A 144,179-nucleotide genomic window follows, 5' to 3' on the forward strand; every position below is an offset into this window, starting at 1 on the left:
TGTGTCTTGGGATTCTGCTAGTGAAACATGTCTTGGATTGTCAATCTCAGCAGGGAGTGATTTTTAATAACAAGGATGGAAAGAGCATCTGCTCTTGAAGATGCTTCCCTAGAGGAGAAAGAAACCCTGTGGAGCAGGAGGAGAGCCACAACCTGCCCCCCAGGAGGTGCCTCTGCCCTCTGCACCCCAAGGGTGTCTGGGAGGCCTCCAGGGATGCTCCTGCCTGAGGGGAGCTGCCAGCACTGGCACGAAGGCCTGATGAGCTGACCTGGCCTCACCAGGTGGGGCAAAGTGGGAGGGAGGCCCCGAGCCTGGAGAGAACTGTGATGACCTTTCAGGCACCCAGCAAGCAGCAGGAGCAGCAGAGGGAGCTGCCAACCCCACCCAGGACAGGAAGCTCGTCCACTCTCCTCTCTCTGAATTAACACCCAAAAGCTACTGCTGCCAGCTCAGGAAAGTTAAAAGACTCCCTTCCTCTGTCCTCCCCAGGGCACACAGGCAGGAGAAGGGACACAAATGGAGCCCTGTAGAAAGGCCTCCCTGACCAGAGGCAGGTGCTGCCTCCACCCACAGCAGACAGGGGGCTGGGAAGGAGGCAGAGGCATGTACCAGGTCTGGAGAGCTGCAAAGGGAGCCCTAGAAATCAACAGCCCCAGGGAGTGCTTCCTACCATCAGTGAGCCTCAGGATGGCTAGTGTGGATCAGGAGCAGAGCTCTGTACCCTGAGAGGTGCTGGAGGGAGAGTGATGATGACAACCAGGATGTCAGACCTGCTGAGTGTCACACCACAGAGTGGGGGGATCTCACACATTGGGGTGCACAGAGCAGTTTTAAATAGGATGTCAGATAGGCCTAATGGGTGTGAGTGGGCTATCTTTTGGAAGTTGAAAGGCAGCATTAGTATTTGCCTGTGCTACTGAGGAAGACACTTAGGGCTTCTCAGAAACATAGGGAGAAACTTAGTTTGCACAAATCTAGGGCCTTGTGCACAGTGGCACTTTGCATACATGCACATGCAGGCAAATGCATGCACAGTGGCAGTCAACAGGGGAAGGAGCCCACATTTTCTCCTTGATAAAACCTGGTTGAAAACCCATAATGGACTCAAAGTCACAAAGACTCCCTCTGTCCTCCCCCCAGGGCACACAGGCAGAAGGGACACAAATGGATGTCAGACCTGCTGAGTGTCACACCACAGAGTGGGGGATCTGACACATTGGGGTGCACAGAGCAGTTTTAAATAGGATGTCAAGGCTAATGGGGAAGGGGTCCTGTATACACAAGTGGGAAGGAGGTGGGGGTTGTGGGTAGCAGCCTGTTTGGGGTGCAACAGGAGAGAAGAGGCCTGAGGACCAACTCAGGGGGCTTGTTGGGAGGAAAGGGAGGAACCAGGTGCAGCCACGTGTCCAGGCCCAACAGCTGCCACATAACCCCTGCATTCCACCCCAAGGTCTTTACCTGAGAGAAATGAGATCAAATGTGCTGCCACCACTGTGTGTCCCTGGGTCACAGCAGCTTTATCTGCAAAGGCCCAAAGTTGGAGTCAACCCAGAGGCCTGACAGGGTATAGCATGAGCCACATGTGGCCTACCCACACTGTGAAATCCTACTTAGCAATAAGGATACACACCCCATGACAGATCTCCAAATAATTATGCTGGGTTAATGAAGGCAGACCAAGGGGGCAGGGAGAGAAGAGAGAGAGCAGTGCTGTGGAAATCCCTCCCATGCGATTCTAGAAGGTGCAGGGACTCCATTGTGAAAGGAAGCACAGCAGTGATCCCTGGATATGGGGCAGGGAAGGAGGGTGGAGAATAGGCAGGTGGGGACTCCAGGGATGGACATGTTCATTATGTTAGTCTTGGCTTCATAGGTGGACACGTGTCAACACAAACCATAACAGCTGTAGCCTCTACACTTGAAGTTTACGGAGGTCAATATGCCCCCAAAGGAGGAGGGTTTTTTTGTCTTTATTTTTTAAATGTTACATTAAAAAATATGAGGTCCCCATATACCCCCAACCCCCTCACCATATTCCTCCCCCCATAACAACAGCCTCCTCCATCATCATGAGACATTCGTTGCATTTGGTGAATACATCTTTGAGCACCACTGCATCTCATGGTCAAATGGTCCACATCATAGCCCACACTCTCCCACAGTCCACCCAGTGGGCCATGGGAGAACATACAATGTCTGGTAGCTGTCCCTGCAGCACCACCCAGGACAACTCCAACCCCTGAAAATGCCCCCAATCACATCTCTTCCTCCCACTCCCTGCCCCCAGCAACCACCATGGCCACTTTCTCCACACCAATGCCACATTTTCTGCAATTACTAATCACAACAGTTTGTGAATAGAATATCAGTAAGTCCACTCTAATCCATACTCTATTCCTCCATCCTGTGGACCTTAGAATGGTTGTGTCCACTCCACATCTATATCAAGAGGGGGCTTAGATTCCACATAGATGCTGGGTGCAATTCTGCTTTCAGTTGTGGGCACTTTTGGCTCCCTGATGTGGTGGTTGACCTTCTTCACTTCCATATTAGCTGAGTGGGGTAAGTCCAATAAACCAGAGTGTAGGAGTTGCAAGTCTGTTGAGGCTCAGGGCCTGGCTATCACATGGTCAGTCCAGAGATTTAGGTCCCCTGGGTATACATTAAACCCCAGCACTAGAGATTCCCAGAGACATACTTACCAAATGCAATGAATGTGTCATGATGATGGGAGTGAATGTTGCTGGGGGGGGGGGGGGAGTGGTGGGGTGGGGGTGTTGGGGTTGAATGGGACCTCATATTTTTTTTTAATGTAATATTTTTACAAAATCAATTAAAAAAATAGAGAAAAAAAAAATAAACCCCAGCACCAACTACAGTTCTGGTAAAAGTAACAGGGGAGGCTTGTGGACAAAGATCACATCTGAGTCCAGCTCCATCACAAAGAAACACAAACTCCAAAGTAGGGCCAACTGACAAGGCACTGAACTCCCTCTGCCGTGACCATAGAAACTGTGGGTCCCTGTAGCCCTCAGATGAACCAATACCTGGAGTTGTATCTACTTTATCTGTCTCTGGGACTCTGCTCAGGTGTGCATAAGGACAGCTCCTCTGATAACTTTCTGTCTCTTTTTGGAGATTCATAGCCATATAAACTCATTTGTCCTTTCCATTTCCCCCTTTTATTCAGGTCAAAAAACATTTTTAACTCCTGGTATTATATGTAGACTGAGATATTCTGCTGGTCTGAGTTGACCCTTTTATTCAAGGTCATTTTCTAGTTACATCATCAGCTTGTACTTGGTAGTAATCCCTCCGCCCCAGGAATGCTTATCTCCAGGAGTCATGTCCCACACTGGGGGGAAGGCAACACATTTACATGCTGAGTTTGACTTCGATACTGGCCACATTTGAGCAACACAGAGGCTCTCAGGAGGTAACTCTTAGGCACCCCGCAGCTCTAGGCCTTGTTCTTATTTCAGGTGCACAGGCTCACAAGCACGGTCATTAGTATCAAGAGCTCATTGTTGGACCTTCGTTCTTTTTTGGTCTTTGCCGTTGCACTTGGGAGATTGTTGCTGTTCCTTTAGGGACTGTGATAGAGCTCCCCTGGCTTGGAACTCAGCACTCCCTCAGTTGTTGTTTTTAATTGTAACCACTATGAAAATATCCAAACGTTTTTATGTACCCTGGATATATGCCCTGTAGAATCCCCTGCCAACCATGTGTCCCCTGTCAGTAACATACCACACCAGTATTCAAAGGAGGAGTTTTTAACAGAAAGAAACAAGGTCATCAGGTCAGAGTGGGGGGAGGAAGCTAGGGGCTCTGAGGAGCAAGAGGAGGTAAGGGTGGGTGCAGAGCACATGCAGGAATTATCCACAGGAATATGGGACCCAGAGAGGCTGATGGGGACAGGTGAGGGGAGTGCAGGCCACAGGGTCCTGCTGGTCCCACAAATGGTTGCTCTTATCAAGAGCTTGTGATTCAGGGCCCACCCTCTCCCTCTCATGTCCCATCATCCTGCCCTCCAAGGGCAGTGCCCAGCAGTGGGGTCTTTGGCTCCACATTAGGAAGACCCTGCTCCTGGGGGACCTGGTCCTGCTGGAACCTGATGTGACCACAGGATGTGGTGTCCACTGTGGTTTGGGAGATGGGACAAGGTCCCCAGCAGAGCCCCTTGGCACTCTCAGCCCTTGGTGCCCTCTCCTCTGTCTCTCCTGCCATGACCCCGAGCCCTGGGATCTTTCGTTATCTCCTCTCCACTTCCTACACCATCAACAACAAACTATCACCTGGAATGTGCAAGACCCTCCAGAGCCTTTCAAACTACAAATGGGAATGTAAAATAAGGAGGTCATGCTGCTTAGGAACCCTGGGAGCAATTTATCTGGTGTAAAGAAAATGCCAGATAGAGGCTTCGGGGGTTCAAGGTGATCACAGGGAAGAGAAGAGCCTTGAGCTTAGTTGCCAGTTCTGGTTCAAACATAGGAGAATGTATTGTATCTATTCCTTCCAAGAAAAAGGCAAGCACACAGCCATGAACCCACAACTGAGAGGTGAGGTGTGAGGTGAGCAGCAGGTGGGAGATGTCCACAGTTCTGCAGACTCAGGAAGAAAGTGGAAGGGCCATGGCCAATGGGCATCTGAGATAGAGCTTCAGGACAGGGCAGGGGACAGGGTGGGGCAAGAGCAGGGTAACTGGCTTTTGTGGTTTGGAGATACATTCACCAGAAAAGCAAGTTCTTAAACCTAATCCATCATGTGGGTCTACTGACAGGTTACACCAGCTGAGGCCTGGCCCAGCTAAAGCACGATGGGTCTCAATCCTGGTACTGAAGGTCTTACAGGGCAGATCATGTGGAAAGAGAAAGCCAGAAGGAGCAGCCAAAGGTCAAAGTCAACAGAACCTGGAATAATAGAAAGAAGCCAGCAGAGGCCGCCATGTGCACTGGGATATGACAGAAGAGCTAGGACCATGGGTCCCTGACTGCCAGCTCTAGGATGCTTCAGTTTCTGGGAGAAAGCATCACTCTCATGACTCTCTTGATTTTGGTATTCTCCTTGAAAAAACTATGAGTAAATTCCCACTGTTCAAGCCAATCCACTGTTTGGCAGCCAGGAAACAGCCATTGTCCAAGGGTCCTTATTTATCGCAGCGCTTGGGCAGTCAGCAGGAACCCCCAGGCAGGAAATTCTACAAAACTGGCAAAATAATATTGGAAGAACAAGAAAGCTACTGGTTTACCAGTGAAATCCCTCCTCACATTTGCTGGTCCCTGGCAGGTGGTAACAGGTGAGGCCAGATGGCCCTGGAGGGGGAAGGAGAGAGGCAGCAGCTCTTTCCTTTCATTTTAGTTCTTTCTACACTGCCTTACTCTTTAGCAATATGCATATTTTCTGTCCAAAATAAACTAAAATTTATTGGTAATAACTGTGGAAAGAGTGTCTGTTTCAGTGGCACAGGTTCTGGGTCTAATCAGATGACAATGGGGGAAAGTAAACATCCTGGTCCTTCCATCCTTCTGCCCCCTCAACAAAGAGCTGAGGGGGAATTTCCTGGAGATGAGAACCTTTCAAAGACACTGGAGCCCAGGCCCTCTCATCGCCATGGCTAATGTGACCAATCAGCAATTTAGCCTCGGCTCTGCTCTCAGGGCAAAAGAGTGGGGCTTGGAGAGAGTGATCCTTGGAGGCTGAGAGCAGAGACAGCTGTCCCGGGGTGGAAGGAGCCCCCGTGGCCACAGGTGGGGGCAGCTTCCTTCTGGCAGCAGGAGAGGCAGACTTAGAAGTATAATGTGCTGCTGTCACATTCATCTCTTTGTAGTATTTTGAGTTTTCAAATGTCATTGCATTGCTTAAACCAACCCCTTCTGAGTCCCTCCTCTGCCCCAGGTGCTGTTCTAAGCACTGCCCCTACCCCTCTGCTCCTCCTCTCAAGACTTCACAGCCCCTGGAGCTGTAAGGACGCTACTGGTGCCCATGTGGCTGGCTGGGGCAGGACTGGGGCCCAAGCCAGGGCCATGGCTCATCCTGGCCTGCCCTTGAACCTGGGTGCATCTGTCCCTCCTTGTCCTTTAAATGATCTGACATAGAATCTCTCATGGCTTCCAGCTGGTTCACTTCCAAGCCTGGCCCCACCTTGCTGTGTGATCCTGGGCAGGTTCTCCTGACCTCTCTGTGCCTCAGTTTTCCCATCTGTGAAGTGGGGCTAGTGATAGGACTTTCATGTTGAGAGCAGAGCCGAGGCTAAACTGCTGATTGGTCACATTAGCCATGGCGATGACAGGCTCCAGTGCCTTTGAAAGGTTCTCATCTCCAGGAAATTCCTGGACCAGGGCCAGTGGTTCCCACAGTCCTTGAGTGGCCTCTGGGGATGACAGAGGGTCAGTTCCTTGACTTCCTGCTGAAAGCAGGGCAGAGTCAGAAGGAGAGGAGACTAGAAGCTCCATGGCCCTGCCTCTTTTCCCTGGCAGGGTTAGGTCATCTGAGCAGGGAAGAGCATCCACTGGTTGGAAGAGGGCATTGCCACTGCTTCAATCCACCACTGTCCTTTACTGCTTGGTCTCTCTTCAGTCTTAACCAACAGCCAGAATTATGAATCCTGGACACCCTGAAACTAGGACACATGGTTCACCAGCTCCCTACCTCTGGCCACATGATGGCCCTTTCTCCACCTGACTCCCGGCCCTGGCTGCACATTAACCTCTAACCACAGAGTGACTGCCACAGCCCCACCTGGCCAATACTTGGCCACATAGGAGCCTCAAAGTCCAATCTCTTGCCAGCCTCAGCTGCATCATTCTCATTCCCTGGTAACAAACTGACCCCACAACACCTGAGGGTGAGCTCTAGCCACCAGGAGAAGCTCTGAACCTGCAAATGGCACACTGCCCCTGTCTAACCAGAAGGGCACAGGTGAATGTGAAGCTTGCTGGAGGCCAGCAGCCACCCCAAACCATGAGGAGTCTGGGCCCTCACATCACTCACCTGACAGCACAGGCCTGTCCCCAAACTGGACATGAGCTTGGGTGCTGCCTGATGGCCCTGGCAGGCCTTGCATGGAACTCAGGAGGAGAGACCTTCAGCACCCCTGGAAGCTCGCACAACAGTTGTAGACGTTTGACTGCCCAGCTCATCTCCAATGCCACATGCTCCTGCCCAGGACAACAAGTCTCCCAGTCAGTCCAAGTCCACCCTCATCTCTCCAAGGACAGTCATGGATTATGCTGTGGTTAAGGTTTCAAATTTTACTGATGACAGAGGCAGAATAGTGCCAAGTTGCCCAAGCAAGTACATCAAACACTCAGTTAAGAACAAAAAAAGTGCTTCAGAGTAAGAACTGGATCATACAAAGCTCAGGATGTACTGAAAATTGCCATAGAAAAGGCACAAAAGAAACAAACTGAGACCTGACTCTTCCAGTGCATCAGTTGTAGCATTGATTTGAAATTAACCCATGCAGACTCTAGTTCTTCTGAAAGCTTTGATTTTCCTCCAGGAAGCATGCATGCATCTTCTGCCTCCACTACTTCCTCCTCTTCAAAGGGAGAGAAAAAGCTCAGGAATTCCTTGATAATGAAAGCTTGTTCCAAAAACATCTCTGAATCCTTCACACCAGATGGCAGCATCATATGTGTAGGGAACATTCTTTGCATCAAGATTTACAGCTTCCATTGGCCATTGTTCATATCATAATTGTGGGACAGAAAGATAATGACCTTTTAATCCAACAGGAGACCCGTATTTCATGGTTTGAGTCTCCAACATCTTTCCTTGCTCTCTTGCAACCCTCCTCCTTTTTAGAAAACTTCCAGTAACACTTTAGTAAGAGAAAGGGACTGTGTTACAAGCCTGTCACAAAGGCAGCTAAGACTGCCAAGAGGCCAACCCCTGAAATGTGGGCTCTGTTGGTGCAGTTTGAAATATGAACATGGACAGTAAGGTAGGTGAGAAAAATTGGAAAGCACCACAGATTTTCTAATCTAGTTAGCAATGACTTCTACAAATTGCCTGTTCAAATTGTAGAGAGAAATTGTACTGAATTGGCTGGTTTGTTTGTTTGTATGTTTTGGTTGGGCTTGGTTTTTTACTTCCATATAGTCATTTTTTGACTGGGCAACTTATTGAACAAGCAATGAAATTTTCTTTTAAGGAAGTGATATGTTAGTAGTATTTTTCAGTGTGAAGTCAAAAAACCCCAAGGCATAGGAACCATAGCCTCAATTGAAAGTGAATTTTTGCAGACTTTTAAAAAATTTTTTTCTTCTTTATTTGCTTTTAAATGTTACATTAAAAAAATATGAGGTCCCCATATACCCCCCATCCCACCCATCCCACCCCTCCCATATCAACAAACTCATTGTCGCACATCCACTGCACTCGGTGAATACATTCTGGAGAACTGCTGCAGCACATGGACAGTGGTCCACATTGTAGTCTACACTCTTCCCCAGTCCACCCATTGGGCCATGACAGGACACACAACGTCCAGCATCCATCCCTGCAGCACTACCTAGGACAACTCCAAATCCTGAAAATACCCCAAACCATATCTCTTCTTCCCTCTCCTGATGATCAGCAGCCACTGTAGACACCCTCTCCACATCACTACTACAATTTCTTCCCTTACTAATCACAATAGTTCCCCAGCAGAACACCAGTAAGTCCACTGTAACCCATACTCTGTTCCTCTGTCTTGTGGCCCTGGGATGGCTATGTCCAGTCCCCTCTACTTCAAGAGGGGTTTAGATTCCACATGGATGATGGATGCAATTCTCCTGCTTGCAGCTGTAGGCACTCTTGGCTCCCTGGTGTGGTAGTTGACCCTCTTCACCTCCCTTTCAGCTGGCCAGGGTAAGTCCAAGAAACCAGAGGGTAGGAGCTACAAGTCTGCTGAGGCCCAGGGCCTGGCCTACACATGGACAGTTCAGAGTTTCAGATCTCCTGAGTATACACCAACCCAAACACCAACCACAGGTCCAGTAAAGTAACAGAAGAGGCATTTGTAGAAAGGTTATATCTGAGTCCAACTCCATCACACCCAGGAACACAAACTCCAAAGTCAGGCCAACTGACATGACCCTGAACTCCAGAGCTGTCTGCCTTGACCATAGAACTGTGAGTTGCTGCAGCCCTCAGGAGAACCAGCACCTGGGTTTCCATCTACCGTGGCTGTCTCTGGTACCCTGCTGAGGCATGCATAAGCATCACCCCCTGATGACCTCCCAACTGTATTTTGGAGATTCTTAGCCATATAAACTCACTTGTCCTTTCCATTCCCCCTTTTTATCCAAAGTCAAAAAGTAGTTTTTTAACACCTGATATTACATGTAGGCTGGGACATTCTGCCAGTCTGAGTTGACTTCTTTGTTCAAGGTCTTTTGGTAGTTACATCATCAGCTGGTGCATGGTAGTAATCCCTTGGTGCCAGGGAGCCTCATTCCCAGGAGTCATGTCCCACACTGGGGGGAAGGCAATGCATCTACATGCTGAGTTTGCCTTAGAGAGTGGCCACATCTGAGCAACATGGAGGCTCTCAGGAGATAACTCTTAGGCACTGTACAGCTATAGTCCTACTTCATATTTCAGGCACACAGGCTTATAATCGGAGCCATCAGTATCAAGGGCTCATCGTTGGATCTTCTATCTTTATTGGTCTTTGCTATTGCACTTGGGGGATTGTTGTTGCTCCACTGAGGAGTGTGATAGAGCTCCCCTGGTCAGGAATTCAGCACTCTCTCATCTGTTGTTTCCAACTGAAACCACTATGAAAATATCCAAACCTTTCTATGTACCCTGCATACATGCCCTGGAGAACTCCCTCGCAACCATGTGCAGCCCACCAATGACACCCCACACGAGTGCTCCTCTCCCATCATAGTTGAACCTCTCTGTAGTCCAAAACTTCTTCAAAAAGGAAGCCCAATATATTGCCAGGCTCCATTAATAAGAAAATGGAATATAGTGATGGGTTTAAAGGTTAGATATAGAATATATATAAATTTAGAAAAATTTTAAAAAGGAAAAATAAATTGGGCCATCAAAGAAATGAAAAAGCTTTGTTTTTGACATTTTGCCTTTCATCACTGCTACAGGTGTTGTCTTGTATATACAGTGGCAAGGCAATTTCTTCCATTTCTTCCTCAGTATCTACCTCCTTTCTTTTTTTCCCCCCTGATTATTAAGTTTCTCTTGACATAAGTTTTAGGTCACAGTAATTTGTGGTCACCCCTCGGGCTGAAGTGTGGTTTGCTGGCCTGTCGGGGGAGCGGCTGCGGTAGGCCAAGCCGCTGCCCCCATAATAGGGTGGCTGGTCGGACTCACCGCCACCCCTGAAGGGAGCTTGGCATGGGCGCAGAGTGCCCTCGGGTCTCCCCTTCTCGGCAGCCATGCTTCCGTGGCCGCCCCTCCTCCTGGATGGCGCCACACGATGCCTGTGGGGCGGCACCCTTCTTCTTCTTTCTCCCTGCGCAGGCGCAGGGCAGAAAATTCCAGTCTGCCCTTTTCCCCTCCCCCGACAGCAGCAACAGCCAGGCGTGGGTGGAAAAATCCAGTCTGCCCTTTTCCCTCCCCCCCCCCACAGCAGCAACAGCCAGGCATGGGCGGGAAACTCAAGTCTGCCCTCCACCCCAGCAACAGCAGCCACCAATCGCTAAGCCCTGCCACTTCCCCCAGCAACAGCAACAGCCAATCCCTAATCACCACCCCTCCCCCATCCAGTACCTCCCACTGACTTTTCGCTGGCAACCAATCAGAACAGGGCGTGGCTTCAACCAATCAGCCTTCCCCAGCCCCTATAAAACTGTCGCCTCTCCCTCAATAAAGTGGACTTGCGTGTTTACCTTGTCTCCGCGGTAGTTCTTCTGCCGTGCGCCCTCCAGTCCTGAGAGCCCCCGACAAGGGCCTGGCCTCCCTTGTCCCCAGTTCATCGCCTGCTTCTCCGGGCGACCCCTTCATCACCGGCTTCGCCGGGCGACCCTGTCAGCCAAACCGCGCAACCCCTGTGAGACCGACCCCTCGTCTGCTGCCGGACCGACCCCTCGTCCCAAGTGGGACCGACCCCTCATCCTAAGCAGGACCAACCCCTCGTCCAAAGCTGGACCGACCCCTCGTCCGCAGCCAGACCCCACCTCTACCGACCGAGCAAGCTGCCGCAGTAATTCACATGTACAATATATGGTACTCCCACATATCCAACATCAAACCCTTTGTCCCTTCCTCAACAGTGATCTTTTTACATGTTCATATTATATTTGCTGCAGCTAATGTACAGATATTGAAAAGAGAACTTTCAAACATGGTTCCATTTGGGTTTACATCATGGTTTATATTTTAGACTGTAAAATTTTCTAAATTTTTAGTTACCTTGTGTTTTACATTATGGTTTACATTTTAGCCTATAGACTTTTATACATTTTTGGTGTAATTTAACATGTCCTGTATCCATCATTGCATGATCTTGTGGAACACTTCCATTGCCCCACAGTTACCCTGATTCCATAGATTCAACAACTCATTCCACCTCCCCTCAGGGCCCACCATGACAATCAATGTTTATTACTTGAGGGACCATATTCAGAGGCACTTGCAAAAATGTTGAGGGCTTGATCTACTTGACTGCCCTAACCTATTGAGAGCTTCCAATTCTCTCAAGAGATACAATTCCCTCTGTTTGAGAACATCAGTCCTCCCCAGGATGTGGGTATACCTTCACTCTCATTGTATGGGTCTCCACCCAATGATATAATCCACTATGACAAAATGAACACTCACACACTCCCCAGAAGCTTGCCCTGTGTCAGATGCCCCCTGCCCTTAAGCATCCAAAACAGGCAACCTTCCATATTACATTCTCTAAAGAGTTTTCTCTGCACCTCAATTTCAACCACATACCTGACAATCTCCCATGATCAAATGTTTCCCTCACCCTCTGCCCAATTTCTTGGACAATCTGACCCATCCTCCCATCCCTAGTGCCCCTAAAGTCCACACATCACCACCCTAAGTTATCCCTATGCCCCCATTTTATCCCTTCCCTGTACAAATACTTACTTCCAGCTTATCATAGATTTCACCCAAGTAGCTGTCAGCTCAAAACCTTCCTCTACCCTCCAACTACCTTAAAGTTTATCATCCAGTCTTTAGCTCTCTGAGACAGCTTGGTTTACTTATTTCATATCAGAGAGGTCATGTAGTATTTGTCCTTCAATACCTGGGTTGCTTCACTCAACATGAGGTTCTCAAGATTCATCCATGTTATCACGTGTACTCTATTTGTTCTTATAGCTGAGTAGTATTCCATTGTATGTATATACCACATTTTATTTATCCATTCATCTGTTGATGGGCATTTGGGTTGATTCCAACTTATGGCAGTAGTGAACAATGCTGCTATGAACATTGATGTGCATATATCGGTTTGTGTCCTTGTTTTCAGATCTTCTGGGTATATATCAGTAGTGGAATTTCTGGGTCATATGGCAAATCCATAGCTAGTTTTTTGAGAAACCACCAAACTGTCCTCCAGAATGGCTGGATCCTTCTGCATTACCACCAGCAGTGGATGGGTGTTCCCATTCCTCCACATCCTCTCCAACAATTGTAGTCTTCTGATTTTTTGATAGTTGCCAGTATTATGGGAGTAAGATGGTATCTCATTGTTGTTTTGATTTGCATTTCCCTAATAGCTAGGGATTTTGAGCATTTTTTCATGTGTTTTTTAGCCATTTGTATATCATCTTTGGAAAAGTGTCTGTTCAAATCCTTTTCCCATTTTTTATTTTTTTTTATTTTTTTTTAAAGATTTATTTATTTATTTATTTAATTCCCCTCCCCTCCCCCGGTTGTCTGTTTTCTGTGTCTTTTTGCTGCGTCTTGTTTCTTTGTCCGCTTCTGTTGTCGTCAGCGGCACGGGAAGTGTGGGCGGCGCCATTCCTTGGCAGGCTGCTCCCTCCTTCGCGCTGGGCGGCTCTCCTTATGGGTGCACTCCTTGTGCGTGGGGCTCCCCTACGCGGGGGACACCTCTGTGTAGCACGGCACTCCTTGCGCGTGTCAGCACTGCGCATGGGCCAGCTCCACACGGGTCAAGGAGGCCCGGGGCTTGAACCACGGACCTCCCATGTGGTAGACGGACGCCCTAACCACTGGGCCAAAGTCCGTTTCCCTCCCATTTTTTTAAATGGGCTGTTTGTCTTTTCACTTTCAAGATATAGGAGTTCTTTATATACACAAGATATAAGTCTCCTATCAGATATATGGTTACCAAATATTTTCTCCCATTGTGTAGGCTCTCTTTTCACTTTCCTGAAAAACTCCTTTGAAATGCAGAAGGCTTTAATTTTGAGGAAGTCCCATTTATCTATTTGTTCTTTTGCTGCTCGTGCTTTTGGTGTGAAGTTCATAAAGCCCTTTCCTATTACAAGGTCCTGTAGATGCTTTCCAATTGCAGAGTTTTTTTTTTAAAGATTTATTTATTTATTTAATTCCCCCCCTCCCCTGGTTGTCTCTTCTTGGTGTCCATTTGCTGCGTCTTGTTTCTTTGTCCGCTTCTGTTGTCGTCAGCGGCACCGGGAAGTGTGGGCGGCGCCATTCCTGGGCAGGCTGCACTTTCTTTTCACGCTGGGTGGCTTTCCTCACTGGGCCCACTCCTTGCGCGTGGGGCTCCCCCACGCAGGGGACACCCTTGCGTGGCACGGCACTCCTTGCGTGCATCAGCACTGCACATGGCCAGCTCCACACGGGTCAAGGAGGCCCGGGGTTTGAACCGCGGACCTCCCATGTGGTAGACGGACGCCCTAACCACTGGGCCAAAGTCCGTTTCCCTGCAGAGAGTTTTAATAGCCAGTTTGTACATAGTATTTTGTGTGTGTGTGTACACATACATACTCACAGGTAACATAAATATATGTAATAGAAAATGTAGCTTGTCACTAAGTGACACAAGTTGCAGGCTTGGAATTGCAGATGAGCTGGAAGAATAGTACAGACATTTAATGAGTTTTTGTTTTGCTTTTTAATTAATGATCACTTAACCTTTCTATGCACCCAATAGCATAAGTGTTTGATACATGGGGTCAGACAAACTAAGATGCCCATTATTCAGTGGCAGACTGGAAATAGCCTAGTATTTGGAATTAACACTGTTAAGCCTGGATATAGGTTTCAATTATCACTTCCTATCTTCCAATGTGGATTTAACAAAAAGTTTCAAGCTTCTTGTTTGGAAGATTAATTAGGTTTGTTTTTTGATATATAAATAGCTGATTGCTCAAATTGGTCAGATTTTTCCTGATTGCCAAATTTGGTCAGATATCTACTGATTGACTGCTCTAAATTATTAGTACATGTCCTAGTAAATTACACTTTGTGAACTGTCTTATGTGTAGTTGTTGCATTTTGCAAATACCTAATTTGTAATATTAAAAAAAATATTTCCACATAAGGTATCTGTTTGCAGGTCAGAAAATGAAAAAAATGTAATTGTGTAATGCCCTGAAAGGTATAAGAGCAAAAATGCTGAAATAAATTTGACTAAATCTAACCAAAAACTCTAAATGCTTACATTTAAAATTGGCATGAAACTGTAAATGCTTATATTAAAAATGAGGAAAGATTTTATATTAGAGACCTAACCTCAAACCTGGAAGAACTAGAGCAAAAGAAGATCAAGCTAAACCCAAAGCAAGTAGAAGGAAGTAAATAACAAGGTTTAGAGCAGAGATTAATGAAATAGAATAAATAAAACAATAGAATCGTGAAACTAAAACTTGGGTCTTTTAAAAGGACAATAAAACAGGCATACCTTTCTTTCAGCTTCTGACTACTCCATCTGTGGCTGTTCTCTCTGCTGGGCATTGTTTAGCTTCGGAGTCTTTTCTCTGTCTCTGCAATTTTTTCTCCATCAGTGACTTTTTATTCCTCCATATATAAAGGACTCCAGTAGGAGGATTAAGACACATCCTGGGTCATACAATCTAATCAAAGGCCCTTAATGGAGTAATTTAATCAAAAGATCCCACCAACAATTGGTTTCCACACAGGGAATTTATTGGCTCTAAGGACATAATTCTCTAGGGCCTAAAACATCTCAAACTACCATGCCCCATAGTCCAACTATTAGACATTAATCCAAAAGAATGGAATTGCACAATGATATTCATAGCAACATTATGCAAAATTGCAAAAAGTTGGAAGTAATCCAAGTGTCCATCAACTGGTGAATGGAAAAAACTGTGGTATATTCATACAATGGAATATTATTCAGTCATAAAAAGAAATGCAGGTTTGATACATGCATTGTGAAGAATTGAAGCTGTACATACCTCAGGAAAAAAAGCTCTTAAAAGCAATCCATTCCTATGGATGCAAACCCACAGTAAGTAGGGCCTTTTGATGAGGTTCATTCAGTTACGGTGTGACCCATCTCAATCAGGGTGGAACTTACTCCTATTTCTGCAGTCCTTTCTAAACAGAACACATTATGGAGAGAAAAAAGCCATGGTAGGAAGAAGCTGGAGTCACGAAACCTAGAAGAAAAAGAAGAGACCAGGAGAGGCCACCATATGCCTTTCCATGGGCAGAGGAGCCAAGAATCACTGTAGTAGTCTTAAAGGAGAAATCATAGCCTTGATGGATTACATGAGTTGAACATATTCCTGTACTATAACCATGAACAAATAAATTCCCATTGTTTTTTTTAAAGATTTATTGTTTTTGCCCTTTTACATTTTTTTATTTTTATTTTTATTTTTTTAAGATTTATTTATTTATTTAATTTCCCCCCCTCCCCTGGTTGTCTGTTCTTGGTGTCTATTTGCTGCGTCTTGTTTCTTTGTCCGCTTCTGTTGTCGTCAGCGGCACGGGAAGTGTGGGTGGCGCCATTCCTGGGCAGGCTGCACTTTCTTTTCACGCTGGGCGGCTTTCCTCATGGGCGCACTCCTTGCGCGTGGGGCTCCCCCACGCGGGGGACACCCTTGCATGGCACGGCACTCCTTGCGTGCATCAGCACTGCGCATGGCCAGCTCCACATGGGTCAAGGAGGCCCAGGGTTTGAACCGCGGACCTCCCATATGGTAGACGAACGCCCTAACCACTGGGCCAAAGTCCGTTTCCCAATTCCCATTGTTTAAGCCAAACCCATTTCATGATATTTGCTCTAAGCAGTCTAGGAAAATAAAACAGATTTTTATACCAGGATAGTGGAGTGCTGCTATTGGAAGCTCTAAAAATGTGGAAATGGAATTGGAATTGAGTAATGGTTAGAGGCTCATACAACTGTGCAGCACTTGCTAGAAAAAGTTTAAAGATTACTTTCTAGTGTCTGTTTCTAGAAATATGGACACTAAATATACTTCCATTGAGGACTTAGATAGAAATTTAAAAATGTTATTAGAAACTGGAGTTAAAGTGATCCTTGTTCAAAATGGCAAAGAACTTGGCAAAATTAAGTTCTGATGTTGGTGGAAGGCAGAAATTGAAAGTAATGAGCTGGGATATTTAGCTGAAGAGTTATCCAAGGTAACTATAGAAAGGGCAGTTGCCCTTCATTGCAGCTTATAGTAAAATATAAGAGGAAAGGGAAAAGCTGATAACTGAATTCCTGAGCATAAAGAAACCAGAAATTGATGGCTTGAAAAATTCTAGGCTTCCATAAAGCAAGTCCCTAGAGAACAGTGTCCATGTGAGGGTTTAACTGAACATGAATCCAATTAGACAGACATTCCAGGGCAAGTCAGGACTTGCAGTGTGGTTACTCGGGAAAAAACTGTGAAAATTCCTGTTTGATGGATTCAACCCTGTTTACTACATGCAGACCAACACGATTTTTTGCAAGATCTGTATAAGTGGAGCCTCTGCCAGCCTGGATTAAAAGGGAGACATTGAAGACTAAAATCACTTCAAGGTCAGAACCATGGATGCTGAGTTCTGGACCATACACAATTCAGGCCAAGAGTGTGGACACACCATGTGTGCAGAAAATGTGCATCTGCCATAGCATTGGAGAGGGCAGGCCTTCCAGCCCACTGTTCAGGAAAAGTGCTATCGCCCCAGTGTTCTAGGAAGTTGGAACCTATGTCCCAAGATTGCTGACAGCCTAGATGCCATCTCAGTGGTGGAGAGGGTGGTGCCTTCACCACCAGTATTTGGGGAGATCTTTTTCACTGCACCTGCACTTGGAAGGGTTGTCCTCCACTGCATCAGAACCATAGCACTGCGGCGGCTTGCTTGGTCGGTAGAGGTGGGGTCTGGCTGCAGACGAGGGGTCGGTCCAGCTCTGGATGAGGGGTCAGTCCCGCTTGGGACGAGGGGTCGGTCCCACTTGGGACGAGGGGTCGGTCCGGCAGCAGACGAGGGATCGGTCTCACAGGGGTTGTGCGGTTCGGCTGACGGGGTCGCCCGGAGAAGCCGGCGACGAAGGGGTCGCCCGGAGAAGCAGGCGACGAACTGGGGACAAGGGAGGCCAGGCCCTTGTCGGGGGCTCTCAGGACTGGAGGGCGCACGGCAGAAGAACTACTGCGGAGACAAGGTAAACACGCAAGTCCACTTTATTGAGGGAGAGGCAACAGTTTTATAGAGGCTGGGGAAGGCTGATTGGTTGAAGCCACGCCCTGTTCTGATTGGTTGCCGGCGAAAGGTCAGTGGGCGGTACTGGACGGGGGAGGGGTGGTGGTTAGGGATTGGCTGTCGCTGTTGCTGGGGGAAGGGGCAGGGTTTAGGGATTGGTGGCTGCTGTTGCTGGGGTGGAGGGCAGACTTGAGTTTCCCGCCCACGCCTGGCTGTTGCTGCTGTCGGGGGAGGGGAAAAGGGCGGGCTGGATTTTTCCGCCCACATCTGGCTATTGCTGCTGTCGGGGGAGGGGAAAAGGACAGACTGGAATTTTCTGCCCTGCGCCTGTGCAGGGAGAAGGAAGAAGAAGGGTGCCGCCCCACAGGCATCGTGTGGCGCCATCCGGGAGGAGGGGTGGCCGCGGAAGCATGGCCGCTGAGAAGGGGAGACCCGAGGGCACTCTGCGCCCATGCCGAGCTCCCCTCGGGGGTGGCGGTGAGTCCGACCAGCCACCCTATTATGGGGGCAGCGGCTTGGCCTGCCGCGGCTGCTCCCCTGCCAGGCCAGCAAACCACACTTCAGCCCGAGGGGTGACCGCATAGCACAAGACATCTTTCCATAGAGGACTCAGAGTATGCCCTTCGGGGTTTCATAGTTGCTTGGAAACTCTAATCATTATTTTCCTTCCAAGTTCTCCCTATGGGAATGGGAATGTTTAGCCTATGCCTGTCTCTTGATTGTACATTGGAAGCAGATACCTTTTAAATTAGGATTCCCAGGTCAACTGAAAGAGGGGAACTGTGCCACAGGACAGACCACACCCATAACCAATTTTGATGAGACTTTGTAATAAGCATTGTTTCTGAAATGATTTAAAGTCTTTGGGATATTGGGATGGAATAAACATATTGCATATGGGGAGAACATATCTTTAGCAGATCCAGAGGATGGACTGTGGTGGTGCAATGCTGTATGTGCCCCTGAAAAACAAACTCTTAAATCTAATTCACTCCTGTGGGTGTGAGCCCACTGTAAGTAGGGATTTTTGTTAAGTTTACTTCACTTAGGGTGTCACCAACATCAATCAGGATGGGTATTAATAAACAGAATGAATACAGAGAAAGAGAGAGCCATGGAAGCAAAAAGCTGAAATCAACAAAAACTGGAAGAGAAGGGAGAGACCAGCAGATGCCACCATGTGCCATGTGGTAGAGGAGTCAATGATTGCCAGAAGCTGCTCTTCAGAAAGAAAGCATCACCTTGATGATGCCTTGATTCAGACATTTTTCTGAACTCTAACCATGAGTGAATAAGTTCCCATTGTTAAAATGAACTCATTTCATGGTATTTGTTTTGAGCAGGCTAGGGAACTAAAACATGAGACAGTGTGGATAAAGCTTGAAGACATGTTAAATGAAATAAACCAGACAGAAAAGGACAAATGTATGATTTCATGGATATGAAATTAGAATAAGCAAACTTACAGAGTCAGAATCTAGAATATAGGATACCAGAGGATGAGGTGTGGAGAGGGAATGGGAAATTATGGCTTAAAATGTACATGGCTCTTATTTGGAAATGATATAACTGTTTTGGTGGTGGATGGTGGTGATGGTGGCACAACATTGTGAAGGTAATTAAGAACCCTGAAGGGGAAACGGACTTGGCCCAGTAGTTAGGGTGTCCATCTACCATATGGGAGGTCCGCGGTTCAAACCCCGGGCCTCCTTGCCCCATGTGGAGCTGGCTCATGCGCAGTGCTGATGTGCTCAAGGAGTGCCCTGCCACGCAGGGGTGTCCCCGGCATAGGGGAGCCCCACACGCAAGGAGTGCACCCTGTAAGGAGAGCTGCCCAGCGTGAAAGAAAGAGCAGCCTGCCCAGGAATGGCGCCGCCCATACTTGCCATGGTGCTGACGACAACAGAAGCGGACAAAGAAACAAGACGCAGCAAATAGACACAGAGAACAGACAACCGGGGGAGGGAAGGAAGGAAGGAAGGAAGGAAGGAGGGTGGGAGGGAGGGAGGGAGGAAAGGAAGGAAGGAAGGAACCCTGAAATAGCCATCTGAATGTAGTTAGAAGAAGAAATGTAAAAGTTCTGTATATGGTAAAAAAATAAAACTTTTACAAAACTCCAGGGAACTGCACTACTTAAACAACAAACCTGACCTTAAACCATAGACTATAGTTCATAGTACAATTATAAAAATATGCTTTCATCAATTGTAATATATTTTCCACACCAATGCTTGGTGTTATTATTTGTATGGTATATGGGAATCTTGTATATCATGTATGATTGCTCTGTAAATCCACAACTTCTCTCAGAAAGAAAAAAATGGTATTGACATCTGGTAAAAGAAAAATTTGTAATAAAAAATATTAATTAATTTTAAAAGTAGCCCCAATAGGATGATCATGTCTTTTTTAATATAATTTTTAAATTAAATTGTCTATTTTTTAAAAGATATATAGATCACAGAAAATGTTACATTAAAAAACGTAAGAGCTTCCCATAACCCCCCACACACACACTCCTCCCACACCAACAACCTCTTCCATCATCGTGGCACATTCATTGAATTTGGTGAATGCATTTTGGAGCACTGCTGCACCACATGAATAGTGGTTTACATTGTAGTTTATACTCTTCCCCCAGTACCTTCAGTGGGTTATGGCCCATGGGTTCCTGACTTCCTCCTTCAAGATAATCCCTCTCCCACTTCCTGCCTTGGCCCCTGTCTCCAAAATATTTGCAGACTCAAGCTGGAACCACCTTGCATGCTCTTCTCTGTCTTCCTCCCTTGATGATGTCATGGGGTCCAGAACAGGTCACTGCACCCAGTTGTAAATAAGCCAGCCAAAGGGACAATGGGGCAGGGGAGTGGAGGTAGGGGTGGTAAGGGTGTGGGGGGCATCTTTTTGCTGCATCCCATGACATGAGCAGCCCCATGAAGCTTTTATGTAGGTCTTTTATGTGGTACAGTAAACTCACTGGGGCCCAAACAGACTCCCAGGACTGATGGTTTCGGAAGTTCTGCAGATAAAAGGCAAAACACGATAGTGATTCTTTGTAGCATGATTTGGAGGCTTCAGAGACTATCTTTCAGCTTTCCCTAAAGCAAGAGTTCTTTACAGATATATGTGCACTCTCTCTCCTCCTACCAGGGAAAAGTCCAAGGAGTTTTCACCCTCTCTTTGGACCTCAATGTTGAGCTCCACCAACACTGTGCACCCCCAGAGCTACTCCTCACTGCAGGTGAGCAGAGGACTGCTACCACATAAATACAGGGGTGGGCAGATGCAGCCTCATGGCCTCAAGGACAAGCTTCAGGCAATGCTCTGAATTGCTGGACTACTGAGATTAAGCATGTTTAGGGGGCCCAAGGGTGATACTTAAACTCAAGCATGTGTTATAGAGAAGAGAGGAAAAATAAAGTGGGAGGCACATGATTTGTCACTGTGGCCATGTATGTGTATGAGAGAGAAACAGTGACAGAAGTGGGTGTAATGGAGTCACAGGTCACAGATTCCCTTCAGCACAGTGTGCTGGCCACTGCCCTGGCTTTGGAAGGCACCACACATCAAGGGGTAGATGGGTTACATGACAAGGACACAGGAGTCTAAGAGGTGGATCTAGGGCTGTTTTCTCCATGATCTTTTCAATTTTTCTGTGTTTGAAATTTTCTATAATGAAATGATGGGGGAATGCCTGTGTGTGGAAAACAGATGGGTAGTAAAGACAGTGTATGTGAATGTGAGCAGCTGAATTTTAAGGCATGGGGTGTGACCAGGTGCCCCACAGAGGGACAAATGAGAAGGGCCCCAGGTGGAACCCCAGGCAGGGTGATGTTTAGGGTAGGAGAAGCAGATGACAGTAGAGACCTGGGGAGAGGACAGTAGACAGTTACCTCAGGCCTAATGTCCCACAGGAGACTCAGGTCTAGGTGCTCCCTCTAAAGTGATCTCTTGGCCAGGCTGAAGCTGCAGATCTTGAGCAAGATTCCCTTCAGGCACTGGGGCCTGGGTGTAGCTTCTCCAGCAACAGATCTGAATTCTTCTGAATCATGAAATCATGTATCTCTTTATTGTGGACCTCTTTTAATTTCCCTTATTAAAGTATTACATTTTTTTACCTTCGATCTTGCACACCTGCGGTTAGATTGATCTGTTTGTGTCATTAGGATATAGAAAAACATAATTTTCTATATTATTCTTTCATTCAACTACCTTGTATCTCATACTTTTCCTGTAGATTTTTTTCATGGTTCTATGTAAATCAACAAATAATATACAAGCAATTTTATTTTTTCCTTTCTAAATCTTATGCCCTTAAATTCTTTTTCTCATATTTTTTGCAAGTATAATGTTGACTAGAAGCGTTAGTGAGTATTCTATTCTCATCCTTGTCCCCCATTTTAAGGAGAATATGTTCAATGTTTTAGGAAGATGTTTCCATAGGTATGGCTTTTGGGGAGAGCGTGACCATCAGCCAGTGTTCTGACAGCACTGATCCTGTGCTCTGGGATTGCAGTGTCTGGCCACAACCATGATGCTTCAAGTGTGTAGCCTCCTCCCCAGTGTTTGGGGAGAGCATGGGAAAGGGTGGGGCTGCTGCTCCATTAGGCCCAGAGGCCAAACATCATTCCATAGAAAACCCTCAGACCACAAAATCTGATGAAGGAGTCCCTGCTGTGTCTCAGAATTGTTTGGGACCCATGAACCCTGTGTTTTCCTTCCAGTTTCTCCCTGTGGGAATAGGAATGCATATCCTATGCCTGTCCTTCCATTGTGTGCTGGAAGCAGATACCTTGTTCTCAGATTCACAGGTCCACAGACAGAGAATTATGCCCCAGGACAGAACACACCTATAACTGATTTTTTTTAAACAAGGCAATTTTATGGATAAAGCAACAATTCATCCAGTGTACAAGCAATGGTATTTGATATAATAACAGGTGTGCATTCATCACCTCAATCATCACTAGAGCATTTTCATTCTTTCGATAATGATAATAAACAAAAGACAAACTAACAAATTCTTCACCCCTTTATCTCTCTATGCTTCCCCTGTTGTGTACATAGCTGCTATTTCTGGTTATTCTTGCACAATTATTTATTTATTAAGCAGCTATAACCAGTTTTGATGAGACTTTGTACTTAATGCTGACACTGAAATGACTAAAGGCCTTGGGGATATTTTGATGAAACGGATGTATTTTGCATATGGAAAATAACATCTTTGGGGGTCCTAAGGGTGGGGTGTGGTGTTTTGAAGCTGTATGTACCCCAGAAAAACATGTTCTTTAATCTGCATCATTGATATGGAGGTAAACCCATTGTAAGTAGGATCTTTTGAGGAGACTGCTTTAATTAAGACATTCATTCAGGATCAGGCTTAATCCTATTATTGGAGTCCTTTATAAGAGAATGAAATTCAGACAAAGAGAGAAAGCCATGGAAACAAGAAGCTGAAATCAATGAAACCTAGCAAAGAAGGGAGAGACTGGCAGATGCACCGTGGGCCTTGCCAAGTGGCAGAGGAGCCAAAGATTGCTGGCAGCAGGTCTTCAGAGGAAAGCATCACTTTGAGATACTTGGATTTGGATATTGTCTCAGGCTCAAAACTGTAATCTAATTCCCACTGATGAAGTCTAAACCATTTCATGGTATAAGCTTTAAGTAGCTTAGGAACCTAAAGCAATGTTCTTTTCTACTACAATCATATTGTTATGTTTAGGTTGCAAAGTATATTATGCTTGAAGGTTCATTTGTAAATGTTTTGGGGAAAGGAACTCCTTTTCATGGCAGATCATTTGCTTTTGGCAGTTTTTAATTCCAAAGATGGATTGCTTTTCTGGCAGGTCACTGTCCCTTTGTCTTTTTTACAAACATATTCCAAATCAATTATTTTTCACTGTTGACTATGAATTTAGAATTGCTTTGCTTTGATTCTATAGGATGTTGTATCTTGGAAATAATTCAATTCTGTAGGCTGAAGGGAATTCTTTCATGAGAAAGTCTCAAAGAGAACAATCTATAATGTCTTAAGACCAGTGGAAATGAATGGTTTAAAAAGCAGTAGCTTCCTCTTAAATTTGCATTTATTCCTTGAATCCAATTCTGTTAAGGTACAAATGTCTATTTATCCCTTCAAATCTGTCAGTATTTGCTTTATATATTATGGGGCTCTGCCATTAGATGCATATATATATGATTATGTCTCTTTGTTGATTATGCCTCCTTGTTAATTGCCCCCTTTATCAGTATATAATGGCTGTCTTTGTCCCTCTTAACAGTTGTTCACTTTAAGTCTATTTTACAGGCAATTAGTTTGACAACTCCCAGCTGTCTTTTGGTTACTATGCGATGTAGGAGAACTTCTAGGAAAGTAAATGTCCATGAAGCCATTTTAAGTTCATGTTCCAAACTTTAAGGTGATAATGTGATGTGAGGTGGTGATCTGTAGTAGGATGCATGAAATCGGTATTGGGGAGAGACTGCAGCTACCAATGAGAGGATTTGAGAGAGGATCATGCAATGCCTGGCTGCAGAGTGTGGAGACAAGATCACAGGAGGAGAAGAGTAAAGAATTGAGAGGACAGTGTATTGGCCAGTTGAGATGTGAGGGGTATTGGAGAGAGTAACAGAGTGTCAGTACTGGAAACTCAGAAATGAGGGGGAAGCAGATTTAGCTCAACTGATAGAGCATCTGCCTACCACTTGGGAGGTCCAGCATTCAAACCAGGGCCTCCTGGCCTGTGTGATGAGCTGGCCCATGTGCAGTGCTGATGCATGCAAAGAGTGCTGTACCAAGCACATAGGGGAGCTCCATGCACAAAGAGTGTACCCCTCAAGGAGAGCTGCCCCATGCAAAAAAGGCACAGCCTGCCCAGGAGTGGTGCCACACACACCAAGGGCTGATGCAGCAAGATGTTGCAATAAAAAATGACATAGATTCCCAGTGCCACTGACAAGAATGTAAGCAGACAAAGAAGAACACACAGCGAATGGACACAGAGTGCAGACAATGGGGGGGGGCAGGTGGAAAGGGGGAAAGAAATAAAAAATGAGGGGCCTACAGTCAACAGCAAGTGAGGGCAGTGTATGATATCATCGGTTACATGAGATTCAAACATTGGTCTGTGCCTCTGTTTAGGAAATAGGAAAGAATAATTATCTGAAAAGAACAAGGTGGATAACCCCCCCCTCTAGGCCAGAGGTAAGGGGTGTATGCAGAAACAGCAGCCATCCTTGTGGTGGATGCTTGGACCAGAGGGAGAGTTGGGTTTCCCATACAGCAGGCTTTTTCACTCTCAGCACTGTTGGCACCCTGAACCAGAAAATTTCTGGTTGTGGGGCATGTGCAGAGTGCTTTAGGGTGTTTCCTGGCATCCCTGACCTCTGACCACCCACTAGATGCCAGTAGTATCTCCTCCCACCAGCCCAGCATTATGTCAACTAAAAGTGCCTCCACAAATGGCTAAATGGCCCCTGGGGGGGACAAAAATTGTTGAGAATCACTACATTAGAACACTATGGTGATGGAACTTTCAAAGGAGCAGTTGAAGATAAAGCATATTTTGCTGTTGATGCACCACAAATCCAGGGGACTCCAATCTGTGCCATGATATGAACAGTGTTGGGAAACACTAGATTAAGACTGCAGCTACTGGGAGAATGAGAAAGACAGAGCAAAACCCAGGAAGTGAGGAACAAAGGAAATGAGAATAAAGGAATATCAGGATCCTAAGCTCATGTGGTTCTGACCTGCAGATTGCTGCCACTCCTTCATTATCAAAAAGTCTGGGCCAAGAGCCTGGCAGAGATCAGACTACAGTTACAGGCCAAGTACAGCAGGTTTCCAAATAAAGAAAAGAACTGGTCAGAACATTACATCAAGAAAAATATATGTCATTGCAAGCAGAATGAGTTAACTCTGACCTGAAAATGTCTGTTTTTATTTACAGCATTTGAAAGCAGACAATTCGGTCAATATTCTCTGATTTCAGAGAACTGCCTATACAATTCCTGTTAATGAGATATTGACTAAGGGAGACAAATTTAATGTAATCAGGGCAAGTACACTGAAAGGTCATTTGCACCAAACAGAGAAGTGAGAAAGAGCACAATGTGAAATAGAGGTAGATGAAAAATATAGCAGTTTTAGAGTGAAACTGATAGTAATAATAAAATGTGTATGTGTTATGAACTCTTGAGTGACCAAAATAATGGGGAAAGAACCACAGATTACCCAATTTAACCATAACAGATTAATGCAATATATACTTAAATTCTGCACAAAATTTAACTCAAAGGGTCATTGAGCTAAACATGAAACAAAAACATAAAATGCAAAAAAATATATGAAATAACTAGGTGAAACATGATTGGAAATATGCGTTTTTTGGCTTTTTGTTCATTTAAATTTTTATTTAGATAAGTAGGTTGTCAGAAAAATCATGTAACAAATACAGTCTTCCCTTATACCCCCTCTATTATTAGCACATTGCATTAGTGTGGTACTTTGTTACAATTGATAGAAGAGTATTATAACTGTAGTATTAACAATAGTCCATATTTTATATTAGAGGTTTTTTTTTTTCCAGTATATCACCCTCTTTTTAACACCTTGCATTTGGGTGTATATGTACATGCCACATTTTGTTTATCCATACATTGGTTGATGGACAGTTGGTTGATAGCATCATCTGGCAATTGTGAACACACTAGTGTGAAGATATCAGTTTGAGTCCCTGCTTTCAATACTGTTGCATATATGCCTATTGGAGGGATTGCTGGGTCATACTGTAATTCTATACTTAAAAACTGATAAGGACCAGACACTAAGAGATTCATGTGTTCCACCTCCCCTCCCGACACCCTCCACTGGACTCAGTGAAAATAGTTGCTTTTTGTGAGCAATCTCAGTAAGTATTCTATTGATTGGTGAACTCTGTTTTAAAGGATATAAATTGTAGGTCATTTGTAAATGGCATGTCTAGGTAACAATTACAGTGTCCATTTATCCACTATAATCTTAGGTAGTATAGCAGTTTTATATTGTTTATGAATTTAAAAAATAGATATTGGATTATGTTTGTGAACTGGTCTGTTTCTCTAGGCATATTAGATTGGATTGGATTCAGAGGTTTTGCTGTTACTTGATTAAGTAATAATTAAGGCTTTGATTGTCAGTACGACATTGAGTCCCACCCTCTTGGTGGGTAGGGACTCACAGAGAAAATGACATGGCAGAAGAGAAAGTTGGAGTTTTGAGCTGGAGCCTGGGAAGTAAGCACACAGAAGAGTAGAGCAGCTGAGCCCAGAGAGAAATGAGCCCAGGAAGAGAGGAACCCAGGAAGCCTGAACCCTGGCAGATGTCAGCAGCCTTCTTGCTCCAACATGTGGGAATAGACTTTGGTGAGGGAAGTAACTTATGCTGACAATTCCTAAAATGCTCAGTCAGTACCACCTATATTCTCCCATTGAGGAAGCTGACACAACAGGATGAAGAGGTTTCAAAATCAGTGGAACTAACATCTGAATCCTAAAATTATCTCCTATTACTTGGTTTAATGTTGTAGAAATTCCTGAACAAAGGCAATGTCAGAAGGTCCAGGAAGGCATGCAAGGACGGGATCTTAAGCACCAGGGCTCCCTGAATGGCCCTTTCCAATCTGAAATGCTGATTCTTCTCCCAGCATTTATTTTTAGGCCAGTAAAAAGAATTTATTGGGAGATTGGGGGAAAAAAGTGAACTTGCTGAGAAATGGGAGAGAAGGATGGAAATACATCAAGCTTTGGTGTGGGCTCCTCTTAGGAAGAGAGCCTCCTGGACTTTTGAGGAAGCCTGTCCTCTCCTTCTCCATGGGGCTGAGTAGCTGCACACTGAGGAGCACTACACACCCATGAAGAAATGTAAGCCCTTGTAATCCTGTCACTGCAGCATGTGAAAACTCACCCATATGTGCACCTGGCTGCCTGCCCAGAGAGCACAGAAACATCCTTGGGCTTAGGGTCTCCTGTACCACTATGAGGAGCAACTCAAAGTGATGCATTCAGGAGGCACTGAGGAGCAAGCTGAAACCTGACTGCCTGGATTCAAGTCCCAGCTCCTACACCCACTAGCCATGTGACCTTGAATGACTTACAACTCCTGTGCCTCAATTTCCTCAACCACAAAGTGACAGGAGTAGAGTAAGCACACACTAAATGATGGATAGCTACTATTGTTGTTGCTATTGTTCAGAAAGTTTTGTCCAATCCAGGGCACTTCTCCTTCTCACAATGTCCTTACATCACAGTGTATATGAAAGTATTCTCCTTCTTCATTCCAATTATAAAACTATGCTTTCCACCAAGCTCATAAAAATAAAAATAAGAAACTAGACTTCTCAAACCAAAGTACTTACATTAACTATTTCCTACCATGATGATGGGAGCAAAAAACCAATAAGCTCTCACAGAATTCATACTCATGAATAGGAGGAAGCTAATTTAAATAAGAAGTTTAAATGAACTCATTTCCACACACAAAATATGTATTCTTATTGTTTGACATAAGCATGGTAAACATTCTCCCAAATATGAGATAGGCATGGGTTTCACTTTTTAAAGATATAATTTATGCAATTCCACTGATTAGTTTCATAATATTTCAGATTAATTTTACTGTCAAAAAACATCCCATTTAAAATATCATTTCAACTTTTAAATCATTAGGGAGCAAATTATCATTGATTTAAATATACATTCATGATTGGGGATTTTCACCAAATTTCTTTAGAGACAGAGAATATTAATTAGCAATAGGGATAGCTAATGTTTATTACACACCAATTAAGTATTTAAGAAGCTAGATGCTATTTTTATATGCTAGCTCATCCTTTTCATCCTTTGATGGAGGTTGTTAGAGAAAAAATGGTGCTCAGTGAGACATGGAGACTGAAAGGATTGCAGGCAGGAAGTTGATTGGGAAGCTCTCCCAATGGAGGGGACTGGAGAGAGACTTCAGCCCGCATTTGGCAGAGGGTGTCATGAATCTATGCAGTACATCTATAGGCAGGAACATGCTTAGCCAATGGGAGGGGTGGGGCTTGGGTAAGACCGAGGGCCAATAGGGATGGCCAGGGGGGTGGTCTGCATGTGGTAGTGAATTCTAGGATTGTGGAGGGGTTGGTGGTGTCACGTGGCTCCTTTGTCTATTCTGGTGGGTAAATGAACTGTATCTGAACACGTAGGCTCTGGATGGGGGCTGTTCTAGGTCACAGGAATTCAAGTCACTGTTAGCCCTTGTAAACAGTGTGATCAGTTCATTATTAAACACCTTGTAAGGGAGAAATCTCTAACAGAGGTTCAGGCCCCTTTTATACAAAAATCTCAGCCTTGAGGTGGATTGTTAAATGCTTCTGGGGGCTGATGGATAGCACCCATGTGAGATTTTTAGCACAAAAACATAGAGGACTGTACTTCTCAAATTTTAATGTGCACGTGAATCATGTAGGGGTCCCTGAAGTAATGTGCGGGGCTCAAGCCATGTTGTGAGGGAGGATCAATGTGTGCAGAGAGGTGGGGGTATGATCAAACATGTCTGTACCTGCAAGGAAGCAGAAAGGAACTGATGTTCTGATAAGAAGGAACTCTAAGAATAATACCCTCCTCAAAGAACTTCGTGCCTGATAGCCCCTCCTCTGAGAACAATGGCCTAGTTAACTGCTTTATTATTTTTTTAAAGATTTATTTATTTTATTTTATTTCTCTCCCCTTCGTCCCCCACCCCAGTTGTCTGTTCTCTGTGTCTATTTGCTGCCTGTTCTCCTTTGTCCACTTCTGTTGTTGTCAGCAGCACAGGAATCTGTGTTTCTTTTTGTTGTGTCATCTTGTGTCAGCTCTCTGTGTGTGCAGTGCAGTTCCTGGGCAGGCTGAACTTTCTTTCGCACTGGGCAGCTCTCCTTACAGGGTGCACTCCTTGCATGTGGGGCTCCCCTATGCAGGGACATCCCTGCATGCCACGGCACTCCTTGCACGCATCACCACTACACATGGGCCAGCTCCATATGGGTCAAGGAGGGCCAGGGTTTGAACCGGGGACCTCCCATGTGGTAGATGCATTCCCTAACCACTGGGCCAAGTTTGCTTCCCTTAACTGCTTTAAATAAAGCTTGTGGTGCCAGCTCAGGTCCTTGGCTTTGCCATCAGCTAGCCCCGGCCCACCTGATCTCCTCTAATCTTGTCTTTGTCTCTATGTCTCTTTCTTCAGCTCCTGTCGCCTCCCCTCAGATTCTCAGTTCACCCACACAGGTTGCAGCAAATCACCTGGGGAAACTTCCTATTATGATTCAAAAGTCTGGGGTGAGGTGTTTCTACAATCTCTCAGAACTTGGTGAGGCTTCTGGTCTATGGAACACATTGTGAACAAGGATCAACTGGTTGTAATAGGCCACAAGTCATATGTGCAAAAAATCTTTTTAAAAATTCAAATTTTAAATATTAAGAGTTTTCAAAAAATCACAGGATTAGAATTAGAAATATTCATATTTCTTGTTGGGATTCTGAAATATATAACACCATAGAACAATTTTATAGCAACTTTTTGTTTTCTTTTCCAGTTTAAATTTAGAATCCAATTTCTTGCTGTTTTCCTGGGGGTGGGGGTGGGGGTGGGGTGTCCCCTAAAGCCCTGATTTTTATCAAGGCTGAAAGGCCAAGTACATGCTGCCATACCCTGATACAGGTCCCTTCTCTTCTCTCACCCATGCATAACAGCTCACTTTTAAAGTTCTAGAGATTAGACAACTGGCAGAGTCAGGCTGTATCTAAGGAGCTGGGCCTAGAAGTTCTCCCAGATGAAAGGGAAGCTCTACAACAAAACAGTACCTTACCAAAAGGCAAGAATAAAACCACTGGCTTCCATCCCTGACCTTAGGTGACACACTCCCAGCAATAAGATGATAACATTTGTTTGTACAATATTTTGCATGATAGTTTGGTTCAACTTTGCCAGTGCCAGGTTCAATTTACCTTTAAAAGGCCACTGGCTAAACAAAGCAAGTTTACTGAAGGATGTGTGGTCCACCTGGGCCCCTCATCCCCATTCTTTTTGCTAACAGCAACACCTAACTACCAAACCAATACACAGTTAAGAGCATTCCAACTTATTGTAAAGGGTCAGTTAAAAATTTACACCTGCCCTTTTGTCTTTCCTCAGAGTCCTTCAAAACTACTCTCCAGTCACTGGCAGAACAAGACTTTCACCCAGGAAAGAGATAAAACGTCTATGATTCTGCAAGCTACAAATCCTGAGATCTTTATTTAAAAGGTGTTGGTGCATCACATTATTCCCAAGGATTGTTCATTTGTGCACTCACATAAGCTGTTGATGGCCTACCTGTGAGTTGGAACATAAGGGCACTTTTTTTTTTAAGGTTAAGGTAGGTATTCATCACAATTCATTTGAAGATTCCTCTTTAGATGTGGCAAAATGGAGTCAGGCTGGCCCTTAAGCCACAAGACTGGAGTCCTTACAAGCAAAGGAAACTCAGACACAGAAGATCAGTAGAAGCCCCAAATCAGGGAAGCCAGAAGTCACAAAAGAGAAAAGGTGGAACCATGTGATAGAGGCAGAGATTCCAGATAAGGAACCCCACGTACTGCAGCAAGCAGCAGCAGAATATTGCAATGTCAGGGAGAAGGTGTGTTCTGTTGAGATCTTTATTTTGGAAATCTAGCTTCCAAACCTGAGGCAGTAAGTTTACAATCCTTAAAACAATCAGTTTTGAAGTATTTATAGTATCAGCCTTGGCATATTTGATACCAGAAAGTGCTGTGCCTTTGTTACAGATACCTAAAACTGTGGAAGTTATTTAGGAATTCAGTAATTGATAGATCCTGAATTTTTCACAAGTTGTGGGTTTATAGAACCATCATGAATAAAATAAAGGATTCCCCATTCTGTGTTCCCTTATTCTAATTATTTCATATTAGTAAGATCATATAAGATTTGTCCACCTGTTTCTGGCTTAATTCTCTCAACATGCTGTCTTCAAGGTCCTCTCTGCTGTCACATGCATCAGGACTTTTTTTTTTTAATGATGGAATAATAGTCCATTTGATGTTTTCTTTTTTTTTTTAATTTGTTTCTCTCTCCTTCCCCCCCCCCAGTTGTCTGTTCTCTGTGTCTGTTTGCTGCATATTCTTCGTCTGCTTCTGTTGTCAGTGGCACAGGAATCTGTGTCTCTTTTTGTTGTGTCATCTTGCTGCATCAGTTCTCCATGTGTGTGGTGCCATTTCTGAGCAGGCTGCACTTTTCTTTCACACTGGGTGACTCTCCTTACAGGGCACACTCCTTGCACATGGGGTGCTCTCCTTGGGGGGGCACCCCTGCATGGCAGGGCACTCCTTGCACACATCAGCACTGCATGTGGGCCAGCTCCACATGGGTCAAGGAGGCCCAGGGTTTGAACTGCCAACCTCCCATGTGGTAGATGGATGCCCTATCCATTGGGCCAAGTCTGCTTCCCTATATTCAACTTCTTTAGGAACTGCCAAGCAGTCCTCCACAGTGACTGTACCACTCTGTATTCCCACTGATGAATAAGTGTTCCTATCTTCACATCCTCTCCATGAATTTAGTTCTCTGTCTTTTTAATACTGGCCATTCTGATAGGTGTGAAATGATACCTTATTGTAGTTTTTAGTTGCATTTTCCTAATTATTAGTGACGTTGAGCATTTTTTCATGTGTGTGTGGTTTTTTTTTTTTGCCATTTGTATTTCTTTTTTGGACACATGTCAATTCAAATCTTTTGCCCATTTTTTAATTGGGTCATTTGTCTTTTAATTGTTGAGTTGTAACACCTCTTTATATATCCTGGAGACTAAATGCTTATCAGACATATGATTTCCAAATATTTTCTCCCATTAAGTCAGCTGCCTTTTCACCCTTTTGACAAAGTGCTTTGAGGTGCAAAAGTGTTTAATGTTGAGGAGGTCCTATTTATCTATGATTTCTTTTGTTTGTGTGCTTTGGATGTAAGGTCCAAGAAACTACCACTGATCACTAGGTCTTGAAGATGTTTCCTTACATTTTCTTCTAGTAGTTTTATGGTCCTATCTTTTATATTTAGGTCTTTAATCCATTTTGAGTTGATTCTTGTATAGGGAGTGAGATAGGTGTCCTCTTTCATTCTTTTCATTATAGATTTCCAGTTCTCCCAGCATCATTTGTTGCTGAGACTGTTTTGTTTCATTAACATGGATTTGGTAGGTTTGTCAAAAACCATTTGGCCATAGAGATGATGGTTTATTTCTGGACTTTCAATTCTAGTCCACTGATTGATGTGTCTACCTTTAAGCCAGTATCATGCTGTTTGACAACTGTAGCTCTGTAATGTTTCAAGGGCAAGCAGAGTAATTCCTCCCTGTCTCTCTTCTTTTTTAGAATGCTTTTGGTTTCTCACATATACTTTCCCTTCAAATTGAATTAGGTAATTGCCTTTTCTAGTTCTGTAAAGTAGGCTGTTGGAATTTTGATTGGTATTGAATGAACAATGGACTAAAATAGACTCATTATTATTCTAAGACTTATTATTCTAGCAATTGAAGAACTGTTTTCATTGATGTAAAGGCAATGGCCACCAAAGGTTCTGAAGAGGGGAGAGGGAAGAATAGGTGGAATTTGGGGGCATTTTTGGGACATTGGTATTATCCTACATGGCATTGCAGTGATGAATACAGGCCATTGTATATTTTGTCATAACCTACAAAATTATGCAGGACAAAGTGTAAACTATATTGTAAACTTCAGCGCATGGTTAGCAGCAATTCTTCAGTATGGGTTCATCAACTTTAACAAATGTACCACACTAGTGAAGGATGCTGTTAATGTGGGAAAATATGGGAGGTGAACAGAGTGGGGCATATTGGAATTCCTTACATTTTTATGTAACATTTATGTAATCTAAAGCTTCTTTAAAAACTAAAAAAAAATTATAAAGAAATAGTCCCTGTGCATAAAAAATGTTTCAGATTTCTGTGGAATTAGGGACATCTCACTAACATAGAATAATTGAATAATGTCGACGATGACCCAAACTGAATCTGAAAACACTGCTACGATATACTGAACACGGCTGTGTTTTGTCATGTGACAATGAATATGGGGAAGTAGGTCAAAACTTCTTCTCCTTTCTTCTCTGTTCACATAGTCATTTTACCATGTAACACTCTTTATCCAAAATCTATGCTAAGCAGCACTGCTTCTGAAACACAGTTGGTTCCCTCTGAGTCAGGGCTTCAGTATGGCTTATGGCTCCTTGGCTTTAAGGCTGCACACGTGACAATCTGAGGCAGTCTAGTAAACAGGGAATTGATAGCGGATCTGGAACCTGGCAGAAAGCTGCCACCATTAAACATGTGTCCTTCGGTGCCCCCAAAATGGCTGCTGGAAGACCCTGGCTAGAAACGCCCGTTCAGAACGAGATTTCCTCTGGAAGCCAGGAGAAGCCCCAGATATTCACCTCTTTGGCTGACTAATACAGTGGGTATGTGCATACTTAAAGAAAGTACCAAGAAGGACTGTGGGCAGTGGTGTGAACCACATCTGCACACCTATATTCATAGAGGCATTATCCAAACTTGCCAGAAGTTGGAAACAAACCCAATATCTATCTACCTATGAATGGCTAAAGAAACTGTGGTATATACACACGATGGAATATTATGCAGCTGCAAGGAGAAATGAAGTTATAAAATATTTGACAACATGGAGGAACCTGGAGGACATGTTGAGTGTAGCATGCCAGACACAAAAGGACAAATACTGTATGATTGCATTATTAAGAACTAAATACATCGTGTAACATATTATATGATTCAAAAAAAATTTATATGTATTCAGGACACTTGAGAAATGTATGCTTTTATTCAAATGTACTTTCTTTTAATTATTTATTGTTTATATTTTCAATTATTAAATGTACAAAATAAAGGTAAAAAGATATTTCATGATTCCATTGATATAAAATGTAAATATAAATCAAGTTATAAAGGTGACTTTTGATTAGTGGTTATGGATGGCTAGGGAAGGTATGCTAAGGGGTGTGGAGTAATGAAATAATTCTAAAAGTTTTTGTGATGATGAATGCACAACATTGGGATTATACTAAAAGCCACTTACTCTACACTTAAGATAGATGTTATGGTATGTGAGTATGTCTGAATAAAACGACTAAATAAATAAATAATTGTGCTAGAATGGCCAGAAATAGCAGCTCTGTAAGGCAGGGGAACAGAGAGAGTGAGGGGTGAAGAAGTCTGTTTCTTTTTAGCTTATTCTTATTATTGATATAATGATAATGCACTCCCAATGATGAAATGATGCCCGCACAACTCTGATATACCAAATACCGTTGCTTGTATTCTTTGGATGTATTGTATGATTTATTAACATGTACGAATAAAATAAACGTGGGAAATAAATTCTCCCCAGAACGCAGGCCAGGGGCCAGCACTCCTCAGGCTCCTCAGAGGAGCCAGCCCCCAGCTCCGGGAGAAAGGAGCAGGGACGACAGCCTCGCTCGGGGCCGGGCTCAGCTGTGCCGCGCCAGAGGCCCCTCACACCGCGCTTCCAGCAGCTCCAAGCAGCCGGCCTCGGTGACCCACGCCCGGGCCCAGGCCGCCTCTGGTGCACTGTGGGTGGGGACACCCCCACCGGCGGGGATCCCCTGCCCAGCAGTCAGGAGCCGCCCTCACGGCCGTAGGGGGAGCTCGCCCTACTTAGCGCCAGTCGGACCGCGCGTCCACTGGCTGCTGGGCGCTGTCCGTCAGGGAGATGGCCACGCCCCCTTGGGGGCGGAGTCGGGGAACCGGTCCAGACCTGATTGGCCCTCGGGCTCTCAGGCCCTCGAGTCCCGCCCGCCCCCGCGCGGCGGCCCCTTTAACAGCTGGCGGCGGTTGGGCGCGCGCCCCGCGGACCTGCTGCGCGCTCCCGCGGCACCCCTGCGACCTCGAGGGCAGGAGGGAGGCGTTGTCGGGGCGCACGGGGCGCTGCGGGGAGCGCTCGCCCGCCCTCGGGACCCCCGTGTCCCGCCCGCGCAGCGGTAAGTCTGGGCCCCACGTGGCGTCGGGCGGGCGCAGGCGGGGCCTGTAGGTGCAGACGAGGGCGAGCGAGCCCCCCTTGCCGCGTGAGGGGCGCCCGTCCCGCGCCCACGGAGGTCCTGCTGCCTCGCCTGCGGGGGGCGGGGTCCTTCGGGGCCGGCGGGGACCAGGCAGGGCGGGCCCTGTGGGGGCTGCTTCCGCGGGCGGCGCGGGGCGGCGCGGGGCGGGCGGGGGCCTTTCCGGGGTCCAGGCCCAGCGCGGTGGGGCTGGGGGGGCGCCTGAGTCAGAATAAGAGCCCCGCGGCCCAGGGGGTAGGCGGCCCATACTTCCCCCACGGGCCCTCCTCCCCCTCTTTCCCTACCTCCATGGTCCCTCCCCCCACACTATTCCTTCCCCCAGGGGCCCTCTGTCCCCATGGCCCCTCCCCCTCACTATTCCTCCCCCCAGGGGCCCTCTGCCCACGGTCCCTCCTCCCCCCAAACGGACCTGTCCCCAGTCTTGGTCCCTTCCCACCCCCCACTATCCCCCCAACACGTTTCCTCCTCCCCTTCACAATTTACCCCCCCACTGTCCCTCCTCCCCCATCCTTTGCCCCAGGGTCCCTCCCCCCGCAGTCCCTCCTTCCCACCATGGTCCCTCCCCCATGGCCCCTCCCCCTCAGTCCCTCCTCCTCCTGGTCCCTCCTTCCACACTATCCCTTTCCTCCCCATCCCTCTTCCCCCCATGGCCCCTCCTCTGCCCACAGCCCCCCTCCCTCCCCACAACCCCCCTCCCTCCCCACATGCCCCCTGTTTCCCCGTGGTCCAACCTGCAGCCCTGCCCCTGCCCTCCCTGCCTACCCTCCCAGGTTCCTGGGGGCCTCCCCTTTCAGCTCTCCCTTCCCAGGCCCTCCACTTCACATTTGCCTCCAGGCCCAGGCTGCTTCTCTTTCTTCTCCGCCCCCCCCCCCTTCCGGAATAGGGCCAGCTGGTGCCTGCCCACAGCGTGATATTTACAGGGGAACTGATCTGCCTCCCTGGGGAGGGGCCCTGGGAAGGCCCAGGGGGCGGGGAGCAGGGCTGACACCCGGTGTGTGCCCTCAGGGAGCACAAGGAATGGGGCCCTCTCCTGGGAGGGGTTTGGGGGCAGGTTTCTGCCCAGCCCGGGAGTTTTGCAGGGACCTCAACAGTTTACTACTAAAAGTGTGAATCCAACCCAGAGGTCTGCGGGTGGCGCCCTTCCTCATCATAGGCTTTTGCATTCTTTGGATCCAAGCCCTGGTGAGCCACTTGAGACTTTCATTTTCTCTCTTCCTCCCGTTTTACTCCTTTCTAATTTCCGGGAGTACACGCGGCAGGCGAGGTCTGTGGTCTAGGAGCCCACTTCCACCGCACCCCTCCTGGCTGTGCTGCCCTGGACGCCCTGGGACAGCCTGAGCCAGGGCCTTCCTCAGAGCTCCCTATGGCCCCAGGGAGGCTTTTCCTTTTGGTAGTGGTTAAAGCTTTTCTTAAAACTTTCATTTGTTGGAGTAATGCTGGGTAGAAATGGTTTGTGTGTCTTGCTAAGATGCTAGCTTGCGAGGGCCGGAGGAGGTTGGCTGGCCAACAGGGGCCACCGGATTTGGGTGCCTGCTAGGGTGCACTGCACAGAGTGGGAAAGGGCACCTACTAGGGGCTGCTGAGGGAGCCCAGGGCTGTGCTGAGCATTTCAGGAGCTCCAGGGCACCTCTGATTGGCAGAGGGGGTGACCCAGGTGCCTTGGGGACACCATTCTAGCCCTGCTGTGTCTGCCAAGAGCCGTCACCCAGCTGACCTTAAAGGAGCCGGCTGCAGAGGAAGCCTCTGCGCTTACTGTTCTCAGCGTCTTAGAAGAGTTGGTTCCATTCCAGGGAAGCAGTTCAGAGCTGGGGAGCAGCTGCTCTAGTTAAGACAGATGTGCTGGACCTCCTCACCCCCACCCCCTTCTTTTGACCCCTGCGCTTCCCCCTGAGCTTCTGAAGGTGGTTTTCACAGGATTGCCACCCTGGAAGGGGGAAAGCCAGGCAGAGCTGCTGGGCACAGATGACTGTGCCATTCTCCTAACGCACTGACACTCAGCATATCCTAAGTGTGACGAGGAGGAATACAATGTTGCTCAGTGGAAAAATCTGGGGAGGTTTTATATCAAAACCTTAACAATGAAATCTTTGGATGAGGATTAGAAGTGTTTTTCTTTTTTTAAAAAAAACAAATTAATTTTATTGATACATGCTTATATGTTTTTAACAAATCAACTTTATTGGTATACATTAATAAAACAACAATTCGTTTTAAAATGTACAACCAAAAAAAGTGCACAACCAGTGGTATTTGGTATAATCACATAGTTGTGTATTCATTACCTCAACCATCATTAGAATATTTTCATTATTTGAATAATAATAAATAAAAATTAATAAGGAAATTCCTCACCCCTTGATCTTTGTTTCCCCTGCTGAACCGCTGCTATTTTTTTTTTTGCTGTTCTTACACAATTATCTACTTAAGTTTTACTGAGATATATTCATATACCATACTATCTATCTGAAGTGTATAATCAGTGGCTTTTAGTATTATCACAATATTTTGCATTCCTCACCATCAAAAATTTTAGAACATTTTCAGTACTCTAGAAAAAATGCACACCCCTTAGCAGTCCTCCCCAGCCCTATATAACTACTAATTGAACTTCAACTTTATAAATTAATTTATATTCACCTTTTATATAAATGGGATCACAATATGTAGTACTTTGTGTCAGGCTTCTTCACTTAGCATAAGTGATATTATATTACCATCTTTTGTTAGCATACATTTGTTCAATTTCAAAGAAAATAGGCATATATGCAACTTTATCCATATTCATATATTTCACACACGGTTTTATTATGCTAAAAAAAGCTTGGTTTCTATGTCTCTTTTTTTTTTGGTATTTTTCTTGAGTAAAGGATCACATTTTAAAGTCTCTGATTTTCAACTCTTAGTGTAACCTCACTTTTTTAAAAACTTTATTTTGTACATTTAATAATTGAATATGTAAACAATAATTTAAAAAGAAAAAGAAAACACCGTTGGATAAAGATACCATTTCTCAAATAAATGTACTGGATACATATAAATTTTTTTGAATCAAACAATATGTTACACAATATAGTTGGTTCATAGTCACACAATCATACAGTATTTGTCCTTTTGTGTCTGGCTTGCTTCACTCAACATAATGTCCTCTAGATTCATGCTTGTCATATGCTTTACAACTTCACTTTTTACAGCTATGTAATATTCCATTATGTGAATACACCACAATTTATTTACCCATTCATCAGTTGATGGACGCTTGGGTTTTTCCCAACTTTTGGAATCGTGAATACTGCTGTAGTGAACTTTGGTGTGCAGAAGTCTGTTGGTGTTAGTGCTCTTAGTTTTTCTGGATATATACCTAGTAGTGATATTGCAGGGTCATGTAGCAAGTTTATATTCAACTTCTTTAGGAACTGCCAAGTGGTCCTCCACAGGGGCTGTACCATTCTGCATTCCCACCAACAGTGAATAACTAACTGTTCATTTCTCTCTACATCCTGTCCAGCAGTTGTGGTTTTCTATCTGTGGCAGGGGATGATCATTTGTATGGGGTGTCAGTGATGGGGAATAAATAGGAGGAGGCTCACCTGGGCATACATAAAAGGCATATAAATGTGTTCAGATGTTCATGGGGCATTGCCGTGGTGGGTGGAGACTCATATAATTGAAGGAATATCCAAGTCCCATCCTGGGGAGCTCTGCCACATTCTCTAATAGGAAAGCAAGAATCCTCCAAATACAGGGGCAATGACTAGTGAAGGAAGATGGTCTACTTATGGGTCTTTGATATTGATGACTGTAAGAACCTTTACTCTTTTTCTTTTTTTTTAAAGATTTATTTATTTATTTCTCTCCCCTCCCCCCCACCCCAATTGTCTCTTTTCTGTGTCTGTTTACTGCGTCTTGTTTCTTTGTCCACTTCTGTTGAGAGCGGTACTGGAATCTGTGTCTCTTTTTGTTGTGTCATCTTGTTGTGTCAGCTCTCTGTGTAGGTGGTGCCATTCTTAGACAGACTGCACTTTCTTTCATGCTGGGTGGCTCTCCTTACTATGCGGGGGGACACCCTTGCGTGGCACAGCACTCCTTGCTCGCATCAGCACTGCTCATGGGCCAGCTCCACATGGGTTAAGGAGGCCCAGGGTTTGAACCGTGGACCTCCCATGTGGTAGATGGATGCCCTAACCACTGGGCCAAGTCCAGAACCTTTACTCTTAAAATTGAAACCTAGCCTAGTATTATAGGGTACTAAGAGTTGCCTTCTGGGAGCCTCCTTTTTGCTCAAATGTGGCCTCTCTCTAAGCCAAATTCAGTGTATAAATACATTATTTTCCCCCAGTGTAGGACATGAATCCTGGGGATGAGCCTGTCTGGCACCAAGGGATTATTACCAAGCACCAACTAGCAATGCAACTGGAAAAAGCCCTTGACCAAAAGGGGGTAAAGGTCAAGACAAATGAGTTTATAAAGCTAAGAAACTTCAAAGTGAGTTTCTGCACATCTCAGCAGGATCTTACTGCCTGCCAAAGTAGGTACTATCCCAAATTTCAGGGCTCCTGAGGATTCTGGAGATATCCAGACACTATAGTCATCATTAGAGCATTTTCATTATCTCAGTGATAATAATAAAAAACAAACAAAAAAATCCACCACCCCTCAATCTTTCTGTGCTTTCTTTGTTGTCCACAGCTCCCCTTTCTGGCTTATTTTGCACAAATACTTTTTTTTTTCATCTATAAATTGATTTCTATTTACATTTTATATAAATGGAATCATACACTATATTACACAGTACTTTAGTTCATTGTAATGCAAGTTTCCTGTATTTGTCCTTTTCTGTCTGGCTTGCTTCACTCAACATACTGTCCTCCAGGTTCATCAATGTTGTCAATGTTATGACTTCATTTCTTCTTACAGATGCGTAATGTTCCATTTTGTGAATATACCACAGTTCGATTATCCATTTATCAGTTGATAAGTAAAGCTGGTTGTTTCCAGCTTCTGGCAATTGTGAATAATACCACTGTGAACATAGATGTGCAGATGTCTCTTCATGCCACTGCTCTCACAGCTCTCAGTTCCTCTGTGTATATACCCCATAGTGGTATTGCAAGGTCATGTGGGAAATCTATATTCAACTTCTTTAGGAACTGCTGAACTCCACAGTGGCTCTACATTCTGCATTGCCAACAACAGTGAATAAGTGTTTCTATCCACATTCTTTCCAACATTTAGTTCTCTGACATTGAATACTTTTTCATATGTTTTTTTGCCATTTGTATTTCTTCTTTGGGCAAGTGTCTATTCATGTCTTTGGCCCATTTTTAATTGGGTCATTTGTCTTTATATATATATATTTTATTCATTTTTAAAAAAATATTACATTCAAAAAATATGAGGTCCCCATTCACCCCTACCACCCCCACCCCACCACTCCCCCCACAGCAACACTCTCCCCCATCATCATGACACATCCATTGCATTTGGTGAGTACATCTCTGGGCATCGCTGCACCTCATGGTCAATGGTCCACATCATAGCCCACACTCTCCCACGTTTCATCCTGTGGGCCATGGGAGGACATACAATGTCCGGTAATTTTCCCTGCAGCACCACCCAGAACAACTTCAAGTCCCGAAATGCCTCCACGTCTCATCTCTTCCTCCATTCCCCCACACCCAGCAGCCACCATGGCCACTTTCTCCACACCAATGCCACATTTTCTTTGATTCCTTATCACAATAGTTCATGAATAGATTATCAGTAAGTCCACTTTAATCCATATTCTATTCCTCCATCCTGTGGACCTTGGATTGGTTGTGTCCATTCCACATCTATATCAAGAGGGGGCTTAGATTCCACATGGATGCTGGATGCAATCCTGCTTTCAGTTGCAGGCACTCTTGGCTCTATGGTGTGGTGGTCGACCTTCTTCAACTCCATTTTGGCTGAGTGGGGTAAGTCCAATAAACCAGAGTGTAGGAGCTAAAGTCTGTTGAGGCTCAGGGCCTGGCTATCATATGGTCAGTCCAGAGATTCAGATCCTCTGGGTATATATTAAACCCCAGCACCAACTACAGTTCTGGTAAACATAACAGGAAAGACTTGTGAAAAAAGGTCACACCTTAGTCTAGCTCCATCACATAGAAACACCAACTCCAAAGAAGGGCCAACTAACATGGCACTGAACTCCATCTGCCATGACCATAGAACCTGTGGGTCTCTGTCATCCTCAGAAAAACCAATACCTGGGGTTATATCTACTTTATCTGTCTCTGGGACTCTGCTCAGGTGTGCATAAGGGCAAACCCTCTGATAACCTCCCAGCTCTTTTTTGGAGACTCATAGCTATGTAAACTCATTTGTCCTTTCCATTTCCCCCTTGATTCAGGTCAAAAAGCATTTTTAACTCCTGGTATTATATGTAGGCTGAGATATTCTGCTGGACCAAGTTGACCCTTGTATTCAGGGTCATTTTCTAGTTAAATCATTAGCTGGTACTTGGTAGTAATCCCTCGGTGCCAGGGAGGCTCATCCCTGGGAGTCATGTCTCACGCTGAGGCAAAGGCAACATATTTATATGCTGAGTTTGGCTTTGAGACTGGCCACCTTTGAACAACATGGAGGCTCTCAGGAGGTAACCCTTAGGCACCCTGCAGCTCTAGGCCTTTTTCTTATTTCAGGTACACATACTCACAAGCATATTCATTAGTATCAAGGGCTAATTGTTGGACCTTCCTTCTTTTTTGGTTTTGCCGTTCACTTAAGGGATTGTTGCTGTCCCTTTAGGGACTGTGATAGAGCTCCCCTGGCTAGGAACTCAGCACTCCCTCAGTTGTTTTTAATTGTATCCACTATGAAAATATCCAGACATTTTTGTGTACCCTGGATATATGCCCTCTAGAACTCCCTGCCAACCGTGTGTCCCTTGTCAATAACATCCCACACCAGTATTCCTCTGCTGCCATTGTTGAACCTCTCTGTGATCCAAAACTTCCTGAAAAGTGAAGCCCAATATATTGCCAGGTTCGCTTATAAGTAAAATGGAATATAGTGATGAGTTTAAAGGTTAGATATAGGATACATATTAACTTGGAAAAATTAAGGTAAAAACAAATTGGGGTATCAAAAAATTTAAAAATGCAAAAGCTTTGTTTTTGATGTTTTGCCTTCCATCACTGCAATAAGTGTTGACCTGTATGCCGCTTGGCAAGGCAACTACTTGCATCTTTTCCTCAGTGTCTATGTCCTATCTTTTTCTTTTCTGTTTTCTAATTATTAAGCTTATATTCACAAGAGTTTTAGATCACAGTAATTCATATATACCATATACAGTACTCCCACATATCCAACATAAAACCTTTTGCCTTCCACAGCAATAATCTTTTTACATATTCATACTATATATTCTGAAACTGATGTACAGATATTGAGACAATAGCTTTCAAACAAGGTAACATTTGTGTTTACGTTGTGGTTTATATTTTATTCTACACCAATTCTCTAAATTTTTAGTTATCTTATGTTTTACATTATTATTTACATTTTAGCCTATCAGCCCCTATACATTTTTGGTGTAATTTTACATGTCTTATATCCATCCTTGCATACCCTTGTGAAACACTTCTATTGCCCACACAGTTACATTAGCTCCATCTATTCAATACCCCTTTCCCCCTCCCCTTAAGGCCCACAGTGACAGACAATCTTCATTGCTTGAAGGGCCATGTTTAGAGATACTTGCAACACTGTTGAGGGCTTGACATGCTCAACTGCCCTAAGCCCAGGGAGCCACCATTTCTCTTGAGAGATACAGTTCCCTCTATTTGATGGCATCAGTCCTCCCCAGGATGTAGGTATACCTTCACTCTCATTATTTGGGTCTCTTTCCAATGATGTAACCCACTATAGCAAAATGAGCATTCACATATTCCCTAGGAGTCTGTCCTGCATCAGATTATCCCCTTGAAGCAACTTAAACAGGTAACGTTCCTTATTACATTTTTGAAAAGGTTTTCTCAGCATTATACTCTCAACCAAATACCTGACAATCTTCTATGTTCATATGTTGCCCCACCCTCCCCCCAATTTCTTGGACAATATTACCCATCTGCCCATCCCTAGCCCCCCTTAAGCCTGCAAAGCCCCACCCAAAGGTAATCCTATGCCCCCATTTTATCCCTTACTTGTATAAATACTTACCTCCAGTTTATCATAGAGTTCACCCATGTAGGTGTCAGCTTACATCCTTCCTCTACCCCCCGATTTCCTGTAAGCCTATCATCCAGTCTCAAGCTCTCTGAGGCAGCTTTGTTTACTTATTTCGTATCATTGAGGTCATGTAGTATTTGTCCTTCAATACCTGTGTTGCTTCACTCAACATAAGTTTCTCAAGATTCATACATGTTAACACGTGTGTTTGTACTGTATTCTTAAAGCTGAGTAGTATTCCATTGTATGCATGTACTGCATTTTATTTATCCATTCATCTGTTGATGTGCATTAGGGCTGACTCCAACTGTGGCGATAGTGAACATTGGTGTGCATGAATCGGTTTGTGTCCTTGTTTTCAGTTCTTCTGGATATATACCCAGCAGTGGAATTGCTGGGTCATATGGCAAATCTATGGTTAGTTTTTTGAGAAACCACCAAACTGTCCTCCAGAATGGTTGGATCCTTCTGCATTCCCACCAGCAGGGGATGAGTGTTTCCATTCCTCTGCATCCTCTCCAGCATTTGTAGTCTTCTGTTTTTTTCATAGCTGCCAATCCTATGGGAGTAAGATGGTATATCATTGTAGTTTTGATTTGCATTTTGCTGATAGCTAGACATTTGGAGCATTTTTTCATGTGCTTTTTAGCCATTTCTATTTCTTCTTTGGAAAAGTGTCTCTTTAAATCTTTTTCACATTTTTTTAAATGTGTTGTTTATCTTTTTATTTTCAAGATATAGGAGTTCTTTATATATGCAAGTTAGGAAGGTATTAATTGAGATAAGACACCTGAAAATCACTCAAAACCAGAAATATATCATCTCTCCTCATGACCGACTGTCAAGAAATTCTGGAGACATTAGCCTGGGGTATCCATCCCTAGTCCTCTGTATCTGAATGGTGCAAAACAGATGTGTCTCCAAGAGGAAGCCACTCACATGAGAAAGCAGGAAAGAGCTTCAGCATCAGAACTTAGGTGAATGTGCCTCTGGGCCAGGGATTTGAAGCACTTCCAACATCAGAAGTTCTGGTAAACACTCTTGGGCTTACAGGAGTCATCCTTGGATTGGGTGGAAGGAGGACCTCTCTCCATGGAGGCCACCTCTGGCCTGAAGAAAGCATTCCCTGGAGGAATACTGGGGGCCAACTGGGCAGCTGGTGGTGGAGCCTGAAGAGGAAGGCCTGGGGCCCAGCCTCCCTCAGCAGACTGGGTGCACCCCACAGCTGAGGCTGGGATCAAGGGCTCCAGAGCAGAGACCCTCAAGATCCCAGGAGGGGCATGCTGAGCACCCCCACAGAGGATCCTTGGGTCACTTGAAATGTGGGGCATCTGAGGAAGGACACAGGGCTGAGTAGGAGGGGGCTCTGCTGGTCCCTGTAGTTTTGTGATTTGAAGAATGATCTTCTCACCTCCAGTCCCACTGGGGACAAGGCCCCCACTTCCTGTCACCAACTGTGGCCTGGGGAATGCAGGCAGCAGCAGAGAGCTGCCAGGAAGGAAAGATGGGGGTAGGTGCTGCCCCCAGGGAGGTGGGGGTGGTGGGCCAGGAATGGGTGAAGGGATTGGCAGGACAGTGCCAGGATACAGGGAAACTCCAGAGTTCATGGTCTTGTCTGGTCCCAGCACTGGAGATGCTGTAGAGACAAGGAAATGGGTGGATTTAGAGGCCACAAAGGCAACGCTCTTGAGGCTATCAGGAGCTGTCCTTTACTCATTAGGAAATTGAAAGGTGAAAAAAGTGCTTATTAAAAATTTCTTCACCTACGCACCTCTAAATCTACCCAGGCATAACTAAGATAGTTTTCTCTTAATCCAATCTAACTAGTTACTCTGTGTTCTTAGCTCCCAAAAGGACATCAACCAGACCTTCTCATTTCTGCTTACAGGAATAAGAATAAAATATCAACTGAAGGCAAAACCAGAGAATAGCATCAGAAGCACCAGTATCTGAATCTAAACTGTCACTGATAAATCATGGAAACTGGAACAACAGTTATGAGTTTAACGTGCTTGAGATGACACAGGACTGGAAAAATGCAGGTACCCTCCTCACAAGACCCCTGGAAGGTCTAAAGTCATCACTCGTTTCTTATTTTGGACTTGCTTTTCTTTTCATCTCTCCCCTGGGTGTTTCCCTATACAAATTCAAGTTCCCATTCTCACTTTGAACTGGTTTTGGGAAGATTATCCCAGTTCCTTGCTTGTGTATTTGCAATAAATCACCTTCTCACTGAGAGACGTGTTTCTTCTTTGTGGTGCTGGAACAGGCATGCCGTTCTGTTGAAATGGCCATGCATATGTCAAGAGAACAGAGCTTTGAATTTCAAAAAGTGAGCAGGCACCTAGGTGGAGGAAATTCAGAATAGCACCTGTCCCTCTAGTGATTTTAGGTTCTAGAACTCCAGATCAGGGTTTTCCCATAAGAGAACTTGCTCCCATTCAGTGAGGCTCCCAGACCTCTGAGTGTGAAGGAGAAAGAAGCACGTGCTATCAGGACAGCCCCTCTCTGAGGAAATCACTACCAGAAATTCAGCCAGACTCAATATTTGGTGGAGGCATTCAGTCAGCCTCTTGACCAAAGAGCTGTTGTCAAGGAATTCTTTGGAAAAAATACCCCTCAGCATGCTCACGAGCAGATAAGGGATGTTCTTTTGGGTAAGTTCTAGGAAGCACAAGGGCATCATGAAGGTGGTAAATTCTTAAGATTATGTTCTGCATCATCTCTTCAGACTGTTACCGATACTACTATTACTTCTAGCACTATTAGTGATAGAGTAACATATACCTAATTGTATCTCTTCTCCTTCCCCTCTTCAGAAAGAAACCACCCTTCATTGAGTGTTTTACTGAAAACAAATAGCAGCCACTATTCCATGACCATGAAGTATTCATGGACTATGAGCAACATCTTCACCTCAACTTTAAAATGAAGAGCTGAGGGTTCACCGTGAGGAATTAGAGAAGATGAATTGGTTGAGCATCTGAGTTTACACCGTTTAAGAAAAAGTCATAAAATCCAGGTAAACCCAATCTCTAAAACCAGCTGAAGTTACCACAAGTGCCCTGGAAACATTGAATCAAGGAGTGAATGCAAAAGGCCTCTGGGCTGGGACCATTAGAGTAACTTCCAGGCTGCCTCGCAGACAGGCTATTTCACTGCTGACTTGGCCATGATGAGCTCTACCAAAAAGTTTTTTTACGTTAGACCATTGATTCTAACTGTCCCCATAGGATCTCATTTTTCTTCCAGTAAAATCATAAGTTCTCAGGTACATGAAGTAATGACAAAGGGTGGAGACAAGCCTCTCTACACTACCACACAACATAAACCCACTACCATTTAATACTCTTGTTATGTGGTTTTTTTCTAGAGAGAAACTCTTCCTGCATCCAAACTTTCTCATACCTATTGTAGCCCTCTCACATATCTAGATGTACCTCTAAGAAGACCCCTTCCTCAACTTTCCAACCTACCCCACCAATTTCCAGGTGAGAGGTTCTTGGTGGAGTCCAGTGATTTCTCCTTCCTCGAGATTCATCTCAAATCTTGTTCCAAGAAGATGGGTCAAATGTGAATTTCTATGGATTTGAAGGATATCAGGGACCCTGATAACACACCACCTTATCCTAAGTGCTTACCTTTTTTTTTTTTTAAGATTTATTTATTTATTTAACTCCCCCCTCCCCTGGTTTTCTGTTCTCTGTCTATTTTGCTGCATCTTGTTTGTCCGCTTCTGTTGTCTTCAGTGGCACGGATGTGGGTGGTGCCATTCCTGGGCAGGCTGCACTCTCTTTCGCACTGGGCAGCTTTCCTCATGGGCACACTCCTTGTGTTTGGGGATCCCCTTCATGGGGGACACCCCTGGGTGGCATGGCACTCCTTGCGTGTATCAGCACTGCGCATGGGCCAGCTCCACATGGGTCGAGGAGGTCTGGGGTTTGAACCGCGGACCTCCCATGTGGTAGACAGACGCCCTAACCACTGGGTCAAGTCCACCACCCCTAAGTGCTTACCTTTTGAAGTCACCTTGGTACACTTGGACACAGACCACTGCTATCTGACAACCTCTAGCAAAGATTCAATTCTACGCCCTGAGAGTGAACCACTGCCAACAGATTCTCAGGAATCCACGGAAAGGGTGGAGAAGTTTGAAATTCAACAGGACTAAAATGGAGCACTCAGACATTCTATGGGGGGGGGCAGAGGGCAGTTGGGCTTGAAGTGGGGGAGGATAGAACTTCATCCAGGACTCTGACAGGGGAATTGCAGGTGGTCCCTTCAAAGTATACTGGGACAGCACAATTATTAGGGACTTTGTTAGAGCAATTTACTGATTCTTCCTAATTCATAGCACAAAGACTTCTTCCTAGGTTCTATACTTAAATTATTTATAAATAAACATTGGTTTGTGCTGGAAGACCCCTCCACATCAAAGAACTCCAGGCTTGTAGGCTTACAGGAAAAATCTATGCTTTTTTTCTCATTCATTGGTAGTTAAGTATTTAAAATTTTCATTTCAATGATTTTGATTGCTTTTAACAGGTAAACATTGCATGGTGCGAAAGTCAAATTTGGCACAATGGAAAATGTAGTGAGAAGTCTTCCACCCACCCACTTCCCCTGGCATTCCAGTCCACATCAGCAGAGGACGCTAATGTTTTTGCTCTTTTTGCGTCTTTCCAGGAAAATATCATGCAACTAAAAGCAAATGTGATGTAAATTCGTTATAAACATTTTATGTTTATTTCTGATTTTAAACAGTTTATACAAGAGTATATATATATGTTATCTAGTGTCAGTTTTACTGCAATTACTGTCTTTTGGCTGGTAGCTTGTTTTCAAGTCTTCTTTCCTTAGCATATGCTACAAGGAGAAGTTCTTCAATTAATAAAACCTTTAAAATATCCCTAAGAATAATGTTCCCAGTTTTAGCAAATAAAAAAATAAACCCCGGTAAATTTTGAAATTCAGTAAACAATGAATTATATTCTAGCATAAGTATGTCTCAAATTGTATATGACATATATGCTAATTCACATTGTTTTTATGAGATTTAAGTTTAAGTTAGGTGTCCTCTATTTCATCTGGCAATGCTACATAAGAAGTGTAACCCATTACGTTTTTAATGTTTACCCCATAAAGAAAAAGAAAGCACTGAACCTACAGTAAAGACAACTGAATTTGTATCTATGCTCCCCCCAAACACACGATTTTTACATTTCTACTGAATCAGAAAACAGTCACAGGAAGTATTACAAAGTCTGGATTTTTATTCTACTTCATTGCTAAGAAGCCTGCTAAGAATTTTGCCTCAAGTTTAAGGACTCAAGAAAGCCATGAGCTAGTTTCTGGACTCAGATTATCAAATGTCCTGATGAAAGCTATAAAAAAAAAAAACCTTCAAACAAAATCTTACTGAGTCCACATTTACTGTACATATTAAATAAACTCACTAAAATATATTCTAATATGGGAAAAGTCCTAGGATACAACCAGCAATGGAGTTCAGAGAAAGCATAGCTTTGAAGGAGTTTCCAGATCCCAAATACTTTGCCAGGATGGTTCTATAAGGAACCCTGCTTCTGAATAGGAAAAAGGGCATATTCTTTGAAAGGCCATGAGCCAGAAGAAAACAAATGCAGCCAAGGCATGCATAAGCAATCCTTCCAATCTGATGACATGGCCCTAGGCTAGACCTCTTCTAAAACACTTCACGGAGGACCCTATCTCAGGGCATGGGACTGTCCTCCACATCTGTGAGTCTAAACATCATGAGTGGTCCTTTCCCACATGCTTTCTCCCAGAGCCAGGGATGGCTGCTCGGGTTCCTGGAGAAGAGGCATGGCCTGAACACGCGTCACAGAGACTTATGTGGCTCCACCTCCTGCCTCTCCTCCATGGCCCTCCCAGGACCTGGTCCCTGCGGGACCTGGAAGCTTGGTGCTTGCACATGTGGCTGTGGGGGCAGGGCTCTGTCACCTGTTTTCTGGTCCTCCAACCACCTCTGATGTCAGTGCGGTTCCAGAAGGGAAATGTATGTGCACAGGGAGGTGGACAAGTCCATAACTGTGAACCCCAGGGCCTGTGGGGGAGGGGTTGTCCCATCACCCTAGTCCCACCACTTCCAGCTGCTTTTCTATGTCAGTTGTATAAAAAATAAAGGTGAAGAGTGCGCCAACTCATGACTTCCTAGTGGTGTCTCTGGGCTCAGGACTGTGTGTGCTCCTGTGAATCAGGAGCTGCTCCCTAAGGCTGTGGCTCTGCCCTCACTTGTCCCTTCCACTGTGGGGGGAGCATCTATACTGTGGGAGGGTGAAGGTGAAGCACTGTAGATCAGACCGGCTACATTTGTTCAACTAGATGGTATAGAGTTAAATTAACTTTAAATTGTTAATAATGTGACCTAAGTCTATATCTGTTACATTGTAATAATACAAAAAATGAGGGAAAATATTTCAGTGTATAAAATACCTTCTATTGAGGAAAGAGGGAACACTAAACATTAAGTGCAAATCAGCATATCTTGGATATTTCACTATATTTTTAAGGTAGAAATATTAACCAGTGTTCATGATGAAACCATTATTTTATCATGAATGCGAGAGTCTTTGCTTCATGGAATAATAAACAGTTTTTCAAGGTCTGGTGTCAATTGTGATGGATTTTCAAGCTCAGGTTATATATAATAGATATAAGATTTGGGCAAAATGGACAAAAGTATGTGAGAGTCAATCGACTAAATCCAATTTACAAAAGATAATATATATTTTCTAACTACTTGTAAAATTTGTTCTGCACATGTCGTATGCTATTAAATGATTGAAATGTATTCTCTATATTTATATATATACATGCACAGAATTATTTTAGAGAGAGTTGGTTCACAGTGTTAAACCTGGCTACATACCACTACTTTCATAACTGGGGCTTTAACTACTTTTATGATTGTATCCAGGAGCTGAGTTCCTCCGGGTGGAAGTGTTTCGTGGGGTTGTTAGCAGGTCAGTTAGTGTATCTGAGGATAGAAGGATGTTTTGTACCTGATTGTGGGTATGCAGAGAAGAGGTTGATTGTGTATCTGAAAATGTGATATTCTCTACATGTATTGGTGGGCCTCTTATGGACTGTAGAAATTCAGGGTATGTGAGCTCTATTGTGCATGTCTTTGGGAACTGTGTTCCTATGAATTGAAAGTTTGACACTCGTATTTGCATTTCATAGGTTGGTTGGAATGTGATGGATACCTTGAAATCTGTGAATCAGTGGTGTCTGTGTGGATATTTGGGGTGAAGTGGAGGACCTGACTATTTTTTCAGTGAGCCTGAGGCTTTGGGTTCTTGGATCCTGTGAGATGCAGTGCATGTATATCAAGGAATTGGTGTTATGTATTTGCAGTTTGAGGCTATGGAAACATTATATGCTGTGTGTGCTTTCCCCGTGACTCTGGGAATTTTGTGTGTTTAAGTTTGGAATTGCCTCTGCATATGCATATGGGCAATGCTAGGGAACATGTCAGTACATTAGTTGGTAGGGACTGTGTATCTTCTGTATATTGGTTGGATGTGTGGGATCATTGAAATGTACTCAGGGTACGTTGAGTGGTGATGTATGTTTGGGTGAGGTTCAGGAGTTGTGCGTAGATATTTTGGTGTTGAAGGGAAACTGTATAATAGTGTGTGAAGCCGGCAGATGTATATGTTCAGATGGAAGGATTGTTGTGTTTCATGTGCCTATTCTGGAAGATGCTGGAGATAGGTTGATGATCATTAGCAAGTGTAGGGACTAAGTAAATGCCAGAGCTGTATTTGTATTTGGTGATACAGGGTGGTATTTTTTCATATTTGTATTGTATAGGGGAATGGTGGGTAAAATTGAGGCATGTGGTACATTTTACGTGTAATGAGTGTGTACTCTGGGTCACAGTGATTTGGATATATATTTCCCAGTAGTATGTTATTGAAGCTTTCAGTAGAGAGTTATTAGTATGTCTTGTGGGCACTTAGTATGTGTATATATATCTCATTGAATGGTGGGGTTGTGTGTTTATACATGGAAGTGAACATCTTAGTGTGCTTGAGCTGATCTCACAAATCCCACACCATGGTTTTGCTTAAACAGCTTATGTTGGTGTCTCATTTGAGACTGGAGTCCAGGTCAAAGTGTGGGGAAAACTTGCTTGCTCTGAGAAGCTTGTAACATTCTGGTGCATCTTCTGAGAATCCTTGCAGTTCCTTGGATTGTTTCTCAGCCTCTGGTCAGTTGGTGATATCCTTTCCTTCCCAGCTTCTGTAACTTCTTGCTTCTCTTCCTAAGGCCTACAGCCATGTGGAGCAGGACCCACCCACAATTTTAGATGGGCCACGCATGACCTGAAAATGAAAACCAGAGGAAATCCTGTTAACACTGGGTTGACAGCCACAGGAAAGTGGATTAAGGTTAAACACAGGTCTAAATTGCAGTGCCTAATTCAATCTACCACAGTGGGATGATTGTATGTATTGGAAGTATGTCTAAAATTTTGAGTTGTGGGAGTGGGGGTATCTAAAACCCCCACATAAAAACCACAAAGACACAATGTGGGGAGAGATAGAGGGTGTGCCTTGACCTGGGAGGATGGAGCGTGGTCTGAGGGCTGCAGACCACATCCTGGCATCGCAGCCCACATGTTGGATGTGAAGATTGAGGCCTGGAGGCAACAGCCCTCAACCTGGGGGCAGGACATGTCTTACCCTCCTCTTCCCATCTCAGGTCTTCACTGAGTGGCCCTTATGGCCAGGCTCCCTGATGCCCCAGACTCTTCTACTCTCCAAAGGCTGGTGACAGGCCCTTTTCCCTTCAAATTCTACACCAGGGCATGGGGTCACACGGGCCCTGCCATAATGTACTAGTAAGGTCTGAGGAGACTCTGAAGGTTATTTTGCCACCACTGGGAAACTGCCCCTAAAAGGAAGTCTTCCTGATTTCTGTTGCAGGAATGTGGGACTGAAGGTGGAGGTTTGTTCCAAAGGCCAAGGAAGGAGGCTGAGGACCTGCAGATGTGGAAAGCAGAGCATGCTGCATGGAGCCCAGACAAGGCCTGACAGAGGCCAGGTATCAGGGGTGAGGTCAGAAAAAGGATTGGTTCTGCAGTAGCAGGTGGAGAGAGCATGTGAGGGATGAGAAGACCCCCAACCCCAACCCTAACCCTACTACCCACACCTCCCCTTTTCCCAGACTCACCTTCTGGCTGCTGCTTCCTCAAGCTGAAAGCCCTGTGGTATCATCAGCCCAGAGCTTACCAGTCTAGGTTCTGGCTGCAGGCCAAGTTCCCTGCTTACCCATCCTTCCATCAGCAAACATGTCTTAATAGGAAGGCCCCAGATGAGAAATGGGTATTAAAGCAAACCCAGTATCTCATCATTGGGCATCTAGAAACCATAAGGTTGAGAAACCTGCTCAAACATTGGGACAGATGTGGCTGGAGGCAGCCCTAACATGAACTAGCCATAGCAGCAGGGGAAGCAGCAGTGGGAGATGAGAATATCCTCTGGGTGAGGAAACTGCTGCCCCTGTTGAGAGGGGTCACCTGGAAAAGGCCTCGATGGAGAGGTCCTGACCTTGGAGGGCCAGCATTGTTGGAGGTAGGTCCATCCCAGGGAGGTACCTGAGCTGTCCTCCCTGTGGTGGGTGCCTTCTCTGCATTCTGCCCTTCCCCAGCTTCAGGGAACATAATCAAGAGGGAGCCTGGGGTCAGGGCTAGAGCAGAGCCTCTGCTTCCAGAAAGCCTAGCTCAAATTTGGTTCCTGCATGTTGATTCCATGCCCTTTGCACCTGTTTCAGTAGTCTTCCCCCTCTGAGCCAGGTCTCACTTCTTTGTGAAATGAGGATAACACTGCTAGCTCTGTAGAGCTGTAAATATTATGGTGAGTACATTCAATTTATAGGAGCTGTGATTGGCATATTGTGAGTTCTCATAAAAATGTTCCTTCTTACTTTTACTAGGTAGAACCCAACTGCCCAGTCCCCTAATGCACTCCACTCCACTCTGATTCCAAACAAAATTAATTACAAAACCCTCTGTGATTTCTATCCTTTAGCACTGGGACCTGACCCATTCAGCTCTGAATTCTGCACAGCAGCCTTCACAGTGTTTGCACAAAGGACACCACAAGGAATTGTTTGCTGAATAAGGATTCAATGACCTGAGAATGGTTTTAGCTGCCCCCGAGGGTCAGAGTGCAGTAACATGCAGTAACAGTCTCTTCTAAACTTGGTGATTTAGAAGTCACTGCTACCTGTGGCAGAAGGCAAAATGACAGAGTGCTTCCCTCCAGGCCTCCTTACCCTTCCCCTTGTCACACTGCAGTGCCTCCCACTCTGCCTCTGGGACCTGGTTCTGGGACTTCCCCTTGAACGTCAGTCAGTGACAGGTGCATGTGCTCATGCTCTCCTCCTGAGGCTGAGATGTCAGCCAGACTGCTTTTCTTTAGTCTACCCTGACATGTGAAGGAGTCTAGATCAGAGGAGAACTTCCAGAAGAGCCAATCTGCAAACCCCCACCCTCAGACACCTGCAGGAAATCTACACCTATGGCTGTAAATCAGTTGAGCTTTGCAGTAGATTGTTTATCTGAACAATTGTGGCAATGGATAAGTGGTATACCTGGAAAATATCTTGAACCTCAGTGCCCAGATGCAGATATCCCAGGAAGAGGATTCCAGTGTAGGGTAAATATTTTTATGTGAGGAAATTGACTCTCTCTTTGAGCATTTAATTCTTCTCTTCCATTTTCAATCACGGGTTTTTTGTTAACACTCAACCTTATTTTCATTCCCCTGTTTCTATCTGCAGAGTCCACTAGGATTATAGCACTAAATCTCATTGCTGAGTGTACATTTCAGAATTAGTTTGCATGTGAGTCCAGGCTAGAGATATTTGTTTATATCTGGTTTCCTGCACTTTATGTAAGACCTGCATGAGGCATCTTTACCATGACATTGATGCTCCATAAACAGTTGTTGAATGAAGAAATGGAATATATCTGTTTGAATCTCTAAAATGCAAACTGGAATTCAGAGGTTATTGAACAAGATGGTTAGTAAAGAACCTCTGTAAAAGGATAGGTAAATGGGTATGGGCAGAGGGAGTAGTCAAATTGTGACATAGACCCCAAAACTGTCTCAGCTGGCCAGGTGGACTGTGGCTCTAGAAAGTCTGCCATTTCCTCAGTTGAACTCAGTTATCCAGATGTTCCTCACATGCTTCCATCAGGAAATGGATTATGAGCCTCCTGGGAAAGGGCAAGGCCTGGAGAAAGTGGCTCCCTGTCCTGACAATCTCTGCAAGTGCTGCCATCTAGGCTGTCTCCCACATACATTCCCATCTACTAGAGACTGGAGGCCTTCCATGCAGATGCAGAGAGATCTGTGGCCCTTGACACTCTCCACAAAACTCATCCCTTTTTAGGCTCAGAACCATTGCTTGATATGCATTATTTTTTTATTGTATTTTCTTGAAGATACATATATTATGAATAATATTACATTTAAAAACATAAGAGGGTCTCATTAACAACAGCCCACCCTTCCATGCATTCTGAGTGTGTGTGTGTGTTCTGCAGGTTGTGTGCATGTTGGCGTGTTTATGGATATGGGGGTTTCTGTGTATGTAAGCTGTGCTAGTACATGTGAATTCAAAAGGTGGGGACCACGGGTGTGTCAAAGTGAACTTTAGATGGTAAATACATGTGTGGGGTTGTGCTGGAGGTTTCTGTATATACATGAAGACTTGTGAGCTGGGTGTCCTAGGGCTGTGGACAACTTATGTGAAAATTCAGGGAGTTTGTAGGTAGATTCTACAGGTTTGGAGAATGCAGGAAGCTCAGGCAAACTCTGGAGTGTGTGTTAATTCACAAGGCTATGTTTACTCTTCTAATGCATTCATTGGAGGATTGGCCATTAGTAATTTGTGGGTATTCATGGAACAAAGCAAGTCAAGTGGCCACCTCTGGGTTGAACAGGGAGGAGATTGTAGTATTTTCTCATCAAAGACACTGTAGAAAGGAACAGCAAATATTCTGCCTAGCAGCACAGTGGACCACTTTTGAAACTTTTGCATGTGTGTGTTTTGGGGTGGCTCTGTTTATTTTGAGGGTAAAGTGGGATATCGTATATGTGTCTCTTTGTGAGGTGCGAATTGGGTCTGTGTCTATTCAGAGTGTAGGCATTAAATACGTGCTCACACTGCCTGGGTGGGAGTTCAGGGCATTTGTTTTTGGTGTGGACCAAATTTGGAGAGGAGTGACTGGATTTTGTGGGGGGCTGGGTTTGTGAAGGTGAACATAATAGCGGGGCCTATGGGCACATTCTGTTCATAGTTTGTCAAGATGGAGGTTTGTGTGAGTTTTGTATTTGGGGTTTGAGGTTATTGTGTCCATTTAGGTGAAAGAGGGGGTGTTGTGTGTGAGATTTAGGAGAATGTGGAAAAGTTGCTCTTTGTCTTCAGGTTCTGAGGCATCATACCTAGATGTGTGTTCACGGGATTTGGGGGACTGACTGTTCCTTAAGTACTTGGTAATATCTGAGTTTATCTTGAATGCATTTGGTTGTTGTCAGAGTCTATGGGATTGATTTGGGGGTTTTGTGAGTTTTGGTTTATTTTTTATGGGATATGAGGATATGTTTACTACTAAGTGCTTGTTTGTCCATAGATGTTTAGAGATTGTGTTTTTGTACTAAAGATTATTTCTTACTGGGAATTGTGGGGTTTATATAAATATATTTTTTTAAGTTACATTCAAAAAATATGGGGTGCCCATATAGTCCCCACCCCCTCACCCCACTCCTCCCACATCAACACCTCTTTCATCATCAAAGCACATTCACTGCACTTGGTGAATACATTTTGCAGCACTGCTGCACCACATGGACAGTGGTTTGCATAGTAGTTTACACTCTAACCCAGTCCACCCAGTAGGCCAGGGCAGGACCTACAATGTCCAGCCACTGTCCCTGCAGTACCACCCAGCACAACTCCAAGTTGTGAAACTGCACCCACATCATATCTCTTCTTCCCTCTCCCTACCCTCAGCAGCTACCATGGCCACTTCCTCCACATTAATGGTACATTTTCCTCCATTACTAATCACAACGGTTCCAGAATAGAATATCAGTAAGTCCACTCGAATGCATACTCTATTCCTCCATCCTGTGGACCCTGGGATGGTTATGTTCACTCCACCTCTTTATTGAGAGGGGGCTTAGATTCCACATGGATGATGGATGCAATTCTCCTGCTTGCAGTTGTAGGCCCTCTTGGCTCCCTGGTGTGGTGCTTGACCTTCTTCACCTCCCTGTTTGCTGGCTGGTGTAAGTTCATTAAAATAGAGGGTAGGAGCTGCAGATCTGTTGAGGTTCAGGGCCTGGCTATCACATGGACAATCCAGAGATTCAGGTCCCCTTAGCATACACCAAATCCCAGTGCCAACCACAGGTCCAGTAAAAGAAACAGGATTGGCTTCTGAACTCAGGTTCAACTCCATCCCACTCAGGAACACCAACTCCAAAGTAGGGCCAAGAGACTTGGCACTGAACTCCATCTGCCACGACCACAGAACCTCAAGGTCTCTAGAGCCCTCAGAAGAACCAATACCTGGGGTTGTATCTACTTTGGCTGTCTCTGGGACCCTGCTGAGGCATGCATAAGAGTGACCCCTTTGATGAACTCCTGACTCTGTTTTGGGGACTCATAACCATATAAACTCATATTTTTTGTACAAGGGACTCATTGGAAGGTCTGGCAAATATATAATTAGTGTCAGAGGTTCTTCAGGCTTCCGTGCATTTGTGTGATTGTTACCATGTATATCCATTAGGCAAGGGAATGTCTTGCATGTGTCTGGTTGTTGTGGGACTGTGGTTTGTGTGTCTGCAGATTGTAGGTAGATGGTTGCTATGTAGTTGCTGGCACAGGGTGTCTTTTTTGTTTAATATTATTACTATTTTTTTTAAAAGATTTATTTATTTATTTAATTTCCCCCCCTCCCCTGGTTGTCTGTTCTTGGTGTCTATTTGCTGCATCTTGTTTCTTTGTCCGCTTCTGTTGTCGTCAGTGGCACGGGAAGTGTGGGCTGCACCATTCCTGGGCAGGCTGCACTTTCTTTTCAGGCTGGGCGGCTTTCCTCACGGGCGCACTCCTTGCGCGTGGGGCTCCCCCACGCGGGGGACACCCTTGCGTGGCTCGGCACTCCTTGCGCGCATCAGCACTGCGCATGACCAGCTCCACATGGGTCAAGGAGGCCCGGGGTTTGAACCGCGGACCTCCCATATGGTAGACGGACGCCCTAACCACTGGGCCAAAGTCCGTTTCCCAATATTATTACTATTGAAATCATGGAAATGCTTTAATAATGATCGAAGTGATGAATCTACAACTTTGTGATTGTACCAAATACCACTATTTGTATGTTTTGGATTAATTGAATGATTTGTTAATATGTAATAATACAATTGACTCATTTTAAAAATAAGTATTATCAATGTATGATTCCCTGCTATATAAATAGAAGTAAAACACATTTTTCTGAAAACTGCTTTAATATAAGTTAGAGAGTTGCTTGTGGAAGAAAGGGATCCCTCATTAGCTGATGGTGTGAGTGGAGAATGGTGGAGCCCTGTGGAGGACAGTTTGGCATTTCCTCAGCAAGCTAATGACAGAACTGCCATTTACTCCAGCAATCCCACTTCTGGGTATATAACAGGAAGAATTGAAAGAAGGGACACGAATGGATCTATGAACACCAATGTTCATAGCAGCATTATTCGCTATTGCCAAAAGATGGAAGCAACCCAAGTGCACATGAATAGAAGGATGGATAAGCAACAGTGGTGTATACATACCATGGAACATTACTGAGGCATAAGAAGCAATGCAGTATTAACACACAGGATAACCTGGATGAATCTTGAAGACCTCATGTTAAGGGAAGTGGGCCAGGCACTGAAGGGCAAATATTACATGACCTCACTCATTTGATTAAGCCATTTGAGCAGTCTCATAGAGCGAGTGTCTCCAGGGGACACAGAGGGAATAGGGGTTGTGAGCCTATGCCCATATGGGCAGTAACTAGGATAAGGTGGAAGGGTGTCGTTGTGCAGTGTATGAGGAAGACAGTGGTGCGGTGATGATATTGAGATCAGCAGTGCTGGTCTGTGAGTCGGGTAGAGTGGGGGTTTGGACTATCCATGGGTTGGGAGGAGGGTCGAGGGAAGAAACAGATGAACTGGGGATTTGCAGATCTGTGCTTAAAACTACAATGTTAGGAATATTCTTTTAGCAAATATGGCAGGGGAAGATTACTGGTGTAGGTATTGGATGGGAGTGGTATACAGGAGAGGTTGTACCTGGGGCAGGTTTCTCTGGAATATGTAAGTGCTCATCTTGTCATTATGTGTTATCTCAGTGGGTAGAGACCCACACAATAAGCAAGAAAATATTAAATCCCAATCCAGGGGAGTCATGCTATGTTCTCAAATAGAGGGGCAAGAGTCTCTCAAGAACATAGGCAGTGTTTAATAAAAGAAAAGACACTCAATATTATTTGCAAGTAATTATGAGTCATACTCTTCAGAAAGTGAAACAGATGGTACCATAAGTGCTGGGGGTGGGGGAAAAAAGAATAAATAGAAGGAACACAGGACAGTTTTAGGGCATTAGAATTGTTCTGCCTGATCTTTTATAATGGGAGACTGGAAATTTAGTGTACTAAATAGTAGAAGACTTTAGAAAACAGAAAAATATTTATTATTGTGTTTTGAATTTTGATTCCCAATACAAATAACTTTTAATGAATTTGAGTACATTTTGGTCAAAATATGCCAAAACCCAGAGGCTAAATCACAGAAATATTCCATACACTGAAATATCCTCATACTAAATTACTCTTTATGCCTGCAAAGTATTTTGGTTAATTGATGTTTTAACAGACAGACTTACCCCCTCATTGATTCTCATAATTCACTGGTAGATTCCGGATGGTTTCTTTGGCTATATGATGACTGTGCACATGATTTCCAAGCTTTAAAACACATTTCTTTTTTAACTTTTTAATCGCCCTTGTAAAGACTGTTGAATAGAAATGGTAATGACTGCTCTTCTTTGTCTTTTTCCTAGTGTTAGGGATATGGTGCTAGCACGCAGCTGGTACTTGTGATGTTTGCTCTAAATCTGTTGGATGTATTTCTTTTAGGTTGTGGAAGTTCTATTGATAATAAGTGGAAACTGTTACCACAGGCTATTTTCATCTGTTTATGTTTTCATAAACATTTTGTTTTTGATAAGTGTTCTGTAAGGATAATATTTTTTAAAATTTCATCAGAAGTATGAGGGATTTGCTTATAACTCACCCCTCCCCCTCCCACAAGTTTCCCTCTGAGTAGCGTCTTACAATTGTGTGGTACATTTATTACAATTGATGAATAAAACATTAAAGCATTACTACTAACTAAGGTCAATAGTTTACACTGCAGTTTACACTTAATTCCAATGCCTTAAAAATGCCCTATTTTCTACCTAGTATTCCCAGCCCCTCCCCTCAGAACCTCTGCTAAGCACTATCTTTGCATCAGTGTTACATGTTCTTCCATTGTTACAATATTAATGTTTACTTTGTCCATGGTTTGTTGACCACCTTAATTGGTTCTTTCCTACACCGTACTTTTTTTGGGTTTTGATGCCCACTCTGTCTCAGATTCAGAGGGGGTTTAGATATAATGGGGCAGATGGAAAGGGCTGTTTTGCTTGCAGTTGTAGATACTCTGTTTCAGATGACAGTTGTCCTTCATCATCATTTCGCCCAGTGTCTTTGGCAGATGCCTACAGGTGAAACACAACACTGACCTTAGGATTTTGGAGCAAAACCCTGCCATCCTCTGCAGATAACTACTCCCCTTTTGAGAAACAGCTTTTGGCCTGCTGCTGGGCCTTAGTAGAGACTGAATGCTTAACTATGGGCCATCAAGTTACCATGAGACCTGAGTTGCCTATCACGACCCACCAAACCATTAAGTCAAGAGGGCATAGTAGCACTCCATAATAAAGTGGAAGTGGTATATATGAGAAGGGCTTGAGTGGGTCGTGAATGCATGAGAAAGTTACATGGGGAAGTAGCCCAAATGCCCATGATCACCACCACTGCCATGTCACTTTCTCCTTCCCAGCCCACAGCTTTGGCCTCTTGGTGCGTCCCTTACAATTATTTGACTGAGAAAGAGAAAACTCAGGCCTGGCTTACAGATGGTTCTACATGATATGCAGGTACCACCCAAAAGTGGACAGCTGAGCATTGCAGCCCCTTTCTGGGACATTGCTGAAGGACAGTGGTGAGGCAAATCCTCCCAGTGGGCAGAACTTTGAGCAGTGCACCTGGTTGTTCATTTTGCTTGGAAGGAGAAACAGCCAGAAGTGCATTTGTACACTGATTCATGAACTGTTGCCAATGGCTTGGCTGGATGGTCAGGGACTTAAAAGAAGCATGATTGGAAAATTGGTGAGAAGGAGTTCTGGGGAAGAGTTATGTGAATTGACCTTTTTCAGTGTGCAAAACACATGAAAATTTTTTGTCCCATATGAATGCTACCAGAGGGTAACTTCGGCAGAGAAAGATTATAATAATCAAGTGGAAAAGATGGCCCAGTCTGTGACTAATGCTCAGCCTCTTTCTCCAGCCACTCCTGTCATTGCCCAGTGGGCTCATGAACAAAGTGGCCATGGAGGTAGGGATGGAGGTTATGCATGGGCTCAGCAACATGCACTTCCTCTTACCAAGGCTGACTTGACTACATCCACTGCTGAGTGCCCAGTCTGCCAGCAGCAGAGACCCACACTCAGCCCCCAATAGGGCAACATTCCTTGAGGTGACCAGCCTGACACCTGGTGGCAGGTTGACTCTATTGGACTACTTCCACCATGCAAGGGGCAGCGATTTGTTTTAACTGGAATAGACACATACTCTGTATATGAGTTTGCATTTCCTACATGCAATAGCTCTTCCCAAACTAGCATCCGTTGACTTACTAAATGTCTTATCTACCGCCATGGCATTCCACACAGCATTGCATCTGCTCAAGGAACTAATTTCCCAGCAAATGATGTGCAGGAATGGGCACATGCCTATGGAATTCCGTAGTCTTACCATGTTCCCCAGCAGCTGAAGCAGCTGGATTGATAGAACGGTGGAATGGCCTGTCAAAGACTCATTAACAGTGCCAACTAGCTGGCAATACCTTGCACGGCTGGGGCAGTGTTCTCCAGGAGGCTGTGTATGCTTTAAATCAGCATCCACTTAATTGTGCTGTTTCTCCCACAGCCAGAATCCATGGGTCCAGGAGTCAAGGGGTGAAAATGGGAGGGCACTGCTTGCTCTTACTCCTAGTGACCCATGAGGACAATTTTTGCTTATAATCTTTTTGCTTCCATAGTCTTAGTAGTGATGTTCCCATCCTTTCTCCTGGTTTTGGTAATTTAGTCCTCTTTTACTTCAGTTGAGCTCAAGATTTGACTATTTTATTGATCTTTTCAACATAATATTGCTTTTTATTGGTTTTCTCATATTTCATTGGTTTCCTTTCTGTTGTTTATTATTTCCTTTCTTCTCTTTGCTTTGGACTTAGTTTGCTTTTCTCTACTATCTTAAGATGAAGTTTAACTTACTGATTTGAGGAGCTTATTTTCTGATTTGAGCATTCAAGCAATAATGTTCACTCTGAGCACTACTATAATGTGTTACACGTGTTACTCTCAACCCTGTTCATTTCCACTCTATTACAATTAACCAAATTATATCGCTACATACATGTCATCAGCTCTCATTCTGAACCCTCATTCCATTTCTTAGTAACCCATACTCCAGAGTTTATTTCCATGAGTTTACTCATCCCCAGGAGTCATAAAGCATGCTGGGGTGAAGTTATTGCATTTATATGCTGAGTTTGGCTTAGAGACAGGCCACCTTTGAGCACAGGGTGGTTCCCACTAGCTAACTCTTAGGCATCGTACAAGAGTAGGCTAAGTTTCAATTTCAAGAGTGAAGGCTCACAAGCATAGTCATCAATATCAAGGGCCCATCAATAGACCATCCTCCTCCACTAGTCATTGCCTCTGTGACTAGTTGGGGGATTCTTGCTGTTCCATTAGAGAAAGTGGCAGAGCTCCCCACAATGGGAATTTGATATTCTTTAGTTATTGTGTGAATCTCCACTCACTGTAAAAATGCCCCATGAACACTAAAATACATTTTATGCCTTATATGTATGCCTGGGTGAGCTTCCTCCCATATATCCCCCACACTGACACCCCACACCAATGCTCCTTCCCTACCATATTTGAAACCCTTCTGTGACCCAAAACTTCCTTAAAAATGAAGCCAAGGATAGCACCAAGTATAATTAACAGGAAAATGAAATAATGATAGGTTTCAATGTAAGAAATAAAATACATGATAATTTAGAGAAATTAAAATTTTAAAATTGGGATATTAAAAATATAATGAAAAATATTTTTTAAAAACTTTTGTATGTTTTTCCTTTCATCACTGTAATATATCATCCTGCATGTACAGTGATCTTATTTTCTGTAAGATCATTCCTGGACATTCCTCCAGTGTCTTTCTTTTTTTATTTTGTCTTCAAAGAAGTTTTAGGTCACAGTAAAGTCACATACAGAATACAGGTGTATTAGTCAGCGAAAGGGGTGCTGATGCAAAATACCGGAAATCTGCTGGGAATTATAGCGGGTATTTATTTGGGGTAGGCACTTACAGACCATAAAGCATAAATTACTTCCCTCACTAAAGTCTATTGGAGCAAGATGTCTCACAATGTCTGTGAGGGTTTTGGCTTCCGGGTTTCCTGTGTTCCTGGGGTGTGCTTTTCTCTGGGTTCAAGGTTCCCTCCTGGTGCCGGCTTCCCTTTCCTCTGGGTGCTGACTTCCCAGGTCTTCAGCATTGAACTCTAACATCAGAAATCCTGAACTCTATTCTTCACCATGCCTTTTATCTGTGAGTCCCCACCCACCAAGGGGTGGGGACTCAATGCCCTAATCATAATTCAATCATGCCCATGTACACATCGGATTCCAAGCATAATCCAATGTTTCTTTTTGGAATCCATCAATTATATCAAACTACTACAACAGGGGACTCCCATATAACCATCATCTTTCCCCCTTTACCCCTTCCCATATTAATAACTTTTTTATATGTGGATGGTGCATTTTTTACACCTAATGTACCAATATTGAAATGTAGCTACTAAGGGTGGTCCACAGTTTACATTATGGTTTACATTTTGGACCATACATTTTATAAATATTTGATGAAATTAAACATGGCCTGTATCCATCATTGCAATATCATGTAGAATGCTTCCATTGCTCCCCAAATGCCCCTGTTTCTTCTCTTCTTCCCTCCCCCTCCCCTTGGGGCCAGTGGTGAACACCAGGCTTTACTTCTTGAAAGACAAGATTCAGTTACTTGGCAATAACACTGAGGGCTTGACACACTGGTCTGTCCTTCCCTATAAGGCACCACCCATACTCTCAAGGGACTCCCACCCATCTGTTTGAAAACATAGCAGGCCTTCCTGTGATGGGAATCCAACAACATCCTGTGGATCTTTACCCATTGATAGAACACACTATGGCAAAATGATCTCTTGAACACTCCCAAAAAGCCTGTCCCAGGTATGCCTTGCCCCAAATGCCCTTCCATCCAACACACTAAATTAGCAATCTTCCTTGTAAAATTTACAAAAGAGCTTTCCCAACATTGTACTTTTAATCACATCCCTGCCAGTCCCCAGTGTTTACCTGCTCCCTTCTTCAGCCATGCCCCAGTTCCAAGGACTGTCTACCTCTCCCTCCCCATCCTACCCCCTGTCAGATCTGCACCAAACCCAATAGTATCACTACACCCCTGCCATGTCATTTCACTGCACAGCTACACATTTCCACCTCGTCAGAGATTTCACCCATATAGGTTTTGGCTGACCATCTTCTTATCCATTTCTATTTCCTGTACACCTATCTTCCAGATGCTTGCTCTGTGAGTCAGCTCAGATTGCATAATTTTTATCAGTAAAGTCATGAAATATTTTTCCTTCAAAGCCCGACTTGCTTCACTCAACATAAGATCCTCAAGATTCACCCATGTTGTATTATCCGTTGTGTTAGTGCTATATTCTTCTTCCAGCTGAGCAATATTCCAATGTATGTATGTACCACATTGTTTTTATCCATTTATCTCTTGATGGGCATTTCAGTTGATTTCAACTTTTGGCAATAGTAAATAATGCCACAATGAACATTGGTGTTTATGTATCTGATGTGTTCTTGCTTTCAATTCTTCTGGGTATGTATTCAGCAGTGGATTTGCTGTATCATGTGGCAGACCTCTAGTTAGTTTTTTGAGAATCTATTGAACTATCATCGAAATGACTGCACCTTTCTACATTCCCACCAGTAGTGGATGAGGGTTCCCATTCCCCCACATCCTCCCCAATACTTGTAGTCTTCTGTTTTTTTTTATGTTTGCAAGTCTAATGGATGTAAGATGACATCTTGTTGTAGTTCTGATATTCATTTCCCTAATAACTAGTGATGTTGAGCATCTTTTCATGTGCTTTCCAGTCATTTGTATTTGATTTTGGAGAAGTATCTATCCAAAGCACTTGCCCATTTTTGGAATGGGTTTTTGCCTTTTCATTTTCAAAGTGTAGGATTTCTTGATCTATGCTGGATATTAGGCTCCTATCAGATATATGGTTTCTGAATTTTATTCTCCAAAAGGTAGGTTGCCTTTTCACTTTCTTGACAAACTCCTTTGAGGTGCAAAATTTTAATTTTGAAGAGGTCCCATTTATCTATTTTTTCTTCCTTGCTTGTGCTTTGGGTGTGAAGTTCATAAAACCATTTCCTAATACAAGCTCCTTTAGAGGCTTCCCTACATTATGTTCCAAGGTCTTTATGGTGCTGGCTCTAATATTTGGATATTTGATCGATCTTGTCTTGATTTTTGTATAATATGTGAGATGGCGTTCCAATCTCCTTCTTTTGAATATGGAAACCCAGTTCTCCAGCTACCATTTGTGGAAGAGGCCATTCTCTCCCAGTTGAGTGGGCTTGGTGACCTTGTTGAATATCAGATGAGTGTATATGGAAGGATCTATATTTGAACTCTCAATATGGTTACATTGATCAGTTTGTCTTTGTGCCGATACCAGGCAGTTTTGGCCACTGTAGATTCATAGTATGTTTTAAAGCCAGGTAGGGTGAGAATTCGGATTTCTGTTCTCTTTTCCATATGTCACTGGTTATTCAGGGCCTCTTGCACTTTGAAATAAATTTTTTTAATTTTTCCAATTCAGCAAAAAAAAAAAAAAAATGCTGTGATGATGTTTATTGGGATTGTGGTAATTCTGTGGATCAGTGTGGGTAGGATAGACATCTTAATGATGTTTACTCTTCCTATCCATGAACAGGGAATATTCTGCCATTAATTTAAGCATTCTTTGATTTCCTTTACAGTGTTGTGTAGTTTTCTGCATAAAAGTCATTTACATCTTTAGTTAAATTTATTCCTGGGTGTTTGATTCTTTTAGTTGCTATTTTAAATGGTATTTTTTTCTTGATTTTCTCCTCAGATTGCTCATTGTGGTGTGCAGAAATATTATTGAGTTTTGCACATTGATCTTCTAACCTGTGGCATTACTAAACTCATTTATAAGCTCTAGAGGCTTTGTTGTCAATTTCTCAGGGCCTTCTCTATATAGGATCATATCATCTGCAAATAGTGAAATTTTTACTTCTTCTTTTCTAATTTGAATGAATTTTATAGGTTTTTCTTGCCCAAGTGCTTGAACAGGTACTTGTGAAACGGTGTTAAATAGGAACAGTGATAGTGGGCATCCTAGTCTTGTTCCTGATCTTAGAGGAAAAACTTTTAGAATTTCAGCATTTTATATTAGGATAGTTGTGGGTTTTCATATATACCCTTTATCATGTTGAGATAGTTTCTTTCTATTTCTATCCTTTATAGAGTTTTGATCAGGAAAGAGTGCTGTATCTTGTCAAATGCTTTTTCTGCATCTGTAGAGATGATGATGTGATTTTTTCCCTTTTGATCTGTTTATATGCTGTAAAACATTGGTTGATTTTCTTACATTGAACCATCCTTGCATTCCAGGGATGAAGCTCACCTGGTTATGGGGTCTAATTCATTTGATGTGTTCTTGAATATGATTAGCATGTATTTTGTTAAGGAATTTAGCATGTGGGTTCATTACAGAGATTGGTGTGTAGTTTTCCTTTCTTGTGGCATCTTTGGCTTTGGTATTCAGGTGATGTTGGCATCACTGAATAAGTTAGGTTGTATTCCTTTTGCTTCTATTTTTTGGAAGCGGGATTAGTGTTCTTTCCAGCATATTTGGTAGAATCCACCTATGAAGCCATCTATTCCTGGGCTTTTCTTAATTGGTAAGTTTTTGATGACTGATGCTATCTCATTGCTTGTGATTTGTCTGTTGAGTTCATCAATTTATTTATCAATGTAGGCTGCTTGTGTGTTTCTAAGAATTTGTGTATTTCCTCAAATTATCCATCTTGTTGGCATATAATTTTTCAAATTTTCCTCTTATGGTACTCTTAGTCTGTGGGATCAGTGTTGATATTCCCTTCCTTATTTCTTGTTTTGCATATTTGCATCTTCCCTTTTATTTTTCCTGGTCTATTTAAGGGCTTGGTCTTCTTGAAGAACCAGATTTTGTTTCATTTTGCTTTTTTCTACTGCTTTTTAAATTTTGATTTTATTTAGAGCTGTTCTAATCTTTGTTATTTCCTTTATATTTCCTTTGGAGTTAGTTTGTTGTTCTTTTCCTAATTCCTTCTGGTGTGCAATTAGGTCTTTAATTTTAGCTCTTCTTTTCTGAAATATGCATTTATGTCTCCGAATTTCCCTCTCAGCACAGCTATTGCTGCATTCCATAGGTTTTGATATGTAGTGTTGTCATTTTCATTCATTCCAAGGTAGTTACTGATTTCTTTTGAGATTCCATGCCTAATCCACTGTATGTCTAAGAGTGCATTGTTTAACTTCCATATCTTTGTGCCTAATCTGGTTCTCTGGTCCCTACTGATTTCCATCTTCATTTCATTGTAGTCAGAGAGATTACTTTGTGAAGCACTGTCCTGGTCTGCTGTACCCCAATGCAGGTCAGCAAGACAACCTTGACTCCCTCTCGGTTGTACCAGTGAGAGCTAAGTTTTATCTGCCTAATTGGCCATGTTCATATCACCCTCTTGTTCTTCTTTTTAAATATTATTTTTTTGGTCTATTCATGCCCTCTTACCCTTCTAAATTAGCTAGATGTTCTAGCACAATATTAAATAACAGTGGTGACAAGGAGCATTCTTGTCTTGCTCCCGATCTCAGCAGGTAATGTCTCAGTATTTCACTGTTCAGTACAGTGCTGGTTTTGAGGTTCTCATGTTGGAACTTTACCATATTGAGAAAGAGTCCTTCTATTCCTATGTTTTGAAGATTATTTTTTAATCAAGAAAGGGTGCTGTTCTATGTCGAATGCTTTTATACAGCAATCAGGAGGATCATATGACTTTTCTTCCTCAAATTGTTTTGTGGTATATAAAGGGAATTGATTTTCTTGTGTTAAAACACCCTTCAAGCCCTGGGATAAAACCCACTTGATTGTGGTGTATAATTCTTTTTTTTTTTTTTTTACTTTTGTATTGAAGTTCATCATTCATACATGAACATCCAGAAACAAAAAGTGTATAGTATAAGTTGTGAACTACAAAAAATATGCATACCATCATAGAGGGCTCCCATACATTACCAATGCCTTGCATTTTTGTAAAAGAATCATTACAAACTATGTAGAGCATCATCAAAATATTGCAGTAACTATAGCCTATATCTTATATTTGGTGTATTTTCCTCCAACCTATCTGGTAAATTGCAACCTGTATTATAGCATTATATACTTGTCATAGATCATGAGAAAATGTTCTTCTATGTATTCTGTTACCCACAGTCCACCTTCCACCATAGGATTCATTGTGATTTATAGTCTCATGCATTGTACAATGTTTTTTGTTTGTTTTCATTATCTTTTTTTAAAGAAACATAGATTACAGAAAATGTTACATTAATAAATATAAGAGGTTCCCATTTACCCAGTCACCACACCCCCCTCCCACTCCTCCTACATCAAAAACCTCTTTCATTAGTGTGGCACATTCATTGCATTTGATGAATACATTTTGTAGCACTGCTACACAGCATGAATTATAGTTTACATTGTAGAGTACACTCTCTCCCAGTCCGTTCAGTGCATTTTGGCAGGATATTTAATGTCCTGCATGTCCTTGCTATATCATTCAGGACAACTTCAAGTTCGAAATATACCCCCATATCACTCCTTTTCTGTCCTCTCCCTTCCCTCAGAACTCCCGTGGTCACTGTCTCTACAAAAGTGATACAGTTTCTTCCATTGCTAGGGTCACAACAATTGTATACTAGAATTGTATACTAGAACAATTGTATACCGGTAAGTCCACTGTAATTCATAATTTATTCCTCCATCCTGAAGTTCCTGGGATGATGATGTCCACTCCACCTCAAAATTGAGAAGTGTTTTAATCCCACATGACTAGTAGATGGGATTCTCCCACTTGCCATTGTAGACTCTCTCGTTTCCATGGTGTGGTGGTTGACCATCCTCACCTCCCTGCCAGCTGACCAGCATAAGTCCAACAAACAAAGAGTAGGTTTTGAAACTCTGCTGAAGCTCAGGTCCCAGCTGGCACATGCACAGTCCTGAGATTCAAGTCTCCTGAGAATACACCAACCCCAGCACGAACCTCAGCTTCAGGAAAAGTGACATAAGAGGCATGCACAGAGAAGTCACATCTGAGTCCAACTCCATCACACTCAGGATTGTAAGTTCCACAGTGGGGTCCACTGACAAGGCACTGAAGTCCCAAGTCATCTGTCATGACCACAGGTCCTGGGTGTCCTCCTAGTTGGGCCCTTTTTAAAATTGGGTTGCTTTTCCTTACATTGTTGAATTTTGTGATCTCTTTATATGACATGGATATCAAACCCTTGTTGGATATGGGATTTTCAATATTTTTCAATATTTTCTCCCATTGAGTAGGCTGCCTGTGTATAACTTTTTTTTTTGTGTGTATAATTTTTAATGTGCTTTTGGATTCTGTTTCGAAGTATTTTTGGAATGTTGCTACATATATATTCATTATAAGTATTGGTCTGTAATTTTATTTTTTGTAGCATCTTTATCTGGTTCTGATATTAGAGTGATGTTGGCTTCATAGAATGTGTTTGTGTTCTCTCCTGTTTGATTTTTTTAATCACCTTGAGGAAGATTGTTATTAGATCATCTTTGAATGACTGCTTGTTCTATCACAATGCCCCTTTGAGTTTTGGTTCACCTCATTCTGAGGCTTTTAAATTGCCAACATTATGTAACCAAAACCAGGCCAGGGATCCACTAATGGGGTACAGATTTTTTTTTTCCCCAGGGTTTTGGGAAAAAAAGTGTCCTAAAAGCAGTTTTTCTCATTGCTGTTATCCAACTCGCTAGCAGATGGCACTCACTGGCAAACACTTCCAAGGAAGTGCCACAATCCCCAGCCTACCCTTGCTTCCAGTCTGGCTCTGCTGGTCAAATTCACAGAAGAGAAACCACTCTGTTCTGCCACATCCTCCCTCTTCTCTCTCAGTCAGCTGCACTTAGCCATGGGCTTTATCAGGCTTCATGCCTTGAGAATGGGCGCTGGGAGCCCTTTCCTCCTGCCAGGGGTGTTTAGAACCTCACAGTTGACATTTTGGGCTCTTTGGCTCTCTGTCCCTTGCCCTCCTGGGCCTTGGGCAGTACTGTCCGGGTTAGCTAACCCCCAACGCAAGTCCCTCTGACATCTCCTTGCACTTCTCCATTGCTTTTGTGAGAGTTGAGCCCTGCTTGTGTACTCTGATGCCATCTTCCCCATAGTCTGTAAGCTTTGCTCTTTGATGCAGCCCATAAGTTGTGATATGGTGTGTTATTTTTTAGATCAGATTAAGGTATTTAGCAATTTCCCTGTAATGTCTTCAGTGACCCATGGGTTATTCCAATGGTCATTAACTAACTTCCAAATATCGGGAGGTTTTCCGGACTCCTTTCAATTGTTGATTCTAATTTCATTTCATTGCAGTTGGAGAAAATACTTTGCATAATTTTAAAGTTATACAGTCTTTAGGTTTTTGCTTTGTTGTTTTTTCCATTTGAACAGCAGAGTTTCTATTCTGGAGAACATTTCTTGTGACCTTGAAAAGAGTGTGATACTGCTGCCAATGGATGGAATATTTTGTTCATGTCAGTTAGGTAGAGTTGGTTGATAATGTTGTACAAATCTTCTATACCTTGCTGAATTTATGTCTAGTAGTTCTATCAATTATTGGGAGTGGGTATGGAAAACAGACTCTGACAGTTCAATGATCTCTTTCTCCTTTCAAATCTCTCAGATTATTTCTTCAGGCATTTGAAGTGTCCATTGTTAGGCATGAACATATTTTACAATTGTCATGTCTTTAAGATGTAATAACATTTTAATCATTATGAAATATTTCTCTTTGTCTTTATAACATTTATCGGCTTAAAGCATACTGCCTTAGTTTGCTAAATCTGCCAATGCAAAGTTACCAGGAATGGGTTAGTTTTTACAAAGGGACTTGAAATGTCCAAATCAAGGTACCAGCAGAGATGTTTTCTCAACAAATGTCATCTGCTGGCAGATCCTGGAGTCTTGCCATGTGACAAGGCAAGATGGAAGCTAATCACTGCCATTCCTGAAGTCTTCTCTCTCAGATGGCATGGTCAAAGTGGTGGCTCTCTTTCTGAGTATCTCTTCTTTCAGTTCTCAGTTTAAATAAGACCCAACAAATGGGTTGAGACCCAACCTGGGTCACGCTGCACTGATGTAGCCCAATCAAATGGCCCCACACTCCTGGCAATGGATGAGTTCAAGAACATAACCTTTCCTAGCCTTCACAATATTTAAACTTGTGCACTTAGTATATCGGAAAGCAAGAGACACCTCTTTTATGATTGCTGTCACATGATAATCCTTTTTCATCCTTTTACTTTCCATCTATTTCTTCCTTTGAATCTAAGGCATGCCTTTGCAGATTACACTTTTAAGGATCTGGCCACTTTATTGAATGTATCAATCAGACCAATGCCTATTCAAATAGACACAGCTCTCCATTTATTCTGAATATGAATTTTTCTTCCCTGAAAACATCAACCTGACAAAACTACCATCTGTGGACTTACAGAACATCTTATCATTCATCTCGATATTCCACACAGCTTTGCTTCTGATCATGGAACCCGCTTCATGGTTAATGAAATGCAGTACTGGGCATACGCTAATGGAATTCCCTCATCTCTCATTTTCATACTGGAGCAGCTGAATTGACACATCAGTGGAATGACCTTTGGAAGATTCAATTATGGAGTTAGCTGGGTGGCCATACCTTGCAGATCTAGATAAATGTCCTCCAGGAAGCTGTATATACACTCAATTACACTCTAATATATGGTTCTGCTTCTCCCAAAGCTGTGATTTGTGAGTCCAGAAATCAAGGGCTGGCAATAGAGATAACTCACTAGTGATCCTCTACCAAGTGTTTTGCTTCTTATCACCAAAACTTATGCTTTTCCTCCAGAAAAGAGAAAAATTGATTTCATTGACCTGGAAGTCAAAATTGCTGTGGTCACTTTGGTTTCCTCATGCCTCTGAATCAACAAGCAAAGACAGAATTGAATGTACTAGCTGAGGTTATTGATCCCGATTACCTAGGGGAAATTAGACTGCTACTTCAAAATGGAAGTAAGGAAGAGAATTCCAGAATACAGGATATTCCTTAGGGTATCTATTTGTATTTCCATTCCCTGTGATTAAAGTCAAAGGAGAACTCTAACAATCAATTTGCACAGGGCTACCAATAGCCCATACCATTCATTAAAAAGGTATGTGTTACTGCACTAGGGAAAGAACAATAACCAGCTATTTCATTTGTTGAGGGGAAATGAATTATGCATACATAATAGAAGTAGGTGGTTGTAATTACCAGTTATGATCATGTGACTATTTGCCACAACAAGGACTATAATTGCTATTAATATTTATTTTGTTAGAAGCATTTTTGCATATGAATATGTTTGTGTATAAAGCAAACGTCTTTCTTCTCATCCCTCTCCTATCCCCGTATAAGTTGTATTAACTTTGCATCATAGTATTTATGTTACAGGATAGTAAGGGTAAGAGTGAATATCGGTCACCCAAGTGCCTGCATCCTATTTTGAGGGAACATTAATGAACTTTCAGTAGTACATAGGATAGTTATATCATGTCAGATGGAAATGTGGTTTTGTTATTGTCTTTATTTGGAGATAAAGTATAGTTTATCTGAGATGTCAGTTGGTGTCCAGTTGGCAATGGATAGACCGTTATGATTAGTTTTATGTGTCAACGTGTCTAATTTGTATGTTCAGTTGTTTGTCAAAACTGCCCTAGTTGTCCCTGCAAAGTTACTTCATAGGTGGGATTAGTGCCTAAAATGATTTGACTCTAAGCAAAGAAAGTTAAGATGAACAACGTGATTTGGACTAATGCAAACAGTGAGAGGTCTCAGAAGGGAGAAGTGGGTATTCCAGGTATCATAAGGAATACTTCCACAAGACTACACCTTCCACTGCCTCGCCTAGTTCCAGCATAAGGAATACAGACAGAAGATTTCAGCTACCCTCATACTGGAATTTCCAGGCTCTACACCTTCCTTCAATCAAAGGAATCAATTCCCTAAAAGGAATCTCTTCCTGTATATATAGTTCTGTCACTGTGACCCCAGATTGATCCTGATTCTCTATAGAGCTTCCAAAGAAGAGGATGGGAGTGTGGAACTCTCTTTATTTTTCCATTTTTAAAACAATTTATTGAAGTATATCATTCGTACATGAACATACATAAACAATAAGTGTATAGTAAATTTGTGGACTTAAAAAACAAATATGGGGAAACGGACTTTGGCCCAGTGGTTAGGGTGTCCGTCTACCACATGGGAGGTCCGCGGTTCAAACCCCGGGCCTCCTCGACCCGTGTGGAGCTGGCCATGCGCAGTGCTGATGCGCGCCAGGAGTGCCGTGCCACGCAAGGGTGTCCCCCGCGTGGGGGAGCCCCCACGCGCAAGGAGTGCGCCCGTGAGGAAAGCCGCCCAGCATGAAAAGAAAGTGCAGCCTGCCCAGGAATGGCGCCGCACACACTTCCCGTGCCGCTGAGGACAACAGAAGCAGACAAAGAAACAAAAGCAGACAAACAAGACGCAACAAATAGACACCAAGAACAGACAACCAGGGGAGGGGGGGAAATTAAATAAATAAATAAATCTTTAAAAAAAAAAAACAAATATGCATAACATGACACAGGACTCCCATAGGTCATGTATCGCAAACACATTGCATTGTTGTGAAATGTAATAAATTATGTAAGAGTATGGTCTAAGTAAAATTATACTAAGGATAATTTAAGTATAATTATAGTAAGTATAATTTGGAAGATTTTCAGTGGTATAATAACTGAAGGAAGAGAAGATATTTGAAGAGGGTTGAACTAGTTTTGGGAAAAGTTCCAAGTTGTGGTCACATATTTGAAAAATACTGCAATTTTAGTTTCCCAGCTACTAAAACAAATATCATTCAATGGAATGGCTTCAACAATGGAAACTTACTGGATCATGGATCTCAGGCTAGAAGTCAAAAATGAAGGTGTTAGCAAGGTGATGCTCTCCCATAAAGACTTTTGCCTTCTGAGGCAGGCTGCCAGGGACCCTTGGTCATTGGCTTATCTGTCACATGACAATGCAAAGCACATCACATTCCCTTTTTTTGTTGTTGTTGTTGTTGTTGTTTTAAAAAAGATTTATTTTTATTTATTTAATTCCCCTCCCCTCCCCCGGTTGTCTGTTTTCTGTGTCTTTTTGCTGCGTCTTGTTTCTTTGTCTGCTTCTGTTGTCATCAGCGGCACAGGAAGTGTGGGCAGTGCCATTTCTCAGCAGGCTGCTCCCTCCTTCGCGCTGGGCGGCTCTCCTTACGGGGCGCACTCCTTGCGTGTGGGGCTCCCCTACACAGGGGACACCCCTGTGTAGCACGGCACTCCTTGCGTGCCTCAGCACTGTGCATGGGCCAGCTCCACACGGGTCAAGGAGGCCCAGGGCTTGAACCATGGACCTCCCATGTGGTAGACGGATGCCGTAACCACTGGGCCAAAGTCCGTTTCCCCCCTTTTGTTTTTTGAGTTCAATGGACTTGCAGCTTCTGGCTGTTGGCCATGGCTACTTCTTCTGTGTCCATTTCCCTTTGCTTGTAAGGACTTCAGCTATTTTGGAATAAGTCCCACTCACATTCACTTTGTATTCCATTTGGGCATACCTTTACTCATACCATCTTCAAATATCTTAATTCCAAATGGGTCCACACCCATGGGACCAGGGTTTGTGGTCCCATTTGTGGGGCACATGATTCAGTCCCCAATACCTGCCTTGAGAAGGAAGTGTCCACCCCATATGGACAAGAATTCTATGGGAACCTGTGATAAGCAAAATTTTAAGATATCCCCAGGACTTCCCACCCTCTCATGTCTAGTGTGTGTATAAGTCCAAGCTCTGTGGATGAGATGAACTTCACTCCCTTGATTATGTATTACATCAGGACAAGAACCAGGGACTCAAGGCTCCTGGAGGAATTGCTACACCTCTATGTGGTCAGCTTGTAGCTTTATATCTGCTCCATAATGACATGCATCATGCAAGTGCTCTTTGGTAGAATGCCACCTGCTATAAAATCTGCCCATTCTGAACTTGTGGTAGTTTGGTCAGTAGGACAGAGAATCTTGTGGAGGTATTTTCCTGGGATCCTGTAACCATCAATACCTACCTGTGTTCTGAGATGGTTCAGCTAATCATGGAGAAATGAAGAGATGCAATGAAGGATGCATTGACACAAGTGTCAATGACTTTGCTTATCCTTTTGTAATTGCCAGTGGCTTTGCAGCTTTTGTCAGCCTTCATGGTGAAGAGGCTGTAAAAGGGATATTGTAACACCGATTGCAAGATGACTCCACCACAAAAGAGTTATACTCAAAAAGCCAGTAGCAGGGACCTTGAATGTTTCCTTTAACAGGTTTATTCTCTTACCAGAGCTGTCCCAGGCCCACCAATCCCCAATGCACAGCAGGTCGTCAGAGTGACCAACACCATGGCTTTCCTTGAAAACTGATGGGGCATTCTGACTTCAAGATCCACCTTCAGAGTCCTGAATACTAACAAATAAAAAAATGTAAATCTCTTATTTTCAATTTACTGGGTGCATTATACATGTCAGCCTTCCTTCCTAAGTATGTGATAAAGTACATAAATAGCATGAAGTATATTATATATATAATATAATATAATATAATATAATATAATATAATATAATATAATATAATATAATATAATATAATATATATTCCCTAAAAAGTATGCTGAATATTTTGAAACAATTCTTGCTTTGTATTATTTAACCATTTGGATGGGCCACATTGGTGTTATGTGGTTAGTTTGTATTTCCTGTTGACTTAAAATATAGCTCTCCTGTTTAATGTAGAGCATTGGTGGTTGACTGTGTTTTCCTTGCTCTTTTCCCAAAACACACATGTCAATCCCATCTATACCACTGATTGATAGTTGTAGTGATTCATTTAGAAATTGAGGACACCGTCCCACAGAAGGAAATGCACAATTGCTGGGTATTTGACTCATCCTCTTTGGAGAATATGCTCTCTATGTCTTCCCACCTCCTGAGAATTATTGATGTGATATACTAAAACATAGCTGAGGAAACAGTGTTTTAGTCTGCTAAGCTACAACAATGCAACATACCAGAAATGGACTAGATCTTACAATGAAAATTTATTATCTTACAAGCTTAGAGATTTGGGACTGAGAAAAATGTCCAAATCAATGTGCCATCAGCTGAGAGAATGTCCCTAAAGACCGGCTGCCAATGACCTTCGCTTCTTTTGTCACATAGCAAGGCAATGGTGGTATGTGCTGGGCTTTCCTTCTTCTCTGGTTTTCATTGCTTCAGCTTCTTGCTTCTGGCTTTCTCTCTTAACTTCTTGGTCTTTCTCTTTATTTCTCTCAGTGTATTCACCCCATTTATAAAGGACTCCATTAAGAGGATTAGGAACCAGCCTGGGTCACAACTTAACTGAAGTAACCTAATCAAAAGGGCCCACCCTCTCTAAGTTCACACCCACAGGAATGGACAGCTTTAAGAACATGACTTTCTGGGGTACATGCAGTCTCAGACAACCACAAACAGTTTGTTAGCTTTAGACTTTTTTCTGATGCTGTGAATGCATTCTCTGTTGGCAGTAGATGACTTGGATGTAAAAGAAAAAAAAAATTAAGATTTATTTATTTCTCTCCCCTTCCTCCCCACCCCAGATGTCTGTTCTCTGTTTTCTGTGTCAATTTGCTGCATATTCTTCTTTATCTCCCCTTTTGTTGTTGTCAGCAGCACAGGAATCTGTGTTTATTATTTGTTGTTGTTGTGTCGTCTTGCTGCATCAGCTCTCCGTGTCTGTGGCACTATTCCTGGGCAGGCTGAACTTTCTTTTGCACTTGGTGGCTCTACTAATGGGACACACTCCTTGTGCATGGGGCTCCCCTATGCGGGGGACAACTCTGCGTGGCAAGGCACTCCTTGAGGGCATCAGCACTCTGCATGGGCCAGCATGCAGATGTCTAGGAGAAGTGTTAAGTTACTCCTTCCTTCAGCAGAAGGTAAAAGTAAGTGCAAAGTGCATGATATTGGAAAAGAAACTATTAGATCAGTGATATGCTTGTACAACCATCCTGCCTCCTGTTGTTTGCTAATATTTATTCCTTAGTTTAAGTTCTGCCTTTTGAAGAAATTCTGAATAGCCAAACTCGCACTTTTTTGTATGACAGCCTTCAGAATATTTGGACTTGCTCATTTATCTTAAGTTTAAACATTCTCTACTTCATCACTCTGCATGTGCTCAATAAATATGGTTTCTTTTTTTAAAGTTTTTTTGAAGATACATAGATCACACAAAATGTTACATTAAAAAATAGGTTCCCATATACGCCATTGTCCACAACCCCTACTCATCCCACATTGACAACTTCTTTCATTAATGTGGTACACTCATTGCAGTTGATGAGTACATTTTGGAACACTGCTACACAGCATGGATTATAGTTTATGTTGTAGTTTACACTCTCTCCCAGTCCATTCATTGGGTTTTGACAGGATATATTGTGAGCTGCTATTCCAAGTTAGCAACCCCTGCTGTGGGCTGCTATTCTAAGTTAGCAACCCCTGCTGTGGGCTGCTATTCTAAGTTAGCAACCTACGAGGACCGGGCGGGCTTCCACGGCTCAGCGGTGAGCCCCTAGGCCAACGCGTAGGCCTAGGTTCTCCAGGCGTGGGGGACGCGCGGTAAAAACCACGGAGACAGCCTGTGAGAATGAGCTAGTCTAATTTATTGCGGAAATACACTTGATTATATAAGGTCGGGTCAAGGGAGGGGTAGGAATTGGGGCGGGTAAACTACGGGGCGGTAGTGGATAGGCGGAACTGTGCAGGCAGCTATGAAGTAGGCGGTGATTAAGAAAGGGGGCAGATTATGAGTTGGCTAAGTGGACGGGACTGGCGGGAAGGATAGCAATGGCTGGAAAAGGGAGATAACAAAGGCAAGGAGGAGGGGTGAAGGGAGGCAGCAACAATTGCTCCTTTTGTTTTATAAAAAAAGGGGTGTGAGAGAGTAGGGGGATGGGCTGTGGAGGGTGAGAGAAAAAGGGGGCAGGATTGACTGGTGATGGGCAAATGACATATCATTTGGCCAGAATGTATGCATAGCCCTTAGGGTTGGTGCGTGCCGGTGCTAGACGAAATATCTAACATGATGTTGCGCACGCTTTTTTGGGGTGGATAGTGCTGTGGCTAGCTTAACTGCGAAGAATTCTCAGACGTATAGCAATAAAGGGGGGCGGAGGGTGCACCCAAGCCCTTTACGCCAAGGGAAACAAACCCGTGCTGGCGGCTAAAGTCAGGGAGTTTCACAGCAAGCAGCTTCACAGGCGGGAAGTACGGTGGGAAGGGGGGTGAGGACGTGGTCGAGATTGAGGAATGGAATCAGAGGTAGCAAGACGTTGGTAATGGATTTGAACAAATGAGGAAAATACACTGTCAGCATGATCTTTGGCAAGGCGGATGATTCGTCGAATGGCCCAAGGACCAACGGTGAGACCTAGGATGATGAGCAGAACTGGGGTTAGTAACGGGAGGAGATAGGGGAGGAGGGGCTGCAGAAAGCCCCAGGAACCAGCAGTTTGGGCTCGTTCAAGTCGGCGTTGGTTGAGACCTTTTTCAAGTTCTTTTAAGCTGGAGTCTACTAAACCGGTATAGTTGGCATAGATGCAGCATTCTTCTCCCAGAGCTGCACATAGGCCACCTTCTTTGAGGAGGAGGAGGTCAAGGCCTCGGCGGTTTTGCAGGACAACTTCTGAAAGGGAATTGAGGGAGTCTCTAAGATATTTGACTGCATCTCGGAGGTAGATGATATCAGAGTCTACTGCTTGTCTGAGGTTTTGGAGGGTGGAGGCTTGTGTGGCTAGGGCTGCAACACCAGTGGCAGCTCCAGCTGTAGCTAGGAGGGAAGTGACAGTGAGTACAGCAGTAATAGGTTCGCGTTTGTGGAGGTAAATAGCTTCTTGAGTGTGATCAAAGGCTTCAAAGAAATGTAGAGGGGTGTGATAGATGACTCGAGGTGTGAGGAGGATGAGAGCACACGTTTCTTTGGTCTTGTTAAGTGTGGCAACAGATAAGCATGGGGTAAGTCCGGTGGAAGAGCAAAGCCATTGGGTGGTGTTTAGAGGAACTAAGTATTTGGCAGAGATGTTTGGGGAGGCATAGTTGGCACAGGCAGTAAGGCTAGGAGTGTGGGAAGAACGGGGGTGAATGCATAAACCTTTGGAAGAGATGTGCGTAAAAGTGAGTGGGACATGAGTAGATTGATTCCAATTGCAGGAAGAGGGGGAATCGTCGGTGGAGGAAGTAAAGAGTGGTGAAGGGATAGCAAGTGGATCATAGAGGGGGAGGCTGGGGGAAAGACACAACCAGCAAGAGCGAGTGAGGTTGGGGTGGGAGGCATTGAGAGAGGAATAGGAGGCGTTTAGGAGTTTGAAGTAGGGACTAGAGGGGATGAGAGGATGTGGTTGTATACCTGAAGTGGGGGGGGAAGTGGGGCTTGTAGAAGGGACGACGGCGGCCGAGGTGGAAGAGATTTTGAGGGGAGTAGATGAGGACGGAAGAAGGTGAACAGTGGGTGAGGGAGGAGGGTTAAGGATGTGGTTGGGACCAATAGCAGAGGGTGGGGCGGAGACAACACGCTTTTGGATTTCAAACAAAGCGCCACGATCATAGTTGCTCATATACAACCGGAGTCCATAGGGGCGAGCGGCCAGCCATGTATCATCGTTTGGGTTTTTTACTGTCAGCGAAATGAAGTCCCAATGGGAATTGTTGGCTACTTGGAGAGAGACATACGGGTCTCTGTTGGGGGCGCCGGACCATCCATGGGCCATGGTCACACATCCCCAAGAGGGACAGTAGAAGTGTGATGGGTCATGACAACCTCGAGCACTAGCAGGACAGATGTAAAAACCAGACACAGGGTTAAATTGAGGGCCAAGGAGACGATTGTTTCGAGAAAGCAGGCATGCTGTATTCCCGCCTCGACAGGATGAGGAATGGTGGAAGCCTACTTTTGCTTTTTTGATGTTACTCACTTGGCATTCGGGACGGAAGGAAATTCCAGCAAGAGGGCAGACGTGCGTGAAAAAGGAGGGAGCAACACTAGTAACATTATAAGCGAGAACACGTTTTTCTGGAAATGTCTGCAGGGTCCAGTTGAATGGCTGATGGGAGGAGGAGCTTTGGGCAGAGGAGGCTAGAGACAACATGAGAATGAGGAGATGGATGAGGTAGGGGAGGGTAGGGGAACAGGAGGCGGGGGTATGAACAGAGCGGGCTCATCGGAGGAGTTGGAGAACTTGGCATTCGATGGGGTCATCATCTTCAAGGGAAAGACGGCTTAGGCAGCGGGCAAAGAAACGTCGACGTCGTTCGTGGCGAGAAAGAGCTGATGTGGTTCCCATGGATGACGGTGTCAGAGAGGTAGACTCGGGTGAATTTACCTGGGGGCGTATAGTGGTCATGGGAGAAGGACGACGAGAGAGGTGAAAATGCCAATTAAAAGTAGAAAGGCGACAGCGAGGAGGAGGCGTTGACGGAGGTTCCAGTCTGTTGGGGCTGTAGCTGCGAGGCAAACAGCTGAGAAGATTGTTAAGAAAATGAAAATTACAAGAAAGAAGCAGAGTAAGAGTGGGTGCGAGGGGAGCTTGAGGAGCATCTGCACTGAGAGTTCTTTTCTGATGAACTATAAAGCACATTTTGGTGAAGGTCAGGCACTTGTCAACGGCGGGTTGCGGAGGTAGCAAAGGCTTTTCTTGTGGAGTATGCAGAGTTGGGTCCTTTGAGAGATCTGTAATGACAAAAGAAGGAGAAGAGAGCCCTCATAGAAGAGGGGCAATCAGCAGAAAGAAACTCGGAGAGAGCACTTATTTAAATATAAGCATTTCAGGGAGGGGCTGGTTGGTGCTGAATTTGAGCGAATGGGGCGACATCTGGGCTTCTGCTGTCAATGTTGTCTCTCACGGAGGGCATAGGGTACTTATCATTAAGGGGAACCTTGGGGTCGGTGGCAGGCCTGATATAGCGCCCAGGAACCCAGAGTGGTTGTGGCTCAGAGTCTGGGAAGATACAAGCAAAACCTCTCCCCTGTGCTAGCAAGGGAGCCGGGTCCTGCCAAAGATTTGTGGCAGGATCTTTCCAGTGAACAAGAGGGACTTGCGAGGGTTGCCACATGGGTCCCCAATGTTTGTGGGTTGGGGAAAGTCCCTTGTCATCGAAGGTCAGGAGATTGTGATGAATAAGGCAGGCAGTGATGACGTCAGCAGGGGCTTTATGGGGGGAGGAAGCTCTTTCTTTTTGAATGAGTAGCTTGAGCTGTTGGTGAGTGTGCTCAACAATTCCTTGCCCTTGTGGATTGTAGGGGATGCCAAAATGGTGTGTGATGTGGTACATTTGTACGAAGCTGGCAAAGGTGGCACTGCGATAGGCTGGTCCATTGTCGGTTTTGAGATCCCAGGGAATTCCCATGAATAGAATGGCTTGTCTGAGTGCTTTGATGCAATGTTTAGCGCTCTCTCCTGTGAGGGGCACAGCGTAGCACAGGTGCGAGAAAGTATCAACTGCAACATGAAGATACTTAAGGTGTCCAAAGGCGCTAACGTGTGTGACGTCAAGTTGCCAGCGGGAGTTAGGCCGTAGGCCGCGGGGATTAGCTCCGCGAGGCTGCAAGGGTCCAAGAGGCAGCAAAGGTGCACATGTTTGGCAGGAGCGCACAAGATGTTTACATGTTTCAATGGGGAGGTCTGGGAAGAGCTTTTGAATGGATCGCGCTGAGAAGTGGAATTGAGAGTGTAGGAGCTTAGCTTGGTTGACAAAGTCTCCCAGTCTTGTTTTGTCAGTGAGGTTTTCTTGAATGGCAACTGGGCATACATGGCGGCCGGATGCTAAAGCATCGGCGAGGGCATTTCCTTGAGCTAGCGGTCCTGGCAGGCCAGAGTGACTTCTGATATGAGCAATGAACCAGGGTTGTTGCCTTTCTTCAAGCAGTCGCTGTACAAAAGCGAGTGCTTGGTCAATAGTTAAATCACTGGGTAGGAAAGTAGCAAGCAGGAGGCTGCGACACACTTGTAAAGTGTATAAGCTGTCTGTGAAGATGTTAAGAGGCTGGTCCGGGTAGAGATTGAGGACTGCGGCGACAGCTAAAAGTTCACCTGTTTGGACAGAAAAGTCATTAGCAAACACCAATTGTCGTGGCTTAGGTTCTCTTGGCGTATATATGACAGCAGCGAATGCCTTTTTTGAAGCATTGGTGAAAGCAGTGATGGCAAAAGGAATTGGCTTTCTTGCGGGCAGCGGATGGAACGGGTTGGAAAATGCTAATTGAGATACCCCTTGTAGTAGTGGATGATGCGGATAATGATTGTCAAAAGAGCCACGAAAGAATTCTATTAGGCTTTGCATTTGGGCATTATTCATGATGAGAGAGGTAACTTCTTTTGCATCAAAGGGCCAAACGATGGTGTGTGGCGGGACGCCGTACGTTTGTATGGAGAGAAGTACTAAGTCAGTGGCTAATGTGATCCAAGCCCTTGTAAATGGGCAGATTTTTGGGAGTTTACTTTTTGACGTGTGTAGAAAAAGAAGAAGACCATCTTGCCATAGGAGACCCGTTGGGGTGACTGGTGTTGGCAAAACTAAGGCAAGGATTGGGAGATCAGGAGAGAATCGCTCTAGGCGGCATTGCTGGAGTGCAGCATTTACTTGTTGGATGGCTTCTTTGGCAGCTGGGGTGATGGTGATGGGGTGAACGACTGCAGCGGATGGACTGCACTTAGTCTGCAGGAGCTTGAAAAGGGGTTGCATTTGCGCTGTTGTGATGGGGAGTGCTGATCGAAGCCAATTGATTTGTCCGCAAAGCCGTTGGAGCTCAGTCAGCATCATGTGATCAGAAATATGGATTTGCGGGCTGGTGGGCCGAATATATTGATGAAAATGAAAGCCTAAGAACTGGAAAGGTGGCTGGGGGTTGACTTTGTCAGGTTGCACTATTAATCCAAGACTTGAAAGGTTTGTCGTAACTGCAGAGAGTAAATCATTGAGAAGTGTGTTAGAACTTGCTGCTAAAAGGAGGTCATCCATATAGTGGATGATGTATGTGTGCTCTGGATGGAACTTAGAGCATAGCAGCTCAATGGCATGATTGACATAGAGCTGACATATAGTTGGACTGTTCCGCATGCCTTGTGGTAGTACTCGCCATTGGAATCGGAGTGCTGCTCCTTGATTGTTGGTACGCGGGACTGTAAACGCAAATCGTGGACAGTCTCGCGGGTGAAGAGGAATGGAGAAAAAGCAATCTTTGATGTCAATGGTGGCTGCATAAAAATGCTGAGGGACTGCAGTGGGATGCGGGCAACCAGGCTGAGGTGATCCCATTGGCTTAATATGTTTGTTAATTTCTCGAAGGTCATGAAGGAGGCGGAACTTGCTCGTGTTCTTTTTATTGATGACGAAGACTGGCGAATTGTAGGGACTGGTAGACGGCTCAATAAGCCCTGCTTGTAGCTGTTCTTCGACGAGGGCAGAGAGAGCTTGCAGTTTATGAGTTGGCAAGGGCCACTGCTCGACCCAGATGGGCTCCTCTGTGTCCCATTCCAGAGGGATAGGGTCAGGTCTTGAGATGGGAGCAGTGGCCCCTATAAGGGGGGGGGCGGCGCAGCTATGAAGGCTTCTGTGGTGATTCGAGCTTTTAGCTGGCTGAGTACATCTCTTCCCCACAGGATGGTTTGGACTGAAGAAAGGACGAGTGGACGAATCTGGCCTTCGTGACCTTCTCGGTCGCTCCAATGCAGAGGCTGGGAGGTTTTCCAGGAGGTAGCAGCTCCCGTGGTGCCGATGACTTGAGGGCCAGTTTCGAGGGGCCAATGATTGAAGGCGGCGATTTCAAAGGGAATACAAGAGATTTCAGCACCAGAGTCTAAGAGCCCTTCAAGCCATTGTCCGTTTATTTTAAGCTCTAAGGAAGGTTTTTGGTGACGTTTGATAGGCATTGTCCACATTAAGGTTTTGGAGCTCTCTGGAGGGCCTCTTGGGGAAGGGGCTGAGGCCTGCCCCGCTGGAAGTTTAAAGGCTGGGAGATACGTTGCGATGAGCGGCAATCGCGGGCCCAGTGATACCCCTTGCCACAGCGCAGGCATGGTGTGGGGGGGCCTCTTGGTCTGTGCAGTGCTACGGCAGGGCAGGGAGCTGCCTGTTGAGGGCACTCACGGACAAAATGACCGGGCTGACCGCATCGAAAGCAGGCAGAAGTGGAGGCAGATGACACAGCCATGGCGGAAGCGAAGGCAGCAGTAAGTGCTTTAGTCTGTGGGTCAATATCTCGACAAGCCAATACCCATTCATGTATTGGCTTATCACGGATAGGAAGAATAATGGCCCGGAAGGGTGCAAGGCACCCATCAGAATGAGTTCTTTTGCTAACACAAACTGAGCATCTTCGTTAGTAATTTTCCGCTGGCATGCTTCTAAAACGCGTGCGACAAATGCTGGAAAGGTTTCTTGCGAGTCTTGAAGCATTTGCGTAAATTTGGTGGACTGCTTGGTAGAAACTAAAGAGAACGATCGCTGGACAAGAGCTTTTACTCGGTGCCAAAACCCTGGATCTATGTTTATATAAGAACAAGGGTCAGCATAGTTGTTAATTCCTGTGTAGGCGTCAGCTGGATCTTGGATACCCGCCTGACATTTTCTACCACTTGCTTATCAACAGCTACTTGATAGTAAGCACGCCATTCAAGGAACTGGCCTGGCGGAAGGATGGAACGGGCTAGAGAAATCCAGTCATAAGGAAGAGCAAGTTGAACCCCTAACTCTTCTATTAATTGTTGGACATATGGGCTACCTATGCCGTCTTCTTTAACAGCTTTGCGAAGAGTTTTAACTTCTTCGGCTGTGAAGGGAAGCCAAGTCTGAGGGTGTTGCTGCGTGGGCAGCGGGTTGAGCGGGTATAGCTGGGGGCGGGGGAATGTGCTTCGCTAGAAGCAGGTGGGGAGCTGCTGCCATACGGTGGTGGCAAGGGATGAACGGTAGCGGGAAACAGATGAGAGAATGATGGCTTAGCAGCGTCAAGGCGGCAACAAACTGGTGGCGGGATATTTTTGGGCGCTGGACAAGATGGCGGAGCGGCGACGTCACTTTTAGGCGCCTGCCAAGATGGCGATGTAGTTACGTCATTTTTGGGCGCCGGCCAAGATGGCGGCGAAGTCACGTCATTTCCGGGGGCCGGCCAAGATGGCGGCGAAGTCACGTCATTTCCAGGGGCCGGCCAAGATGGCGGCGACATTATGTCCGGGGCAGGGCCGGAAGATGACGAGACAGGGAGGGGCGGGTAAAGGTGAGAGGAAGCGTCTTTGTTCCCGCCGGCGGGCTCGGACATAGGTGAAGAAGAAGCCGGAAGTGCGCCATTTTGGGCAGAGGTGGAAGAAGAAGGAGAAAGTCCGCTATTTTGAGGAGCTACTGAAGCGGCTTCTGCGAGCCGTGGGGAGCGCGGGCGGGGAGGTTCGCGCTCGAGAGCGGCGGCGAGCTGGTCAGACAGAGAATTTGTGTCGCCAGGATCATCGGGTTCATAGTCATTGGGTTGCTTAACCGATTTGTCTCGGATAGCTTCTGACGGCGCACCAAGGAGACAGGCGCGTATGGCTACTAGAGCAGGCAGCAGGCCATGCGGAAAAGACCGCTTTTCATGCTCTATGGCGGAGGTGACTCGATCTATGAGTCGAGAGTATGTGTCTGGGCTCCAGAGCTGGCAGGTGGCAAGCCACGGATTAAAAGGGAGGAGCAGGTCCTAGTATTTTTGGAGCTGTTTCAGGGAAACGCGGACTCCATTGGTATCAAGCAGGGCGGCTAAAAGCCGAACCTGAGGGGTATGGTGTGAGGAGAGAGAGGTGCCCATAGTGGGAGAAGAAAAGACGGCGATGGGGTCCCTACCTGGAGAGCTGAAATGGTCGCCAGTAGCAGCAGCAGCAGCAGAGAGGGGCCGGAGGGCGGTGGAAGGAAAGGATCCCGGGCGGGCCCCCAGCTGTGAGCTGCTATTCCAAGTTAGCAACCCCTGCTGTGGGCTGCTATTCTAAGTTAGCAACCTACGAGGACCGGGCGGGCTTCCACGGCTCAGCGGTGAGCCCCTAGGCCAACGCGTAGGCCTAGGTTCTCCAGGCGTGGGGGACGCGCGGTAAAAACCACGGAGACAGCCTGTGAGAATGAGCTAGTCTAATTTATTGCAGAAATACACTTGATTATATAAGGTCGGGTCAAGGGAGGGGTAGGAATTGGGGCGGGTAAACTACGGGGCGGTAGTGGATAGGCGGAACTGTGCAGGCAGCTATGAAGTAGGCGGTGATTAAGAAAGGGGGCAGATTATGAGTTGGCTAAGTGGACGGGACTGGCGGGAAGGATAGCAACGGCTGGAAAAGGGAGATAACAAAGGCAAGGAGGAGGGGTGAAGGGAGGCAGCAACAATATATAATTTCCTGCATCTGTCCCTGCAATATCATCAAGAACAGCTCCAAGTCCCCAAAATGCCACAGTATCACACCTCCTTTTCCCTCTCCCTGCCTTCAGCAACTCCCATGACCAATGTCCCCACATCAATGATATAATTTCCATTGCTAGAGTCACAATAATTCTGCAGTAGAATATAGTAGAATACCTCTCCATTATGAATTAAGCAAATCAAACTCTCAGAGAGTTAGAGACTGGAAGATAGGCTTACAGAAAATAGTTGGTGAGAGAAAGGTTGTGAGTTGACACCCACATGGGGGAAACCTATGATAAATTAGAGGTAAGTAGTTGGGCATGAAGGGATACAACAGGGGCATAGGGACACTACTGGGTTTGGCTTTGGATGCTTGAGGTGAGGATGGGTCAGATGGTCCAAGGAATTGGGGGGAGGGTTGGGCAGAGCAGGAGAACAGAATAGATTGTCAGGTAGTGGTTGAAACTGTAATCATGAGAAACCTCTTTAGAAAATATAATAAGGAAGGGTTACTGGTTTAAGGTGTTTGATGCATCTTCTGATACAGTGTGCACCTGGGTCAGGCTTCTAGGGAATGTGTAAGTGCTCATCATGTCATAGTGTGTTATATAAGTGAGTGTAGACCCATACAATGAGTGGGAAGGCATCATGACCGCATCCTGGGGAGGCCTGATATTCTCCCATAGAGGGGAGGGTGTCTCTCGAGCATAGGTGGCTCCCAGTGGGGGAGGGCAGACCAGTGTGTCAAGCCCTCAGCATTCTTGCAAGTATCTACAAATCTTGTCCTTCAAGAAGTGAAGCTTGGGTGTCAGTGTGGGCCCTAAGGGCAGGGGGAGAGAGGAATAGAGTAATTGGGAGAGGAGATCACTTGGGGGCAAGGGAAGTGTTCTGCATGATCCTGAAATGATGGATACAGGCTATGTTAGATATCACCAAAAATTTATAAAGGGTTTATAGCCTAAAATGTAAACCATAATGTAAACCATAATGGAACCATGGCTGATACCTAATCTTTCAACATATGTAATTGGATTCTTAAAAAAAAAAAAAAAAAAAAAAGGAGCACGCTATTGATGTATGCAATAGTTTGGATGTAACTTAAGGGCTTATCCTGAGTGAAAAAAAATTGAGTTCTATACCTGTATATTTACATACAACTCTGGAGTAAACAATTGCAAGCATTGTTTACTATGAAATATAAACCCTGGGGAGGACACTGATAGTGTACAGTGAGGTGGCTGTGGACAGTGGAATGTGTGTGTGTGTGTGTGTGTGTGTGTGTGTGTGTGTGTGTGAAGATGTGTGGTTGGGGCGTGTGTGAATTTGTAAACATCAAGCAGACATGAGGGCAGCAAATTGGACTTCTCCTCCAAAGGCTTCCTCCATTACTGACCATCTTGGGAGAATATACAACACTTCAAATCACAAACTCTGCCCTTCCAAATGTTCCCAAAGAAGAGATAGAAACCAGGAGAAGAAGTAAAAATTCAGTGGAATAAAGCCTAGTATGTGCCAAGTCTTCTGGTGGGCTTTGGTACATGGTTGTCAGATGGTGGTCAATGAGGAAGTTCAGGCAGGATGACCCTTCAAGCAGTCCTCACTCTGCAGGCTCAGGGACACATTTTAGGAATAGGGCAAGGAACAGTGTTTGGACAACACCAGAATCTCCCACCTGCTGTCAACTGTTTAACCAAAACAAGGATGGGAGATGGAGAGACACCCAGGTATGTGAAAACATGAGAGCAAAACCAAAAAGCCCTGGACTAAATGTGATGGTGAAATCTGTCCCCGACTGAGAAGAGAGACCACAGGACAGTTGAACTAGTTTCTTACAAACAGGATTCATTTACTATTTCAAACATCTTGAGCTGAACTATGTTAAATCCATTTTCCAATAAAGAACTTGGAGTGGAAAGGACTTGGTGACTTTCCCAAAGTCATACAGCAGTGAATGATGGAGCAAGGGCTCTCTCTTTTGTTCCCTCAATATATTATCAATTAGTGACTGATGTGGTCACTGATTTACACACCAGGAAGAAGCAGTATGGGAACACATGATGAGGATGCTCTACCCAAGTGGAGCCTGCATGACATGGTGCTTAGGAATCTTCTAGACATTTGTTGCTGGTGCCCAGCCCTTATCATACTGCCACTGTGATATACAGCCTATGAGTCCCACATCACTTTCGTGAGGTCCAGCTTGGAACAGAGAGAGGGCATCAGCTGGGGAAAGCATGGCCAAGTATAAAATTCCATTACAGAAAGGACAGTAGAGGGCAGACAGCCCCTGGATGCTGCTTTCTTTGGAAAAAGAAGTAGAGGTGAAGGAGAAATTGTGGGCAGAATTATGGGTAATATGTGAAGATGACAAGAGGAGAGGGTCCTGATATGTGACTATTTCTATCCCAAGCTCTTTGCCAGCAGCAAGCATGGGTGCCGGAACCCTTGGTAAAAGGGCAACCTTATCGCCTATGTGATGGGATACCACCCTGCAATGCAACCCCAGCTGTGTGTGCTGAGCTGTCCCAGAGGACACACCCTGGAAGTCATGGATTGCCTGAAACCACAAAGTCAATGGGGAAGGAATCAGAACTTAGAATTTAGAGAAGGCAGCACTGGCCAGGAACAAGGGTTTGTGTCAAGGAATCTCAGAGTCTGTCAGGGCTGACAGAATGAGTCGAGAGACTGAACCATGGACACCTCAATTTGAGAGGTTAATTAGAGATTGGAGGGTGACAAAAAAACTTTCAGTACAAAGAGGGTGCACCGTATCTCCTTGATCTCAAGTTTTTTTCCTGACTGTATCCTCATAGGACACTTACCGCTTAATTCAGGTCCAGAACATGTCCACCCAGTGCTCAACTAAATTCTCCACACACCCCCAGAATCAAATCCTAGTCACTAAATCCCAGATCCCCAGGCTGTCTAACTGCTCTAACCATGGGCCTGGACAAGAGCCCAGGAAGGGGGGTGATTGAGTGCCTCAGACCTTCTCCACCTTCCTCCCAGCTTAAATATACCCTGCACATGCAGGGCAGCCCACGGCATGCTAAACAAATCAAACCATTTATTTTTCTGTTTCTTTTTTTACAATGAAGTTGGTTTGACTTTCATTGGAAAGAAACAATTTTAGACATGAGTGTAATTTTCTACCTGTGTTCCATATAAAAATTTCAGTCATTATTTGGGGAGGAGAGGGAGCAGTGTTTGTGGAGTGATCCTCAGAAGAGCCCAAAAATTCCTGATGTCAGTCCCCTTGGCCACAAAAATGAATCTCTCCCCAGCTACTTGGACAAGACTCATTCTTGTACCGAAATACACAAAGCAACTTCATATCCTCCATCCCTATATCATATTGCATACAAATACATTTTGATGGACTTGTGAATCTTCTTTTACCCCACATTCTTTTTCTGTCCTTATTAGCATTAAGAAATAGGCCAAGTCTAATAACACATTTAATAATCCTGAGTCTTAATGTCCCTGGGAAGCAGGCTTGGAGGTGTCTACTCAAACCAACCACACAACACATGGCCTGCATGTACTGAGGACCATGGAAGCACCAATGTCTACATCCTTTAGGTAAGGAAAGCACAAGAACACTTGGGGAAGGTGTTGACTCACATATCAATTATAGAAAATTAGCTGATATTCCAGAAACCAAAAAGGTAGAAGAGCAACTTTCCATGAGGAAAGTATTAGGAGATACAGATAATATCCTGATGGCCATCCACTGATGGCCACCCACAATGGAGCCAGAGCTTGTGAGAAGGCATAAGGAAAGACCAATGGGGACTTGTCACTAAACAGGAAGACCATGAAATTTCTCTTTTCCCAGGAGCAGGCTGAAAGAATATAGACTGAAGCAGGAGGGCAGAACTAGGCCAGTCACCTGTGGATCCACCGAGACTGCAGCCATCCATATTTCTCCACCTTCAACACCCCACCATCCCTGAAGTAGCAATGTTGGACATATGCAATAATGCAGAACTGAGAGCATTTTAAATAAAAATTAAGTTTATATAAAATTTCTATAAAACTCCCAAAACCCCCACTCTTCCTACCCTACCAAGGGTATCATAGTCATATTGGAAAGTCTTTGAAGGCACTCACTGTCCTCCCCACAGTCTCTAGAAATGCCAAGGAATAACAGTAGGACCAGGAAGCAGCATGTAGAGTCATTTGGTTTAAGCAAGAGGAAATCTACTGTGGGGGTCCACAATGGAAGGTCTGTTATGAGGAGAGTTTGGCCCCTGCTCCCTACTCTCCACATCGGGGCTTCTTTCTAGGATCCAAAAGTTGGTCACACCTTCTTTTTTGAGAGTGAGAGGATTGACTGGCACCCAGCACCAACATTTGCCTCTGCGAAGCCCCAAAGTCAGCTATGAGGTGGGATTTTCTTCCAGCAGAAGATGGACCTTCAACTAAAGCTGTGTCTGGAGACTTGGCATCAGGATGAGGAGTTTGATTGTGACCTCTTTTCAGAGATGATACAGACAGGGATTCTCCATGTGCTCTCTTGATTCCAGAGGTGTGATGGCCTGAGTGAGCAAGGGGACTCTTGACAAGTCCCCATGACAGCAGTTGATGTGGCGGTTTCAAGAGGAATGCAAGGCTGGGGAGCTCCTCATCCTCCTCTTCACTGGACCCATCTGCAGGCTTGGATTTGGTACTTATTGGAAAGGTTTCTTGCAGAGCCATCTCATCTCTGCTTCCAAATCTAAGGGAAGAGTGTCTTTGGTGTTGGTGATGATAAGACATTTGTTTCTTTATGATTTGTGGATTGTCTTGACACCTTGGAGAGACAGCAATGTCTTTAGGGAGGTCCAGGCTGTTGTCTGCTCTGCCATCTCAATGTAGGGCATCAGTACTGACTTGAATCCCCAGAAGTTGGCCATGGTCAGCTTTACTCTCTGCACCATTGCTAGACTTGCATGTGGAAGCAACTGTGTCCAATTCAGGTATATCATAATTTGGAGGTGCTTCCATACCCTCTACATCTTTCAAGGACAGCAGACGCTTTTCAACCAACTGTTGTCAAGGAAATAGACAATTAATAACTGCAGATGTTTCTCATATGAGGTGGCTGAATGTGTGGTGAAGATGACTGCACTTGAGCAGAAGGGAGGTAGGTTTTGTAGACATATATTATAGCTTATTCTGCCCATCTTCCTATGCATTGTTCCCAAACTTTCAGTCCTAACCACACCTACCCCATACCTCTCCATAATTTCCTCCGTACTGGTTCTCCATTTGCCCCCACACCTTCCGCTATTTTTCTCCAGAAGCCATGCCGCCCAAGACAAAGTAGGTTAGACAAGGTCATGTAGATTACATGTTGTGAGGCCGTCCCACCCTTGGTTTACCTGGGTGGGCGTGAGTCCTTCCTCTTGCTGCAGCTCCTCTGTTAGGGACAAGAATTCTACATGTGTTCCTGGGGAAAGCAATTCTGCTAGGAATCGAGGGTGAATGACAGCCTCCACCTGGGAACAGTAATAAAAGGGGATTGAGCACACTTGAGAAGGAGCCACCTGTCGGTTTTGGAAGCAGGAGGGAAAGCACTGACACTGCACCTCAATCTGCAATCTGTGGATGTTTTGGATGATGACCTCCACCAGGTACACATAGAGACAATCACACATGCACACACACACAAAGACTCAAAAACACATACATGTACCCACTGCACACTGCTCAGGAGATAAGGAATAGGCCCAAGTATCAACAGACTGGGAAAGAAGCACAGGCCTGAACATCTGACAGTGCTCTAGCAAGGACTCTGCTAGACACCTCACCTAAAATCCACCCACCTTGGTGATGAAGTCTGCCTCTGCACACAGCTGGTGGATGTAGTTGAGGAGATCCGGGTTTGCATAGATTCCATCACATTCTTGCTGTCCATGTTCTTCCTCTTCCCATTCTCCATCTTCCCCCTCAGAGGCTGAGTGCAAAGGCCCCACCAGCCCATCCATGAGGTCAATGTACTCTTTTATGGCATTGGGTGGGATCTCCTTGTGGGCCTTTGTCTTCAGAGCCCACTGCTGTCTGCATTGCCTCTGGCTGGAAACCTTGGCCTTGGGCCCAGACTTTTTTGGATTGGACACTAAAGGTAGGGACAGAGGTCAAGAAGTAAAAGTGGAATGAATCTCCAGCTTTTACTTTCCAACCATATATTGGTTAGAGTAATATTTGAGGGATAGAAAATACTTCCACTTGGTTCAGGCTAATCTGAAACTACATGAACATTTATAGGATAAAATTTAAAAGATGAATGATCTTAGAGAAAGTTTCTCTTCAAGAAAAAGAGGAACTTGTGATATTGAAAGCTATCTCTTCATCCATCCCCTCATCATCAGGAATATTATATAAATATGTCCCTTTTGACAGTCAAGATGAGAGTGTAGGTATGACAGCTGACAAAATTGACCTAGCCCATGACAAAGGGTAACTGAGAAACTAGGTTCTCGATGGATTTCTCCTTTGGAAATACAGAAGGCAAATCTTGAAAGGAATGTAGCTCATGAGTCTTATTGCCTTCTCTCAGTCCCCTTTGCACCTAGTCTTCTGTTGGAATGTGACAAGCCATACCTGGCTTCTGGCCTTCCATAGTGCCTGGGGGCACCTGTGGATGAAGATTTGGAGGGGCTGGAGGTGGAGGGCACTGGAAACCATTCCTCTCCTCCAACATCTGAATCTGCCTCTCTTCTTCAATTTCAAACTCCCTGAACCTAGCATGGGAGGAAGGCACAGGCAGTGTTGACAAGGTGGCCTGGCCCACTGCGATGCCTACAAAAAGAGATCATCACCAACAATAGGGGAAACTAAGTGTCTTGGGAGAGCTATCAGGGTCTTGGATAAGTGCTTTTCCAAGAGGGGTTTTACTCCTGGCAGTACAACCACAGTTTGGGGGTACTTCATGAGGTCCCCACATCATCCATTCACCTACAGCAAAGCATCATCACTTAAGGGGAATGTGAAAAAAATGAATCAATTTGGTACTTGGCAGATTTTCAAAATTGGGTCTACAAGTTGTAATTGCTTGACTATACACTCTTTTAACTAGGATTGAATGGGCTTCAACAATCTTGATATAGGTTCTTGAATTAAATTTGTCATTGTGGTACATGACAGGATCACAAAGGTGGCCATCATCCCCAAGTCAAGGATGTCAGCAAAAACTATGCTGATGAGCTGACAGTAATGACGTGCTGGTATCTGGGATGTTAATATAAATAAAGGAGGGGTCAGTGCCCAGGTCTAAGAATCCTAGAGCCTTGGACCAGTAAACTGAATGAAGACATGGGGTGAAATAATGCTTGGAAAGAAAGTAGAAGGAAACATTATGGAGGGGATTCAATTTCCAATGCTGTCCTGTTTAATTTTTTTTGTCATTACTTTGTGTTTTCGCCAAGAGTTTAACATGCAGTTGAACAAATTGTTCACAGGATATCTGAGATCCTGGCTTCCCCTAACCAACCTCATCCAACATAACTCATCTGGAATGACAGGGAACCATTTGGATATGATCTTGTGAGGAGAGGTGGGCCCAAAGTTCTATGCCAATAGGCTCCAGCTGCCCAGACACCCAGACAGGCAGAAACATGCCTTGTAAAGCATGTCACCTCTGCAAAGTACCTACAACCTAGAGGCTTAAAGTCATCAGAATCTGTAGGAATTACCCTCAACCCCATCCTAAGACCTTCAATTTCATGACATCTGCAGACGCAGTGTCAGAGAAGGGTTGAGCATCCTATGAAAGAAAGGTGAAAAACCGTCCAGTACTAAAGGTGAAAGTGACTGCACAGAGGAGTTGGTCCTTCAATTTCCAGGGAAGAGTGACCTAGTTGACACCCCCTCTCTAAGTATCCCTTCTATTGACCAGCAACAAAGCAAGACCCCTGCCTGGCTTCATCCTCCCCAATCACACCCAGCCACAAAACCTCGCAAATTAACAAGGATCCCTGGATCACTTTGAGGCCATGTCGTAGTAGATCATCCAATCAAATTTGCTTGTGTGCCACCACTCCTGCACGGCCCTCTGTGGTCCCTCTTCCAGGATCATGGTAGGCTTCCAATGGGCCAGTGGTCGAAGCACTGGGCTAAAATCTCCCTTGTCAGTAATATTCTACATGCACCTTCTCCTACCCCTTCCTGATACTACCCAGCCAACATCACCTGAACCCCATCCCATCTATCCACCATCTGCCCCTTCATGATCTCCTTTCTATGTGTACCCTGTGATTTTTTTTTAAAGATTTATTTATTTAATTCCCCCCCCCCCCCCGGTTGTCTGTTCTTGGTGTCTATTGGCTGCGTCTTGTTTCTTTGTCCGCTTCTGTTGTCGTCAGCGGTACGGGAAGTGTGGGCGGCGCCATTCCTGGGCAGGCTGCACTTTCTTTTCACGCTGGGCAGCTCTTCTCACGGGCGCACTCCTTGCGCGTGGGGCTCCCCCACGCGGGGGACACCTTTGCGTGGCACGGCACTCCTTGCGTGCATCAGCACTGCGCATGGCCAGCTCCACACGGGTCAAGGAGGCCCAGGGTTTGAACTGTGGACCTCCCATATGGTAGACGGATGCCCTAACCACTGGGCCAAAGTCCATTTCCCACCCTGTGATTTTAAGTACATCTGCCTTGTATGATCCCTGACCGAATATTGAATATCAATACAAGGAACAACAATGAAATGATTGTTTTGGAATCTCTGACTTCCCTCTGTATCTTCAATGGCATTGTGTAGTGAATGAACTGGGAGAGCACTTTACAAGGAGATTCCGGGCCTATTCCCAGGGGCCAAAGCTAAGTAAACAACTTCCCAGGTGACTATTAGGTGATGAGTGCTTTGGAAAACAGAGTGTTGCTGTGGGGGGAGTGGGGGGTGGGGGCGGTGGGGTTGATTGGGACCTCATATTTTTTTAATGTAATTTTTAAAAATAAATAATTAAAAAAAAAAGAATATGAAGAGGAGTTAGTATGCAAAGCCAAGAGTTGTTAAAGCCCATGCCCATGGACAGCCATGGGCTGCCTCAAGATACAGAAGATCCTTTCTTTGTGTTCATACTTACCACCCTCTCGTCTTAAATTGCACCCCTGCAGACATCGGCTCATATCCTTCCTCCACCCTCCGATTTCCTGTAAGCCTATCGTTCAGTCTCTTGCTATCTAGGGCAGCTTGGTTATTTCATATCATTGAGGTCATGTAGTATATAAAGCAGATTCAACCCCCAGAAAATGGTTCCTTTGAAGGCTAAAGAGACCCATGAGAGCTATGGTCATGGCCGATGGGGTTAACTATCAGGGCAGATGGCCCCTCTTTGGAAATGGTGTGTATGTGTGATGAATCTGGACTCAGATGGGATCTCCCTTCATAAGTCTTTCATGCTAATGTGCCGGAGGTGCAGTTAACGTTGGGGTTTAAGATATATTTAGGGGATTTGAATCTCTGGACCGACAATGTGATAGCCAGGTCCTGAGCCTCAACAGACTCCAGCACCTACAATCTGATTTATTGGACTTACCACACTCAGCTAAGATGGAGTTGAAGAAGGACAATCACCACACCGTGGAGCCTAGAGTGATTACAACTGAAAATGGGAGGACTGCATCCAGCATCCATGTGGAATCTGAGCCTCCTCTTGACATAGAGGTGCAATGGTCACAACCAATCCAATGTCCACATAGAAGAGGTGGCATTGGATTGGGAAAAGTGGACATGGTGGACAATGGGTATGGGGAAGGGCAGGAGGAGATGAGAGATGGAGGCGTCTTTGGGACATGGAGCTGCCCTGGATGGTGCCTCAGAGGTAATCACTGGACATTGTAAATCCTCATAGGGCCCACTGGATGGAAGGGAGGAGAGTGGGGGCCATGATGTGGACCATTGTCTATAAGGTGCAGAGGTGCCCAAAGATGTACTTACCCAATCCAATGGATGTGTCATGATGATGGAAACGAGTGTTGTTGGGGGGGAGGGGGGGGGTGGGGGGGGGTGGGGATGAATGGGACCTCACATATATATTTTTAATGTAACATTATTACAAAGTCAATAAAAAAAATTAAATTAAAAAAAAAAAAAAGATACAGAAGATCATGCTGCTGCCTGCATTTGAGAGTTTGCTCCAAGAGTGTTCAAGAATGTGGGAGAATCATTAAGACTCTTCAGCTGGAAATTTGGGGGACTTCCTTGAATTCTTCCCTGGGGCAGGAGATACTTTTGGGAGTTCAAAAATCGAAAAGCATTGTGTAAATAAAAATTAAGTGTCTTGTTATTTGATATAGGCTCTATTGCGGTTGACACAGTTTTACTGGGGGCAGTGCAGAGCAGAGACGGATGGCAGTTCACGGTGTGAAAAGAGGAAAATATTACCATCACGGTTTCTGCCTCACAGTCACAACAGCCCATGGACTTGGGCCACATTGCTAATCATTCATTCACACTCTTTAGTTAGGATAATTTTGCCTTTTGTGAGCTCTTTTGCTCTTCTTGTCCTTTCAAAATCCTAAAATAATATAACAATTTAAAAAAGTAAGAATTACAATAAAAAGAAAAAAGACTAGTTATCATGTAAGGTAGGAAAGCATGAGAAATTGTGTCTATGAAGTAGTTTGTCTATTAGCTCAGGTAAACATCTAAGCAATACTCTGAAATAAATGGAATAAACCCTTACAGATAAGGTTACCAAGTGAGGTAACCTCTCCAGGATTACAAATCAAGTTGGAGCCAAGTACTTCACAACTCTACAGTTTTTACCACCTCCCAGTTCTAACTGGGATTCTCCAGAACAATGTGTATGGGGGAAAAACTAGACTTATTTGCCTGATTGCTGTGGATTTTGCTTTCTCTAGACAACAGATGCTCAAATCTTGTGCTGGAAGGTAGAGTGCAAGGGGAAGAGTGTGGTGTTTGTAGTCACACCTCAATTCAAATCATGGCTCCTCACTCAATGTCAGGACACCCCTTGGATTGTTAGTTGTTATATAAATGGTTACTAGGATAATGATACCAAAGTAGAGAATGGCTGGACCCCCAATAAAGGGAGGTATCAATTGAGATAAGACACCTGAAAATCAATCATAAACCAGAAATAGATCTTCTCTCCTCATGACCTACTGTCAAGAAATTCTGGAGACATTAACCTGGGGTATCCATCCCCTAGTCCTCTGTATCTGAATGGTGCAAAACAGTCAAATGTGTCTCCAAGAGGAAGCCACTCACATGAGAAAGCAGGAAAGAGCTTCAGCATCAGGACTTAGGCGAATGTGCCTCCGGGCCAGGGACTTGAAGCACTGCCAACATTGGAAGTTCTGGATAACACTCTTGGGGTTACAGGAGTCATCCTTGGATTGGTTGGAGGGAGGACCTCTCTCCATGGAGGCCTCCTGTGGCCTGAAGAAAGCATTCCCTGGAGGAATACTGGGGTCATCTGGGCAGCTGGTGGTGGAGCTTGAGGAGGAAGGCCTGGGGTCCAGCCTCCCTCAGCAGACTGGGTGCACCCCACAGCTGAGGCTGGGATCAAGGGCTCCAGAGCAGAGACCCTCAAGATCCCAGGAGGGGCATGCTGAGCACCCCCACAGAGGATCCTTGGGTCACTTGAAATGTGGGGCATCTGAGGAAGGACACAGGGCTGAGTAGGAGGGGGCTCTGCTGGTCCCCGTAGTTTTGTGATTTGAAGAATGATCTTCTCACCTCCAGTCCCACTGGGGACAAGGCCCCCACTTCCTGTCACCAACTGTGGCCTGGGGAATGCAGGCAGCAGCAGAGAGCTGCCAGGAAGGAAAGATGGGGGTAGGTGCTGCCCCCAGGGAGGTGGGGGTGGTGGGCCAGGAATGGGTGAAGGGATTGGCAGGGCAGTGCCAGGATACAGGGAGACTCCAGAGTTCATGGTCTTGTCTGGTCCCAGCACTGGAGATGCTGTCGAGACAAGAAAATGAGTGGATTTAGAGGCCACAAAGGCAACACTCTTGAGGCTATCTGGAGCTGTCCTTTATTCACCAGGAAATTGAGAGCTGGAAAAAGTGCTTATTAAAAATTTCTTCACCTACGCAGCTCTGGATCTATGCAGACATAACTAAGATAGCTTTCTCTTAATCCAATCTTAATAGTTACTCTTTCTCCTTAGCTCCTAAGAGGACATCAACCAGACCTTCCCAGTTCCGGTTACAGGAACAAGAAGAATGAAATATCAACTGAAGGCAAAACCAGAGAATAGCATCAGAAGCACCAATATCTGAATCTAAACTGTCACTGATAAATCACAGAAACTGAGTGATTGTGAGTTTAACATGCTTGAGATAACACAGGACTGGAAAATTGCAGGTACCCTCCTCACAAGACCCCTGGAAGGTCTAAAAAGTCATCACTTGTTTCTTGTTTTGGACTTGCTTTTCTTTTCATCTCTCCCCTGGGTGTTTCCCTATACAAATTCAAGTTCCCATTCTCACTTTGAACTGGTTTTGGGAAGATTATCCCAGTTCCTTGCTTGTGCATTTGCAATAAATCACCTTCTCACTGAGAGACGTGTTTCTTCTTTGTGGTGCTGGAACAGGCATGCCGTTCTGTTGAAATGGCCATGCATATGTCAAGAGAGCAGAGCTTTGAATTTCAAAAAGTGAGCAGGCACCTAGGTGGAGGAAATTCAGAATAGCACCTGTCCCTCTAGTGATTTTAGGTTCTAGAACTCCAGATCAGGGTTTTCCCATAAGAGAACTTGCTCCCATTCAGTGAGGCTCCCAGACCTCTGAGTGTGAAGGAGAAAGAAGCACGTGCTATCAGGACAGCCCCTCTCTGAGGAAATCGCTACCAGAAATTCAGCCAGACTCAATATTTGGTGGAGGCTTTCAGTCAGCCTCTTGACCAAAGAGCTGTTGTCAAGGAATTCTTTGGGAAAAATACCCCTCAGCATGCTCATGAGCAGATAAGGGATGTTCTTTTGGGTAAGTTCTAGGCAGCACAAGGTAGTTATGAAGGTGGAAAATTCTTAAGATTATGTTCTGCATCATCTCTTCAGACTGTTACCAATACTACTATTACTTCTAGCACTATTGGTGATAGAGTAACATACCTAATTGTATCTCTTCTCCTTCCCCTCTTCAGAAAGAAACCACCCTTCATTGAGTGTTTTACTGAAAACAAATAGCAGCCACTATCTATTCCATGACCATGAATTATTCATGGACTATGAGCAACATCTTCACCTCAACTTTAAAATGAAGAGCTGAGGGTTCACCGTGAGGAATTAGAGAAGATGAATTGGTTGAACACCTGAGTTTACACAGTTTAAGAAAAAGTCATAAAATCCAGGTAAACCCAATCTGTAAAACTAGCTAAAGTTACCACAAGTGCCCTGGACACATTGAATCAAAGAAAACATTTGCCAGGAGTGAAAGCAAAAGGCCTCTGGGCTGGTAGGAGCTTAGAGGCTCTGGGCTGGGACAGTTAGAGTAACTTCCAGGCTGCCTGGATATATCCAGACAGACAGGATATTTCTCTGCTAACTTGGCCACGATGAACTCTACCAAAAAGTTTTTTTACGTTAGACCATTGATTCTAACTGTCCCCATAGGATCTCATTTGCCCCAGGTCATATTCTTCCAGTAAAATCATACATTCTCAGGTGCGTGAAGTAATGACAAAGGGTGGAGACAAGCCTCTCTACACTACCACACAACATAAACCCACTACCATTTAATGAACTTGTTATGTGGTTTTTTTCTAGAGAGAAACTCTTCCTGCATCCAAACTTTCTCATACCTATTGTAGCCCTCTCACATATCTAAATGTACCTCTAAGGAGACCCCTTCCTCAACTCTAAGTCTTGGCTTTCTAACCTACCCCACCAATTTCCAGGTGAGAGGTTCTTGGTGGAGTCCAGTGATTTCTCCTTCCTCAAGATTCATCTCAAATCTTGTTCCAAGAAGATGGGTCAAATGTGAATTTCTATGGATTTGAAGGATATCAGGGACTTATCCTAAGTGCTTACCTTTTGAAGTCACCTCGGTATGCTTGGACATGGACCACCGCTATCTGACAACCTCTAGCAAAGATTCATTTCTACGCCCTGAGAGTGAACCGCTTCCAACAGATTCTCAGGAATCCACAGAAAGGGTGGAGAAGTTTGAATCTCAACAGGACTAGAACGGAGCACTCAGACATTCTACAGGGGGGAGGGGCAGAGGGCAGTTGGGCTTGAAGTGGGGGAGGGTAGAACTTCATCCAGGACTCTGACAGGGGAAATTGCAGGTGGTCCCTTCAAAGTATACTGGGACAGCACAATTATTATGGACTTTGTTAGAGCAATTTATTGGTTTGTGGTAAAATTCAGGTAGAAGGAAGAGGTTGATTTTATTTAAAAGAGCAGAACCAATTATATTATTTCCATAAGAAACCCACTTTACATTTATAAACACAGGTTTTCATGTAAAGATCTAAAAACAGAAATTTGGAATGACTGTGTTAACATTAGAAAAATCATATTTTGGAGCAAAGAAAATTACAAGGGATAAAGTGAAACACTTCAATATAAAAAAGAGTTCAATTCATCAAGACTATATATTGTTTAATTCAAACTACATGAAAAACTGTTGCTACTACTGAATGAAAAAACAGAAAAATCAACAATTTTATTTGGCTATTTCAAAACTCACCCTAAAAAATAATAGAATGTAAGCAGAAAGTCATTAAAAATATAGAGAAGACTTGACCTATCTAATCAACAGCAGAACCAAAAGATATGTATAAAACACTCTACCAAAGAACTGCAGAATAAAATGTCTGCATGTGTGTATGAAATATTTGAAAAGAGTATATTCTGAGTCATAAGACAAATTTCAAAAATTATAAGTTATTGAAATCAGGCAAAATATATTATTTTAACCTACAGAAATAAACAAGAAAACTATATGGACCTACTTCAGAGTGGCAGGAAGCTCAGATCATAGACAGTGGTTTCATTTCATTCTTGTACTTCTTGATATCTTGTATACCAGTAGTATGTAGCAGCAGGGTCACTTTAGAATAATTAAAATGGGCAGCACTCCCTCTATTATCATGTGAAACTCTACCCATTATGTCAATACCCAACAAACATCCAAACATATGTTTATAACTTATATGCATGTCCTGGAAAACTCCCTCCCACCCATGCATCCTCCTTAAATGACATCCTACATCAGTGTTCCTCCTCTGCCATAGTTGAACCCCTCTGTGATTCAAAACTTTTTTTTACTTTTTGCCTTTCATCACTGTATTAGGTGTTGCTCTATATGTAGAGTGGCAAGGCAATCTTTTCCATTTATTCCTGTGTCTGCATCCTTTTTTAAAATGGTGTTTTCAAAAAAGTTTTAGATCACAGTAAAGTCACATTTAGAATATATAGAACTCCCATATACACAACATCAAACCCTTTTCCCCCTTCCCTAGCAATGATCTTTTTAAACGTGGATGTCACATTTGCTGCAACTGATGTACAAATATTGATACATAGCTACTAACCATGGTTTCATTATGGTTTACATTGTAGACCATACACTTTTATAAAATTTTGGCGAAATTTAACATGGTCTGTATCCATCATTGCAGGATCATGCAGAACACTTCCATTGCCACCAGTTAAACCCTCTTCATTCCATTCTATTCCTCTCTCCCTTTCCACTGGGGCCCACAGTGACAATCAAGCTTTATTGCTTGAAAGACAAAATTCATAGATACTTGCACCAATGCTGAGAGCTTGACACACTAGTTGTCCTCCCCCATTGGGAGCCACCCAGCTCTCAAGAGATACACTACCCTCTATTTGAGAATGTCAGGCCTACTTTTTGGCCTGGTATAACACCTTCTCACTCATTGTGCTGGTCTCCACCCACTGATATAACACAGTATGGCAAAATAAGCACTCACATACTCCCTAGAAGCCTGCCCCAGGTGAACCCTGTGCCAGTTGCCCCTATCAAGCATATAAAAAGAAATCCTGTGTCTTGAAAATAAAAAGACAATCCATTTTAAAAATGGGCAAGAGATTTGAACAGACGCTTTTCCAAAGAAGAAATACAAATGGCTAAAAAGCAAATGAAAAGGTGCTCAACATCACTAGCTGTTAGGGAAATGCAAATCAAAAGTACAATGAGATACCATCTTGCACTCATTAGATTGGCAGCTGTTAAAAAAACAGAAGATTATAAGTGCTGGAGAGGATGTGAAGAAAGGGGAACACTCATCCACTGCTGGTGGTAATACAGAAGGATCCAACCATTCTGGAGGACAGTTTGGCGGTTTCTCAAAAAACTAACCATAGATTTGCCATATGACCCAGCAATACCACTGCTGGGTATATACCCAGCAGAACTGAAAACAAGGACACAAACCGATATATGCACACCAATGTTCATAGCAGCATTGTTCACTATCGCCAAAAGTTGGAATCAAGCCAAATGCCCATCAACAGATGAGTGGATCAATAAAATGTGATAAATACATACAATGGAATACTACTCGGCTCTAAGAACAAATACACTACAAACACGTGATAACATGGATGAATCTTGAGAACCTTATGTTGAGTGAAGCAACCCAGGCATTGAAGGACAAATACTACATGACCTCAATGATATGAAATAAGCAAACTGCCTCAGAGAGCTAGAGACTGGAAGATAGGCTTACAGGAAATCGGGGGTAGAGGAAGGATTTGAGTCGACGTCTGCAGGGGTGGAATCTATGATGAGCTGGCGGTAAGTATGAACACAAAGAAGAGATAAAATGGGGGCAAGGGGTTGCCTTTGGGTGGGGCTTTGAGGGTTTGAGGGGGGCTGGGCGGATGGGTAATATTGCCCAAAAATTGGGGGTAGGGAGGGGCAACATACGAACATAGGAGAGTGTCAGGTGTTGGTTGAGAGTAAAATGTTGAGAAAATCGTATCAAAATATAACTAGGAGGGTTACCTGTATAGGATGCTCGGAGGGGATGGTCTGATGCGGGACGGACTCCTGGGGAATGTCTGAATACTCATTTTGCCAGAGTGGGTTGTACCATTGGGTAGAGACCCAAGTAGTGAGAGTGGGGGTGGACCCACATCCTGGGGAGACTGATGCCATCAGATAGAGGGAACTGTATCTCTTGAGAGAAAGGGTGGCTCCCAGGGCATTAGGGCAGTTGAGCAAGTCAGGCCCTGAACACTGTTGCAAGTATCTCTGGACGTGGCTCCTTGGGAAATGGAGGTTGGCTGTCACTGTGGGCCCCAAGGGGAGAGGAAAATGGATGTTGAATGGATGGAACCAAGGTAAATGTGGGGGTAAGAGAGGAGTTTCACGAGAGTACACAAGGATGGATAGAAAACATGTAATATTACACCATAAACATATAGGGGATGACAGACTAATAATGTAAACTATAATGTAAAACACAGGATAACTAAAAATTTAGAAAGCTGTATATCCTAAAGTATGGACCACAATGTAAGCACAATGGGCCACAATGTAAGCACAGATGTCACCTTGTTTGAAAGCTATTGTCTCAGAGTCTGTACATCAGTTTAAGTAAATATGATATGAATAAGTTATAAGAATATCGCTGTGGAAGGGAAAAGGTTTTATGTGGATGTGTGGGAGTACTGTATATTGTATATATGAATTACTGTGATCTAGGGCTCTTGTGAAGAGAAGCTCAATCATTAGGAAAAAAGAAAAGAAAAAGATAGGATGTAGAATTTTTCCAAATCAATACGTATATCTATATCTAACCTTTAAACCCATCGCTATATTCCATTTTACTAGTAAGGGATCCTGACATTATATTGGGCTTCACTTTTCAGGAAGTTTTGGATCACAGAGTGGTTCAACAATGGCAGTGCAGGAATACTGGTATAGGATGTTATTGACAGGTGATATATTGTTGACAGGGAGTTATACAGGGCATATGTCCAGGGTGCATGGTAATGTTTGGATATACTCATAGTGGAAACAATTAAAAACTACAGCTGGGGGGGTACTGGGTTACTGGCTGGGGGGGGCTCTTTCGTGGTCCCTAGGGGAGCAGTGGCAGTCCCCCAGGTGCAACAGTAAGGACCAGGAAGGAATGAGGGTCCAACAGTGAGCCCCTGATACTAATGACTATGCTTGTGAGCCTATATGCCTGAAATAAGAACAAGGCCTAGAGCAGCACTGTGCCTAGGAGTTTCCTCCTGACAGCCTTCATGTTACTCAAATGTGGCCAGTCTCAAAGCCAAACTCAGCATGTAAATGCAATGCCTTCCCCCCAGCGTGGGACATGACACCTGGGGATGAGCCTCCCTGGCACTGAGGGATCACTACCAAGTACCAACTGATGATGAAACTAGAAAATGACCTTGAATTAAAGGTTCAATGTGGACCAGCAGAATATCCCTGTCTACATACAATAACAGGAGTTAAAAATGCTGTTTGACCTAAAGTAAGGGGGAAATGGGAAGGACAAATGAGTTTATACGGCTATGAGTCTCTAAAAAAGTCTGGAGGATGTCAGAAGGATTGCCCTTATGCACACCTGAGTAGAGTCTCAGAGACACATAAAGTAGATACAACCCCAGGTATTGGTTCTTTTGAGGGCTAAAGAGACCCACAGGTTCTATGGTCATGGTAGATGGGGTTCACTGCCATGCCAGTTGGCCCTTCTTTGGAGCTGGTGTTTCTGCGTGATGGAGCTGGACTCAGATGGGATCTCTTTTCACAAGCCTTTCATGCTACTTTACTGGAATTGTAGTTGGTGCTGGGGTTTAAGATATATCTAGGGGATTTGAATCTCTGGACTGACAATATGATAGCCAGACCCTGAGCCTCAACAGACTTCAACTCCTACACTCTGATTTATTGGACTTACCCCACTCAGCTAACAGGGAGTTGAAGAATGTCACCACACCTTGGAGCCTAGAGTTCCTACAACTCAAAGCAGGAGGATTGCATCCAGTATCCATGTGGAATCTAAGCCTCCTCTTGACATAGAGGTGTAATGGACACAATCAATCCAAGGTCCACAGAGAAAATGTGGCATTGGTGTTGGAATAGTGGCCATGGTGGCTGCTGGGTGCAGGGAATGGGAGGAAGAGATGAGATGTGGAGGCGTTTTTGGGACTTGGAGTTGTCCTGGGTGGTGCTTCAGGGACAATTACCAGACATTGTAGATCCTCCCAGGGCCCACTGGATGGAACGTGGGAGAGTATGGGCTATGAGGTGGACCATTGACCATGAGGTGCAGCGATGCCCAGAGATATACTTACCAAATGCAATGGATATGTCATGATGATGGGATAGAGTGTTGCTGGGGGGGGTGGGGATGGTGTGGTGAGAGTGGGGGGGTTGAATGGGACCTCATATTTTTTGAATGTAATATTTTTACAAAATGAATTAAAAAAATGAAAAAAAAAAAAAACCAAACAGAAGACTATAAGTGCTGTAGAGGATGTGAAGGAATGGAAACCCTCATCCACTGCTGGTAGGAATGTAGAAGTATCCAGCCATTCTGGAGGACAGTTTGGTAGTTACTCAAAAAACTAGCTATAGATTTGCCATATGACCCAGTAATTCCACTGCTGGGTATATACCTAGCACTGAAAACAAGGACATGAACTGATGCATGCACACCAGTGTTCATAGTGGCATTATTCACTATTTGCCAAAAGTTTGAATCAATCCAAATGCCCATCAAACAGATGAATGGATAAACAAAATGTGGTATATACATACAATGGAATACTACTCAACTGTAAGGAGGAATACAGTACTAACACATGGGATAACATGGATGAACCCTGAGGACCTTATGTTAAGTGAAGCAAGCCAGGCACTGAAGGACAAATACTACATGATGTCCCTGATAAGAATTAAGCAAATCAAGCTGTCTCAGAGAGCTAGAGACTGGAAGATAGGCTTACAGAAAATATGGGAAGAGAGAAAGTTTGTCAGCCAATGCCCACACAGGCAAAATCTATGATAAAGTGGAGATAAGTAGTTGTGCAATGAAGGAATAAGACAGGGGCATAGGGATACTATTGGGTTGGGCTTTGCAGGCTTCAGGGGGGCTAGGGTTGGGAGGATGGGTCAGATGGTCCATGGAATTGCAGGAAGGATTAAGGGGTATCATGTGAACACAGGAAATTGTCAGGTATGTTGTTGAAACTATGATGTTGAAAAATCTCTTTAGAAAATATAATAAGGAAGTGTTACTGGTTTAAGGCATGTCCTATCTCTATTTTAGCATCTCCTGGGAACTCATCAAAGACCTTCACTGGAACCCCTGGTTTGCTGCCTGCCCTGAATAATTTGGACTTATGCATTGCCATGGTTGCATGAGGCAATTTTATAAAACTTCAAACTATTTACAGATATCCTCTGTTGGTTTTGTTTCCCTAGAGAATCTGACTAATACAGACCTTTATAAAATTTTCATTTTTGGAACCTTTATTTGATCATGGGGACTTCATAATCTAAATTGTCGGAGTTGCCAACCTGAAGGGTATCAGGAATGAATGACAAAGAGAGATTGGGATCAGGGAATCAGAGAGCATTGTAGCCTCAAGCTCATCAGACAACTTTATTGTTTACAAGGGGCTCTTTATATACCCCAGTGTATGTGCCAAGAAGCAGGCATAGGTAGCCTACATGCCAATAAGCACAAACATAGCATACATGACATTAAGGAGCAACACGTATTAACTATCAGCATTACCCATAGTCTAAGGAATTTTTAAAAATCTTATCTCAAGGCACAAAGTCTAAGTGTTCCATTCACTACAAAAGGTATGTGCTCATCTTTTCTTTCAGCCTTTAACAGTTTCATCCCATTTGCCAGGACTCTTAATTACTACATTCCTTAGGTTGCAAGCATAGCCATGGAGACAGCACATCTCTTCTTGAGAGGTCACTGTGCCTCAGTTTCCAACATCTCCCCCTTTTTGTTTTAGTCGAGGTGACCATTCCTATCTTAGGTTGCTCTCCTCTGAGAGTCTTACCTGTCATTGAATACCAGTCAAGCTCTTCAACTTGGGGATATTATTGAAGTGCCTTTGCTAGCACCTGATTATTTGCATGTCCCATGGCTGTTACACTTTGCAATTTTCTTTGAAAGCACTGTCTGGCACAGGTGAGAATCATGAGCAACAGAACAAATATGATTAACCCTATTCCTAAAGCTGACAGGAATGCTGTGATTTCCACCAATTAACTGGGTTAAATTTTGTAATATGTGAAATCAAATCTGAGAAAATATCCTTATCATTGGTTACATGAATTTGATTTTGAGACATTTCTAATATTTTCCTTTGTAATTCAATTATTTTCAGAGAGATAATACTTTTATGGCCTAATAAATGAGTCTTAATTTTTTCCATTCTATATCAGATGAATTATAGGCAAGTGGAGTTATACAGAAACTACTTTCATTCCAATTACATTTCAATCACCTTAAGTTTAAATTATACAATTGATCTCCAATATGCAAAACAGCAGATTCTAAATATTAACCTGATTATGTAAAGCCACCACAGCAGTAGCAGCAGCTGTAATGATTCCAATCAGTTCCAAAATACTTATAATAAGCAGCCCAATAAAGCATTTAGTCCATTTCAAGAATTCTTATGTAGCAATAATTGACTTTCAGAAGATAACTGCCAAATCTGCATCATTCTCACTGGTATCCAGATGCATTTTCTTCTTCTGGCCATTACTATTGTTTCTTCATCCTGCAACACACTTTCTGATAAACTATACAAATGCACCATTTTCATAAAACACTGAGTCATTCTTAAGAGTTATCTTATCAGTTATGAAAACAAATAGATCTCTAACACAGGCTTTAAAATGATATGTCTGTTTAAGCATCAAATACTGTCTTGTCTTATTTATATTTCCAAACCATTCATAAGTAGGGGCAATTCCAAGAAATATTTTCCACAAATTCTTTTGTAGGTTATGACTATGAGTGTCATTAGTCCAAGGGACTGGTATCTATTCTCTTTTGTAATGTTAGCATAAGGAGAGAGCACAAAGGCCCAAAGTCACAAAGTCCATAGGCAGACACAAGCTGTAAGTTCATAGTTCCAGAATTTGTAAAGTTAATGTGATGCATGGTAGCAATTGCCACATGTTATCTAAGGGCTGATTCCTCTCAAGAGCAGGAGGGATCTGATGTAAGTCATTGGCTGTAACATGAAGGAACTTATGGGTGATGTCTATGAGCTGTTGGCAAGTAACAGGCAGCTGGAACTGCTGGGTTAGTCACCATAAGGTTTGGTACTCATGATGTTAATCTTTCTGGTAGAGTCACTCTCCCTTTTTTCAGGTTTCAGTGGTAGGGCCTAGATTTTTATAAAGGCATTTGTGTTAACAGTCCTAAAAGGGATGTTAGAGGAGTGGCAGGGACATGACAGTCACCTGGATGTTTTTTCATAATCTGAGGGTGATTTATAACAGTCCATCATTTCTGTTTTGTTTTTAGTATTTGCAATCTACCCCTGGATAGGGATGGCAGTCTTTAGAGTGACCAGACACTATTGGGTTAAGTCTTTCACTTTTAGCAGGACTTCCTATGCTGCACACAATTTCCTTTTTATGTTTTGCTTTTGACATCTTTCCAGAATTGTGATTAAAACCCAAGGGGTACTTGTTTAGAATTTTGCTTTTGCCACAAACACCACCCAAAGCCACTATGGGTGCTTGCTACATCCAATTCATAGGCTAAGTTAATGTCCACAATTTACCTTCCTTTTATTATTATTAAAAGCAGCTTGCTGGAGGTATTCCTACTTTCATGAAGGATTTTTCTCAATTATTACATACAATGGTTTTAATATTTGAGACTAAGAGATGAAAGATTTTCAGTATTCTAACAATATTACAAACTAAGTTAACGTGAGAAAACATTGTACTTTATCAATTACAGCAGGCTATAGTTTTGTTTTACCAAACTAAACATCATTGAAGAATTTGATAGAGCATCAGGGACCCTGCAGCCTGTCCCAATTGTTTGCTTAGTTCAGGCTCTTAAGATAAGATACTATTGTCTCTGATGTTTTTTTTCATTCTGAAGAAAGGGTTACTGGTTAACATAATGTCATCAGTAGAGTTTCAGCCACTGATTTTACACAGCTGGATTATTATCACCTGCCAGGACAGATGGTTGGGCTATACACACAGCCTTGTAGAGGTACTGCAAAAGTCCATTGTTGACTTTTCTACAGGTAGGAGAATGCAGACTGGCTTGACTTGCCTAAGGAATTACTAAAGAAAGTCTTAGCACGTTTTAAAACAAAGTGATAATGACACAGCTGGACCTTAACTTCTTGCAACAAACTAGCAATATTTGAGACTGCTGCATACTACAATGTTATTATTTTAATTTATAGGAGGTTGTTTCTGTGACACACACCTTTTTATAATAATTAAAACCATAATTAACCACATTGTACTTCTGTTTAATATTATGCTGAAATACTGGTAAATTTATATGCTCTTAAGTACTCACTTGAAACTTTTACTCATACAACTTTAACAGGGGGTTAAAAACTCTTGTTAATTTTATAACACTTTAAAACACTCTACTTAACTTATAACATATTAAATGAACTTAACTGTTACTTTAATTTTTCTTTCAAGGTAAAAGAACAAATCTCTTGTAATTAGTTTGAAAAAGAAAGCTACTTTTCAAGATCTGATTTTTAGAAAGCAGGTTTAAACATTATTTTCCTTTAAAAGTGATAAGACCCTTCTTTAAACACTGAGGAAATGATGAGGTTAAAGCACAAGAAGCTATTTTTTAATGATTTATTTTATTTTTTATTTATTTATTTAATTCCCCTCCCCTCCCCTGGTTGTCTGTTTTCTGTGTCTTTTTGCTGAGTCTTGTTTCTTTGTCCAAAGAAGCTATTTTGATAAAACACTTTCTTTGTATACTGATTATTCAGGAAACTTTTACCAAAACAGACTAATAATGAGAGACTTTGAAAAAGGACAAAATTTTTATCTTTGCCTAAACCCTTTAAAACTTTATAGACAGACCCATCAAATTTTATTTAACTTTAATCATAAAAATTTCTTTTCCACAAACCTTTTGCACTTTCTGTATTTATTCAGGTTTATTTCCACATTTTACATTTTCTTAGTAACCAGTTATTTTATTTTAGGACAAAATCATCTCCTTTTTCCTTAACAATAAAAATACATTCCATATATTCTACATATTAAGTTACCAGGCAAACTTCTTACAACATATAATCACCATCAACACCAAACAAGCTTGTTAAAATAATGAACGTTCCTTCACTTTAAATACTCAGTAATATGCAATACTAGAAACAGTCCCCTGGAAGCAAGGTGGCAGGGGAGGCTGGCTGCTGACAAGTTTTCCTGTTGTAAAATTATTTTTTATTATTATTATCAATTCAGTTTTTATTTAATAATGACTTTTTGGAATTAGCCATTTAAATACCTTAATTTAAACAACGCTTCATTAAACTTCTTATAATTATTTATAACCATATAGACTGTAATTATATTATTTTAAGACAAATTTTACCTTCACAGAACACATTCCCTTACTTAAAGTTACCACAATACCTTCTACAACTTGCCACATTAATTTAAGTTCCAAGAGTTTATGAAAATTAGCCATTCTGTTTAGGACAAAACACACCTTTTAGGAAAAAAATTATTAAATTTTAGGCAGCATTCCCACAAACTTTTAACCTTTTAAATATTCATTTAAGTTTTATATACTTCATTTTATCCTGTGAAGAAAAATAAACTTTTCATTTCAATCTAGGTGAAAGCTATTTTTTTAAAGACTTATAGTAATTTTGTTAATAGACTTACAATTTTTATCAATGTATAGATCTTATTAACATTTAAATTTATGTATTAATATAAGTGCTTATTTAATAATATTTGGCCATTTGAATAGAGCTCTTTACATTAATTTATATCACCATCTGGAGGTATCAAAATATACACTGAATTGAACAAACAAACACAAAACTATTACAACACATTAACAGAAACATACAGTTTACAATTGACTCATAATTCTTACTTTCTTGGTATAGTTGCTTTTAAGTTTTCTGTTATATCACATCTTAGATTTTACTTTTTAAGAGGTAAGATTTCTTCTGGAATCCATGTTGCCTGTAACATGCAACCTTGTGCTTGGAAACATTTTTATTAGTTATCAGCAATCAGTTAAGATACTTGAGTAGCATAAATGTAGTTAAGTTCTTATTTAGAAGTTTAGACAGACCATTAACACACATTTTTGAATTACTACTAAGACTATACTGAGCACCTCAAGCTCCAGTTCTTGTCCCAATTTACTTTCTTTCATTTCAAATTTAATTATGGGCTTAGAAAATACAGTAATTTCATTTTTCTCTCCTTCTTCAGACTGTAAAGGATCTAAAGTTGCCTCTATCTGATGGCATAAGGCCCATACTGATAATGGAATGAATTCCCTTTTTTGATATGCTCTTCATAAAGTTTTCATTACACATCTCCACTGTTTCAAATTTAAAACATTTTGCTGAGGCTGAAGCCAGTAACAATGCTTTTGTTTTAAAGCTAACAATTCTAGTAATTCATAGCTTTTTACAGGCACCCCATTAACTTTCCCTAACACTTGTGACTATGCTTCCACACATCCCATTTGATTACCCATTACCCTGTTGACTTTGCAGAAAATGTTACTTAAAAGAAGACAACTCACTCGGTTTTGGATGTCACATGACCCTTGATGAGGTCTTTTCTGTGGTTCCCGATACTGATTTGGAAGACTCACTGACTTCTTCAGGCCCCATGTTGGGCACCAGTTGTTGAAGTCATGGACCCAAAGGGTATTGGGAATGAAAGACAAAGAGAGATTGGGATCAGGGGATCTGAGAGCATTGAAGCCTCAAGCTCATCAGACAACTTTATTGTATGTGCCAAGAAGCAGGCAAAGGTAGCCTATGTGCCAATAAGCACAAACAAAGCATATGTGACATTAAGGAGCAACACTATAGTGTTAACTAACACTGATAGTGTTAACTATCAGCATTACCCATAGTCTAAGGAATTTTAAAAATCTTATCTCAAGGTACAAAGTCCAAGTGTTCTATTCACTACAAAAGGTATGTGCTCATCTTTTCTTTCAGCCTTTAACAGCTTCATCCCATTTGCCAGGAACTCTTAATTACCACATTTCTTAGGTTGCAACCATAGCCATGGAGACAGCACTAGCATGGAGACAGCACGTCTCTCCTTGAGAGGCCACTGTGCCTCAGTTTCCAACACTAAATCTCTATTCTTTCCTGAAAAATTCTCTCATATCCCTTTTCTCACTGTGGCACCAGTTCATATTTGTTTCTGAATACATGGGTGAATCTCCCCAAGGATGACTTGAGTTTGCAGTGGCTACTTGGGGAATGTTTGAATTAACCAAGGACAACCATTTGAGGTGTGCACTTGAAAAAGAAACTCCTGGTCTTCAACAAATTAGGGAGTGTATCATTTGATTGATCTTCAGAAGTCCTAAAAGGCTTAATGATTCAAAAACAGCATCTTTAAAGGATTCCTTATAGCGTGCTCCTAGATGTTTATGGTAGAAAAAAATAAGTTTTAACCTAATGAAAGGAAATCAAACTTTGATTTCAACAGTACTTGAGTTTTGTATAAATTGCCAACTTTAGGATAGAGCCTAAGATCTGTTGATACCTTAAAACCTTAGGCTTATGCTAAATTGAGCTTGCATGATGTAGCAGTTTGATTTAATTGATGAATTCAAAAAAGAAATATTGTATTATGCTCGTAATCTCATCTGTACCTGGGCATGATTGAGTTATGATTAGGGCTTTGATTGGGCCACATCATTAGGGCATTGGGTCTCCACCCATTGGTGGGTGGGGATTCACAGATAAAGGGTATGGCAAAGGACAGAGTTGGAGTTTTGATATGAGGGTGTCAGAGTCATGGACCTGAAAGGTATTGGGAATGAAAGACAAAGAGAGATTGGGATCAGGGGATCTGAGAGCATTGAAGCATCAAGCTCATCAGACAAGTTTATTAATCTCAGGGGCTTCTTTATATACCCCAAGCAATCCTGAGAACCAGCAACTATTCTTGCTAAATATTCTCATTACCTCAACCTGTGTAATGCAATGGATCAAATGCTATGATTATAATTCAAAGGACAAAATTTCAATGTTCTATTATATTGTTGAGAAAACGCATAAATCTTGTTGCCCAGGTTGTTCCATTCTACCTAGTCCTCATTCCACCTGAATGTACACATCTCCTTGCTAGATTTATGACCTGCATGTATAGCTATGGATACAGCATGACTCAGTGGTCAAGGAAGTAACTTGCTTCCATGGAAACAACATGCCTTTGTTTCCCACATTTCCCCCTTTTTGTTTTAGTCAGGGTGGCTGTGCCTGTCTTAGGTTGCCCTCCTCTGAGAGTCTTACCCATCATTGACTACCAGCCAAGCCCACTGACCATGGGGGACTCATTGCAAGGTTCTTGCAAGTACAAAATTATTGGCTTGTCCCATAGCATTCACATGGTGCAGTCTTTGGCAAACACCTCATCCCAGGCAGACAACAACAATGAGCAACAAGATTAACACACAAAGTCCTATTCCTAATGCTGATAAAAAATGTTGAGACTTCCCCAATTTACAGGATTAAACTTATTGAAATGAGAAATTGAATCATTAAAGATATCCTTATCAGCTACATAAATCTGATTATGAGATATTTCCAAAATCTTTTTCTATAATTCTTCTATTTCTAATGACATATTACCCTTATGACCTACCAAATGATTTTTAATCTTTTCCCAGTCAAACATAGAATTATTATAAGCAAGCAGAGTAATACAAAAATTACTCTCATTCCAATCACATTTTAAACCCCTAAGTAAATTTAAGTTATATACTTGATCTCCAAGATGTAAAACTGCTGATTCTAGATCATTAGCTCTATCATTTAATTATTTGTCTATATGTTCTTGACTATGCCATAAGTCACTAGCATTCTTATGCCAATCATGCACATATTGCTGAGTCTGCACAGTCTCATGCAAGTTCATGGTAGCTGTAGCAGCAGCTGCAATAACACCAATCAGTCCCAATATGCCAGCTATTAACAGTCCCACAAATTGCTTTGAGTGCTTCAGGATTTCTTGAGCCATATGGAACAGCAGTTGACGCTCAGGTGACGATTGCCAAATTCGGTTTAGTTGCACTGGAATCCACACTCTCCACTGCCTTCAAGCCATTGTAATGAAATCTCCATTCTGTAAAATATTCTGAGACAAACAGGTATAAAACGCCCCACTTTCATAAAATAGAGCATTCTTAGTTATAGTTTTCCAACCACAAACACATAAGGATCTCTTACACACGATTGAAAATGATAAGTTTGATCTACGATGGGTATGGGGAAAGGCAGGAAGAGATGAGAGGTGGAGGCGTCTTTGGGACATGGAGCTGCCCTGGATGGTGCTTCAGAGGCAATCACCGGACATTGTAAATCCTCACAGGGCCCACTGGATGGAATGGAGGAGAGTATGGGCCATGATGTGGACCATTGACTATGAGGTGCAGAGGTGCCCAAAGATGTACTTACCAAATCCAATGGATGTGTCATGATGATGGGAACGAGTGTTGTTGGGGGGGGGAGAGGGGGGGTGGGGGAGCGGGGTTGAATGGGACCTCACATATATATTTTTGATGTAATATTATTACAAAGTCAAGAAAAAAGAAAAAAGAAAAATAAATAAATAAATAAATGCAAATATTGACCATCCTCACTATTACTCCCAATCCATTCTATAGTAGGTGCTATTCCCAGAAAAACTTTCCACAAATTCTTTTGACTATGCATAGATGTAATATTACATCATGGAGAAGGGATCCCTTTTCCTTTATATTTCCAAACACTATTATTTTTGGTAAAAATTATTTTTTCATCCAATTCAAGGGATTCATGAAAGGGATATTGCATATTACTAATTTGCTGTCCTTTACTATTTAGACCATACCAAATAAATCTGCCATTATATTTGGTGGGACTCCCCATAGGAGCACTTTCCCACACTATTCCATAGGAATCATTAAAAACGACAGATCCTCTTCCTATATGGCATTCTTGCCATCCTTCTTTATCCCCAATATCTCTTTGCAGACAATTATAGGTAGGTTTTTTAGTCACCATATAATTATAAGAAGGAAATAATGTCACTAAAGCCTTAGTATTATTATTTTTGAAGATAATCATAGTCCAATTTTTAACATACATACATGGAGGATAGTTACCAATGCATAGGGGTCAAGAATCAAATGGTAATATGAGATTATAGATTTTTCATCCTTCCTCATGGGACTTAATTGGTAACCTATCATCAGTTGGTCCAGGGAATATATGGGTCTTATTCAGATAAATAGGAAAGGATGGATCTTTCCAGGTTAACACTCTGAGTAAAGCGGGGTTAGGTATATAGGCCCAATAGGTGTAATTACCCATGACTTCCTCATTACTTATGATCACCATCATCAAAAGTTGTAGGAGACCCCATCTCTTCATTCCATGGTTTAATCCTCTTTGCAGGTAGCCAAATTTTTTCTCCATTTTCTGAAATACAAGAGCATAGCCTCGCCCCCATACTTTAATCCTGCCTTTTTTCCATTCATTGCTTAAAATATCTTTCCAGAATATTGGTTGATCTTCATTTCCAGTGTCCACTGTAGATGTTTGACATTTTCCAAAGTGACATTCTGCAGGTGTCAGTGAATTATAAACATTAAGAAAATTTAAAGTAAATAAAGCTTTTGCCAATTAATCTTTTGGTGTTATAATTACATCATCTCCCCCTTTTTGTTTTAAAAGCATAGTTTTCAGGGTATGATGGCTGCGTTCAACTATAACTTGACCTGTAGGATTGTAAGGAATACTAGTAACATGCTCAACAGCATACATAGAACAAAAGGAAGCACAAGGCTTACTGGTGTAAGAAGGGCCATTATCAGTTTTAATTTTCAAGGGTCATCCCATCACAGCAAAAGCAGACCGCAAATGGGAACAAACGTGATGAAAACGTTCACCACCTTGTGCAGTGGCCCAGAAAAAATGAGAGTAAGCGTCAATACAGACATGGACTTATTGTAATTTACCAAATGATGGTATGTGAGTAACATCCATCTGCCACAGTTGATTAGGAACCAGGCCTCTGGGATTAGTTCCAGCCTGATAGGGCACTGTGGCCAAGGGTCCACAGGTGGGATGGGAGTGAATAATCTCTTGAGCTTGATGTTTTGTCAATTGAGGAAATTTATGTCTAAGTCCCTTAGTATTAATATGAGTCAATGCATGATATTTAGTTGCATCCTGCAAATATCCCACTAACAGATCACCTTGGGTATTTTGGGTAGCTAGAGGACCAGGAAGGGAAGAATGAGACTGGATATGAGTAATATATATGAGCTGACTTCTTTGCCGAATGAGGGCTTAAAGGTCGGCAAAAAGTTGAGACAATTCATCAGTAATAAAAATATGAACTGTTTCAATATGAGCTACAGTTAAACACACATATTCAGAATCAGAGACCATATTCAAGTGCTCCTGAAACGTTTGTAAAACCTTAATGATGACTGAAAGCTCTGTGCATTCAGCAGATGAATAAGGAGTCTGCCAGACCTGTTCCTTTAGAGAGGTAACGTATGCTGCTTTTCTATTACTACTACCGTCAGTAAATACTGTACATGCATTTTCAATAGGAACAGTTTTCACATTTTTTGGTAAAATCCAAGTGGTTCTTCATAAGATTGTTAACAATTTGGAAGTAGGATAATGATTATCAATAATGCCTTGAAAATTACTAAATAGCGATTTGCCATTGAGGATTAGTTATATAAAAGTGTTGAATTTCTTCATGAGAAGGAACACAAATAATCCTGTCTGGATCAGACCCCTTTAATTTTAACAATCTAACACGGCCTTTTGCTAGAATGGAAATAATTTTTTGGAGATATATTTGCAATCTCTTTTGTTTATTATTAGGTAAAAAAAAAACAAAACAAAAAACAAAACCTATTCCAATATACCTTCTTGCCAAAATAAAGCTTTAAGAGATTGAGGGGTTGAGAAAATAATCAAATCAATAGCTTTGTCAGGTTCTATTTGTGTTAATTGCCTTTGAGAGATTTGATCCTCTATCAATGCCAATTCTTTTTCAGCCTCTACAGACAATGTTCTAGTGCTAGAAAGATCTACATTCTTTCTGATAGTGACCAGGCTTCCCACATTTAAAATAATTTCCTTTCTTTTTCTCCTCCTTCGAGCTACCTTTAAAGGCTGCAGCCAAGACAGCCTTTTTACATTCACTGTTAGCCTGATCAAAAGCAAGCGTTAACAAAATTAACTTTCTTGTATCTGGTATCTCAATTGTTTTCATCAAAATGTCAGTTAATCCAGCTACAAATTCCACATATGGTTCATTAACTCCCTGGATCACTTAGGCAAAAGATTGGGTAAGTTTCCAGGTAACACAAATCCATTTCCAAGCTGCCAAACGTGAATTGCACACTTGTGTTATGGCCTGATCATTGTATTGGCGCTGTCTTTGAATTCCACACCAATCACCAATATCCAGTAATTATTCAGCAGAAGTAAGAATGGGAGGATTCTGTCCTGCATTACAGTGCACAATCATATTGGCTTCATCTGTCCACCAGGTTTTAAATTGCAGAAACTCAGCTGAGCTTAAAACAGTTCTAGCCAGCATGTCCCAATCCCAGGGGATAAGTTGGTCAGCTTGAGCCAGCCCCTGCACTAAGCCAAAAGATTCCAAATTGTGCACAGGCTTGTTTAAGTTCTTTCAGAATTTTAAATAGCAAGGGTTCATGATGAAAATCATATCCTCCTTGAGGGTTGTTTGCATCTGGGGGAACTTGTCGAATATTTTCCGGGAAAGCTGTTAGTAATCACATTCCTTCAGGATCCCCCTGTCGAGATCCTTGCAGTAAGCAATGCATTAAGGGAGTAGTTGGAACTGGATTAGGTACAAATACGTTGTTAGTGTAGGGCTTGGTGTCAATGGCATAAGTAAATATTCCTGGAGCTGTAGGCATTGTAACCGGGGGGACCGTAGGGACTACATTACACAAATTAAGGTAAATGCTGGCTTTAGAAACATTCAATTTGGACATCTGCTTAGGCAGAAAGGGGTTAGTTTCCTTTTCATTGGGGGGCTCATCCTCATCCTTGTCCTCTATTTCCTCCCTGTCCTCACTCTGATGGCCAGTGTCATGGGTCTCCCTGGAAAAGATGGTAATTTCTTCCTCCTCTGCTTCAGACTGTGGCGGATCTAAGGCTGCTGCAATCTGTTGCTCTAAAGCCCACACTGACAGTGGTATAGTCTCTCCTTTTTGGTATGCTCTATGTAGCACCTTCATTACCTGTTTCTACTGTTTAAATTTTAAAGGATTTTTTCCTTGTGGCTGAAACCAATAACAGTGTTTTTGTACTAGAGCAAAAAGTTCAAGTAAATCAGCAGTTTTCACTGAGACTCCAACAGTATTTAAAAGAGTTTTTAGTACCTGTGAATACTCTTCCAGGCGTCCTGGTTGATTTCCCATACTCTGATGGTAGCAGAAAGCAAAATTAATTAAGATTCTTACCACTTTATTGTCAGAGTTGAGTCACCTTTCAATGGACACCTCAACCTTTCAGGAAGGTTTTCAGTTTCCGCATTCCAATACTGTCATGGAAGAATCTCTGCTGCAGTCACTGCTTTGGGCCCCCATTGGGTGCCAGATGTCAGAGTCATGGACCCAAAGGGTATCAGGAATGAAAGATAAAGAGAGACTGGGATCAGGAGATCTGAGAGCATCAAAGCCTCAAGCTCATCAGACAAGTTCATTAATCTCAGGGCCTTCTTTATATACTCCAAGCAATCATGAGAACCAGCAACTATTCTAGCTAACCATTCCCATTACCTCAACCTACGTAACACAATGGATCAAAATCTATAATTATAAATCAAAGTTCAAAATTTTAATGTTCTATTATATTGTTGAGAAAACATACCCATAAATCTTGTTGCCCAGGTTGTCCCATTCTACTTAGTTCTTGTTCCACCTGAATGTACACATCTCCTTGCTAGATTTATGACCTGCATGTATAGCTATGGAGACAGCATGACTCAGTGATCAAGGAGGTAACTTGCTTCCATGGAAACAACATGCCTTTGTTTCCCACAGTTGGAAGAAGATTAAAGGGCTTAATAACTAAAGCCAAGATAATTCTCTTCTTATGTTAAACAATACTGAGACCAAGCCAAAGTACTGTAAATGGATGCTCCATGAATACTTGGCTCTTGGAAATTAAAACTGTGAAAGATCTAAATGACTTAAGAATCAAGACAAAGAGCATGCCCCTCAAGACTCTCTTCAAGAAAGTGTCTTTGCTATGTTTCTGAAGCTAAATAATTTCTGCCCACATCCACACACTCTTCTGCCTTGTAAGAGCTGTCTTAAAATCATTCAAACCATGCCCTATAATTCTATGAATATTTTTCTACCAAATACCTCATGTTGTATTATTTTATTATATGAATTGTCCAAAAGAGGTATAGTTATAGGAGTAGAAAGCACTAAAGTTTACATAGGACTAGGGGACTTGGAGAGAAATGGGGAGGGACTGCTAATTTATAGAGTTTCTTTTAGTGATGAGAATGTTCTAAAATTGACAGTGATAATGGTTGCACACCTCTGTGACTGTTTTAAAAAGAATGAATTTTACAATTTAAATGAATTGTATGGTATGTGTCTTAGTTTTCACAGCTGCTATGACAAATACCACACAATAGGTTGACTTAACAACAGGAATTTACTGGCTGAATGTTTCATAGGCTTAGAAGGCTTGCCTCCTCCCAGAGTTTGTAGCATTCTGGCTGGCTGGCAATCTGAAAATTCTTGGGTTCCTTGGCTTTCCAAGCCCATGGGTATACCCTCTCTTTTCATATCTGGGTGTTCCTGCTGACTTTCTGCTTCTCCCAATGACTGTCTTTATAAGTGGGATTAAGACACATCATGATTCAGTGGGCCACATCTTAATAAAAAATAACATCTTCAAAAGGTGCTATTTACAATAGGTTCATGTCAACAGGACAAGTATTAGGAATGTGGTTTTGTTTTTCTGGGGTAGATAATTCAATCTATGACAGTATGTGAATCATAAATAAATATAAATAATAATAAAGCTGTTATACATATTTTAGAGAAAGGAAATGAATGGGTTCAGAAAGATTAAAGTATTGCACACTTAAAAAACTGATTCCTGTCATTTACTTAACAATTATTTATGGGTCCTTGCTCCTATCAGGAACTACTCTTGATGCTGGGTAAACAGGGATAAATAAGGCAGGTGGTTCTCTGAAATACGGGACCTAAATACAGAACAAATATGTGGTCTATGTGGAAGCATTTTTCATGTGCCTTATAGACTTCTTCCAGAATATCTTTTAAGAAATGCAGACATACAGAAATATGACAAATAAATAAAGGTCACCACATGATGAATTACTGTTCAGGAAACATAGGCCTTTCTTTTTTTTTTTTTTTTTTGCTTTTTATTTTATTTTATTTTTTTAATTGATTTTGTAAAAATATTACTTTAAAAAAATATGAGGACCCCTTCAACCCCACCACCCCCACCCCACCACTCCCCCCCCCCCCAGCAACACTCAGTCCCATCATCATGACACATCCATTGCATTTGGTAAGTACATCTCTGGGCACCTCTGCTCCTCATGGTCAATGGTCCACATCATGGCCCATACTCTCCCCCATTCCATCCAGTGGGCCCTGTGAGGATTTACAATGTCCGGTGGTTGCCCCTGAAGCACCATCCAGGGCAGCTCCATGTCCCTAAGGCACCTCCACATCTCGTCTCTTCCTGCCATTCCCCATACCCATTAGCCACCTGTCCACTTTTCCCACTCCAATGCCACCTTTTCTCTGTGGACATTGGATTGGTTGTGTCTGTTGCACCTCTATGTCAAGAGGAGACTCAGATTCCACATGGATACTGGATGCAATCCTCCCGCTTTCAGTTGTAGGCACTCTAGGCTCCATGGTGTGGTGGTTGTCCTTCTAGTAAGTAAAATGGATTAAATTGTATATTATTGATAAACACATCCCATGTTCTGATTTTTTATCAAAACAGGACACAGAAGCTATATGAACTTTGTTTTATTAATTATACAAATTTGATAATGGTAAATTTCATTAATGTTATAACCAGAGGGTATTGACCCCTTGATATATAGAAATAAACATTCTCATATGAAACTCTACTACAGTTGATGTTACAAATGACAAGCTAAACCTATCTATAAATATAAGTAAAATTAAATAGAATAAATAAATATATAAACAATAATTAAATAGAATAGAATAAACTTATAGATTCATATTATGTAATACACAGTTATGAAATATACTAACAGCTATAACTTATCAAATATCCAATTAAGCCATTTTTATAATCTCTTAATAGAATACGACTAAATGAGAAAAAATAAAATGTATCAGCTGAGACAAAAAGATCTTGCTGTTATGGGTCATCAAAGTATTGGAATCAGGATCCACACAGCAGATGCTACATTTGTTTCCAGGTTACATAAACAGATGCTGGAGTCAAGAGGTTGGTGTTGATGCATTTTTGTTACCAGTGGAGATTAGTGTTGAGTCAAGGAATTCCTTTAGCAAATGGATTCTTGGGGAGCTTCCTCCTCACTTTCCAGAATAAGGGGAAGCACAGCATATCATCTTCACAGAACATTCCTCCTGGGACTCCTTAACCTCTGACTTTTGACAGGAGGGCAGTGTGGAAGAACAGAGCCTGGGTTGGCTGCTCCCCTATCAGGTGAGAAGATTGAAGAAGATTCTATTGAGTTGCTTCTGCTTGTGAGAGGAGTTCCAAGATAAGATCTGTGGCACCTGCTGACTCTGGATGGGGTTGACTCAACTTCAGGGACCCCAGGGTGTAGTAACTGGTTGATACAGGACATGGCTTTACCATTTCAGCCAGATGTTCCTCCTTCCTTGGGGAACTGTTGATCCAGAGGGTTCCTGGTTGTGGTTCCAGGAATCTGCCAAATGTTCCACTTGAAACATGAGGGGTGGAATGATAATTTTCAGAAACTTTATGTTCTTCCTCAATTAGTTTTTGTGCCATTGATGTGTTTTCTTTTCTCTGTTGAAATAGGTTTCTCTCAGGTATCACAGCTCTTATTTCTATATCATGAGCTTTATGCCTCTGGGAAATAAGAAGACTTTCATAATACTCAATGATTCTATCAACTTTTTCTGCAATGATTTCTGCTTGAATTTTATAAGTTTTCAGCTTTTCACATCCATTGCTGATGTCTTTATTTGCTTTGGAAAAATCCTCCTCCATCTTTATGGGGTAAATTCTCTTTACCTTGACAAGTCAATTAAAACTTTTCTCCTTTTCTTCATGGGGATGGACTTGAAGTTTTGCTGGAGCTTTTGCTTCTTCTTTTCCAGTTGGGAGAGTTCTAACTGGAGCAAAGGCTTTTCAGTTTGGAATCTTTCTACATGATTTTCAAGTTCACTGATTATTTTAATTTCTTCTTCTAATTTTGCATGCAGTTCTTATCTTTTTTCCTTAAGACTTTGTAAGTAAGTATTTAACTCCACAGCATTGATCAACACTCCTTGGATTCTCCCACTATGAGGTCTCCATTTCCTGATGTCTTCAGTATATCTAATTCCATGTTCCCAAGATCTACACTGTTTTCCTCAAGAACAGCAGCAGAATCACAAATCTTAAGCAAATGCTCATCTGGAGGTTTGATTTGACCCACTTTATTACTAAGAACTGGTTCCATAGGTAGTTTAGAGTTTCCTGAGATTTTTCTCTCTTTAGTAATTGTGCTCAGCTTACACTTCGGTTTTTGAGATTCCTGTGAAGGGAGTTTTATGCTTCTTTCAAACCTGGAATTTTCCTCCAAAGCTCCTGTCACAGATGTGGGAAGCTGTTCTATATTTGCCTGAGAGAGTTTGAAGGATGATTTGGTTGGAACTACCTGATGTTGGATTTGCCTTGTTGAGTCTTCTAAGGTCAGAATTTTGCTTGAGGGGTCAAACCTCAGGTGAACCTCTTGTAAACTTTTAGATGTCTTTCCTTTTCATGATTTTCTAGACTCATCTACTTTAAGTCCAAGTAAAGAGTTGTAGCTTTCCAGTTCTTTATTCATGGTGTTCACATGAACAATTTCTGATACTTCGTTCTTGAGTTTTTCTTCTGTCATAGTTGAGTTAAGGTCTCCAAATTATTTTTCAATGTGGTGAAACTTATCAACAATTTGTCGTGTTCCATCTAGAAGAGCAGAAAATGTCAGTGGCCAGTTTTTTGTTTCTCCTCCCATCATAATAAGATTTAATAATAAAAATCCCCACTATAACTATCCAAGCCACCAATTTCCACAGCATTCCCTGGACATCTAGGCTTTGAATAAAGTCCTCTAGCAGAGCTGCCAACACCAGGCACATGGTCACCAAGATCAGGATTGCACAGAGCATCATGACTATCAGCAGACCATGCAAGGCTCCCAATGCCTCTGCTGAGTCACCTCAGGTTGCCAGGAACCTGTTCCCACAACAAAAGATAGAACCCCAGGGTGAGCATCCTGCCCAGAACCTCCAACTGCCTGGCAACCAAGGCAGACCTCAGTGGAGGTGGGGGAGGGGTATAGAAAACCAATGTCTCCATCTTTCCCAAACCTTGGCCCACAAATCAGTGATCACATCTAATGACCCAGGAGATATGGACTAAGCTCTGTAGGCTGGCAGGGATAGCCACCCTAGATTTTTCCCGACTGCCTTAGGAAAGAAAGAGATAAGTGTATTCACATACCTGTAACCTTCTGGATTATTTTTTGGGAGGCTTCATGGTAGAGGACTAGCAGACCCCCAATACTGGAACATAAACTTTTCATTTTGTGCCCTAGGACACCTAAGCCAGCCCATGGTGATCAGATGAGACTCCAACTGTCAGTGCCATCCTTATTTTGTGTCTGCCTGGCCTTGAATGTGTGTTATGAGTTTGAGAGGGGTTATGACAGGCCCTGCACAGAGATTCAACTCATTCTACTAATTTCATCTTTAAAAACTGAGAAATATTGGAATATTAAAGTCTTTAGATTTCAAGAATGGACATTCTGTGTGAACTTTGGATTCACTCTCATCTTTCTCTTGACTTCACACAAGGGCTACACTGATCACAAGGATTGCTAGCTGGCATCTGACTCTTTAGCAATGTACTGTTTTTTTAAATTTTCATTTTGAAATAATTTCAAATCTACAGGATGGTTGCAGAAATAATACAAACCCCATACAGAGAAATCCAACATAATCCCACACTCAAGGTACCCAGATACCCGAATCCAAAAATTTTAGCATTTTTTCCATTTTGGCTATATCATTATGTTATCTATCTATCTATTTATCTATCTATCTTCTAAACATTTGAAAGCAGGTTGTACATGTAATCCTCAAACACAATACTTCCTTTTATGTCTCTTAGGATATTCACTTATTTAATCACCTTAAGTGCAGTTATCAGACTCAAGAAATTTTACAGTGAATTAAACCTCACACATTAAATCTAAATGCTTTCATTGAAAAAGAAAAAATACTTCAAGTCAGTGACCTAACCTCAAAACTACAAGAAGTAGGGAAAAAAGAGCAAAATAAACCCAAAATAAGCAGAAGAAAGAAACTAAACATGAGAACAGAGATAAATGAAACAGAAAATAAGAGATAGACTCAACAAAATCAAAAGTTGGTTCTTCAACAGGAAGTAACTACAGAAGAATAACCAATGCTCCTCAGAGTTCCTTTAGGAATAAGAGCATGGACTGTCTGAGGAAGGAGTTGAGGCAAGTTAGTATAGTGAAAGGGCAAAGGCAGCAGGCCCAGCAGACAACCTGGCTGACAGACAACATGGCAGTGAGAACCTGCCAAGACCTTGACCTTGACCTTATGGTCTGAGAGTTGAGGGGGGTCCTGGATATTCCAAACAGGCCACACCATTGGCCCCCACATTGGTGGGGTAGTCAATAACATCTGGGCCCCTCCCCTTAGCATTAGCATAGCTTAAAAGGTGACCATACATGTCAAAACCCACTCTCTCTGCCTAGAAGATCCTGCATCAAATCTTGATGAATATTTCCATCCTTCTTTTCCATTTCTCAGCAAGCTCTGTTTTTTCCTCCCATTTCCCAATAAAGTCTTTTTACTAATAAAATAAGTTGGTTCTTTGAAAATATCAATAAAATCAATAAACATTTAGGTAGACTGACAAAGAAAAAAGGGAGAAGATACAAATAATGAAAGCCAGAAATGAAAAGGGGAACAGCACTTCCAACCCCACTGAAATAAAAAAGGACTACAAATGGATACTATAAATAACTGTATGCAATAAATTAGATAAAATAGATGAAATGGAAAATTCTTAGAAACATGTAAACTACCTACATTGACTTAAGAAGAAATAGAAGATCTCAACAAATCAGTAATTAGTAAAGCAACTGAAACAGTAAACCTCCCAACAAAGAGAAGCCCAGGACCAGATGGCTTCACAGAGGTATTCTACCAAAGATTCCAAGAAGATTTAATACCCATTCTGCACAAATTCTCTCAAGAAATTCAAGAGAGAACAGCCCTTAACTAATTCTACAAGGCAAACTTCACCTGCACACTGAAGTCAGATAAAGATACAAGAAAAGAAAACTAAAGAAGATGTCTTATGAATATAGATGCAAAAATTGTCAATATACTAGCAAACTGAGCCCAACAGCATATCAAAAAGAATTATACACCACGATCAAGTAGGATTTATGCCTCATATGCAAGGTTGGTTCAACATAAGAATATCAAATAATGTAATACACCACATTAAAAGAATGAAGGGAAAAACACATGATTATCTCAATTGATGCAGAAAAGGCATTTGACCAAAATCTAGCACCTTTTCTTGATAAAACCATTTACGACAATAAGAATAAAAGGACACTTCCCCAGCATGATACAGGGCATATATGAAAAGCTGACAACCAACATCCTGGTTAATGGTTTGAAAGACTGATAACTTTCCCTCTAAGATAAGGAACAAAACAAGGATGACCACTGTTACTGTTATTACTTAACATTGTACTGGAAGTTCTTGTCAGTTCACATCAGCACTGGGCATGGGCCAGCTCCACATAGGTCAAAGGGGCCCAGGGTTTGAACTGTGGACTTCCCATGTGTTAGGTGGATGCCCTATCCACTGGACCAAGTCTGCTTCCCTAGACTATATATGGTTTAATTCAAAATACATGAAAAAATGTTGCTACTACTGAATGGAAAAACAAAAAATCAACAATTTTATTTGGCTATTTCAAAACCCACCCTAAAAAATAACAGAAAGTAAGAAGAAAGTCATTAAAAATATAGAGAAGACTCAACCTATCTAATCAACAGCAGAACCAAAAGATATTTATAAAACACTCTACCGAAGAACTGCAGAATAAAATGTCTTCATGTGTCTTTGAAACATTTGAAAAGAGAGTATATTCTGAGTCATAAGACAAGTTTCAAAAATTATAAGTTATTGAAATCAGGCAAAATATATTATTTTAACCTACAGAAATAAACAAGAACACTATATGGACCTACTTCAGAGTGGCAGGAAGCTCAGATCATAGACCGTGGTTTCATTTCATTCTTGTACTTCTTGATATCTTGTATACCAGTAGTATGTAGCAGCAGGGTTACTTTAGATAATTGTTCTAAAATGGGCAGCATTCCCTCTGTTATCATGTGAAACTCTACCCACTATGTCAATACCCAACAAACATCCAAACATATGTTTATAACTTATATGCATGTCCTGGAAAACTCCCTCCCACCCATGCATCCTCCTTAAATGACATCCTACATCAGTGTTCCTCCTCTGCCATAGTTGAACCCCTCTGTGATTCAAAACTTTTTTTTACTTTTTGCTTTCATCACTATATTAGGTGTTGCCCTGTATGTACAGTGGCAAGGCAATCTTTTCCATTTTTTCCTGTGTCTGCATCATTTTTTAAAATGATGTTTTCAAAAAAGCTTTAAATCACAGAAAAGTCACATTTAGAATATACAGGGCTCCCATATACACATCAAACCCTTTTTCCCCTTCCCTAGCACTGATCTTTTTACACATGGATGTCACATTTGCTGCAACTGATGTACAAATATTGATAGATAGCTATTAACCATGGTTTCATTATGGCTTACATTTTAGCTTATACACTTTTATAAATTTTTGGCAAAATTTAACATGGCCTGTAACCATCATTGCAGGATCATGCAGAACACTTCCATTGCCACCAGTTAACCCCTCTTCCATCCATTCTATTCCTTTCTCCCTTTCCATTGGGGCCCACAGTGACAACCAAACTTCACTGCTTGAAAGACAAGATTCATAGATACTTGCACCAATGCTGAGAGCTTGACACACTAATCTGTCCTCCCCCATTGGGAGCCACCCATGCTCTCAAGAGACATCCTTCCCTCTGAAAATATCAGGCCTACCCAGGATGGGGGTATAACACCTTCTCATTCATTGTACTGGTCTCCACCCACTGATATATGGCAAAATAAGCACTCACATACTCCCTAGAAGCCTGCCCCAGGTGAACCCTGTGCCAGTTGCCCCTATCAAGCATATAAAAAGAAATCCTGTGTCTTGAAAATAAAAAGACAACCCATTTTAAAAATGGGCAAGAGATTTGAACAGACACTTCTCCAAAGAAGAAATACAAATGGCTAAAAAGCAAATGAAAAGGTGCTCAACATCACTAGCTGTTAGGGAAATGCAAATCAAAAGTACAATGAGATACCATCTTGCACTCATTAGACTGGCAGCTGTTAAAAAAAAGAAGACTATAAGTGCTGGAGAGGATGTGGAGGAATGGAAACTCTCATCCACTACTGGTGGGAATGTAGAAGGATCCAGCCATTCTGGAGGACAGTTTGGTAGTTACTCAAAAAACCAGCTATAGATTTGCCATATGACCCAGTAATTCCACTGCTGGGTATATACCTAGCACTGAAAACAAGGACATGAACTGATGCATGCACACCAGTGTTCATAGTGGCATTATTCACTATTTGTCAAAAGTTTGAATCAATCCAAATGCCCATCAAACAGATGAATGGATAAACAAAATGTGGCATATACATACAATGGAATACTACTCAACTGTAAGGAGGAATACAGTACTAACGCATGGGATAACATGGATGAACCCTGAGGACCTTATGTTAAGTGAAGCAAACCAGGCACTAAAGGACAAATACTACATGACGTCTCTGATAAGAATTAAGCAAATCAAGCTGTCTCAGAGAGCTAGAGACTGGAAGATAGGCTTACAGAAAATATGGGGAGAGAGAAAGTTTGTCAGCCAATGCCCACACAGGCAAAATCTATGATAAAGTGGAGATAAGTAGTTGTGCAATGAAGGAATAAGACAGGGGCATAGGGATACTATTGGGTTGGGCTTTGCAGGCTTCAGGGGGGCTAGGGTTGGGAGGATGGGTCAGATGGTCCATGGAATTGCGGGAAGGATTAAGGGGTATCATGTGAACACAGGAAATTGTCAGGTATGTTGTTGAAACTGTGATGTTGAAAAATCTCTTTAGAAAATATAATAAGGAAGTGTTATTGGTTTAAGGCATGTCCTATCTCTATTTTAGCATCTCCTGGGAACTCATCAAAGACCTTCACTGGAACCCCTGGTTTGCTGCCTGCCCTGAAGAATTTGGACTTATGCATTGCCATGGTTGCATGAGGCAATTTTATAAAACCTCAAACTATTTACAGATATCCTCTGTTGGTTTTGTTTCCCTAGAGAATCTGACTAATACAGGCCTCTATACAATTTGCATTTTTGGAACCTTTATTTCATCATGGGGGCTTCATAATCTAAATCTCTTTTCTTCTCTCCTGAAAAATTCTCTAATATCTCTTTTCTCACTGTGGTACCAGTTCATATTTGTTTCTGAATACATGGGTGAATCTCACCAAGGATGACTTGAATTTGCCATGGTTACTTGGGGAATATTTGAATTAACCAAGGACAACCATTTAAGGTGTGCACTTGAAAAAGAAACTCCTGGTCTTCAACAAATTAGTTGATTGATTGATATTCAGAAGTTCTAAAAGGCTTAGTGATTCAAAAATAGCATCTTTAAAAGATTCCTTATAGTGTGCTCCTAGATGTTTATGGTAGAAAAAATAAGTTTTAACCTAACGAAAGGGAATCAAAATTTGATTTCAACAATACTTGAGTTTTGTATAAATTGTCAACTTTAAGATAGAGCCTAAGATCTGTTGATACCTTAAAATCTTAGGCTTATGCTAAATTGAGCTTGCATGGTGTAGCAGTTTGATTTAATTGATGAATTCAAAAAAGAAATATTGGATTATGCTTGTAGTCTGATCTGTACCTGGGCATGATTGAGTTATGATTAGAGCTTTGATTGGACCACATCATTAGGGCATTGGGTCCCCACCCCTTGGTGGTTGGAGATTCACAGATAAAAGGCATGGCAAAGGACAGAGTTGGAGCTTTTGATATGAGGGTCTTTACGTTAGAGTTTGATGCTGAAGCCTTAAGCTGGCACCCTGTGAAGTAAGCTCACAGAGGAAAGAGAAGCCAGCACAGGGAAGAGAGGAATGCTGAGCCCAGGAAGAACCAAGCCCTTGGAAGAAAGGAACCTTGAACCCAGAGAGAAGCAAGACCCTGAAAGGGAGGTACCCAGGAAACCTGAACCCTCACAGCCATCAGCAGCCATCTTGTTCCAAATAGACTTTGGTGAGGCAAGTAACTTATCCTTATGGCCTGGTATATGCAAGCTCCTACCCCAAATAAATACCTTTTATAAAAGCCAACCAATTTCTGACATTTTGCATCAGCACCCCTTTGGCTGCCTAATACACATGGTATGCAGGATATGGTTTTGTAGAGAAAATAGAATAGTTCTTTCTTAAAGCAAAATCATTGGCTATTGCAAAATTTTAAAAAGAGAAAAATGCAGGATAAAACTGAAAGAATAGGAAAGTTGCAAATGGTTTACAGAAAAATAATTTTGTTTTTCATGGTTATTGCTGGATAATACATAATGGATTTTCCAATAAGATTTTTATAAACAGCATATACATGCAAATTTGAGATTTGGTTTTTCCCCTGTTAAAATGACAGCATTTTCTGGGATTATTGTTCTGCTTTTAGTAGGTGGTTGAAAGAAATATTATTTGCCTTATGAGTAATTGGCCTAGAAGGCATTTATTATGTTTCTTATCACAACAATTCACTGCCCTTCGTGTAGTCTTTAATATGAATGCAATTCTTAAGAGAATCAAGTCATCTTCCTTTTTTAAAAACTATTTATTTACTCCTCTTCCTTTCCCCCCACTCTGCTATTTTTGCTGTGTATGTCCATTTGCTGTGTGATCTTCTGCATCTATTTCTCTTTTGGTCTTCTCTTCTCATTTTTTCTCCTCTAGGACTCAACAGTACTTGATCCTGGGGACCACTTATGTGGAGAGAGGTTTGATGTCAATCGTGCCACCTCAGTTCCTGATCTCTGCTGTGCATCACTTTGACTCTCCCCTTCATCTCTCTTTTGTTGCATCATCATCTTTCTGTGGTACTCACTTGCATGGGCACTGGCACACTCTGCAGACACTGACTCACCATGTGGGCACTGGTTCATCATGTGGGGCATGCTTCCTCTTCTTCTTTTTCACCAGGAAGTCCCAGGGATCAAACCCAGGTCCTACTATATGGTAGGTGGAAGCCCTATCACTTGAGGCACATCTGGTTCCCCTGATGTCCCTTTTAAAATATCTATTTTTGTGAAGGATCATACTACCTCCAGAATATTGTGTTTTTTTATTTATTTATTCATTTTTTTAAAAAAATATTACATTAAAAAAATATGAGGTCCCTATTCACCCCCACCACCCCCACACCACCACTCACCCCACAGTAACATTCTCCCCCATCATCATGAGACATCCATTTCATATGGTGAGTACGTCTCTGGGCATCGCTGCACCCCATGGCCAATGGTCCACACCATAGCCCACACTCTCCCATGTTCCATCCAGTGGGCCATGGGAGGACATACAATGTCTGGCAATTGTCCCTGCAGCACCACTCAGGACAACTCCAAGTCCCGAAATGCCTCCACATCTCATCTCTTCCTCCCCTTCCCCGCACCCAACAGCCACCATGGCCACTTTTTCCACACCAATGCCACATTTTCTCGATTATTAACCACAATAGTTCATAAATAGAATATCATTAATTCCACTCTAATTCTTACTGTATTCCTCCTTCCTGTGGACCTTGGCTTGGTGGAGTCCATTCCACATCTATGTCAAGAGGGGGCTTAGATTCCACATGGATACTGGATGCAGTCCTCCTGCTTTCAGTTGTATGCACTCTAGGCTCCATGGTGTGGTGGTTGACATTTTATACTCCATGTTAGCTGAGTGGAGTAAGTCCAATAAATCAGAGTGTGGGAGCTGAAGTCTGTTGAGGCTCAGGGCCTGGCTATCATATTGTCAGTCCAGAGATTCAAATCCCCTAGATATATCTTAAACCCCAGCACCAACTATAATTCCAGTAAAGTAGCATGAAAGCCTTGTGAAAAGAGATCCCATCTGAGTCCAGCTCCATCACACAGAAACACCAGCTCCAAAGAAGGGCCAACTGGCATGGCAGTGAACTCCATCTGCCATGACCATAGAATCTGTGGGTCTCATTAGCCCTCAAAAGAACCAATACCTGGGGTTGTATCTACTTTATCTGTCTCAGAGACACTGCTCAGGTGTGCATAAGGACAATTCTTCTGACAACCTCCAGACTCTTTTTTAGAGACTTATAGCCATATAAACTCATTTGTCCTTTCCATTTCCCCCTTAATTTAGGTCTAACAGCATTTTTAACTCCTGTTATTATATGTATACAGGGATATTCTGCTGGTCCATATTGAAGCTTTAATTCAAGGTCATTTTCTAGTTACATCATCAGCTGGTACTTGCTAGTGATCCCTCAGTGCCAGGGAGGTTCATCCCCAGGTGTTATGTCCCATGATGGGGGGAAGGCTTGCATTTAGATGCTGAGTTTGGCTTCAAGACTGGCCACATTTGAGTAACATGAAGGCTGTCAGGAGGGAACTCTTAGGCACAGTGCTGCTCTAGGCCTTGTTCTTATTTCAGGTGTATAGGCTCACAAGCATAGTCATTAGTATCAGGGGCTCACCCTTGGACCCTCATTCCTTCCTGGTCCTTGCCGTTGCACCCGGCAGACTGCCATTGCTCCCCTAGGGACCATGACAGAGCCCCCCCTGGCCAGGAACCCAGTACCCCCCCAGCTGTTGTTTTTGTTTCCACTATGAGTATATCCAAACATTTCCATGCACCCTAGACACATGCCCTGTATAACTCCCTGTCAACCATATGTCCCCTGTCAATAACATCCCATACCAGTATTCCTCTGCTGCCATTGTTGAACCACTCTGTGATCCAAAACTTCTTGAAAAGTGAAGCCCAATATAATGCCAGGTTCCCTTACTAGAAAATGGAATATAGTGATGAGTTTAAAGGTTAGATATAGAATACATATTGATTTGGAAAAATTCGACTTCCTATCTTTTTCTTTTCTTTTTTCCTAATTATTGAGCTTCTCTTCACAAGAGCTATAGATCACAGTAATTCATATATACAATATACAGTACTCCCAAATATCCATTATAAAACCTTTTTCCTTCCACATCAATAATCTTTTAACTTATTCATATCATATTTACTGAAACTGATGTACAGATATTGAGACAATAGCTTTCAAACAAGGTAACATTTGTGTTTACATTGTGGTTTATACTTTAGGCTATACAATTTTCTAAATTTTTAGTTATCCTCTGTTTTACATTATGGCTTACATTATTAGTCTGTCATCCCCTGTATGTTTTTGGTGTAATATTACATGTTTTATATCCATCCCTGTTTACTCTTGTGAAACACTTCTATTGCCCTCACAGTCACGTTGGTTCCATCTATACAATATCTATTTCCCCTCCCCTTGGGGCCCACAGTGACAGTCAATCTTCATTTCTTGAGGAGCCATGTTCAGAGATACTTGCAACAGTGTTGAGGGCTTGACTTGCTCAGCTGCCCTAAGGCCCTGAGAGCCACCATTTCTCTTGAGAGATACAGTTCCCTCTATTTGATGGCATCAGTCCTCCCCAGGATGTGGGCCTACCTTCACTCTCATTATATGATCTCTACCCAATGGTATAACCCACTCAGGCATGTTGGGGGCAGTAAAAATGAGCACACACCGAATTTAGCAGAGCCAGCAGCACAGCCACGGGAGCGGAGCCAACTTTCCTATTTGAGTAAGCTATAATTAGTTCACCACAACATGGCGGGTCCCACATCATGGCAGAACTCAAATCTGCCCTGTTACTTCCTCATTCTTCTTCCCCGTCAGTTCTTTGTTCTCTGTCTTCCCGCCACTGCCCAGGCTGATAAGATAGTGCGCAGGCACAAGGCGCGAAACTAAGGTCTGCCTCCCTCCCCGGTGACAGCAACAACCAATCCTTAGCCTCCACTACCTCACTCCCCACTCCTCCCCCTCCTGAGGGTATATATACTTTGCCCCCTTTAATAAAGTTGCAATTTGATCAGAACCCTGTCTTGCTGTCATTATTTGTGTCTCCTGTCCCACCATTCTTTCTCGGCAGGTTTCAGGTCTCCGTTGCCGTCCCGCTGGCCAGGACACAGGCAAAATGAGCATTCAGATATTCCCTAGGAGTCTGTCCTGCATCAGATTATTCCCTTTGAGTATCTTAAACAGGTAACTTTCCTAATTATATTTTGAAAAGAATTTCTCAGCATTATACTCACAAACAACACCTGACAATCTCTTATGTTCGTATGTTGCCCCACCCTTCCCCCAATTTCTTAGGCAATATTACCCATTTGCCCATCCCTAGCCCCCCTCAAACCCACAAAACCCACCCACAGGTAACCCTATGTCCCCATTTTATCCCTTCTTTGTACACATACTTACCTCCACCTTCTCATAAATTTCACCCATGTAGGTGTCAGCTTACATCCTTCCTCTATCCCCCAATTTCCTGTAAGCCTATCTTCCAGAGTCTAGCTCTCTGAGGCAGCTTGCTTATTTCATATCATTGAGGTCATGTAGTATTTGTCCTTCAATGCCTGGGTTGCTTCACTCAACATAAGGTTCTCAAGATTCATCCATGTTATCACGTGTGTTTGTAGTGTATTTGTTTCTTAAAGCCGAGTAGTATTCCATTGTATATATATACCACATTTTATCGATCCACTCATCTGTTGATGGGCATTTGGGTTGATTCCAACTTTTGGTGATAGTGAACAATGCTGCTATGAACATTGGTGTGCATATATCAGTTTGTGTCCTTGTTTTCAGTTCTGCTGGGTATATACCCAGCAGAGGTATTGCTGGGTCATATGGCAAATCTGTGGTTGGTTTTTTGAGAAACCACCAAACTGTCCTCCAGAATGGTTGGATCCTTCTGCATTCCCACCAGCAGTGGATGAGTGTTCCCCTTTCTTCACATCCTCTCCAGCATTTGTATTCTTCTGTTTTTTTCATAGCTGCCAACCTTATGGGAGTAAGATGGTATCTCATTGTAGTTTTGATTTGCATTTCCCTGATAGCTAAAGATTTGGAGCATTTTTTCATGTGCTTTTTATATTCATGTGCCATTTGTATTTCTTCTTTGGAGAAGTGTCTGTTTAAATCTTTTTCCCATTTTTTAAATGGGTTGTTTATCTTTTTATTTTCAAGATATAGGAGTTCTTTATATATGCAAGTTATAAGTCTCTTATCAGATATATGGTTGCCAAATATTTTCTCCCATTGTGTGTGTTCCCTTTTTACTTTCTTGACAAACTCCTTTGAGGTGCAGAAGGCTTTAATTTTGAGTAGGTCCCATTCATCTATTTGTTCTTTTGCTGCTCTTGCTTTTGGTGTGGTGTTCATGAAGCCATTTCTTATTACAAGGTCTTGTAGATGTTTCCCTACACTGCTTTCCAAAGTCTTTATGGTCTTGGCTCTTATATTTAGGTCTCTGATCCATCTTGAGTTGATCTTTGTATAAGAGGTGAGATGGTAATCCTCTTTCATTCTTGTACATATGGATATCCAGTTCTCCAAGCACCATTTGTTCAATAGGCCATTCTCTCCCAGTTGAGAGGGTTTCGTGGCCTTATCAAATATTATACAGCTATATATATGAGGTTCTATATCAGAACTTTCAATTCGATTCCTGTGTGTCTCTCCTTATGCCAATACCATGCTGTTTTCACTACTGTAGCTTTGTCATATGTTTTGAAGTCAGATAGTGTGATTCCTCCAATTTCATTCCTCTTTTTCAATATGTCTTTGGCTCTTTAGTGCCTCTTTCCTTTCCAAATAAATTTCACAGTTAGTTTTCTAGTTCCTTAAAGAAGGCTGCATTGATTTTTTATTGGGATTCCATTGAATGTGTAGATCAGGTTTGGTAGGATAGACATCTTAATAATATTTAGTCTTCCTATCCATGAACAGGGAATATTCTTCCATTTATTTAGGTCTTCTTTGATTTCCTTGAACAGTCTTGTATAGTTCTCTGTGTATAAGTTTTTTACATCTTTAGTTAAATTTATTCCCAAATATTTGATTTTTTTATTTACTATTGTGAATGGTATTTCTTTCTTGATTTCCTCCTGATCTTGCTCATTATTGGTGTACAGAAATGCTACTGATTTTTGTGCATTCATCTAAACTCATTTATGAGTTCTAGAAGCTTTGTTGTAGACCTCTCAGGGTTTTCTATGTATAGGATCATGTCATCTGCAAATAATGAAATTTTGACTTCTTCCTTTCCAATTTGAATGCCTTTTATATCTGGTTCTTGCCTCAGTGCTCAAGCAAGTACTTCTAAGACCATGTTAAATAGAAGGGGAGACAATGGGCATCCTTGTCTTGTTCCTGACTTTAGAGGGAAAGATTTTAGGATTTCTCCATTGTAAACAATGTTGGCTGTAGGTTTTTCATATATACTCTTTATTGTGTTTAAAAAATTTCCTTGTATTCCAATCTTTCAGAGTGTTTTTATCAAGAAAGAGTGCTGTATTTTGTCAAGTACTTTTTCTGCATCTATAGATATAATCATGTGACTTTTTTCCTTCAATCTGTTTATATGGTGTATTATATTGATTGATTTTCTTGTGTTGAACCATCCTTGCATACCTGGAATGAATCCCACTTGGCTGTGGTGTATAATTCATTTAATGTGTTGTTGAATACGATTAGCAAGTATTTTGTTAAGTATTTTTGCATTTAGGTTCATTAGAGAAATTGGTCTGTAATTTTCCTTTCTTGTGGTGTCTTTGTTTGGCTTTGGTACTAGGGTAATGTTGGCATCATAGAATGAGTTAGGCAACGTTCCTTCTGTTTCAATTTTTTGGAAGAGTTTCAGCAGGAATGGTGTTACTTCTTTCTGGAATGTTTTGTAGAATTCACCTGTGAAGCCGTCTGGCCCTGGGCTCTTCTTAGTTGAGAGGTTTTTAATGACTGATTCTATCTCTTTACTTTTGATTGGTTTGTTGAGATCTTCACTTTCTTCTTTCATCAATATAGGCTGCTTATGTGTTTTTAGGAATTTGTCCATTTCCTCTGAATTATCATTTTTGTAGGAATATAATTTTTCAAAGTATCCTCTTATAATAGTCTTTATTTCTGTGGGGTCAGTGGTGATATCTCCTTTCTCATTTCTTATTTTGTGTATTTGCATCTTCTGTCTTTTTTTCTTTGTTAGTCTCACTAAAGGTTTGTCAATTTTATTGATCTTCTCAAGAAACCAGCTCTTGGTTTGTTTATCTTTTCAAGTGCTTTCTTATTTTCTATTTCATTAAGTTCTGCTCTTATCTTTGTTATTTCTTTCTTTCTTCTTCCTGTGGAATTACTTTGTTGTTTTTTTTCTAATTCCTCCAAATGTGCAGTTAGTTCTTCAATTTTTGCTCTTTCTTCTTTTTTGATGTATGAATTTATGGCTATAAATTTCCCTCTCAGTACTGCTTTTGCTGCATCCCATAAATTTTGGTATGTTGTGTTATCATTATCATTTGATTCAAGGTAGTCATTGATTTCTTTGAGATTTCCTCTTTGACCCACTGTTTTTCTAAGACTATGCTGTTTAATTTCCACATCTTGGTGTGACATCTGGGCCTCTGGCCCTTGCAGATTTCCAGCTTCATTCCACTGTGGTGAGAGATATTATTTTGTATGATTTCGATCTTTCTGAATTCATTAAGCCTTTCTTTGTGGCCCAGCATATGGTCTATCTTGGAGAATGATCCATGTGCACTTGAGAAAAATGTATATCCTGCTGTGTTTGGGTGTAATGATCTGCATATGTCTATTAGATCCAGCTCCTCGAATATACTGTTCAAATATTTTGTTTCTTTAGTGATTCTCAGAGTTGATAGTGGTGTATTAAAATCCCCCACTATAATTGTAGATGCATCTATTCTTTCACTTAGTTTTTCCAGCATTTGCCTCATGTATTTAGAGGCACCCTTATTAGGAGCATAAATATTTATGATTGTTCATTCTTCTTGAGAGAGTGTCCCTTTCACTAATATGTAGTATCCTTCTTTGTCTCTCACAATTGTTTCACATTTAAAGTCTATTTTGTCTGATATTAATATAGCTACTCCTGCCTTTTTTTTTTTTGGTTATTGTTTGCTTGTAAGATTGTTTTCCAACCATTCACTTTCAGCCTCCGTGAATCTCTGGGTCTAAGATGTATCTCTTGTAGACAGCATATAGATGGGTCATATTTCCTTATCCAATGACCCAGTCTGAATCTCTTGATAGGTGAGTTTAATCCTTTGACATTCAGTGTTATTTCTTTCAAGGAATTATTTATGTTAGCCATATTTTGATTGGACTTGTGTTTGTCATTTTTTTGTTTGTTTTTCTTCTCTTTTTGTCTTTTTTGTTGCTCTTATACTCACCTCCACCTCTGCCTGTCTTGTTTTTCCTTTTCTTCCTGCAGAACTCCCTTTAGAATTTCTTGAAGGGGAGGTTTCTTGTTGGCATACTCTTTCAATTTTCTGTTTATCTGTGAATATTTTGAACTCTCCATCATGTTTTAATGCTAGTTTAGCTGGATAGAGTATTCTTGATTGGAATTTTTTTTCTTTTAGTATCTTAACTATATCATACCACTGCCTTCTTGCCTCCATGGTTTCAGATGAGAAATCAGCACTTAATCTTATGGAGCTTCCCTTGTATGTGATGGTTTTCTTTTCTCTTGCTGCTTTTAGAATGTTCTCTTTGTCTTGAGTGTTGGATAATTTGACAAGTATATGTCTTGGGGTGGGCCTGTTGGGGTTTATGATGTTTGGGATGCATTGTGCTTCTTAGATATGTACATCTGTTTCTTTCAGTAGACTTGGGAAGTTTTCAGCCGTTATTTCCTGCAACACTCCTTCTGAACCCTTTCCCTTCTCTTCTCCTTCTGGGATGCCTATAATACGTATGTCTGTGTGTTTTGCATTGTCATTCAGGTCCCTAAGTCCTAGCTGGAGTTTTTCTATCTTTTTATCGATCAATTCTACTATGTTTGATTTCCGATATACTGTCTTCCACATCACTATTTCTCTCCTCTGCCTCTTCTAATCTGCTGCTATTTGATGCAAGTGTATTTTTTATTTCTTGAACTGTTGTGTTCATTCCCATCATATCTGTTATCTTTTTGCATATGTCTGCAATTTCCTCTCCAAGTGTTGTCTTCATATTTTTAACCTCTTCCTTTACTTCATTAAATTTGTCTCTGATATATGTTCTGAGATCTTTAATTACTTGTGCAAAGTTCTGCTCCCCTTCCTGGATTTTAGTTTGTTCATTGGATTCAACCATGTTTTCCTGATTACTGGTTTGGTTTGTAGTTTTTTGTTGCTGTATCGTCATCATTTTATCTTGATGGGTTTAATCAGTTCCTTAGCTTCTTTGTCTAGTCTTGGAGATTAATTAGCTGTTGTTTTTGCATAAGTGTTATATCCTCTCTTTGTCACTTTATTCTTCTTAATGCTGGCTTCTTAATGCTTAATTTCTTAATGCTGGCTGAGTTCATTTTCAATGAAAGTATTAGGGCCAGGGAAAGGCAATTGTGTAAGAAAGGAAAATGTTGAATGGGGACATCATATTTTTTGAATGTAATATTTTTTAAAAAATGAATAAATAAAATAAAATTTAAAAAAAAGAATGGAAAATGTGTAAAGTAATATTGGTAATAAATGTTAACAGAGCAACAATATGAGATCTGGGAGGATGGATATTAAATTCATGTAAGTTGTGTAGAGTTATAGCAGTAGGTAGAGTACCTATAATGAGGTAGTCAATGGAATTTGGGAGGAATATCGTATGAATTAAAAAGCTAGTGTTTTTGTGAGAGAGGGAAAGAGAAAAGAAAGACAATAGTTTCAAGAGTGGATAAAAGACAGAAAACAAAACAAAGGTATTAGAAATTAAAAGTTAGACAATTTGGGGCTCAAAGAAAGGGAGTTGGAATATAGGAGAGACAGTAGATGATGGAGGATATCAAGATGTGGGGGAAAGGGGATAGTGTAGATAGCCAAAGTCAATTCACACAGAAATGAGACAGCAAAGGATGAGGAAACCCAGCAAATGTTAGGTGTTTCCCTGCAGCACCTATTGTATAATTAAGATAAAATAAGAAGAAAATGAGGGCCAAGAGAAAAAAAAAAGAGAAGAAAGAAAAAGGGGGGTGGGTAAAGAAAAGGGAGGGAAATAAGTAAGGAAAAGAAAAGAAGACATAGAACAACAACAACAGCAACAACAACAAAAAATCCTAAATAAATGAAAAAAAAAAAAGACCTTGGGGGATACAATGGGAGAAAAGACTAGGAGATAATGCAATATTAGCAACCAGGACAATAAAAATAAAAAATAAAAATAAAAATAAAAATGAAGAATACACAAATGTTGAGGACAATCAAGGACCTCAGATGGACCTCAGGGCATGGTGGATTCAGGGATGGAAAGTCTGTGATATTACAGACTCAAGAGGTGTGAGTCTCTGGGGTGTGGGCCACCAGGTTTTAGGGGACACAGACCTGGCAACCTCAAATCTGGTTAACAGGGATCCTGGGAGCACCTCAGTGCAACACAGCCTTCAGGGATCCCCACAGCTGGGTGCCAGCACTATGGGGGAGGTCACATCCTCAAACTCTGACCTATGTGTCAGAAACCCACAATTCCCCCTCTCACGAGGGTCTCTTCTGTGGCTGTATCACCAATTTGACTTCAGGACACCTCCCGCCCTGCAAGCCCCTGAAACAGCCAACTGGAGGCACCTCTACACTGCAGCCAATTTAAGGACACTGCAGATCAGCAGCCAGGCCCAGGGGATGGGGCTCCAGCTGGAAGCACTATTATTCATGTCAGAAATAAAAAATTCCCCGCCTCACAAAATACTCCATCTGTCTCACCAAATTGGTTTCCAAAGGCCTTTTTTTATTTACTATTGTGAATGGTATTTGTTTCTTGATTTCCTCCTGATCTTGCTCATTATTGGTGTACAGAAATGCTACTGATTTTTGCGCATTGATCTTATAACCTGTGAATTTACTAAACTCATTTATGAGTTCTAGAAGCTTTGTTGTAGATCTCTCAGGGTTTTCTATGTATAGGATCATGTCATCTGCAACTAATGAAATTTTGACTTCTTCCTTTCCAATTTGAATGCCTTTTATCTCTGGTTCTCGCCTCAGTGCTCAAGCAAGTACTTCTAAGACAATGTTAAATAGGAGCGGAGACAATGGGCATCCTTGTCTTGTTCCTGAGTTTAGAGGGAAGGATTTTAGGATTTCTCCATTGTAAACAATGTTGGCTGTAGGTTTTTCATATATACTCTTTATCATGTTCAAAAAATTTCCTTGTATTCCAATCTTTTGGACTGTTTTTCTCAAGAAAGGGTGCTGTATTTTGTCAAATGCTTTTTCTGCATTTATAGATATAATCATGTGATTTTTTTCCTTCAATCTGTTTATATGGTGTATTACGTTGATTGATTTTCTTATGTTGAACCATCCTTGTATATCTGGAATAAATCCCACTTGGTCGTGGTGTATAATTTGTTTGATGTGTTGTTGAATATGATTAGCAAGTGTTTTGTTAAGTATTTTTGCATCTAGGTTCATTAGAGAAATTGGTCTGTAATTTTCATTTCTTGTGGTGTCTTTGTTTGGCTTTGGTACTAGGGTAATGTTGGCATCATAGAATCAGTTCGGCAATGTTCCTTCTGTTTTGATTTTTTGGAATAGTTTCAGCAGGATTGGTGTTAGTTCTTTCTGCAATGTTTTGTAGAATTCATCTGTGAAGCAGTCTGGTCCTGGGCTCTTCTTAGTTGGGAGATTTTTAATGACTGTTTCTATCTCTCTGCTTGTGATTGGTTTGTTAAGATCATCAATTTCTTCTTTCATCAATATGGGTTGCTTCTGTGTTTCTAGGAATTTGTCCATTTCCTCTAAATTGTCATTTTTGTTGGAATATAATTTTTCAAAGTATCCTCTTATGATAGTCTTTATTTCTGTGGGGTCGGTGGTGATATCACCTTTTTCATTTCTTATTTTGTGTATTTGAATCTTCTCTTCTCTCTTTTTTTCTTTGTTAGTCTCTCTAAAGGTTTGTCAATTTTGTTTATCTTCTCGAAGAACCAGCTCTTGGTCTTGTTTATCTTTTCAAGTGCTTTCTTATTTTCTATTTCATTTAGTTCTGCTCTTATCTTTGTTATTTCCTTCCTTCTTCTTCCTGTTGGGTTACTTTGTTGTTGTTTTTCTAATTCCTTCAAATGTGCAGTTAGCTCTTCAATTTTTGCTTTTTCTTCTTTTTTGATATATGAATTTATGGCTATAAATTTCCCTCTCAGTACTGCTTTTGTTGCATCCCATAAATTTTGGTATGTTGTGTTATCATTATCATTTGATTCAAGGTAGTCATTGATTTCTTTTGAGATTTCCTCTTTGACCCACTGTTTTTCTAAGAGTGTGCTGTTTAATTTCCAAATCGTGGTGTGAAATCTGGGCCTCTTTCCCTTGCACATTTCCAGCTTGACCCCACTGTGGTCAGAGATATTTTTTGTATGGTTTTGATCTTTCTGAATTCATTCAGCCTTTCTTTGTGGCCTAGCATGTGGTCTATCTTGGAGAATGATCCATGTGTGCTTGAGAAAAATGTATATACTGCTGTGTTTGGGTGTAATGATCTATATATGTCTATTAGATCCAGCTCCTCTAATATACTGTTCAAATATTTTGTTTCTTCAGTGATTCTCTTTTGAGATGTTCTGTCCAGAGTTGATAGTGGTGTATTAAAATCCCCCACTATAATTGTAGATGTATCTACTGTTTCACTTAGTTTTTCCAGCATTTGCATCATGTATTTAGGGGCACCCTTGTTAGGAGCATAAATATTTATGATTGTTCAATCTTCTTGACAGATTTTCCCTTTCACTAAAATGTAGTATCCTTCTTTGTCTCTCACAATTGTTTCACATTTAAAGTATATTTTGTTTGATATTAATATAGCTACTCCTGCCTTTTTTTGTTATTGTTTGCTTGTATGATTGTTTTCCAGCCCTTCACTTTCAATCTCCATGCGTCTCT

General features: G+C 42.6%; 1 long non-coding RNA gene across 2 annotated transcripts; it reads left to right on the forward strand.

Moving 5' to 3' along the window:
• The first annotated feature begins 44,624 nt into the window (after positions 1-44,624).
• On the forward strand, positions 44,625-99,919 carry LOC131277336 (uncharacterized). 2 transcript variants are annotated; one of them, XR_009184526.2, is made up of 5 exons: positions 44,625-44,961; positions 45,819-45,972; positions 46,750-46,952; positions 52,906-53,023; positions 99,456-99,919. It is a non-coding gene; the product is annotated as an uncharacterized lncRNA (long non-coding RNA). The 2 variants fall into 2 exon arrangements; XR_009184525.2 differs by having other exon boundaries at positions 44,625-44,907.
• Positions 99,920-144,179: the final 44,260 nt, after the last annotated feature.

This window comes from Dasypus novemcinctus (genome assembly GCF_030445035.2).
Source record: "Dasypus novemcinctus isolate mDasNov1 chromosome 8 unlocalized genomic scaffold, mDasNov1.1.hap2 SUPER_8_unloc_1, whole genome shotgun sequence".
Lineage (NCBI taxonomy): Eukaryota > Metazoa > Chordata > Mammalia > Cingulata > Dasypodidae > Dasypus > Dasypus novemcinctus.